Genomic DNA, 122677 nt, shown 5'->3' on the forward strand with positions numbered 1-122677 from the left:
GAGAGACCAGGAAAGTCCTTGGGGGGGGGGGGGGTGTCAGCAGCCAGAACTCCTGCCCTGCCTGGTGAGGTAGAGAAGCCAGGGCCCATCACCCGAGGCCCCGCGGAAGAAAGGCAGGATTTAGTCTCCCTGCAGCGGGTGGCAACCCCGCCTGCCTCATGAAGGCTGTCCCAAGGGCAGTCCAGCAGGGACCTTGGTGGCCACTCGGTAGAGGCCCAAGACCGTGGCACCTTGTGCAAGCTGCCAGGTGGGGTGCACCCCAGCCACAGCACTGAGATGGACACCCAGGCGCTGGCCAGCACGCAGGTGCAGCAGGCCACCCCGGAAACCAGCTGCTGAGTGCCGGGCTTCAGAGGATGAAGATGGCGGCAGGTCCAAGGTCAGGGCCAGAGCTGCAGCCTCTGTGCCCAGCGGCTGTAGGTGCAAGGCAATGGAGACAGAGCCAGAGCCAGAGCCAGGTCTGGCCACCACACGTTGCAGTTCCAGGTGCAAGAAGACGTAGTAGATGCCGGCCTCAGACACCACCAGCTCCTGCGTGTGCTCATCGTAGCTCAGGCCGGGTGTCAGGAACACACCTTTCAAGCCAGGGTCACTGTACCAATGCAGGAGCCCTTCCGTCAGCAGTACTGCAAGAGGAGGAAGCGGGGAGGGGTTATCCTGAGCAAGGATGTGGCAGGGGCACAGGCTGGGGAGGGGGTGAATGGGGCTCTGAAGACGGAAAGGTTCTCAGAGGGAGGGAGGGCTAGGGGATGGAGGCAGGAAGGGACAGGAAGAAGGGGGGAGGCTGTCAGGAAGAGGGAGGGGGCGGACTTGGAGAGGGCTGGGGGTGGAAGGTGAGACACTTCGAGGAACAGACACTTGCAAAAGGGGATGGGGAGGGGGGAGTAGGGTTAGGGACTGGGGGGGGGTGAAGGAAGGGGTTTAGAGAAGGAGGTGAGAGGAATGGGACAGCTTGAAGGTGGGGACTCAGAAGGAGGAAGGGGAGGGAAAGTGAGCGGGGTCTCAGGAAGGAGGGAGGTCTCTGGAAGGAAGGAGGGAAGCGAGTGGGAAGGAGAGGGTGAACTTCCCAGAGCCCAGTGTGAGAGACCAGACCAGGATGGGATTTGGGGATCCCGCCCTAGGCCTGAGAGGGTGGGTTTTAGTGGGCAGATGGAAGTCAGCTGAGGAGCAGCGGGAGTCCAGAGAGACAGGTTCAAAGAGGGGAGAAGACAGCTTTCAGAGAGGGAAGGAGTCGAGGGTCCGATTTAGTCAGAAGGAGGCCTCCAGCTCCCGGGACCCTCCCACTTAATGTCCCCCGGGGGGGAGGGAGGGAGGGAGGGGTAGAGGGATGGCGCAGGACACTCACCATCTCGGGCCACCAGCTGCGCGAACACGCCCACATCCTGAGGAGGACAAGCAGAACGTGAATGGAGGGTCCCCCAACCGCTCCGCAGCCCCCAGAAAAGGGCCCCACCGCGTCTGCGCAGACCTTACGCTCTCCTTTCCCCCTGCTCCAAAAGAGCACCCCAACACCAACGCACAAGCACACCTCAACTTGGGGGCTCAACCGGCCCCAACCCGTGGGGTCCGCAAGGACAGCACCCACCAGGATTCAAGACCGAAAATAAGGGTGATCCCTCCAGGTGGCCTTGGAACAGGGAGGTCTTGGAAGGAAAGCGGGAGTACCCCAGGGGTCCGGGAGAAAGTCTAGGTTCTCCGGGGGTTAGGGAAAAAGTGCGGGTCCCCTCAAAGGTTCGAAGTGCCCCTCGGGGTCCGCGATGGAGAAAAGGTCCCGCCCTAGGGTGCCGGATGCAGATGGGGTCTCACGGGGGTAACAAGGCGAGAAGGGGTGCGCCCCCCGAATGTCCTGGATAAAGAAGGGGTGCTTTCAAGGGCTCGGGTGCAGAAGCGGGTCGGCCCGGGGTGCAGGGTACAGAAGGGGTCCCAAGGAGGGGCGCATCTCACCTGCGGGGAGTCGGGGAGGCGGGCCCGGGCGTCGGGAGGGAGCTCCGGGAGCCTCCAGCCGGGCGCGGGGCTGGGGCCGGGCGAGGCGGGGCCGCGGGGCCGCTCCCAGGCGCGGACGGCGCAGGCGGCGCAGGCGGCCGCGAGCAGCAGCAGCAGCAGCGCGGCGCTCAGCGCCCAGGGCAGCCGGCGGCAGGCGGGGCCGGGGGGCGCGGGCGGCCGCGGGGCCTCGGGGTCCAGGACGGCGTCCGAGCTGGAGCGCATGACCAGCGGCGGGTGGCTAAAGCCGGGGTCCCGGGCTCCCCGCTTTATAGTGAACCCGGAAGCCCCGCTTTCCGGGGCGGAGACGGTGGGGATCCCAGCGCCCGCCCCCTCCAGCCAGACTTTCCCTAACTTTCTCTTCTCTGGATCTCATCTCTGGTCTCCTTTCTCTCTCTCTCACCCTCCAATCTCTGCCCCACTGCTTCTTCTTTCTCCCATGTTCTCTCTCTGTGCCTCTCCCTCTCTCTCCCCCTCCCTCTCTCTCTCTGCCTCTCTGGATGCCTCTTTGTAATTCTGTATATCTCCTTTTATCTGTGCGTCTCTCGCCATTTGTCCCTGTGCCCGCTGATTGTCTGCGTTGGGCTGGGTCTCAGCTATGGTTCTGTCACTTATTACTTCTCTGGCTCTCTGGCTCTGTGTCTCTGACTCTCCCCGTCTCTGTCTCAGTGTCTCTCCCTGTCCTCCCCCTCCTCTCTCCCTCTCTCCCTCCCTCTGTCTCTTGCTCTCACTTTCTGAACCTCTTTGTCTCTTTCCCCTCCTTGTCACTCCCACCCAGGTCCCCCAAGGATCCCCTAAATCCAGTATTTCTGCAGAACGGTCAGAGGACAGCCAGGCCTCAGCTGCCTTCTCCTCTGGAGCAAAACCCCCCAGTGGAACCCTGGGTGCCATACTCTGGTCCCCCCCCCCCTCACCCTGAGTGCCATACTCTGGCCCCCCCCCTCACCCTGAGTGCCATACTCTGGCCCCCCCTCCCTCTCTCGACTTCTCTGGGACCCTAGCCCTTCCTTGGCCTGCCCCCACCCACCCACCTAGACCGCTTCCTGTCAGGAGCCCCCTCTGGACCCCACAAGCGGAAGGCTGGAGAGTCCATGTAGAGAAATTCCCCTTGTAGGAAAAGGACACGAGTGAGACAGAGGAAATTCAAATTTCCCTTCACTCAGGCGGGGGTGGGAGGAGGAGCAGAGAAGTTGCCATAACTCAAAACCCAAAAGAGGAAGCAACCCTGGATTGAGAGATGGGAAGAAAGCCCTGCTCTGCCCAGCCCAGCCGGGTGGACACTGGTCAGTCCCTGAGCTGCTCCAGGACTCACTTTCCCAATGGTCTCAGGCCTGGGCCAGCCGGCCAGGAAATGCGGGGGGGTTTTGGTATAGGATACCACCACGCTGTGCTCGATGTTCTAGCATTGGGCCTTGCTGGGGAATTACAGAGAGAAAAACCATAATGATACTGGCTCAGGTTAACGCGCAGGTGCTAAATGCTTCCGTTATGTAAACGGTTTATAACGTGTGATGTCCAAACCAACAGCGACAGCATCACCTATGCAAATTCTAGCACCTCGGTCTATCGACTCTCTGGGAACGGAAAAAGCCCAGCCGTCAGCCCAGCAATCGGTGTTTGAATGAGGCAACCAGAAGATTCCAGGATTTGCCCGAGTTGGAGAACCCACTGCATTGGACCAAGGTTGTTCCTTCACCCTTGCAGTCCCTCTGACTGGAATGTTCCTTCTCCACATTGGCAGCCAGCCTGGGTTCCCACCATCCTTCCAGGTAAATGTGATGAACGGGGCATCAGCCTTTCCTTTCACTCTTCTGAAACCCCACTGCAGTGACAGTCAGTGATGGTTTTAAAACCCAAAACAAAACGGCTAGCCAGCAGGGTGGAAAGCCAACTATGATTTGCCTCTTGGAATTTCACCAGCACCATCCCCCAAAGTTCAGTTATTGGTGACTCTCGCCAATGCTGAAGGAGGGGGTGATGGGCGGCCACTAAAATAGAAAAGTTTACTGAAAGTCAATTCCCAAAAGAGACATCAGTTTTTCTCCAGTTAACAAAAAAATAAAAGGCCTTTTAAAGCGAGTGGAAACAAGCATTTATTTTAAATAAGAAAGAATAGCTATTCGGGACGCACCAATTCAGGCAGAAAACCAAATAGTCTTCCTCCCACTTAGGATGCAAAGGCAAGGGGTATTTCTGAGAAGGGAAGGGGGCCAATTACATCAATAGGCGGAAGGCATTTGTATTGGTACATTTAACATAGTGATGTTAATGCTAAACAGTGTTTTTAATTTTTAGTCCAGTAAGTCATTCTATCTGCTTTCTTTTTAAAATATATATTTTTTTTTATTGATTTCAGAGCGGAAAGCAGAGGGAAAGAGAGAAACATCAAATGATGGGAGAGAATCATTGATCAGCTGCCTCCTGCGTGCCCCCCACTGGGGATCGAGCCTGAAACCCAGGCATGTGCCCTGACTGGAATTCGAAGAACCGTGACCTCCTGGTTCATAGGTCAACCCTCAACCGCTGAGCCACACCAGCCAGGCTATACCTGCCTTCTTTACAAACAGTTTTTTTGGGGAAAACAAGGATTCTTAAGCCCAGCCCCAAGGTTATTTGGCCCTTTTTTAACATTCCAAAGGTTTGAGGCATAAGATGTGCACGGAAGTCTCTCTAGCATGGCAGCTCCAGCTCCATTTTGAAGTGGATCCGTATTTTTGTTTGTTTGTTTGTTTGTTTGTTTTTTGTTTGTTTGTTTTGACACTTCCCATCAGGGTGGGAAAGTATCAGTTTTCTTTTGTCCTCCAAAGAGCGGAAATAGCAGTGTTTCTGGTCAGAGGAACAGCAGTTATCGACAGAAGAATCTCTCTCTCTCAACACAGGACTATTGAGCAAACCTGTGAACCTGAATGCAGGCGCTAAAACTTCCCCACCTCAACCCTCGCCCGCCCAGCATCGGGACCCAGGAGATGGGATGATGACAGACCCATCTCTGAGGAATCTGACCGACCAAGAAAGCTTTAAACACACTGAGGCCACAGGGCCCTCCCCTCGATATCACTGCCCTGCCAAGAAGCCAATCTGTTTATTATTAAGCCCTAGTCCACAGCGGGCGACAGCCAACGATTGCCTAAGCTGACAAAAAGAACAAAAAGAGGAATTCAGAGGACTCCAAAGGTCACCATCTCAGACAACCCAAATGAAAGGGCCCCTCCCTCGGCCCTGTTACATCACCCGACAAATTTCCTTACTAGCCCTTTCTGCCATCTAGAATATTCTTGCTTGCGTACTTGCTTACGATTACTTTCCCCACAAAAGTGTTATCTCCTGAAGAGGAGCTTCTTCAATGGCTTGTTTCCAGTCTACCTCTCGTGCCTAGAGAATGGCAAGCCTCAGTAGTATTTATGGAATGAGTGACTACGTTAATGAATTACAGCAATTAACAGCATCGGCTCTAGAGATCAAAAAACTACAGTCTGAAAACGATGAATTTCTTTTTTTTGTTTGATTGTTTTTGCTTTTAAGTGGCTGGTAAAAGTCTAAAGAATAAGCCTATTTCCTGACACACAAATGATATGAAATTCAAATGTCAGTGTCCACCTAGAAACTTCACTGGCACACAGCCACGCTCCTTCATTTACATACTGTCTTATGGCAGCTCTTGCAATCCTACAGCAGAGCTGAGTAGTTGTGACGGAGATGGGCCCACAAAGCCAATATTTACTCTCTCTGGACCATTTTAGAAAAAAATTTGCCACCTCAGCTCTCAAGTTTCTTGCTGAGGGCAAGCAGCTTCCCCTCTCCGAGCCTTATTTCTCACATCTGTCAAATGAGAACAATAGTAGACCTCAAAGGGCAGTTGAGAGCGGGCTGTAGGCAGTGACAGGCACTTTACGAGTGGTTCAGAAAAGGAGAGGAGCTGTCATGCTCGGGCACCTTTTCGGCAGCTCTGGCACACCGTCATCCCAAGATGTGGCTGCAGAAACGGACTGCCCAAGTTGAAGTCGCTTCACCAAGGAGGCACAGTGGGTGTTCTGAAACCCTCTTCCACACGGAGGGGCTTGGTGTGGCTGTGTTCACTCCCTCCAGGGAGGGGAAACAAAGTCTGGCACCCTGGGGAAGGCTCAGGCCACAGCCGGGGAGCACCATGACGTGCAGCTGTGGTTGGGACATCTGAGCCAGACAGCCCCACCCACCATGGAGCTGTGGGCATTACCTTCCTAGTACCTCTGTGCTCAGCTGTCTCCCTGAGGTGAGCGTGGGCCCATTTTCCTCATCTCTAGGGGTAGGGCCTGAATCCTCATGCTCAACATCATAGGGCTCCAGGGAGGGATGGGGCCGGAAGCAGTTGAAGGGGGGAGCCCCTAGCTTCTACCTCTGAGGCCCAACAAACAGGCACTTGCTCCAAGAGGTGTGCCTTAATTTTTTCTAGAAAACCTCATTTCCTTTCCTCTGGGTTTCCCATTGTCCCCATCCCCTGGATGTGGCCTCCCCCAGGGTCAGCTTTTCTGTCCTGGATCCTCTGTGTCCCCCAGGGCAGAGGCAAAGCCTAACAGAGGATGTTAGTGATGTTTGCTGAGTGAGTGTACAAGCCAGTGAGCAATGCACCAAATTGGGGGGGGGCAGGGGATGTGACTTGAGAAAAAGAGGAAAGGGGGAAGGAAAGAATTAAGAGTGGTAACATGTATTGAAGGAGGAAAGAGGCACAAAGAGGGGAATTGCATTGCCTACGTTAGTCAAGTCTCTCAAAAAGCTGGGTCCCAGGTAGGCCAGGAAAACACAGGGCCGGCACAAGTGCACACCTCTCGTATTGTGTAAATGTTGCAAGGCATGGTGATGCAAAACACTGGAGCTTCGCCCTAGCTGGTTTGGCTCAGTGGATAGAGCGTTGGCCTGTGGGCTGAAGGGTCCTGTGCTCGATTCTGGTGAAGGGCACATGCCCAGGTTTTGGGCTTGATCCCCAGTATGGGGCATGCAGGAGGCAGCAAATCAATGATTCTCTCTCATCATTGATGTTTCTATCTCTCCCTCCCCTCTCCCTTACTCTCTGAAATCAATAAAAAATGTATTTTAAAAAAAACAACAACACTGAAGCTTTGGGGTGCATCCCAGGCTACTCTGGGCTTGTGTGTTTCCAATGTGATGTTTTGTGTTCAGAGATGAGATAAAGGGGTTCCATGTGTTCACAGAAGTGTTTCTAATTGAGAAACAACAAATAGCACAAGATCCAAACTGTGGGGCTTCATCCCAGCTCTGCCTCCTGGTAGTTATATGATTTTGAGCAAATTCTTTCACCTCTCTGTTCCTTGCTTTTCCTATCTGGGAAGTGTGGCTACCACCAGTGACCACCTCATAGGATTAGTGTCAAGAACAGGGAATCAGCCCTAACCAGTTTGGCTCAGTGGATAGAGGTCCCAGGTTTGATTCGGGTCAAGGGCATGTACCTTGGTTGTGGGCACATCCCCAGTAGGAAGTGTGCAGGAGGCAGCTGATCGATGTTTCTCTCTCATCGATGTTTCTAACTCTCTATCCCTCTCACTCTCTGTAAAAAAAAAATCAATAAAATGTATTTTTTAAAAAAAAATAGGGAATCAGCACAACAAAGTGACAACAAATACATATCTATCAACAAGTGAATCTAAAATCAAATGAATAAAAAATCTGATGAACAGAATAAACTGGTGAATGTAATAGAATCAGGGGCATGGAAATGGAGCGAACTAACAATTCTTGGGGGAAGGGGGTTTAGTGGGGGTGTGGGAAGAGATTGGACAAAGATCTTATAAGCATGTATGCAGTAACTATGGACGCGAACAGTGGGGTGGCGAGAGCCTGGGTTGGGGTGGGAGCCGGGTGGAGGGAAGCTATTGGGGGGGGGGGGGGGTGAGAGGGACATCTGTAATAATCTGAACAATAAAGATTAAAACAAACAAACAAAAGAAAAACAAAAAAATAGGGAATAAAAAAAAGAATAGGGAATCAGAATAGCATTAGGCATACAGTAAGCATCATGGTTGCCAATGGGGCTGACCGTCTGGTAGCTCTGTATGATTGTATGCAGGGGTTGATCTTGTGAATGAACAACCAGGGTCCAAAAATTAGTGCGGACATCTATTGCAAAGATGTTCTGATGAAAATAGCCAAAACAGCCGAAACTGGTTTGGCTCAGTGGATAGAGCGTCAGCCTGTGGACTGAAGGGTCCCGGGTTCGATTCCAGTCGGGGGGCATGTGCCTTGGTTGTGGGCGCATCCCCGGTGGGGGGTGTGCAGGAGGCAGCTGGTTGATGTTTCTCTCTCATCGATGTTTCTGGCTCTCTATCCCTCTCCCTTCCTCTCCGTAAAAAATCAATTAAAAAAAAAAGAAAATAGCCAAAACAAATCATCGAAAGTGAAATTGTCTGTTGTTGTTTGAAAATCAGTTCAGTAATCACAGGTGTGAAGGTTGAGTCATCTCTTTCGGGCTAACAGAAATCTCTAAGGGTTAAAAAATAAAGTGCTACATACCAAATGCGGGGTTTGTTTCAGAGCAGAGGTACATTTGCATAGTGCATTTCTGGAAGGTATAAAAGAAATGTGGGATTTGGGCTGAGAGAATTTGGACCTTTTGCTGTATGTACTTTCACCCACTGCATTTTTTCCATGTGCTACTGTTTGTTTTGGGGTTTTTATATTAAGCACGGAATTGTGATCAAGTACACACACATACACAAAGAAAGAAACCAGTGGCCTGAACTCTTTTGGAAGGGAAAATTTAGCACCAGTGACATCAAAGACAGGAAATCGTGTTTCCCTGATAAAAATAGAGTAATACAGAAATGGGGAACACCCAGGCAGACCAGAGCAGGGCCCCGGGGACCCCTCAGAGGGGCTCCTTGTGAGAAGTCAGCTCATTCTGCTGGGAAGCAAGCCAGCCTGCCCTAGGAAGGAAGTCTCAGCTGGGCTACCACCTGGAAGGGACTCTCCAACTTGCCCTAAGGCAACTGCCACTAAGACAGGTACCAGACACCCCTATGGCAGTTATACAAATGAAACAGGCGCACAGAGACCTACACAAACTCTCTCTCTCTCTCTCTCTCTCTCTCACACACACACACACACACACACACACACACACATATCTGGGCACATATCTATAATTATAGATACACAGGAGCAGCCACCAAAGCTAGCCAACAAGCACACACAGGGACATATCTCATCAAGCACATGGAGAATAGAACAGTTGCACACACATACCAAAACAGACATGGAGATACACAAAACAGGCACACTCTGAGACGGATGCCCAGAGACAATAATAGATACACAAAGAGCAGACACACAAGCTAGCCACCAGCAGACACAAGGACACACTCATGGCCATGGTCACATATGCCCACTAAAGCATAGCCTCAGAGAGACTCAAACACTCTCGGGGTGGGCAATCAGAGACACAGCAGGCAAATCTGGAGAGACCAGCAAGACACGTGAAATAAAGACACAAAATGCAAGGGAACACAACCAAAGGAACCCAGGCCTTTCCCACAGAAGAGACCCAGGCTCCATCCTTCAAACCGCCCAAGATCCACCACCTTCTAAAAGGAATCCAGGCTCTCCTTCTGGGTGCCCATCCCTCCCTCGAGGAACCTCAGGGTCCCTTACAAAGGAAGGGCTTAGTGTAGAAGAAGCAACAGGAGAGAGCCTAGGCAATACTCCGCTTTGGCTCTCAGGAAACGTTATTGGGGGGGCGGGGGAGAGAATGAGCCATGGTGGGCTGCTGTCAGCTCACAGCAAAGTCAGAGAAAAGGGGGCCTTGGAGACAGGTTCAGGGGGTGAGCTGCTGCTGCCTGTTGCTCCCCTGGTTGAAAGTTTTGTGGGGGCCCTTGGAGTTTAGGAGAGAAAAGTAAAGATGAGAGGGAAGACAAGCCTGGGCGTGCTCCAGAGAGAGCCGGTTCCGGGTCCCTTTTCTGGTCAGCAGCACCCAGGGAAGGCCGCGGGCGCCCCCTGGTGAACCAGGAGCCTCGGTCCAGAGCTGCACGGAGTTGGCGAGGAGAGGGCGTCTAGACTGAAAGGAGGATAAGATGCTTCTAGTCCGCCTCAAATGCAAGGCCTGCAGAGGAAGGAGAGTGGGGTGCGGGAATAGGGGGACGGTCGCCCGGAGCCGGAACGGGCAGGGTCCTTGGCGCCTAAAGAGAGCTGCGTTTAGCAGGAGTGGCACAGAAGACCCTCCCCCGCCCCTCCGCCACGCAGCCCCTAGTCGGGCCGCCAGATGCTGGGCTGGAACCCAAGAAGACACAGTGAGACCAGAGGCGGATTCCCATTGGTCCGCGCCCGACCAATGAGGCGCCGCGAGGGCACCCGGTAGGGCGGGGCGATCGCTGACTCAGAGGGAAGGATTCCGTCCCGCCCAAAAATGGATCTCGGCCAGAAAATGACCACCGAGGAATCGCCCAAGAATCGGCCTGTCCAGCACAGAGTTATCGCCAACTCCGACGTGACTTTGACCCGCAGAACCCTGAAAAAGGTGGGCCCGCCCCTTCCAAGGTTGACCCGGGTCCGCCCCCCCGCCAAGCCCTGCCCACTCCCCAGCCCCGCCTACTTCCCGTCATTATCTCTAAGCCACGCCCAATTTGCCAGCCGCCCCCCCCCCCCAGTGCCGCCCACTTTCCTGTCATTCTCCCTGGGCCCTGCCCACCTCCCCAGTCAGGTGTCTCTTGCTCACTCTCCTGCCTCACCCACTTTTCTGTTTTTCTTGGTCCAGCACCCCCTCTCCCCAGGCTCCGCCCTTCCATTGACTCCTATCTAAAGTCCTCCCTCCTTTCTTTTTTTAAAAAAAATATATTTTATTGATTTTTTACAGAGAGGACGGGAGAGGGATAGAGAGCCAGAAACATCGATGAGAGAGAAACATCGATCAGCCGCCTCCTGCACACCCCCCACTGGGGATGTGCCCGCAACCAAGGCACATGCCCTTGACCGGAATCGAACCTAGAACCCTTCAGTCCGCAGGCTGACGCTCTGTCCACTGAGCCAAACCGGTCAGGGCCTCCCTTCCTTTCTTGGGTTCCACCTTTCCAGAGCCCAAAGCCTTCTTCCAAGTTTGCAATCCATCCCCAACCCTAGTCTAACTTCCCTGGGGACTTAGCGGCCTGCGGGTCTGACCATTTTGTCTCATTCCTTTAGGCTCCTCCCCTTGTGTGCCGCCCTGTCTTCTCCCAGGCCCCACCCACACTATCAAAGACCTTTTTTTGTCAAGTTCCTGGTGTGGGACGGAGCCTCCTAGCTAACGGAGAGAGAGAGGCCTCAGTTTCCCCAGCCCTGCCCTTCCAAGGGAAAGCCCCTTCCTCTTGGCCGTCTAACTACCGCCCCCAAAGGGACCCTGCCCCTGCCCACGTGGTCTTCACCAGGCCAGCCCACCTCTTCCCGCGGTAGCCCCGCGGGGCTCCAGAGCTCTAATACCAGTCCCGGTGGGAGCGCCCCCACCCGCCCACCCACCCACAGTCGATAAACTTACCACACAGGGTGTTAACGGGCCTTTCCCGACATGGTGATCTGGTTACCAGTGCCTGTGGCTGAGGAACCCGCGCAGATCAGTCCCGTCCCATTCGCTGCCACACTCCACCGCCAAGGTGTTGGTGGCTTTGGACATGCTGTGTCTGCTGCTGGGTGAGCCTCCTTCCTCCCCCTGCCCCCCTTCCCCCCAGCTTTGAGACACCCATGATGCTGAGGAGGTCTGTCTGCCTGTCTCTCTGTCTTTATCCAAGGGCGGCTAGACTGGAGACTGTGGTGTGTCTTCACATCTGTGCATTCATCAGCGTATTTCTGGGATGTCTGGGTCAATGTGTGTTTGTGTGAATGGGAGAGAAAGGGATTCTACACAAAAGTGACTTCCTGGGTCTGGATGCTGGGGTCAGCAGCTGGCTGTGCGTTTTTTTCTTTTTTTCAGTCTTCCATGATTTTATCTTCTCCCTTCAACCATTTTCTTTTTGTTTTTCATGCTGTTTTACTTATTGTATGTCTTTTTATATGGAATGTATTGGGGTGACATTGGTTAATAAAATTATATAGGTTTCAGGTGTATAATTCTATAACACATCTGCTGTATGACTTTTTGAGTTGCATATCTGGGTCCCTCTATATGTCTGGGGGTTGTCTGTGTTATATGTATATCCATGTGAATGCACGATTCCATGTTTGTGCTCATGCATGTGTATTTGTGTGTGTGCGTACAACTAGGTCTGGCTGTAGAATGTATCTGTGACTGTGTGTGTGTGTGTGCGTGTGTGTGTGTGTGTGTGTGTGTTGTGTGTGTGTGTGTTTGGGTCTCTGTGTTGTGTGTTGTGGTGTATTGACTTGGGGAAGGTAATGGTTATTGTGTCCTATTCATACACTTGGTCTATGGGAGCCTTTTCATGCATCTGGGTTGGGGATGGATCCAGTGGTGTTTGTGTAACTCGGTGTGTGTCTGGGTCTATATGGACCTATAGTCACAAGTATATTGTTACATTTTGTGTCTATGTGTGTATATCCCAGTGGGCAAAGCTAGTGACGAAAGCCCCCTTGCTGGGGAGGAGAGTCCAGGCTGGGACACTTTGAGCTCCCAGCCCAGAAAGGGAGTTGAGGGCTGTGAGAGGCTGGGTTCCAACTGCCTAGCTCCACCAAACTACAGTGGGCGAGATAATGACAGGGTCAAAAGAAGGGTGGCAGGCCTGGCGGTAGGCTCATAGGGTGAATGGGCCTAACAGAGAGCCTGGCACCTGCTGGAGACAGGCCCCCCTGCCCTTTCTGACTTCAAGGTGGTGGTATCAGGGGCCTGGACCCTGCTCACACACATTCACACCAATATCTCCTAGATCAAGCATGTCAGACTCGCGGCCCACGGGCCACATGCAGCCCACAATGAATATTTTTGCGTCCCAGCCAATATAACGGTATGTAAGAAACGTTTTAATAAAAATTTTGTAACTTAATTTTTACAATATCCTCATACATAACTAGAGGCTCAGTACACAAAATTCATGCACTGGGGAGGGGGGTATCCCTCAACCCAGCCTGTACCCTCTCCAATCTGAGACCCCTCCAGGGATGTCTGACTGCCCTCTCACAATCCAGGACTGCTAGTTCCCAACCGCTCGCCTGCCTGCCTGGTTGCCCCTAACTGCTTCTGCCTGCAAGCCTGATCACCCCCTAACCCCTCCCCTGCCAGCCTGATCAACGCCTAACTGCTCCCCTGCCAGCCCGATTGCCCCTAACTGTCCTCCCCTGCAGGCCCAGTCACCCCTAACTGCCCTCCCCTGCAGGCCTGGTCGCCCCCTACTGCCCTCCCTTGCAGGCCTAGTCCCCCCATAACTGCTCTTCCCTGCAGGCCTGGTCCCCCACAACTGCCCTCCCCTGCAAGGTTGGTTCCTCCCAACTGCCCTCCTCTGCCGGCCCGGTCACCCCTAACTGCCCTCCCCTGCTGGCTTGTTCACCCACAACTGCCCTCCCCTGCCAGCCATCTTGTGGTGGCCATCTTGTGTCCACATGGGGGCTGCCATCTTGTGTTGGAGTGATGATCAATTTTCATATTACTCTCTTATTAGATAGGATTTCTCATTTATTTCAGCCCTTTGTATTCAGCATGTCTCTATCAAAATAAATCTACGTTCCTATGAAAATTGAAGCTTTTGTTTTTTTTGCAGCCAACAGAAACTTACACCTTGTTTATTTGGCCCATGTGAGCCTTTAAGTTTGACATACTTGTCTTAGATCAACCAGCTACAGAGCCATAGAAATAGGCATGAACACACACACACAGATCCCAGACATGGATGTGTGGGTTGTGCACACACCAGCACAACCCACACATCCATGAACACACATGCATAATCTTACATACACCGAGATTACAAAAAAGAGCATATACTCCCACACATGCACCTATGTGCACCACAAACACCTATTCACAGATACATACACACGACATGATATGTGCACATACCAAGTCATGTGTGTCTGTGTTCATGTACATCCCTAGCACACAGGTGTGCATGCCAGAACAAACCACACACTTCCAAAAAGACATGGTCACATACATAGTCTCATACACACTAAGAAAGACACAAGAAAATTCACAGCCACATAGAATGACACATTCACCAGGAAACATACATCTACATATAATCATACAGCCACACTAGGAAACATACAAGCTCAGAGACATACTCATGTAGTAGGTGACATAGACCTAGATATCCATAAGCACCTACACACACACACACACACACACACACACACACACACACATTCACAGATGCACACAGCCACAATCATCCTCACATACAGCAGGACTGTACACACAGAAAAAGTGAGCCCTTCCACCCTTGTCCCCTCATTATCCTAACTCCTTACCTACCTCATTCACAGGCTCCACCCATGAATGAGGATTCTGTCCTCCTCTGGCCTTCTGGCCAGGCCACTCTCCCTACCTTCCCACCTTCCCACCATGTCCATGTTGTGGAGACACGGGGAGGACAAACTGCCCAGAATGCCTAAGGAGAGTAAGCTCAAGTGGCCTGTCCCTGAGTAGGGTCTTCTCTGTCCCCTGCAGTCAGCATCCCCACCAGGCTGAGTGAGAGCAGTTTGCTAGTACCCCACATCCAGGTCTTCTTTTGCAATGAAACCACCATCAAATGCACCCTGGTGGTTCATTACATCGCTGAGGACTCGGCACTCATTACCATGGTCTTCTTCACCTCCATCTTCACGGTAAGGGGCTGGCCGCTTTCACCCCATGCAGCAGTGATGTGCCACCGGCAAGCTTCAGCCCTTTTTCTGGCCTAAGACAGGAGGAAGTACCACCTCTTTTCCTAATGAAATGAGGAATCTTGCTGCTCGGTGGCATAGAAGAAATCTTTTCCCTGAGGAAAAGGTAAGGCTCACGACCTGCTGACATAGAATAGGGGAAATGCCAGCCTCTCCGCCTTTCCTCCAGTGAACAAAGAAGTCCATCTCTTACATGCATAAAGCAGGAAGCAATCCTGCCCGCTTTGGGGGAGTTGGGAAACATCCCCCTTTCAAACAGAGGGAACGTCCTGCCTCTTTCTTCTGGTAAAAAGGGAAGTCCTACCACTTTCAGGCATTCAGGAGATCTATCCTTTTCTCCTGGTATAACAGGAAGTCCTGCCCCTTTCGGACATGTGACAAGAAACCCTGCCTGTCTGACATAAACTAGGCGCCATCCAACCCTTTTCCTGGGTAACAGGAAGTCCCATCGCTTTCAGATCTGGAACTCCTGCCCCTGTCTGAGGTAAAATAGGAGGATGTCCCACCCCTTTTCTTGGTGAAATGGGAAGCCATGCCTCTTGCCTTAGTAAAACAGGAAACCCCGCCCATTTCAGGCACAGGGGCGGGAGAAGGCCCCAGGGTGCTGTGTGTGTGTGCGCTATGAAATGAGAAGCCTCCCCTTTTGCCTGGTTTGGTGGGAAACCATATCCTCCTTCCCATATGAAGTGGGATATGCAACCTCTCTGAAAAACAAGGGTTGGAGATTTTCTACTCTTATTGCTCCCCGCCTCCCCCTTCACTCCCACCCTGCAGATCAGCCTGGGAGAGATGATCCGTGTCCAGGGCCTGCAGCTGAGCTCACCAGCCTTCATGAGCAGCACCTACATGGCCATGATCTACAAGCAACTGGGTACCTTCGTGTTTGGTGGCATGGCCAGCTGGTCCCAGACTGACATTGCCAAGATGACCACATGTCACCTGGGGCCCCACTTCCTGGCTGTGTGCCTGCCCAACCGGGCCTCCTTGGACTGCGAAATTGGCTACATCACAAACCAGACAAGCTGAAGACGTCCTCTATGCCAGGCGAGTGGGCAGCTGGGGAGGAGAACCCAGGAAGAGTCCCCTCACCCCAGCTGCAGCTGATATCGGCCCTCCCCTGCCCATCCCCCAGGAAATCCTTCTGTTCTGAGCACGCCTTTTACGGGATGTATGCCATGATGCATCTGATGGTGAGTGCTGGCGGGAGACAGGCCACACACCCAGTAAGGTCAGAGAATGCTCCATTGTCCCCCGCCCCCACCCCCACTCCCACCCCATGCTTGCTGCCAGCAGTGCCAGGCACAGCTTCCATGGAGCTTGTGTGTGTGCCCCTGGAGTTGGGAGGGCAAGAATGGGGAGGGCCTCTCTCCTCTTAAGGCTCATTCAGTGTCCCTGTCCCAGAATGGCAACTTCCAAAACCCTGTCTCCTCCTCCCCGCAGCTGGCGACGGCCTGTGCCAGGCTAGGTCCATGCCCAGGGCTAGGTTCCACCAGGAGCGGGTGGAAGGGAAATCAGATCCAGCTGAGAGGTAGGTCCAAAGTTTTGGTAGTGAGGTGGCAGGAGGAGCTGGGGAGAAGGGAGCCCGCTGGGAAACAGGCGATGACCCACAGGCCCAGTGGACAAAGAGAGCACAGATTCTGGTGGTGGGATTGGATTACAAACATAGGAGCCAGCCCAGAGCACCTGGGCACATGGTGGACAGACACAATGGCACAGACAGAGGCCCAGGCCACGGGGCATGTGACAGTCACACGGATGTTTTCACACCAGCCACCCAGCAACATTTCTTCCTGAAAGACAACCCATTCTGCTGCCGGCCTTTGAACAAGAAAAAGACCGAGTAACAAAGTAACTGCAGCTTCTGTTTGATAAGAGAACAGGGTCTTTGAAGCTGGATGTATCACAGCCTCAACTGTGTGTAACACTGGGTGAGATACTCAACTTCCTTCTCAGGCCTCCCGTTTTGCATCTGTAAAATGGGCATGCAAACAGCAACTGCCTCCTGGGGGTGTGGTTTCATGTGAAAACATAAACAAGCTGATACACTCAAAGCACTTAAACCGGGTCTGGCCTAACTGTGACTATTATCTTTAATAATAGGCAAAACAAACCCCAGGGTGGATTGGGGCTGGGGTGTCTGTCAGCAATGCCTCGAGGTACACAGGTGGGGTAGCAGCGTGGCCCCCCACATGGTGGACAGATCACTCACAAGTAGGAAGCAGGCATGTCCCTGGTGTTGCAGACCTGGTAAAGAAAGGGCAGTCAATTTCATGAGCAGGATATTCTGGGTCTCCCTGAATTCCCTTGCCCCGAGTATTCCCCAAGTCCCCACACCTGATTTCTCCCAGAAACACGCAACAGCAACTTTCTCATTCAGCCTGCTAATTTCAAGGAAGTAAATTTAACCTATTACTTAAAAATTGGGTTTTTCTTACAGATGCTATAGTATAGGATTATACACTTGAAACCTATATAATTTTATTAACCAATGTAACCCCAATAAATAGAATAAAGAATAAAAATGGGTCGGGGTTTTGTTTTTGTTTTTTTTTTCTGTTTTCCATTTCAAAATCAGGAGCTCAACCCCTGCTCTTTGAGAGGTCCCTGCTGAGCCCCACCTCACTAGATTGGAGATCTGAGGCTGGCAGGAGGTGGGAGTTCCGGGCCACCACAGGAGTCTACCCATAGGGTCTCACCTGACTGCTTGGGAAATCGTCCCACATCTAACAATTCTCCCAACACCAGTGTGTAATTAATAGCATTAAGCTCTCTTACAATGATGGTGTCAGGACCACAGCCCATACCCTCTCTAGATGCTGAAATCATTTTCCATCCAAAATGGCAGGATGATTGTCCTGCCTCACACCATGGCCACCCAGGATCAGGCAGGTGGGTGGGCACAGAAACCCAGCCTGGGTGGATGGGTATCTACTCTTGGGGCTTCACGGTGCCTGCCCTAACCCCAGCTCTATGTGCAGACTGGCTCCTGGGGATGGAGACCCAGCTCCTATGGCTCACCATCCAGCTCCTTTTCTTCTCCCTGGCTCTGTTCAGTGGCCACATCCCGATTTTGGACTCTTGGCACCACCCCTATGACAGGGTCTTTGGATTCCTGCAAGGAGCCTTGATGGCTTTCTGAGTGGCAGGTAATGCCATGGATGCCTGGCTCCCAGGAAGGGTCTGCTTGCCGGGGAGCCATGGGTATACCTGGCATTCTTCACCTCCCAAGAGAGGTCAGCTGGGGAGGTAGCAGCCATGGGGTACAGATGACATCAGCCCACCTCAAACCCCTCCCCACATCATCCTTGCAGGTTTTCTATATCTCTGGTCTTTTTACATCTCCAGCGATGCCAGGTCCCAGCAGCTCCAGGTACTAGAGGCCACCTGCCCCCTGCTCTCCATTCTCTTCCCCCTTGCCCTCCCTCTGTTCCCCCACCCCCACCCCACCCCGAGGGCCATCAGGGAACCCAATGAATGCCCTGATGCAGAGAAAGGTAGAAGGCACCCACTGCAGGGCCTGTACTCTCCAGGGAGCTATCCCTTGCCAAGTGGACTAATCCAGAAAGCTCTGTCTCTGGAGGACAGACCACACCCCAAATCAGGCCGGTCCTGGGGGGGGGGGGGTGACACACAGGAAACCTGTTTTTTCTAGGGCTGAGACCCAAGTCAGCCCTTTCCAGCAGGACCCCCTCCATTTACATTTCTAATACATTAAAAATTAAGAAATACCAACACAGCATGTATGAATTTTTTATGTATATTAGCATGGATTGGTGGCCTCCTATTTCAGTCTGGGCACCATGTCTCAGGGACCAATGCTAACAACATCTGCATTGGGTGAGAATCTCAAAAGTTTAAATCGGCTCTGGCCAGTTTGGCTCAGTGGTTAAAGCGTTGGCTTGCAGACCAAAGGGTCGCGGGTTTGATTCCCATGTGCAGGAGGCAACCAGTCCATGTGTGAGTACCCTACGTTGGGCTGCCAGTTGCGAGTGTCCCCCACACCCACACGTCCCGCGTGGTTCAGGGTTCAGGTTCAGGGTTCGGGCTCTGGAGGAGGCCACACGCAAATGAAAGAGACTAGAAAATATTAATTTGGAAATATTGGGGGCCAGGCGGGAGCCCAACTCAAGGGGAAAGACTCCACCCCACTCTGGCCTTGATATCCCTTTTATGAACTGGAGAATATTATGCTAAGTGAAATAAGCCAGTCAGAGAAAGGTAAGTATCACATGACCTCACTCATTTGTGGAATATAATGAACAACATAAACTGATGAACAAAAAGTTCCAGAGACAGAGAAACATCGATCAGACCATCAAACCTCGGAGGGAAGGTAGGGGAGGGTGGGAGTAAGGGGGAGAGATCAACCAAAGGACTTGTATGCATGCATATAAGCCTAACCAATGGACACAGACAACAGGAGGGTGAGGGCATGAGTGGGGGGTGGGGGGTAATGGGGGAATAAGGACACATATGTAACACCTTAATCAATAAAGAGATTTATTATAATAATAAAAAAAAGACTATGGGATACACCCATAGCCTTTAGGCAGGCAATTCCAATAAGAGCCAATCAGCAAGAATTTACATAAAACTAAAAGGTGGAAGTTGCTTTAGCTACCATTGTCTCAACTAAACAGTAAGTAATTGGCTCTGACCTTTCAGAGCTTCAAGATTGACCAGCCTTCCAGGTTCCTTGTCCACACCTCTTCTCTCATATCAAGTCTCTCTCTCTCTCTCTCTCTCTCTCTCTCTCTCTCTCTCTCTCTCTCCCTCCCTCCCCCTCCCCCCTACCACCCCCCCCCCCCCCCGAGAAAATAACCTCCGGTGAGGATTTTTTAAAAGTCTAAATCAGGGTTCTCCATCTCATCACTATTGGATAATTCTTGGCTGCGGGAACTGTCCTGTGTATTGTAGGATGTTGAGCAGCATTCCTGGCCTCCACCAACCAGGTGCCCGTAACAGCTCCAAGTTGTAACAGACCAAAAATGTCTCCAGACATCACCAAGTATCCCCTATGGGGCAAAACAACCCCAGCTGAGAATTCCTGCATTAGGGGGTTCCACTGACACCCCTCCCCCAGGAAACTGCATTCCATGCTATTAGCTCACTGAAGTCAGAGAAAAGGGGGCGTTAGAGACAGGATCAGAGGATTAGCCCAGGACAACCTGCCATTGCCAGTTGCTCCCCTGGTTACAAGTCTCATGGAGACCCTTAGAGCTCGGGGGGAGGGGGAGTGCAGATGCACACTTGAGAAGGAAGAGAAGTGTGGACGTGCTCCAGAGCGGGCCCTCCTGGGTCTTTTTCTTGAGAGTTCTTATTTGTTTTCTAAAGGTGGGAATTTTAGGGAGGTCTTAGAGGAAGATCTCAATAGAATATTTATCAGCATTATGCTGACTCACCAACATGAGATTTATTCCCCTGACCTCATTCTTCCTAGGGTGTGGTTGGCACAAATGGCATTAGTTGGATTTCTGTTATCTCTCTCCCTGAGTAGGGTAATTTAAGCTGTTTATCCTCTGGTTGGAGAGAAGTGTAAACCATTTACTCTCCCCCCCCCTCTTTTATTGAATTTATTGGGGTGACATCTATACTAATAAAAGGGTAATATGCTAATTAGACCAGATAGACCGGATGTCTTCCCTATGTCCTTCCGGACAAAGCCATGGTGGTGGGACTGAGGCAGAGGTGGTTAGGGGCGACCAGGCAGGCAGGCAGAGGGGTTAGGGGCGATCAGGCAGGCAGGCAGAGTGGTTAGGGGTGATCAGGCAGGCAGGCAGATGAGCATTTAGGAGCCAACGGTCCCGGATTGTGAGAGGGATGTCTGACTGCCAGTTTAGGCCCAATCCCACAACCAGCAGTCGAACATCCCCCAAGGGGTCCCGGATTAGAGAGGGTGTAGGCCGGGCTGAGGGCCCCCCTCCCATGCATGAATTTCGTGCACTGGGCCTCTAACTGACTAATAAAATGATATAGGTTTCAGGTGTACAATTCTATAATACATCATCTGTATATTGTACAAGGGCCCAGTGCACAAATTCGTGCACCTTGAAAGGAACTGTGGGCCGAGAGGCTGCAGTAGGCACAGGGGCAGGTCTCAGCCCATCCTCCGCGCCCTCACTCAGCCCCTCCTGCCACAGGCCCACTCCCCCATCCCCTGTCTGCCAGCAGCCCCACGTGCTGACAGCACCAGCCCCGCTCACACCCATTGATGGTGTGGAGTGACTGGGGCTGGCGCCAGCAGTGGGTGTGAGCGGCAGCTGCTGCCCCCATCGCTCCTCAGGAGCAGGGGGAGGTGGAGAAGCCCTCATGGGTGATCAGGGCTGGCAGCCACTGCTCGTAGCTGCTGTTGGTGCCAAGTGATTGGGACCAGCTCTGAGCACTGGCAGCAGATGCCAGCGGCGGCTCCAGTGCTGGCTGTGGGTGTGAGTGCCAGGTGGGACCACTGCATGTGGGAGCAAAGAATTTTCAGTAACCACCAGAGGTTCACCCCAATGACAGCAACCAGCACCCCACCTTGGTCTGGTGCCCCTGCTCACCTGCTCCACTATCCCGCCGCAGCCAACACCCACCATGTTCCACCCAACAGGTGCCAGTAACACCCTGGTGGTCAGCACACGTCATAGCAACCAGTTGTTTGGTTGTTCCAGTTGTTCCGCCGTTCGGCCTATTTGCATATTAGCCTTTTATTATATAGGATTGTGGGTTCACTGCCCTAAGTCAAGTCTTCTTCCATCACAATTTATCCCCCTATACCTACTTCTATCTCCCCCATCCCCTTTTCCCTCTGATCATCACCACACTGCTGTCTGTGTCCATGAGGTTGTAGTTTTTTTTCCCCTCACCCAAGAATATGTTTTTGTTTTATTTTTTAAATATTTTATATGTTTTCATTGAGTTCAGAGAGAGGGAGAAAGAGAAAGAAACATCAATCAGTTGCCTCCTCCATGCACCCCGACGGGATAACCTGAAACCTAGCTGTGTGCCCTGACTGGGATTTGAAGTCACAACCTTTTGGTGTATGGGACAATGCTCCAACTAACTGAGCCACCCATCCAGGGCCCATTTACTCTTAAGTGTTCTTGGTTAGGGAAGATAGGATTTTGCGATTTACTAGATGGCTGTAAACTGCTTGGTCGTTTAACTATCTGTCTCGGTTTCCCTTTTCCGCTTGTCTTGGCTTACTTATCTGTCTCACTAGGATTCTGTACACATTTAAATGGAATGGAGAGAGGAGGTGACTGACAGAGGCTAGGGGTCAACCTGGTTTATACCATCTGATCCATCAGGAATTTATTCTGGAGTCCAGTTAGCTGGGGGGCTAACTCAATTTTTCCCAGTTAATTAACACAGCAATTCTCAGCACTATTGACATTTGGGCCCAGATGAGTCTTTGGTGAAGGAAGGAGAGAGACTGTCCTATTCACTGTATATGTCTAGCACCATCCCCACACTAGATGCCAGTAGCACACACACAACTGCCACCCACACATGACAACCACAAGTGTCTCCAGGTATTGCCAACTGTCCTCTGGAAGGCAGATCACCCCCAATTGAGAACCACTGGTTAAAACTAGAGGCCCTTGGTGAATGTGAAGGACCAGCCATATGGCTAAAGTGGCTGACTCAATGGCTGGAAGCCCTAGGAGGCAAGGAGGGAGCTCCTGGATGGCAGAGCTGGAGGCTGCCATCAAAAAGGAGTCTGACCCCGCCAGTGTGACTCGGTAGTTGAGCATCAACCTATGAACCAGGAGGTCACCGTTTGATTCCTGGTCAGGGCACATGTCCAGGTTTCGGGCTCGATCCCCAGTAGGGGGCGTGCAAGAGGCAGCCAATCTATGATTCTCTCATCATTGATGTATCTCTCTCTCTCTCTCTCTCTCTCTCTCTCTCTCTCTCTCCCCCTTCCTCTCTGAAATCAATAAAAATATATTTTTTAAAAAAGCTTCTGCACAGCAAAAGAAACCATCAAAAAAAAAAAAATGAAAAGGGAGCTCACAATATGGGAGAACATATTTGGCAATGATACATCTGATGAAGGGTTAATATCCAAAATATATAATGAACCCATACAACTTAACAAAAGGAAGACAATCCAATTAAAAAATGGGCAAAGGACCTAAATAGACACTTCTCCAAAGGTGACATACAAGAGACACATGAAAAAATGCTCAAAGGCACTGATCATCAGAGAGATGCAAATTAAAACAACCATGAGGCATCACCTCACACCTGTCAGAATGGCTACCATCAACAAATCAACAAATGACAAGTGCTGGAGAGGATGTGGAGAAAAGGGAAACCTAGTACACTACCAGTGGGAATGCAGACTGGTGCAACCACTATGGAAAACAGTATGGAGTTTCCTCAAAAAATTAAATATGGAACTCCCATTTGACCCAGTGATCCCACTTCTAGGAATATATCCCAAGAAACTTAGAAACACCAATCAGAAAGAATGTATGCACCCCTATGTTCATAGTAGTGCAATTTACAATAGCTAAGATCTGGAAACATCCCAAGTGTCCATCAGTAGATGAGTGGATAAAAAAGCTGTGGTACATTTACACCATGGAATACTATGCAGTAGTAAAAAAGAAGAATCTCTTACCCTTTGAGACAGCATGGAGGGACCTGGAGAGTATTATGTTAAGCGAAATAAGTCATTCAAAGTCATTCAGAGAAAGGCAAGTATCACATGATCTCACTCCTATGTGGAATCTAATGAACAAAATAAACTGATGAGCAAAATAGATCCAGAGACACAGAAGCATGAAATAGACCACAGAATCTCAGAGGGAAGAAAGGGGTGGGTGGGAAGAGATCAGCCAAAGAACTTGTATGCATTTATGCATAACTCATGGAGACAGATAATATGGGGTGAAGGCAGGGGCAGGGGTGAGCTAGAAGGATTGAATAGGCGATAGGGGGACATGTAATACTTTCAACAACAAAGATTTAAAAATAATAACAATAATAATCTTTAAAAGGGGTCTGGCCCTAGCGGTTTTGGCTCACTGGTTAGAGTGTTGGCCCATTTACTGAATGGTGGCAGGTTCAGGTCCAGTCAAGGTCATGTACCTCAGTTGCAGGCTTGATCCCTGCACCGGCAGGGCACATGCGGGAGGCACCAAGGGATGTATCTCTCATATCAATGTTTCTCTCTCTGTGTCTCTCCCCCTCCCTTCCACTCTCTATAAAAATCATATCCTCAGTGAGGCTTAACAAAAAAACAAAAAACAAAAAAAGGATCTGGCCTTCACTTAAGGGACATCACAGGAAGTGTTGTACTGACCCTGATAATAATTGTAATACTAATAGCTACAATTTATTGTTTACTCTGTGTGAGGGGAAACTGGGGCCATCTTACTCACTGAGCCATCTCATCTGACATTCCCCGCGGGACTGGGGGGGGGGGGGGGGGGCGGGCATTCTTGACTGCCTGTCTTGCAGATGAGAAAATTCAGCCAAAGAGGCAAAGCTGCCCGCCCAGGCAAGGTCAGATGGCCAACAGGAAGTGTGAAAGGTAGGGTACTAGCTTGTAATAAATTATAACACCGGAGCAGAGAGGTGCCGATCTGAAGAAAGCAAAGCAGTCCCCAAAGCTCGCCATTCCCCCTCCCCCTTGAAATCCAGCTCTAAGTCTGAACTCCCTGAAGTTCCAACCCAGGCAAGTCTAGGGTGACCCCGCCTGCTACAAACCCAAGGCCCAGCAGAAGTGTCCAGGGACCTATAAATCCAGGGCCCCCTCCAGCCTCCATCAGCTTCCACAAACATTCCCAGGAAACAGGGAAGGAAAATCTGGTTTTACTGACTATGCAGCTTCAAGTCCTCCAGGAACCTACCGCCCTCTCCCTCTCCAAGACAAATCGAAACTCGGGAGCCTCCAGTTGGAGCCCACAAGGAGTCCTCCCAGTAATTAAAGGGTTCTAGGAATGGTGCCTACATGGAACGGTTCGGACAGAGAAACTGAGGCAGGGCCTCCCAGGCCGGAGTGGGGTGTGGGGTGGAGCACAGGATGTCCCCATGCTTGTTTATCCCTTCCCCCGCCCAACTCTGTAAAACGGGAGTCGCCAGACCACGCTGAGGGCGGGGAGCGGTGGGAGTAGAAGGTGCTGAGAGCCCCTAACGGGTCTCCCCGCCAAGGCCCGGGGTGGGGGCGCACGGGCCCTGGAGAGCCCCAGCGCGTACCCGGGAGGTCTCCAGGTGGCTCGCTTCCTCCACCCCCGCCTGCTCTGTCCCAGGGCGGGACCAGGGGGCGGAGCGGGCCGGTGACAGGCTGTGACGCGGGCCCCACCCTTTCTTATAGAGGCACGCGGGGGGACTCGGGGACCGTGTTTCGTCGTCGCTGCCGCCGCCGCCGCCACCTCCACCGCCTGCCCCGCCACCACAGCACCCGGCATCAGCGCCACCGCCACCGCGTCCGCCAGCAGCGCCACCGCCATGCGCGAGATCGTGCACCTGCAGGCCGGCCAGTGCGGCAACCAGATTGGGGCCAAGGTGCGCGGGGAACCGGGCCCCGGGAGGTGGCTGGGAAGAGTGGAGCGGGGGCCCTTGAACTCCGCGGAGCGCCCCCACCTTGGGCCTTTGGGCGAACGGGGTCTCCAAGAGGCCAGCACCCCAGGGACGGTGAGGGAGGGGGCCCGGGGGCTGGACCAGGCTGGGAACAAAGAGGCCAATGGGGGTGGGGCCCAGCCTTCTGTCTGCTGGCCACAGCTGGCTTCACAGCTGGCCCACTGTCCCCTGCACACGCACAAAGGGTCCCAGCCTCTCCCGCTGGCTGCAGCCAGGGTGCACTGACACCAGCAGCAGTCTTGGCTGGCGACTCTGCCTCACCCTGCCCCCACCTCTCCCTTCTTGCTGTTTCATCCCTGCCTCCCCACCATGCCTTTAGGCCCCCCATTCACCTTGCTGGGGGACAGGTGGCAGCCAGAGAGGTGGTTGGGGGTCCTGGGCCCAGAAGATGGAGGCCAGGGCAGGCCTGGATCCCCTCTCCCTCTCTACCGGTTCTTACCATCACCACCACCACCACCACCCCTCTAGTTCTGGGAGGTGATCAGTGATGAGCATGGCATCGACCCCACGGGCACCTACCATGGGGACAGTGACCTGCAGCTGGAGAGAATCAACGTCTACTACAATGAGGCCACAGGTAGGACGCAGGGGCACCTTCTGGAGTGGGGGTGGGAAGGACGTGGGGGGACTGCATGCTGGTTCCTGGCGCTCACCCCAGCTGACCTCCATCTGCTTCCCTGCAGGGGGGAATTACGTGCCCAGAGCCGTGCTGGTGGACCTGGAGCCAGGCACCATGGACTCGGTCCGCTCTGGCCCCTTTGGCCAGATCTTTCGGCCTGACAACTTCGTGTTTGGTGAGTGCCAGGCATGGAGGACAGGCAGGGAAGCCCCCTCGCTCCTGTCACTTCCAAATGCCTAGTGAAAACTCACCACCACAGGCCCCTCAGCCCAGCGGGGGAGGCGGATAGGGCAGTCAGGGCTGTGCTGGCGACAGCCCGGCGACTGTGGGAGCCCAGGGGAGGCATCTGATACGGTGGCAGGGGTGGGTGGGGGAGGGTAAGGAAGCCTTCCTGCATGGAAGCCCCGGCTCTGCCACTTCATGCCTTCTACACATATTTACTGAGCACCTACTGCATGCGGGTCCTACTGTATCCCCGGGGGTACACATGAGAACAAAACAGACAAAGCTCTCTTCTCCCGTGGAGCTGGCATCCTGGTGGACGGAGGCAGGATGGCAATATAAGCAAGTAACGCCCAGGCACAGATCCAGTCAGTTGGGTGACTCTGGGCAGTCTCTCTGTGCTTATCTCCTCGTCTTTAAAATAGAGATAAAAAATCTACCTTGCCCTAACCGGTTTGGCTCAGTGGATAGAGCATCGGCCTGCGGACTGAAGGGTCCCAGGTTTAATTCCGGTCAAGGGCATGTACCTTGGTTGCGGGCACATCCCCAGTAGGGGGTGTGCAGGAGGCAGCTGATCAATGTTTCTCTCTCATCGATGTTTCTAACTCTCTATCCCTCTCCCTTCCTCTCTGTAAAAAAAATCAATAAAATATATTTTTAAAAAATCTACCTCACAGGCTTGTGTGGCTCAAAGCCATTAACATGTGTAAAGGATTTAGAACAATGCCAAGCACAGAGAAAAAGCTAAATAAGCACTCGTTGTTGTTTTCATGATCATTATTGTTATTAATGTCTGCGGCCTGAAAGATGATTAGGGCATTGACAGGCAGGGAAGATGTACAAGGCAGCAGGAACAGCCGAAGGGGGAGGGGCAAGGATCTAAGCAGAAAGAACAATGAATAATCATAACAACAAAATTACAATAATTTGCCCTGGCCTGTTTGGCTCAGTGGATAGAGCATCGGCCTGGGGAACTGAAGGATCCCAGGTTCGATTCCCGTCAAGGGCACATGCCTGGGTTGCAGGATCGATCCCCAGTGTGGGGCGTGTGGGAGACAGCCGGTCCATGATTCTCTCTCATCATGGATGTTTCTCTCTCTCTCTCTCTCTCTCTCTCCTCTCTCTCTCTCTTTCTCTTCCTCTCTGAAATCAATAAAAAATAAAAAAATTACAATAATTTATGTTATCTCTAATAATAATTTTGTTATTATTATTCAACCACTAGGATGGCTGAGGGAGAGGCTGGGGGAGCTCTTCCCATAATGCCCGTGTGTCCCGTTCCCTTCCCTCTCAGGCCAGTCTGGAGCCGGCAACAACTGGGCCAAGGGCCACTACACGGAGGGCGCGGAGCTGGTAGATGCCGTCCTGGACGTGGTCCGAAAGGAGGCTGAGAGCTGCGACTGCCTGCAGGGCTTCCAGCTGACCCACTCGCTGGGCGGGGGCACGGGGTCCGGGATGGGCACGCTGCTCATCAGCAAGATCCGGGAGGAGTTTCCCGACCGCATCATGAACACCTTCAGCGTGGTGCCCTCGCCCAAGGTGTCGGACACGGTGGTGGAGCCCTACAACGCCACGCTCTCCGTGCACCAGCTGGTGGAGAACACGGACGAGACCTACTGCATCGACAACGAGGCGCTGTACGACATCTGCTTCCGCACCCTCAAGCTGACCACGCCCACCTACGGGGACCTCAACCACCTGGTGTCCGCCACCATGAGCGGCGTCACCACCTGCCTGCGCTTCCCGGGCCAGCTGAACGCCGACCTGCGCAAGCTGGCCGTGAACATGGTGCCCTTCCCGCGCCTGCACTTCTTCATGCCCGGCTTCGCGCCCCTCACCAGCCGGGGCAGCCAGCAGTACCGCGCCCTGACGGTGCCCGAGCTCACCCAGCAGATGTTCGACGCCAAGAACATGATGGCCGCGTGCGACCCGCGCCACGGCCGCTACCTGACGGTGGCCGCCGTGTTCCGGGGCCGCATGTCCATGAAGGAGGTGGACGAGCAGATGCTGAGCGTGCAGAGCAAGAACAGCAGCTACTTCGTGGAGTGGATCCCCAACAACGTGAAGACGGCCGTGTGCGACATCCCGCCGCGGGGCCTGAAGATGGCAGCCACCTTCATCGGCAACAGCACGGCCATCCAGGAGCTGTTCAAGCGCATCTCGGAGCAGTTCACGGCCATGTTCCGGCGCAAGGCCTTCCTGCACTGGTACACGGGCGAGGGCATGGACGAGATGGAGTTCACCGAGGCCGAGAGCAACATGAACGACCTGGTGTCCGAGTACCAGCAGTACCAGGACGCCACGGCCGAGGAGGGCGAGTTTGAGGAAGAGGCCGAGGAGGAGGTGGCCTAGACCATCTCATTCATTCACCCCTGTCTGCCCCTACCCCTGCTGGGCTGCTTACCTTTGACCCCTTAGAGCCCCTCTTGGGCCCCTGAGAGCCCTGCATCATCACCAAGCCTGACTCAACTCTGACCCTCTGACCCTACAACCTTGACTCCTCCCCTGATCTCAGCTGACCTTCGACCCCTGAGCCCCACTTTGGCCCACATTTAACTCCAGGAACCCTGTTTCACCGTGACCTCTCCTTCACCTATGACTTTACCCACCACCCCAATGCACGCCCAGACAAATAAACCCCAGTCTACTTTCGACTCCCTCTCCCTCTGAGCCTCCCTTCACCTCCGACCATGCCTCATCTTTGGCCCCACAATCCCACCCACCCTCTGACCCCACCTTCTTTCTGGCTTCTGTAATTCCCCTGTTTTATCCCTGAACTCACTCCCCTCAACTCCAACTGACCTTGGCTTTCCAGGGCTGGTGGAGGGCAGCTGTGTAGGGAGAAGCAGTCCTGGAACATGTGGACAAGAGAGGCAGTGCCCCCATCCCTCCCCACCTCCTCCCTCTGACTCACCCTCAATAAATAAATTGTTGTCTTGCCATGTTTCTGCTGAGTGCATTTTCCATCTCCCTGTGGGAAGGCCAACAAGCAAGGGCTCCCCCTAAAGGATGAAGGTGGGTGCTGAAGGGACGTCTAATCTGGGGAGGAAGAACGGGGGCAGAAATTGTCGAGTCAGACAGAGGGGCTATGCCACTAACTGTGTGGTGCTGAGTAAGCACTTGTGCTCTCTGATCCTCGATTTGCTCACCTGTAAAATGGGATTGTATATTTCCCCCCATGATCCCCACACACACAAACCCCAGGAATGTTTGTGAGGATTCGAGGAGCTCTTATGGGCACAGAGCCTGGCACAAGGAGTGCTTGGCAATGGAGCTGTGGCCATTTTCTGTGGGGCATCTAGCAAGTATGGAAAGCAGAAGGGGTCTTTAGGGAAGGGTACTGGGGAGATGGCAACCTGGAGCTACCATCCAAGGGACAGTCCTATCAGAGTAACAGTCACTAACTCGGATGGAGCACTTGGAGGTCCTGACATGCCTCATCTCACGTAACTCTCACACAAACCCTGTAAGATCTGAGCCTTTATCTTCTTTCCAACCAAGGTTTAGAGATACAAAGCACATCCATTAGCTTTTCTTGTGTAACTATCCCCAAAAAAGTTTAGGGGCTTAAAACAACAACAGTTACTTACTTAGTTCCCAAATCTGTCCTTTGGGCGGGGCTTGGAAAGGCAGCTTGTCTCTGCTCCCCGTGGCATCAGCTAGAGAATCTCAACTGAGGGGTTTACTTCAAGGTGGCTCACTCCTATGGCTGCCAAGTTAATGCCAGCTATCGTCTGGGGATGCAACAGGGGCAGATAGAATGAGGGCATCAGTACCTCTCCATAATCTGCTTGGGCTTCCTCACAGCAGTCCCCAAAAGCAAGCATCCCAGGAGAGCAAGCAAAATGCATTGCGTTTTCCTGACCTGCCTTCAGGAGTCACTTGGTGTCCTCTGGACTCCTCAAAGTCGTGTCCATGTTCAAGGGAGTGGGATATAGACTCTACACACACCTCTGGAGTGCAGAGACGCAAGATTCCCTAAGAGCCATCTCACTTAGACAAGTGAGAAAACAAAGACACAGAGAGTGTGGAGATGGCTTCTAAGATGGCCCCAATGATCCCATTTCCTCCATTCATGCCCTTGTGTGACCTCCTCCCCTTGAGTGTGGGCTGGACCTGGCAATGGCTTCTAACCAACAAGTTATGGCAAAGGTGATGAAATGTCCCTTCTGAGATTGGATTACAAAAAGCTGTGCCTTCTGTCTTGACGAACTCCATTGCCTCCTCAGCTTGCTCGAGTTGGTAAAGCAAGCAACTTGTTGGGAAGGTTTACATGGCAACGAGCTGAGGGCAGCCTTGGCCAATAGCCAGAAAGGAACTGAGGCCCTCAGTCCAACAATCCACAATGAACTAAATCCTGCCAGCAGTCACATAGGGAGTTTTAAAAGAGCTCCTTCTCTAGCCCTAACCGGTTTGGCTCAGTCGTCGGCCTGTGGACTGAAAGGTCCCAGGTTCGATTCTGGTCAAGGACATGTACCTTGGTTGCAGGCACATCCCCAGTAGGAGGTGTGCAGGAGGCAGCTGATCAATGTTTCTCTCTCATCGATGTTTCTAACTCTATCCCTTTCCCTTCCTCTCTGAAAAAAATCAATAAAATATATTTTTAAAAATTAAAAAATAAAAGAGCTCCTTCTCCAGTCAAGTCACAGTGACCTTCTTCATGTGCTCAATCATATCAAGCTTGATTCAACCTCAGGGCCTTTGCACATCCTGTTTCTACTATTTCTTTTCCCCAAATATGTGAATGGCTAGCCACAGCTCAACATATACCCTTTATTATAAATGAGACACCCTGTTGTAGAGGGCACAGCTTACCTGGGTCCAGAGTCCTGGTCCCCACAGAAACTGTCAGATCATAAATGTGTATTCTTTCAAACCACTAACTTAGGGACATTTAATACACAGCAATAGTAACTAATAGCCGAAACCGGTTTGGCTCAGTGGATAGAGCGTCGGCCTGTAGACTCAAGGGTCCCAGGTTCGATTCCGGTCAAGGGCATGTACCTTGGTTGCGGGCACATCCTCAGTGGGGGGTGTGCAAGAGGCAACTGATCAATGTTTCTCTCTCATCGATGTTTCTAACTCTCTATCCCTCTCTCTTCCTCTCTGTAAAAAATCAATAAAAGAAAAAAAAATAGTAACTAATACATAGAGATCAAATGACTTGCCTAAGGTCACATAGACACTAAAGAACTGAATCAGGTCTTGAACCCAGGTCTCTCTGTTTCCAAAGTCATTCCCTTAACCACTTACCTGACCTGTCTTTCATAATAACAGAACATATCAAAAGCTTGATTCCAGTTTGAAAGTTTGTCTATGGATCCGTGTGTTTCAACATGACATCTGTATGCCTGGGTGTCTGTCTCTTTCTAAGTCTGCAGCTCTGATTGCGTGTGCCCAACTGTGTCTCTCTCCATGCATGTAACGATGTCTGGCTGTGAATCTGACTTGTGGCTGAGGCCTGACCTTGTCTGTCCCTCTGTTACTGCTCTAGCTATGCCTGTGCTCTATGTATTTCTGTCTGTCTTCCGAGTCTGTTTCTCTATCATCTTGCTTGCATTGACAGCTGTGATCTCTGCATGTGTGCCCATCTGCCTGTTGCCCTGTCTAGAACTGTGGATGGCTGCATCCTTGTGTTATCTCTCTGCATCTATCACCTGTCTGGGTGAGGACTGCTCCTTGTGTGTTGCCCCTCTGAGCTTGTTGGTTTGTGTCCATGACTGTGGCCTGCCTGAATGCCTTGGTATCTTTGTGTTTGTCTACTGTCTGTGACTGTTCTGGTCTGTTTGTCTATGTCAGTCACTTCCTGGCTGCATGTGTGTTATCTGTCAAGTGTTTGTGCCTGTGTTCTGATTCCGGGGAGTCCTGTGTCCATTCTGCGGCCCAGCTCCCTCTGGTGGTCCGACAAGGAATAGCTGGTGCAGATGGACCAAAGGAAAGAAGAGTTGAGGGAAGAGGAAGTACTTCAGGCAAATTGAATCATGGGCTGCACAGAGAGGGGAAGGCTTGGGTGTGATAGCAGGGACCACACTTGGCCTGGCCTGGCCTGGCCTGGCAGGATGGGACTGGGGGCCCGGCCTCTGAGTCACCCATTGCCCACCCATCCCGAGGAAGGGCTAGGAGACAGGATGCCCGGTTTTCTCGAAGTGGGTGGGGGCAGGGGCCTACCTCCGGGGACGTCACCCATTAAACTTCCTCTCTCAGCCACACAGGAAGCTGAGCCGGCTCAGGGCCCAGGCCCGAGCAAGCACGGGCCCCCAGAACCCTTGGGGAAAGGGCCCCACCGGGCCTGCCCAACAGGGACCATGGAATCCAGAGCTGAGTAAGAACGTCCCCTCCTTCATCCTCTAGACCAAGATTCCTAGACCAGGCCTGGGCTGAGGCCAAGGGGAGGGGGGTCTGGGACAGGCTGGGGAGGAGGCCAGAGCCACAGGGGCAGGTGGCCCAAATCAAGGCTGGGCTCAGCTGGCTTAGAATACGGACTGCACTCTCAGACACACTCAGGCCACTTGCAGTCCCTCACCCCCTTCCTTTACTCTCTCCCCCCACCCCACCCCTGCGCCTCTATGTGACTAAGTTTGTAATGCTGAGTGAGTACCTCACCTCTTGGCATATCATAGTTTCTGGGTCAGCAGAGTGAGGGAGGACTGTGTGTGCCCCTGTGTGCAAATGCTTGTGCAGGACTTGTATCAACATGAGGGTGAAGTGTTGGGGGTCTCTGGGTGAGGGACGGTGTGTCTGTAGTCAGTCCCATCATCTTCTTCTGTTGCCTCCAGGTTTGCTATCTCTCTCCCTAAGCACAAGTCTCTGCATCCTTTGTGTAGTGGGCGGAAGCAGGGGACAAGGGAGGTAGGCGTAGACTGCAGGGCTCACAGAAGTACGAGGGCATGCTGCCCTCTCTCTGGTGTGAAATTTGAGGTCAGCCCCTGAGGCCTCATGAAGTCTCACATACAGAGATGCACATGCCGGGCCTCTTGCTCTCAAAACCAGAGAGATGTTCACACATCTACCCAGTCACACTCACAGCCACACAAGAAAACATGGACTTATTCACCCTCACACTGGCTTGGCCTGATCACACTGTCACAGTCCTATGACATACACTGGACAGCCTCATCCTTTCAGGCCAACACGAGATAGAATCACAAACACACACACATCTGTATGCTCACACAAGCCATACACACACACACACACCTTCTCACACAAGTCATGCACACACACACACACACACCTGCTCAAGCAAGTTATGCACATACACACACAGTCACACTCCCTCACTCTGCTTCATATTGCCAGTCACACACACACACACAATCAACACCATTCCATGCACACCCAGTCATACAATCCACACAATCACTGCCAAAATCCTTGGGAGTCATGCACACACAGCCGCACAAGTCACACAGTCACACACAGTCACGCATGTGCAGATACAACCACAGAAGCAAGTCCATGGACCCACTAAGCCCTTTCCTGTCCCACAGAGGGGGTCCCCCTGCCGTGTTTGATTGGTTCTTCGAAGCAGCCTGCCCTGCCTCCCTGCAGGAGGGTGAGTGGGGGAGGGCTTTGGGGGAGGGGAGTGGAGATGGAAGGTGGAGCCCTGAATGTAGAGGCCTGTTCTCCCTGCAGATCCTCGCATTCTGCGGCAGTTCCCCCCAGACTTCAGGGACCAGGTATGCAGGCTGGTTCCTTGCTCCCTTGGGACCAGGGTCAGTCCCCTGGGGAGATTGTGGGGCCCAAAATGAGTGGCCACGCAGCGTGTGCTCTTCTCCACCCCCAGGAAGCTATGCAGATGGTGCCTAAATTCTGCTTCCCTTTCGATGTGGAAAGGTACGGAAGAAAGCAGACATCCAGCGACCTGGAGACCTAAGGACTCAGACACCCAGGGAATCAGGGCCCTAACAACTAGACTGATGGACACAGTCCTAGGAGCACTTGCGGGGGAAGGGCGGGTGAAGGAGCTGGGACCCAGTCTCTGAGCATTTTCCACCTCCAGGGAGCCTCCCAGCCCTGCGGTACAGCATTTCACCTTCGCCCTCACGGACCTGACCGGCACCCGTAGATTTGGTTTCTGCCGCCTAAGGGCCGGTGCCCACAGCTGTCTTTGCATCCTCAGGTGTGGAATATGGGGCAGGGGCTGGGGGGAGCCTCGACCTAGGAGCACTTCATGGAACCCGTATCCTCTCTCTACAGCCACCATCCCTGGTTTGAGGTGTTCTACAAGCTGCTGAACACAGTGGGAGACCTCCTGGCTCAGGACCAAGTGAGACCAGCCCCCCCTCTCATTCCGCGGGAATCCTAGCCCCCCACCCCAAAGCCCCCAGCCCTGCTCAGAACTCACAGGCCAGACGGGAGCCCTGGGCTCCTCTCAGAACACCCAGCTTGAGCCAAGACCTTCGGAATCCCCAACCTAACTTTTCTTTTCTTTTTAAAAAACATATTTTTATTGATCTCAGAGAGGAAGGGAGAGGGAGAGAGAGATAGAAACATCAATGATGAGAGAGAATCATTGATCGGCTGCCTCCTGCACGCGCCCCACTAGGGATTGAGCCTGCAACCCGGACATGTGCCCTTGACCGGACTCGAACCCGGAACCGGGACCCTTCAGTCCGCAGGCGGACGCTCTATCCACTGAGCCAAACCGGCTAGGGCTCCAACCTACGCTTTGACTCAGACACCTCACCCCCACCCAGGTCTCGGAGGTCGAGGAACTTCTAAGCCTGCTGCAGCGGACCCTGCCAGAGACCCAGGCCTCCGTGGAGCTGGTGAGTAGCTCCGAACCCCTGGGCGTCGGACCCCAGGTGGATGGGGAGGCAGCGCCCCAGCCCTGAGGACCACACAAACACACCTCTCCCTCAGGGCAGCGGAGTGACGGTCTCCAGTGTGCCCGGCAGGATGCCCCCAGCCCCCGGGAACATCGGGCCGGTGAGCAGGGCTGGGGAGCCTGGAAGGTTGGGCTCCCAGGTGAAGCCAACCCCTGATTGACCGGTCCCCTCGCCAATCTCCCCCTCCCCACCACCACCACCACCACCACCAGCTTTCCTGTTTCGTGGCCCCCGACTCCGGCCGCCTGCCATCCATCCCGGAGAACGTGAGTGGACTCCTCAGAGGGGGGCGGGAAGGGGCCCCGAAGCCCGCAGGGGCTGCCCGGTCCTGCCGTCCCTCGCGCCCAGCGCCCCTCTCTGTCCCTCAGAGGAACCTCACAGAGCTGGTGGTGGCGGTGACCGATGAGAACATCGTGGGGCTGTTCGCGGCGCTCCTGGCCGAGCGGAGGGTCCTGCTCACCGCCAGCAAGCTGAGCACCGTGAGGCGGGGCCCGCCGGGCCGGGCGGGGCCGAGACCTGGCTTCGTCCCTGGGGGCGGGGCGACGGGGGCCCGATTCCTACTCTAACCTCACCCGGCGTCACCCGAGGGCAAAGTCCTGGCTCTGCCCCCTTGGAAGGTCAGGGTTGAGTTGAACGCTGGCTCCACTCTGGTGGGAGGAGTCCGCGTGGGTAGCGCCGTAGCTGCCGTTTGGAAGCTCCTCTTTGGGAAAGCCGAGCCAGACTCCACCCACTGTGGGCGGGAACAAGCCCGGCCCCGCCCCTCTGGAGGGCGAGCTTGGGGAGCGCTAACTTCTAGCTCGGCCCCGAAGTGGAAGGACAGGGAGGGTGGGTGGCCGTGGAGGCTGAAGGCTGGCTCCGCCCCTAGGGCCGGACCAGGGAAGATAGGTTTTAGCCCCGCCTCTTTAGGGATAGGGTCAGTGGAGCTGAGTCGTGGCTCCACCCCTAGAGGCGGGGCTAGGGCGACTCAGTGTTAGCTCCGCCTTGTTGGGGGTGGAGCTAGTGGGCTGAGTCACAGCTCTGCCCCTATGAAGAGGGATCCTGGAGGATTGCATATTAGCCCCGAACCCTAGGACTTGCCCTGAATCGCAGGCCACTCGCAGCCCCTCCCCCTGAGTGAGCACCTCTTACCTGACCTGTCTTTCCTGGCTCCACCTGCTCCAAGCACTGTAATTTGCCAAATTCTAGGTCTCCACCTGATTCCTAAAGGGGTGTGAGTTTTCACCTCTTACCCAGCAGCGGGTGGGTAAGGTGAGGTGGGTGGGAAATGGAGCTGGGAGAGGGTTCTTGAACCATCCCAGAGAGGGTTCTTGAAGCTGGGGGCCCAGGCCCTGAATCCACAGTACCCACCCGTCCCCAGCTGACCTCGTGTGTCCACGCGTCCTGTGCCCTCCTGTATCCCATGCGATGGGAGCACGTGCTGATCCCCACGCTGCCGCCGCACCTGCTGGACTACTGCTGGTGAGGGGCGGGGTCTGGGGAGGGGAAGGCGCAGGGCCTGGGGGCCTGGGGGCCTGGGGGCCTGGGGGCCAGGGCATAGCGCCTGCATGACCCTGCTCCCTCGGGTCGTCCGCAGCGCTCCCATGCCCTACCTCATCGGAGTCCACGCCAGTCTCACAGAGGTCAGTGGGAGCGGCCATGGACGGCAGGGACGGGCGGAGTTCTCCTCCCTCTGCATCCCCGGATCCCCTCCCCCACCAGGGATCCTCAGACTCTGAGCTGCGGTCCCCCTACCACCCTCCAACACAGAGAGTTCTGGAAAAGGGCCTGGAAGATGTCGTGATGATGAACGTGGACTCCAATATCTTAGAGACGCCTTTCGACGACTTGCAGGCGCTGCCTCCCGATGTGGTCAGTGTCACCCCTCCCACCCTCCCGTCGCGTCTGGGAGAGGGAGGCCCCAAACCCACCCGCTCAGCGCGGCTCCCTTGTCCTCCAGGTGTCCCTGCTGAGGCTGAGGCTAAGAAAGGTCGCGCTGGCCCCAGGAGAAGGGGTGTCCCGTCTTTTCCTCAAAGCCCAGGCACTGCTCTTTGGGGGGTACCGCGATGCGCTGGTCTGCAGCCCGGTGAGCAGGGGGGATGCTGAGGAGGAGGCCTAGTGGACCCTGGAAGATGATATCATTTAGCGTGTTTACTCTAGGCCTCCATTTGCTCATCTGTAAAATGGGATCCAGATAGTACCCACCCAAACAGATGGCATGAGTAACATGCTTGGATAGTGCCTGGCACATCATGAGTATCCAAATGCTAGGTTCTACTGTTACTATGTCATTTAATGCTCATGACAGTATTATGAGATAGGTGCCATTATGGTCCCATTTTACATGTGAAGAAACTGAGGCTTGGAGAAGTCCTATGGTAGGTGAGTGTTAAACCCAGGACTCTGATCTGCTGACTTTCAAACCCCCTCCCTCAGTTTTCCACTCTTCTATAAAAACTTGAGGGAGGGGGAAATTCTATTATTTAAGTATCTGATGTTCCTGTTGGCTGTGCCTTAACAACACATCTGGAGTCTGCCCGTTTCTCCCCATCATCTGTCTCCAGCCTGGTCTGGTCCCCATTATTGCTCACCTAGATAAGCTCGCCTCCCTGATGAGTCCCCTCTCCCCGGTTCCCACCCTCACCCTCATAGTCTGCCCTCCCTGAAGCGGCCAGAAGTCACCTGTGAGCACCCCAGTCAGGTCTCCTCCCTCCTCTGCCCTCTAGGGCTCCCACCTCCCTCTGGGTAAAAGCCCAAATCCTCCCCTTGGCTCACCAGGCCCTGCACAAGAGCAGGCACACAGCAGGCGCTCAATCAACATTTGCTACATAGATAGATGGTAGAGTAAGGGAGGCAGCTGGTGTCCGGGAGAGCCTTCGGGAGCTCAGGACGAGGATCCTCCCTCCAGGGCCAGCCTGTGACCTTCAGTGAAGAAGCCTTCTTGGCCCAGAAGCCCGGGGCTCCCTTGCAGGCCTTCCACCGGCGGGCAGTGCACCTGCAGCTGTTCAAACAGGTGCGCCGGAGCCCGGGGGCGGGATTGGGACCTGGGGGGCGGGGTCAGCGACGCCGCGCCTGGGTCCTGTGGGCGGGGGCTAGAGTCCAGTCGGTCAGGCGGGATCTCCCTCTTCAGACTGGGGAGGCAGAACTGAAACTAGGTTTCTTAAAGAGGAGAGCTCCCGTCCTGATTTCCTAAGGGACAAAATCTACTCCTTGGTCCCTGGGGAAATAAGGGTGGGACCAAGTTCCAGGATCAGGGTGGGAGTCTGTGCCAGTCTTCGGGAGTTCTGGGCGTGTCCAGAGTGCGCACATCCTTTGGGAGGAAGGAGGAGGCGGGCCGGGACTCCGGGGTACCTGGGAGGGGGCTGGAGCGCGATCGGACTCCTGGGTTCCTGGAGGAAGGTGGGCTGGACTCCAGGATCCTTCAGCGCGGGCGTGGGTTCTAGGGTCCCTGAAGGTGGGGTCAACCTCTTCCAGGGTCACTGAGAGGTGGGTCGGTCCGAAGTGGCAGAACCTGACTTCCGGGTCCCTGTGAGGGGCGGGGTCTGGTCCCTGATAACAGGTCCTGACCTGGGGCCAGAGGAGCCGGTTGGGCCTCTGGCTTCCAGAGGTGGGCTCCAGACCTCCTGGGTCCTGGGGGTGGGCCCCTAGCCGGGTCAGGAATGACTTCTACTTCCTGAGGGCGAGAGGACTCCTAGTCCTTGCATTCAGATGTGACTCTGATCCTTTCTCCCATCCCCAGTTCATTGATGGCCGGCTGGAGAGACTTAACACAGGAGAGGGGTTCTCAGATCTGTTTGAGCAGGAGATCACCTGCAGTGGGGCCTCCTCAGGTGAGCCCTGAATCTAGCCCGGAGTCCCTACCCCAACAGCCCCCCAGCCTGAGCAATGCCTGCCACGACCACACTCTCTCCTCACTCCAGGCACCCTTCGCTCCTACCAGCTCTGGGCAGACAACCTAAAGGTACTGATCACCTGTCTTGTTTATTATTGAATTAATTTAATCTCACAACAGTCCCCACGGAGGGTCATCATTTTGTTCATTTATAGAGGTGAAGAAATTGAGGCTCAGAAAGGGAGAAGGGCTTGTCTGGGGTCACACAATCCTGGAGTGAAGTGGGTCCTGGGGTAACACCTGATGCCCAAGCCTCTCTCCCTTGGCATTCTCTCTCCAGAAAGGTGGTGGTGCCCTCCTGCATTCTGTCAAGGCCAAGACCCAACCAACCGTCAGAAACATGTACCGCTCGGTGAGGCTGGGCTACACAGGCCACTTACTGGGGTGACAGGGGACATTTTAACCCCACACTTAACGTGCACATATTTTGCCCTAGCCGGTTTGGCTCAGTGGATAGTGTCAGCCTGAGGGGTCCAGGGTTTGATTCTGGTCAAGGGCACATGCCTGGGTTGCGGGCTTGATCCCCATTGGTGGAGGTGCAGGAGGCAGCCAATCAATGATTCTCCCTCATCATTGATGTTTCTATCTCTCCCTTCCTCTCTGAAATCAATAAAGATATTTTTTTAAAAAATAAAGTGCACATATTTTTATCAACTGAATCAGCAGTTAAACCATTAACAATGTTTCCCACTTTTATTTTCCATTCACTATTCTCATGTTTGTCAGGATTTCTTTCCTATTTAAAATTGACAACCAAGATTCATTGGGGTTTTTTTGTTTGTTTGTTTGTTTTGTCCTCAGACACTGCAAACCCCGCTTCTATCCTTGTGGGGGCTTTTCTCCCAAGCCCGTTTCCTGGGGCCAACTTCTGAGGCTCCAAATTGTCCATTCAATTTTATTCTCTATTCGGCTTTCGAACACGGACACATTTTTATGATGTTCTGTTTTTGCCACTCCCCGTTTCATCTGGGGGTTCATTCCCCCAGGAATATTCCTTTTGTATTAGCCAAGGGGGCGAGAGTTTGTATTGACTCCTTAGGTGATGCATGGGGAATTGTGAATATATTTGTGAGACATAAACATGAATAGATGGCAGACTCCGCTGTTCTAGGGAACGGGGGTGGGGGGTGGGGGGTGGGCTGAGTTCTCAAATGTCCGGTGTCAAATCACCTCAAATCTAATTCTTGTGGCTCCTCCATAGGCCAAGAGCGGCTTGAAGGGAGTGCAGACTCTCCTGATGTACAAGGTAAAGCTAATGGCCAATGGGTGGGGGGGATGGGGAAATGGGCTCCTGGCTCACCCAACCTCTTCCTAGGATAAGGATTCTGGCCTGCAGAGGGGGGGCTCCCTCAGGGCTTTCTCCCTCACCAGTCGCTCAGATCACCTGCAGCAACGTCTGCCTATCACCCAGCACTTTGGACAGGTGAGGTGCCCTGCCTCCACCCCAACACACACACACCTGGAATGATCACCAAGTCTTCCACCCATCCTCAATCTCCATCTAGACAACTTGCCTCCCTCCTCCTGTACCCCAGTATCTGCTGCCCGCTTCACACTCGCCCTCCTTCACACAGCTCCCCTGACTCTAGCTTCTGGGGCCCCACCCCTCCAAACTTGTCCTTTGCAGAACCGGCCCCTTCGCCCCAGCAGGAGACACCGGCAGGAAGAGAGACCTTCTGAGTCCCTGGGGGAGAGGTAAGGCTCAAAGGCAGGAGAGGGGGCAATATTGTAAGTGGGAGGCTAGAACTAATGGGGAAGGTAATCTCCAAATTTCAAACCTGCCAGAGCCACCAGACTGGAGCTGGGGGTTTAGGGCAGATATCTGAGGCTGCCTAACCTCACACAGGACACCCCCTCTGAGCCCTGAGGATGCCCAGGACTCCTGGGCAGAGGAAGCTCTGGACAGCAGCTTCCTGGGGTCTGGGGAAGAACTGGATTTGCTGAGTGAGATACTAGACAGTCTGAGCACGGGAGCCACAAGCACGGGCAGCCTGCGGTCCAGCCAGAGCTTAGACTGCTGCCACAGAGAGGACTCGGACAGCTGCCTCAGCCTGGTGAGCCCTCCAGTCCTCTCCCGCTTGCCCACCCAACTTGTCACCCCCTCCCCCTCTAAAGTCCAGCAACTTGCTAATCTCCCCACCCCCCCATCCAGCCTAACTTACCAGGAAGACAAAGGTGGCAGCCAGATGAGGAGGACCCCCCAGAACCCTATTCCCAGTCCCTGCCTGTCGGCCTGCCATCTCTGCAAAGCCCCCAGCCTCCGGATACCACAAGGTCCTCCAAGAACCTCACTCCCTCAGGGGCCAGCCAAGAAATCACTTCTTCAACCCAATGGTTAATAGCTTCTGCAGACCCAAGCAGCAGAGGAGACCTCAAATCCTCTCTCACAGAGCCCCATCAACAAAGCCCACCTCTCTCCCCGCTCCACGAGGCCGCCGGAGAGCCCAGAGGGGAGGAGAGCTCCTGCTCCCAGCTCTCCACAGTGCCCACCCAGCCCACTGCAGAGAGCCCCCAACCTCCGCTGCCCACAAAGCCCAACTCAGATATCACCTGGACATCTCAAACCCTTGACTCTACCTCAGATCCCTGTTTCCCAGAGAGCCCCAGAGCCCCTGCTGTGCCCGCCAGCAACTGGCAGGAGCCCCAGGCCAGGAACCGGCCCAGAGTTGCTGAGCTTAAAAAGTGTTTTGAAGGTTAAGGACCAGGCATCTGGAGGAGAAACCATTCTCTCAATAAAGTCACAAGAGCCCAACGCTGTTTTGTCCTGGTGAGTTTACCTGGGGGCCCTCTCTCTGCTCATAAACCCATCCCATCCAACACCTTCCCCACTGGCTCCTAAGGGTAGTGAAAAGCCTCCCTTCCAGAAAACCCTCCCAGCCCCTAAGATCCTCGAAACCTTGCAATTCATCCTCCACTGCCTTGAGCCCTGCATTTACCTCTTCCATCTAGGCTAATTTCTGCCTCCACCAGTTCAAAAAAAGGTTTTATTATATCTCACTACCAATTTTACACATATATATATATATAAAATATGAGCATCCCCACCCTCTCTTGCCCTCAGGGGCAGAGTTTTGAAGCACCTTTTTCCCTTCTACTCTTAAGCCCAGGTTTTGAAGGCTCAGAGTGGGATCCACCTTCCCCCAAGGTCACACAGCAAGGGAGGGAGATGGAGAGAGGAAGGGGACCTAGATGGGCAGGCACCCTTGCACTTTCTCCTTGGAGTCCTGGGGAGCCCGGGCCTCGGTTGCGTGGGAGAACTGAAAGGAAAGGAGAGGGTCATTGTCGGGCCTGTGTGGGGATGGTGCAGCAAGCAGAAAGGCGGGTCCCTAGCACCGGCACCCCCAATTGCAGGCAGAGTCATGCAGAGGCGACATGCTTCGCAGAGCCCGCCCGGCAGGTGCCCCATGGCCCCAAAGTCCAACTGAGCCATCATGGGCTCGGGTCTCGGTGGTGGACGCCGTGTGGGAGCAGGTGCTGGGCAGTCCTGGGTAGTGGTGGTGGTTGTGGCGGACCCCAGTGTTCAGATGAGCCGCTCCTCAGGAGGCAGCTTGAGGTTGGGGGGTGGTGGCGCTCGGGCACCCACCTGCTCCTCACTGCTGGGCCGGTAGGTGCCTTCCGTCTGCCGCTTCTCCCGCAGTTTCCGCACCAGCAGCACCAGCCCCACGGCCAGAAGCAGGGCAGCCAAGAGGGAGAAGACCACGATGATGGCAGTGGTGGCCTCCTTAGACTGCGAGACAGGGGACAGGTGTGACTCCCCTGAATCTGGGGATCCTGTCTCCCCCCCACCTTAGAAGCATCCAGGGTTCCTAATCCCCCCACACACACCTGCTCCTTTTGGTGATCTGGTTCCTCCACCCTGATCCCCACCGATCACATTTGGGGCTCCCAGTCCCCCACACCTGCCATGTCTGGAGTCCCCCTTCCAAGCACCTGCCACATCTGGGTTCCTAGCTTTCTCTCCCCCGCCCCCCCTCACCCCCCCCCACCCCCGCTCCTCCTGAGAGGCCTATAGGGCTTCTGACCCACTACACTTGCCACCATCTACTCCCTTCCTGAGGTTCTGGGTCTTCCCCAGTCTGGGCCCCTGGCTCTCCCTAATTGTCAGGTTGATATTCTGGTCTCTCACACTTGGGGTTCTCCAATGCCAACCCCCATCCTGGCCTGCTACCTCTGGGGATCTAGGCCCCTCCACCTGCTACTTGTGGATAGCATCCTGAATAGAATCCCTGCTCCCTTCATGCCATATATACCCCCCAACTCACCAGGGCCCCATTGAAGCTGGGGTATGGGGTGGTAGTGGTGTTATTCTCATGTGCAGTGGGTTCCAATGCTGTGGGGAAGTGGTAGAGAGAATAAATGAAGCTCCATCTATCACTCCCATCCTGGCACATCCGCCCCCTTCCTTGGGGATTTCCCCTGCCCTCACCCCCCGTTAGAACTCTGCCCTTCTGACTGTGGGTGCTCTGCACATCGGAGCCAGCTCCCTGCACTGCTACTCTGGCCACCCCCAGCCCAGTGGAGCCCAACAGTGAGGAATCGGCCCACAGTAGTTTGCAGTTAGCGCTGAGTTGGGGGCTATGACAATGGATGGTGTCGAAGCCCAACTGTCCCCTCCTCTCCCCTCTCCCACCTACCTGGCCTTTTCTTGGCTCTGAAAGATCTGGACAGATCCTGCTTTTCCCTGGAGTATCTATTTAATTCCACTCCCACCCCCATCCCCACCCCAGGCTCTTCAAACTGGAAGAACTGAATGGCTGGGTCCACCCATATGGCCAGCCTGGTCGTCATCCTGGACTCAGAGCCCCAGGCAGGCAGGCCTCCGCCAGGCGCCCAGACAACCCAAAACACCTCAACCACAGAGACTCAGATATGCAGGCCTCCTCTCCCTCCAGCTCATAATTCCACCCCAGTCAGGAACTCAGGAATTCTAGACCAACTGCGACCGTCCAAGGAAGGACTTAGGAATTCAAAATCCCCAGCCCTGACCTTGTAGAATGCTGCCCCCAAGGCACTCCATGCCCGCCCCCCAGTTCTTAACCTCTCGGTGTCCCAGGTCCCCAGCGCCCCTGCCGGTAGGTACCTACTTTGCCCCCAGACCCGGCCCCAGCGGGCCGGCAGCAGCGGCAGGCCGAGCGCCAGGAGCAGCCCCAGGCTGGGGCTCGCCATGGGCCTGGGGAGAGAGGCTGGTGGCACCAGGGACAGGGCTTCTTGCGCGCCGCTCCTACCGCATCTCGGGCCAGAGGTGCTTACGACTTGGCACCTGCGGGCGGGAGACGGAGAAAGGCCAGGGCGTGGGGGAGGAGGCTTGACCCAGGCGCAGGCCCAGGGGAGGGGCGACCCGCGCCAGGGCACCCCGGAGTCCAGCCCCGCCCCGCCGCCAGAGGTCAGAGATTAAAAATTAACTCGGGGAAGTGCATTCCTAGGCTCTGGAAAGAGAAGCGGGTAGGGAAAGGAGGCGGCAGGTCAACCAGCGCGACCTGCCTCCCTACCTGGCCCCGGCGTCCTTGATCTCACTCAGGTTCCCGGTCTGATTCCCTCGCTCGAATCCCTCCGTGCGTTCCTCGGTCGCTCGGCCGGACTACACCGGCTCCTCCCGCTCACGTGACCCGGAAAGTTTAGTCACTCACCTGGGAGGGGAGCGCACTTCCGGCTTGTGCACCTGAGCAGCGATGAGGGGGCGGAGCCAGGCGGGAGGTGGGGCCGCGCCTCGTGCGCACCTGTAACGGGAACCCAGTCCTACAATGCGGAAAAGCAGAAGAGGAGCGGAAGCTAGAGGAAGCTCCCGCGTGCATTGCGGGCACGTCTGTAAGACCGCACAGGTGTGGAGACACACGAGGCGTGGAGACACGGTGGTATGAGGCACTCCTGTTTGGGGCCGACCCAGATGGGGAGTCCCTAAAGGAAAAACACCTGCGCGGTACACACCTGCACGGGAGCAAACCTGTGGAAACGACATCGGCAAGGACATGTAAGAAACACACCTGTGGGAGACATCTGCCTTGAATCACATCCATTTGGAGTATAGCTGAATAGAAGCACACCCGTGTGGAAAACAGCTGTATAGAACAGCTGTATTATAACAGCTGCGGCATTCTGGTGTGCGGTTTGAAGACGCGGCTGCGTGGCTCACCTGTGGAATGAACAACACTTGGATAAGGAATTTCTGTGTGGAGATGTATTGGCAATACCGGTATGAGACACACCTGCACTTAAGTACACCTGTACGGGACTCAGTTATACGGAAACAGGCCCATACGGGTGTATACTTAACAGGAAAACGCCTGTGTGGGTGGGGACGCTGTATAAAGCACTCCTGGGCGGATTTCTGCTGAGAAGCACACCCGTGAGGTGAAGGAAATAGTCTTGTATGAGGAACATCTGCATAGAATGGTGCTCCAATGAGAGAAAGACCTGAGAAGAACTGCTGTATGAGGCACAGCCACATTGAAGCAGGGGCGGGGGGGGGGGGGCAGCAGGACAGAGGTTTATGTGCACTGGGGCCCACCTGTCAGGGATGTATCTGAGAAAACACCTGTTTGGGGTATCTCCGTGGGAAACCATCTGTAACCCCCAGGATGAAGGGCACCTGCAAGGACCACCTTTAAATAAAAGCATCTGGAAGAGGCTTGTTTGTCTGAGACGCACCTGTTTGGGCAGAAGCTGAGTGGAAACCAGTCCTTATGGCTGTATCTTTGGATCAAGAACGACCTTAATAAGACGACCTCCTCTTGGGGACTCCAGGGTGAAGAGGGGTGGTGAAGGGCAAGTTAATCCCTTTTAGGGTATAGAGTGCTGGGTAAGGATCCCAGGTCCGGATAAATTCTTGCTGTGCCCTTACTGGGCACGTGGCCTGGGGAGAGCACCATAGGCTCCGGTTTCCTCATCCGGGAAGCGGGCAAGCCAGTCCCACCTACCTCCTGGGGCTTGGCGAGGACGACCCGAGAGGTGAGTAAAAGGCCTGGCATGAGCCACGCACCGTGTCCGCGTTAGCTGTTATTCTTATTCGCTGTCTAGTGCCCTGGGCGCCCCTCCCCCTAATGATAAATAGAGAAACTGCGCCCGAAACCAGCGGGAGGGATATTCGGCAGCTGCGTGGGCGCGAATAGCTGGGGCCCCGCCTGCTGTGCTCCGCCACCCGGTGCAGGTGCCCAGCCGCGCCTGGGACACTGAGACGCCCTCTCTCCCCGCACCCCCACCCAAGGCTGGTCAGGAGAGAGCACTCGGCCCGGCGTCTGGGTGGGGCCGCGGCCCCGGAAGACTGCGGGGCGAGCCCGGGGAGGCGGAGCCCGAGGCTGCCCGGGGTGGGTGGGCAAGGCGGGCCCGGCGGGCAAGGCTCCCGCGGTTCTGGCGAATAGGAAATCGGCTTTGCAGCTGCGCCGCGCGTTGGTCTTCCGTTTCCCGGTCTGAGCGGGGCAGAGAGAGAGAAGGCGAGCGGGCGGATGCCGGGACGGGCTCTCCGGTGTCTGTGGCCGCGGGGGGATGCGAAGGGGGCGGCGAGCAGACGGAGGGCCAGACGGCGCTGGGCTGGTTCTTTGAGCATGTCTGGCGAAAACGAGAACCTGTTAGGAGAGGGAGGTCAGTGGAAAGAGATGACGAAGCCCAATCCCTGATATCTCCCTACCTTGCCACCTTGGGCAGAAGGTAAACTGAGGCCCGCAGAGGCGGGACGCTGAACACAGAACGGAGATCACTGATCTAGCTAGCCCTTCTTCCCTCTCCCCAGAATGAACCCCCATGTTCCCTAGGCTGTGCCATACCCGAGCATCCCCGACAACCCTCCCCACGCCCCCAGCTCCGCCCCAGCTCCTCCCCCAGAGGGTCGGGCAGGCGACGCAGGTTCTGACGCGGGCGGCGACGGCCAGCAGTCCCTGCCTCCAGCCCGTGCCCGAGCCAGGCCGGCAGCGCGGAGGCTGCGGTAGCGGTGGCCGCGGAGCTGGCCCTGTGGGGCCCCGGGGGGGAGGGGGTGCCGCGAAGCCCCGGCTGAGGCCGCCGCTGCCGGGCCTCCCTCCCCCCCGGAGGGCGCCATGCGGGGGGGCCCGGGCGAAGCAGAGCGGCGGCAGCGCTGGGGTCGCCTCTTCGAGGAGCTGGACCGTAACAAGGACGGCCGCGTGGACGTGCAGGAGTTGCGCCAGGGGCTGGCCCGGCTGGGCGGGGGCGACCCGGACCGCGGCGCCCAACAGGTACCCCTGCCAGGCGAGCCGCGCTGGCGCCCCGCGGGCGCTGGGTAACCCGAGACCCTGAATGGAGCGCCGGGAGCCGCCGGGAACTGCCTGCGGCTGGACTCCGGCACCTGTGCCCAACCTGGGCGGCTCTGTTCCCTTCCCCTTGCCCACCCGTGTCCGGGCCTAACAAGTTCGCTCTCAACGGGGCTGGGGTCCCCACCCTCGTCCCCACCCTCGTCCCCCAGAGGCAGGGGATGTCTTCCCGAGAAGAGAGTCTGGTCTGCTTTCCTGCCCCCGAACACACTCTCGGGTCAACTCTGCCCAGCCCAAGACATACCCTGCTCCCACCCCCGGAGACACGCTCTCCCCTTCCCCCTCCTCTGGGCCACCACTGCCCTCCCCACCGGTTGCCCCAGCCTCTTTGTTTACATTCCTGCCCTTTCCCAGACCTGGCTCAGTGCCCCAGGCTGTCCCAGCCAGGGACCCAGTCCTGGCCGAGGCCACCTCCCCTGTGGATGCACCTATCAAAGCATGAACTTGCCCCTGGGCCAATGCAGGTGTCCCCCGCACCTGTAGCCCCAGATGCTACTGGGGTGGCTCTGTAGCATCCTGACACCTCCAGTCCAGCCTTCCACTTTCCGGCGGCGAGAAAGCACAGGCCCCATGGCCGCTCAGCTTGGACCTGTCTCTGCCCCACATTGCCCAGAGCTGTCTCTAAGGGGAGCTGCTGAAACTGCCTTAGGGCCAGGTTTTTGTAAGACTGCTGGGAGGACAGGCTTTCAGAGACCAGAGCCCAGTGCTACCTCCCACTTCCCAACTCCGTAACCTTGAATGAGTTACTTGACCTTGGAGAACCTCAGTTTGCTGTCCGGGAAAACTGGACAACCGCTATCCACCTCAGAGCCCTACTGTGGCCTTGGACAGCTTGCTGACGGAGGGAGGGGTGAATGCCCCTGTCCCTGTCCTCTAGGCACCAGGGGCCCTGGGTTCCTGGGACATATGCTGGCTATGCCCGCTCCAGATGGGGAGCAGACTCTTAGAGATCCCTTTGTCCCTTCCCCCCTGCCAGGGCCTCTCCCCAGAGGGTGGTGCTGACCCAGATGGCGGGCTGGACCTTGAAGAGTTTACCCAATACCTGCAGGAGCGGGAACAGCGCCTGCTGCTTCTTTTCCACAGTCTGGATCGGAATCAGGATGGTAAGGCCCAGGGATGGGGCTGTGGGAGCCCGGGAGACGCCAATGGGCATAGAACTGGTGATGCCAGGAGGAGGGGTAAGGCCCGCTTCTCCCTGATGACTCACAGGCTATTTTGGGAGCCCTCCTCACCCCCAGCTAGGTGGTTTGGGGCCCAGCCAGCCCATCAAACCTTCTCTTCCTGGAGTGCGACCCCTATTATTTACTCTTAGATTTTTTAAAGGGACAAAGATCCCGCCTATTGCTCCTGGATTCCCTATGGAACAGAGACCCTCCTCCCCATAGTATCTTCTAGGTCTCCAATATCACCTCTTGATCCTCTATGGTGTAGGGAGCCCCGTAATTACCCCTACATTCACATCTTCATTTATTCGTGGATCAGAGGATCCCCCAACATTGCCCAGTCCCACTTCTCTGATCCCAGTGGGGCAGGGATTCTCCAACCCTGCCACAAACTTCACCCAGGTTTCTGGATCCCCTGGTCTTGCTAAACCACTCCCATTTCAAACTACCCTGCTCCTCGGTCCCAGGGCCTCCCCCCCCCTCCCCCCCCCACACACACCTTTCCCCTCCTTGGTTCCCAGGTCACATTGATGTCTCTGAGATCCAGCAGAGTTTCCGAGCTCTGGGCATTTCTATCTCTCTGGAGCAGGCACAGAAAATTCTACACAGGTGAGTAGTTGGGGTCCAGAATCCCAGGTAACTCTGGCTCCTGGGGTCCCTTGATTACCTCGAGCCTCTGGGCCCCAGACCAAGTACCAGGGTGGTCGGAGCTGAGAAGTTGAGCCTTGGAGTCAAGTCCATCTTGAGCCAGTTGCTTCACCTCTCTGAGCCTCAGTTTCCCCCACTGTAAAATGGCCAGCTCTCAGTGCAGTCGAGCTTGGCCAAATCCAACCAGAACCTCATTCCAACCCACCCCCCAGCATCAGGCACTGATTCTATCCCACCCCCCAGCATGGACCGTGATGGCACTATGACTATCGACTGGCAGGAATGGCGTGACCACTTCCTGTTGCATTCATTGGAGAATATGGAAGACGTGCTCTACTTCTGGAAGCATTCCACGGTGAGGTGGGGGTGGCTTTCCTCCTCCCCTGGGGGCCTAGCTCAGGTCTCCCCAGGGCACGGAGGAGCTGGGTCAGGATGCTCTAGAAGGAGGAGCCACTGGGAGCAGCCAAGGAAGGAGACTCTGCTCCTCTTTCCCTCCATTCAGAACTGGGGGGCTGCGGACCCATTTGGGGAGGTCTCTGCAATCTGATTGGAGCCCTTGAGACTTCCTGAGGGGCCTCTGGGAGCAGGCGGTGGGTATTGGGAGCGCAGGGAGGAAAGAGCTCACCAAATAGGGCACCTAGCCTCCTACCCTCAACCCACGCTGCTCCCCTTCTGGTTTTTAAATGCCTCAATTAAGGATTCTGCTGCTGAAAAGACAAGAAGCCACTGCATCCAGAGGTTCCAATGAGATCCACGGGAATTGGGGAGGGGTGCTCTAGATTGCCATTTCCTGGGGGTTGAAAGGGGGGATTCCTGAACAATGTTTCTGGTAGGAACTTAATGCATTTGGAAGGGATCCATTTGTGGGATATGGTGAGATCTTCTTGGGAGGTCCAGAAATTCACGAGGGGATTCATGGAGGGGCTTGGTTGGGAAGTTTATAGGAGGACTCTAGAGGAGGGGTTATCTCTGTGGAAGAAATCGCTGTGGGATTTGGTGAGAGCTAGGGAGGGATCTGCTAGGCGCCTTATATGAGAGGGCCCCTGTAGGATCTTGTGTGGCCCTGGAAGGATCTTCTGGAAACCTTGAGTGGGGTCCTTCAGAGGGATCCGGTTGGCTCTGGAGGGATCTTTATGTGGCAAATCTTTCAATGGGATTTGGTCAAAGTCCCCAAGGAGGGATATTAGGATCTTACATGGGAAACGAACGACTGACTTGGATGTTTTGGTGGGATCTGGTAGGGTTCACCTGGGCTCTCCAAGATTTATTGGTGGACTGTTTGGGTGTCTGAGGATTCTTGGAGACACCCCTGTTTAGAGCTGTGTTACATCTCTCCACCCCTGCATCCTCAGGTCCTGGACATTGGCGAGTGCCTGACTATCCCTGATGAGTTTTCAGAGCAGGAGAAGCTGACCGGCATGTGGTGGAAGCAGCTGGTGGCCGGTGCAGTGGCGGGCGCCGTGTCACGGACAGGCACAGCCCCTCTGGACCGCCTCAAGGTCTTCATGCAGGTAAGGGGCCCCGGAGAGATGCACCCTCTTCCTGAGACCTGGGCCCCTGGAAGGGATTGCAAAGTCACCTTGTCTCCCTGCATAGGTCCATTCCTCCAAGACCAACCAGCTGAACATCCTTGGGGGCCTACGGAACATGATCCAAGAGGGGGGCGTGCTCTCTCTATGGCGTGGCAACGGGATCAATGTGCTCAAGATTGCACCTGAGTCAGCTATCAAGTTCATGGCCTATGAGCAGGTGGGGGCAATTGTGGGGAGGCATGAGTTAGGATTCACAGGATTGGCTTGGGGGCAGGGGATGTCTGCAGGTCCCCAGGAGTGCGCACCTGTTCCCCTGCATGATGCCCATGACAGGAGGACAGTAAAGGGGTGGTCCAAGTGCATGGAAAGCTCACCCCCTGAGGTCCTGCCCACCGCTGTGTCTCCCACCCTCAGTTCAAGCGGGCCATTCGGGGACAGCAGGAGACACTGCATGTGCAGGAGCGCTTTGTGGCTGGATCCTTGGCTGGTGCCACAGCCCAAACCATCATTTACCCCATGGAGGTGAGAAGGGGGGACCCTGACTGAGGCCCCATTGCCGGGTGGGGAGGCCTGCAATAATCATTTCTCTTCTTGGTGTGATAAACGTTGGGATTATAACTTTGCCTCTCCCTGACTCAGACTGTAGCTCACTACAGCAGTGCTGTTTCATGTCTAGTCTCTCTGGGAACTGCAATGTGAGATGTGACATCTGGGGATGGTGGTGTTGGCTGTAACTGTTTAGACAGCCTTTGCGGGAGAAGCCATTTATGGATATACCTCTTCTAAGGATGTTGATTTCCAAAATGCTTGTTCCCAAGGGTATCATTTCTAGGTAAACCTGTTTTCAGAGAAATCATTTTAGATTTTAGGTTGTGTAGTGCATCAGGTAGGATTCTGAGTGATGGAAAACTCAAATCACATAAGTGAAGTCTAAAGGTGAGCGGTTCAGTGCTGGCATGTGGCTTCAAAGTGTTAGAGACCCAGGCTCCTTCCCACTATCTTGTTGTTCCACCACCTCCACATGTAGCATCCACCTTGTGGACAGCAATGACTTCTTGCTCCAGTCATCACATCTGCATTCCAACCAAGAAGGAAGAATAGACAAAGAAAAGAACATCTCCATGCCTTTAAGGATGCTTTTCGAAAGTTACACATACCTCTTCTCCTTCTGCTTCTGTTTCATTGGCTACGGCTGAATCACATGGCCCTACGCCTAGGGAAACTGAGAAATGTAGTCTTTATTTCTAAAGGCTATGGACCATAATTTCCTGAAAATTACGGTTTCTTTTATTAAGGGAGAAGGCACCATGATATTGGAAGACTGTTAGCAGTGGCTGCCACATGTAACCATTTTTTTTAAAATATATTTTATTGATTTTTTTACAGAGAGGAAGAGAGAGGGATAGAGAGTTAGAAACATCGATGAGAGAGAAACATCAATCAGCTGCCTCCTGCACACCCCCTACTGGGGATGTGCCGGCAACCAAGGTACATGTCCTTGACCAGAATCGAACCTGGGACCCTTGAGTCCGCAGGCCGACGCTCTATCCACTGAGCCAAACCGGTTTCGGCTGTAACCATTTTTAAGTATAGAGATTAGAGATAGCAGAAGATTCTAGAGAAAGCAGTTTTTTTAAATTTACTTATTCTCAGGGTTTCTCCTTCCAGGAGTAGCTATTTATAGGTATCTTCATTCCTGGATGTAGTGATTCCAGAGGCAACTTTCCAGGGATAACCGGGTTCTCCCCAGGTACTAAAGACACGGCTGACCCTTCGCCGGACGGGCCAGTACAAGGGGCTGTTGGACTGTGCATGGCGGATCATGGAGCGAGAAGGGCCCCGTGCCTTCTACCATGGCTACCTGCCCAACGTGCTGGGCATCATTCCCTATGCGGGTATCGACCTGGCCGTCTACGAGGTCTGTGGCATTCTGCCCCTCTCTCCTTTCTTCTTCCCTCTGGGATCTGCCCACGAGCCACCCATTCCTGTGGGGCTGACTCAGTTGACCTCCAGAACCAGGGGAGACAATCCTGGGGTAGAGAAGCACCATGGACCTGGGGATCCTGGGGAACCCTTTCAGGCATGAGATATCCTCACTCTTTCACTTACCACTGCAGTTCGGCCTTCCGGGGTCTCAGGACACATGATAGTCGGGACCCATTCCAGCTCATAGAATTATGAGAGCAGGCGAAGATGAGCTGCAAAGGTGACCGTTTTGCTCCAAAGCTTGTCTTAGACCCAGCCTATATCTCCAGGCCAATGTCTTTTTCAGAGCCTGCCATTTCAACATCTGTGTCACCATAAAATCCACGCCCTGTGACCAGCATCTTAGTACCTTTATCAGGAAAGGCAAGAACGGAGTTTATTTTTTTTTAATATATTTTTATTGATTTCAGAGAGGAAGGGGGAGGGAGAGAGAGATAGAAACATCAATGATGAGAGAGAATCATCAATCAGCTGCCTCCTGCACACACCCGCACTGGGAATGGAGCCTGCAACCTGGGCATATGCCCTGACCGGGAATTGAACCAGTAACCTCTTGGTTCCTGGATCAACGCTCAACTGCTGAGCCACATCTGGCTAGGCAAGAATAGGGAGTTTTGCTGTTTCTCTTCCACAAGCCTCATCCATTGCTTTTACCTTTTCCTGGTGGGATCACCAGGTTCTCCCTAGTTAGCACAGCCCCAGGTGTTCCCAGACATCCCACAAAGTCTTTGTATCCAGGGAAGGGTCAACTTCATGGGTACACAACCATGCACCCCGACTCAGAAGGGCTCCTCACTTGGTTCAAAGCTTTGCTGTTGCCATCTTGACATTCCTAAAAATTATTGAACAGGAATCTTGCATATTTTCATTTTGTACTGGGCCCTGCAAATTATGGAGCTGGACCTGATCTAAGATCCTCTCTATCTGCCATCCGTACCTGTCCTCCCAGCACCCAGCATCTATGGAGTTAAATATGACATGGCCATTACTTACTCATATATTCATTCATGCATGCATGCATGCATTTGCTTAAGCAGCCATATTTGCTAGGCACTGGGCAGGCTGCTCTATCAAATGAGAAAAACACAGCCCTTGCCCTCCTGGAAATCACTTCAACAAACTAGGAAGCCAGTCAACCAGCAAACAAGTAATTTTAGATCCTGATGCACTCTCAGAAAATAATAAAGCTGGCTATGTAATCAAAAGTAGCAATGGACAAAAGGGCAGGTCTGGGAATGTCTAAGGAGAGGGAGAGAAACATAGATGTGAGAGCAGAACATCAATTGGCTGCCTCCTGCATGCCCCCTACTGGGGATCAAGCCCACAGCCTGGGCATGTGCCCTGACTGGGAATCAACTGGCAAACTTTCGGTGCACGGGACAACAACCAACTGAGTCACACTGGCCAGGGCTTCTCTGACTCTTACAAGGACCCTTGTGATGACATTGAACCAACCTGAATACTCTGGGATCATCTCCCATCTCAAGGTCCTTAACTTAATCCCATTGCAAAGTCCCTTTTGCCACGTAAGGTTCCATATTCACAGGATCCAGGGACTAGAGGGGCCACCATTCCATATACCATAAAAGGTAGAGGTGGGGACTGAGTGAGAGGGTGCAGATAAAATGATTGTGTTGCATTTAGGGGTACAAAGTGCTGAACTAGCTGTCATGGGATATAGCGAGGTCTCTGAAGCCAAGGCCCTAAGTGTCACCCACCTTCAACCCACCCTATTCCCCTCTTCACCCCAGACCCTGAAGAACCGGTGGCTCCAGCAATATAGCCACGACTCGGCTGACCCGGGCATCCTCGTGCTCCTGGCCTGTGGCACTGTCTCCAGCACTTGTGGCCAGATAGCCAGTTACCCCCTGGCCCTGATCCGGACCCGTATGCAGGCCCAAGGTGAGGCCTGGGTGGGAGGATGGGTGGAAAGGTCTCACAATTTGGGTCCCAGCTCTTCCTCCTGGGTAGGTGGAATCCCAGGCTGGAATACTCCTGGATTTGGATGGCCCAACCAATTCCCAACCTTTCTCTGGGCCTCAGTGTACCCACATTGGAATGGGAGCCCTTTGCCCGAACTAGGAGAGCGGATGCAATGAGTGCTGGAAGGGCCCTAGCAATCTTAGTTGGGAGGTCACTTGGTAGACTTTGGCGTATTTGGGCTGGTAATTCGAGATCTAATTTGCAAGGCTGGGTTAATGAGGAAAGGTGAGGAACGGGTTAAGGAGGGGCAGGGCCAGGCTGGTTATCCTTTTGAGTTTCTCTGTATTTTTCTTTCACGGGTTCTTTCCTTGATTTCCCCTACTACCCCTGACTCTATTTTGAGAATTTCCCAGGAAATTTTAGCGTTTGTGTTCCATGATTTTCACTGGAGGATTATCAGGGCATAAGACAGATGCAGTTCACAGGCTGGAGAGGAAGAAAGATGCCGAATAAGCCATTCCACAATTGAGTATGGATTTAGGGTTGAATAAAGGGGGAAAGGAGCCTGACTTAGACTGGGGTGCCCAGGAGGGCTTCCATGAAGAACTGGCGTTAGAATGGAGGTTGCAAGGATGAGTAAGAGTTAGCTGGGAGAAGCGGGTGCGAATCACTCCAGGAAGAGGACACTACTGTGCCCTCTCCCACTACACACACTCATACCTGCTCTGTTTTGAATAGTCCCCAAACTTGGGCCCTCCAGGTTGAAGTGAAAAGGTGAACAGTCCATTCCAAGGCCAGTAGAAGTCCTGACTCTTGAGTGGTAGGTCCTGCTGTTAGTCTCACCTTCCTTTATCCTGCTGTAACTGCCACCTGGCCCAGCCCTGAGGGGTGGGAGAGGGAAGGGAGAGGGGGACCTTTGACCTGACCTGGCCGCTACCCCTCCCAGCCTCCATCGAGGGCGCCCCCCAGCTCTCCATGATGGGTCTGCTCCGTCACATCCTGTCCCAGGAGGGCATACCAGGCCTCTACAGGGGCATCGCCCCCAACTTCATGAAGGTTATCCCAGCTGTGAGCATCTCCTATGTGGTCTACGAGAACATGAAGCAGGCTCTGGGGGTCACGTCCAGGTGAGGGACCCAGAGCCGCCCTCACTAAGATTCCTCACCTCAATCATGATGACCCCTACACCTCAACCACTGGAGACTAATGGCCCAGCCAATGGATCCCACTCAAACCACAGGATCCCTATACTTCATCCTCTGGGTTCTGCATCCCACATCCCACCTACTGGATCCCATGTTTCCCTGTCTCCCTTCCCCTCCCCGCACCCCCCACCCTGCCACACACACAATGGGTCCTAGACCTCCATGTCTTAACCACTGGATCCCACACAACTCATCTAATGAATCCTGAAACCCTAACCACAGGAGCACATATCCCTATATCTAAGCACCCAGACCCCAGCTCCCTCAGGCAAAAGATCCAGTGTCCTCCTACAGCACTAGATCACAGATCCCCAGCCCCACTGGCAGATTCCAGACCTCCACGCTCCAATCCCTGGATTCCCAAGCTTGGCCACTGGATCCTGAATATTAAGAAACCTCAGCCACCAGCTCCTGGCCATGTAATGCCCAGATCCTGGGGCCCCCACTACTGGATCCTAGATCCCCTCATTCCAGCCAGTGGATTCCTGACTCCCTTTACCTTACTGGGTCCCAGAACCCTCTGCTTTGACTGCCAGATCCCTACATTTAAACCACTACACCCTCAGCCCCTAGCCCACGGGATTCCAGATCCACAAGCCCTGAGACACCGGCTCCTGGCTCCTAAAACCACAATCACGAGAGCCCAGTGGCAGAGCACCTGGGTCCTGGCAACTGCAGCTGTTGGTTCTCTAATCCCTTCACGCAGGCCCTGGATACTGAAACTCCACCCACAGGAAACAGACCCTGACACTCCCAGGCACTGGATCCCACCTCCTTAGCCCCTGGATTCTGACCTGAATCCTCCCAGACACTGGCTCAGATCCCACATCTAGATCCCAGTAGGCTAATCACAGCAAAATGGCCCCATATGTCCCCTAACCCAGACACGCATGAGAGCCCAGAGACCTTCCCCACCACAACACGGGCCTGGGAGCCTGTAGGAACTTCACGTCCTGGCCGGCTGGCTCCAGAAAACCCATGGGACTTGTTCAATGTCCTGATATGGCCAGATGCCCCTCTCACGCCTTGCACAGACACTGGATCCCCCCCACTTCCCCAGCATGGCCATACCTCTGGGCCCTATGGGGACCCTGCTCCCTCCAATGCTCCCCACAACCCTCTGCAGCGTCTTCCACTCCCCACCTTATGAGCCGATAACTCCCAGAGCCGGGGTGCTCTGGAGGGTCCCGCTGCTCTTTCTTGGGGGCTGGCAGTGAGGCAATCTGAGGTGGGGGACACATTAAAGGGACCTCCCCCCAGCCTTAGCACAACCAGCCTCTCCTCAGGCTTCAGAGGTGGAAGCCAAGAGCGGGTTTGTCTACACAGACCATCCTTCTGATCATGCAAAACGAATCAACCCCCCAGAACTCACTCCAGGTCTACTTTCCTATGGAGAACAGCAGACATTCCCTCCCTCCCCCCCAACCCCCAACTAACCCAAGCCCCAACACCCCCATATACATTCTGCACTTTATGGTTGGATTCTTAATTGGGGGACCCCTTCCTCCACTCCTCCCAAGTCCTTGGAGAACCCCATTAAAGGACTACAGAAGAGGAACCACTGTTTGTGGTGGGTAAAGGACCTCCCCAGCACTTCCACCTCTCCCCACCTATGCCATGCCCCACATCCCTGCCTGTATGTGTTATTTCAAAGCAAAAGAACAAAAGGAATACATTTCTAAGCTCTTTTCATTGTGGTTTTTACCGAAAGGGGCGGGTGGAGGTGGGACACCCTCAAACTACCCACAGGAAAAGGACATGGACCATCTTCCATCACTCACAGCTGGAGGAGACCAAGAAATGACTCTGTTGAGCCTCAGCTTCCACATCTGTAAAGTGGGGCAAGGAGAAGTCCATATGCAGGAGCCCTTCTAATCGTTTTCATATTGTTCCTAATTACACAAGTGTATGCGTTTCCCGGGGCTGTCATAACAAGTTACCACAAATGGGGCTTAAAACAACACATTTTAGATTGATATATTTGTATTGTGGTAAAATACACATAGCATAAAATTTACCACTTCAATCATTTGTTTAAAGTATAGACTGCTTCATGAGTCTGTGTGTCATCCTTGTGCATGGGGCCATGCTAATCTCTGTACCATTCCAGTTTTAGTACCTGTGCTGCTAAAGCGAGCACACCATTTTAATCATGTTTAAGTGTACAGTTCAGCGGTATTAAATGCATTCACACTGTTGTGCAACCATCCCCACCATCCATCTCCAGAACTTTCTTATCTTCCCAAATGGACACTCTGTCCCCATTACACACTCACTCCCCTCCTCCCAGCCCCTGGCTCCCACCATCTACTTTCTGTCTCTGAATCTGAATCTAGGGACCTCCTGTGAGAGGAATCACACAGTATGTGTCCTTTTTGTCCGGGTTATTTCACTGAGCATAATGTCCTCAGAGTTTACCTATGTTGCACTATGTGTCAGAATTTACCTCCTTTTGAAGGCTGAGTAATATTCCATTGTCTGGATGCTCCATTCATCCATCAGTAGACCCTTGGATTTTTCCCACCTTTTGGCTATCATGAATAAAAACAACAGAAATTTATGGAGGGGGGGTCAATGGGGGATGGGGAAAGGGGGACATCTGTAATACTTTCAACAATAAAGAAATTTTTAAAAACACAAAAACAAATTTATTCTCTCACAGTTCTGGAGGGTAGACGTCCGAAATCAAGGTGTTGGCATGCTTATACTCCCTCTGAAGACTCCAGGGAGACCCTTTGCCTCTTCCAGCTTCTGCTGGCTGCCAGCCATCCTCGGTGTTCCTTGGCTTGTAGACCCAGCATTCCACTTTCTCCCTGTCTTTCCATGTCCCAACTCTCCTGTGTGGACCGTGATAGTCACCCTCCAAGATGTCCCCCAATGATTTCTGCCTCTAGTTTTCGCATTCTTGTGTAATCCCCTCTCTCACTGTACCAAGGTGAGTTTGTTTGGGCCAGAGAATACAGCAGAATTGACGGTACAGTATATCACGTCCAGGATTAGATCATAAGTGAACTGCAGCTACTATCTTGTTTGCATTTTAAGCTGCTGTGGTGTGTGTGTGTTGCGGGGGGAAAGGGGGATATTATGTAGCAGTAGCTCACTGATACATACGCACATCCACAGATATGATTTTCCACATACTCAAGTAAGGGATCAAACCTTGCTAACTTCTGTATTTTTACTTCCTTTGAACTATGTCCTTAGCATCAATTCCCGGGAGTGGGTCAAAGGATATTGCTATCTCGGAGTCATGCCACCAGAAAAATCGTTATGTAAAATACACAGCTTTCAACAAGGAATTAGCACTACCAGTGTTCCTACCACCATGCTTGCATAGAGTGTCAGCATTTTGTTTATTTAATTGGACCAGTTAACATCCATTTTTGTGTCTGCATTCTTCTATCCCCTGATGCTATGGCTGGGATTTAGGAGGCTCTGCAACTGACATGCAGTGTGGCACCAGACAGGCTTCTTTTCTCTTTCTAAGCCTCAGTTTCCCCGCCTACAAAATAAAGGGGTGTTGTGTTTTTTTTGAGGGGGGGATGGAGATGCCCTCAAAGAACTTGGGAGGATGGAGATGCCCTCGATGAAGACTCTTGTTGGATCCTACTGACAACACTATCTGGTAGAGTTTATCATTACTTCCAATTTCCAGATGGGGAAACTGAAGCTCAGAGACGTAAGGTGGGTACTCCAAAGTCACACAGCAAGAAGTGTATGATATGAGATCCAAACTCAGGTCTTCCTGACTCCAAACCTATTCCTGTCTTTTTTGGAGATCAACTGTGTCCCTCTCCCCCAAGCTCCAGAGCTGTCCCATTCTCTCTCACTTTCATCTCCTGTTGCCATGACAATGAAACACTGTATTAGTTTCCTATTGCTGCTGTAACAAATGATGCCAAACAGCACCAATGTATTATATTGGAGGGCAGAAACATGACATGGATCTCTCTGGGATAAAATTAAGCTGTCGTCAGGGCTGGCTCCTTCTGGAGCCTCCAGGCATTTTCCAGCTTCTAAAGGTCGCCTGCATTCCATGGCTGGTGGCCCTCCCTCCATCCTCAAAGCCAGCAATGAAGTCTTTCTCACATTGTATGACTCCAACACTAACTGTTCTGGCTCCCTCTTCCCTGTTTAAGGACTCATGAAAGTGCCTTGGGTCCATTTGGTTGATCCAGAATTATCTGTCCATCTCCCTATCAGTTGATTAGTAACCTAAATTCCATTTGCAAAAGTAACACACACACACACACACACACCCTGCCCGCCCCCCCACCTCATGTAACATAACACATTCACAGGTTTAGAGGGATGAGCAGAGTGAGGGGAGACCCTCACTCTGCCCACCCTATCCAGCTAGGTCACAAGGGCCTCTGTGACCTCATGATCCCTGGGACCCAAATTTACAAGGCAAATTTACAACCTCCCACATGATTGCTGGTAGGCAAACCTCTTGCCAGGCATCTGAACCTCAATGTCCTGACTCTCTAGCTGCCATGGTCGTGAAACCTGAGGACGCCCAGAACCCTTGCTCAAGGATCCAGACCCTATTTAAGAGGGTCAAGGCCTTATTCACCAAAGCTTCGCCCCCACCTCTACTCCCGTCCCCACCTCCACCTGTCTTCTGGAACCCAGGCTGTACTCACGTGTATGGATATGTGTTTGGGCATGTGAGTAAAAAGGACCTGGAGCACCTCACATCACAGCAGGTGAGAGATACAGGTCACCCAGTGTCTCCAGCCAAAACTTCAGGGGGAGAAAGCCATACTGCCCACCCCTCTACATGGTCCACTTCCCTCCAAGCAGACCTAGAATTTCATCCTGAAGCCGTGAGGACCAGGGTGGGCCTTTCACCAGGAGGGGGTTCTGGAGATGTGTCTGGTTCCAGCCTGGCTGAGCATGGGCAGCAGCTGGGTCTGCCCTGCAGGTGCTTGACACAGGAGAGCAGTTGATGGTGCCCATGGATGTCCTGGAAGTGGATAACGCGGGAGCCTTGTGGAAGTTCCTGCTCTCAGGAGCCATGGCGGGGGCAGTGTCTCGCACTGGCACGGCCCCCCTGGACCGTGCCAAGGTGTACATGCAGGTGCGTGTGGGTGGGAGGCCATGGCGCTGAAGCCATTGGGGTAGTGATGGACAGAAATGGAGCTGATGGAGCTCAGGATGGGGGTGGGAGGGCAGAACTGGAAGCAGGGAGGAGGGTGGGATGGTTGAATGGAAATGGAGAAGGGGTTTGAATTGGGGATGACGATGGAGCTGATGTGAATGTGAAACTGATGGAGTGTGTTTGGGCATGTGAGTAAAAACGACCTGGAGCACCTCCCATCACCTCCTATCCATGGAGTTGACTTGGGGAAGGAGTTGAGAGAATGGTACCAGGGACAGGGTTGGGTTTGGGAATCAGGGATTGAGGATGGGAGTCTTTGAAGACAAAGTAGGATTGGAGAGGAGAGGAAGATGGATGAGATGGAAATGTGGCTCCGTGTGGGGTCTGGGTCTGCATTGGGTTAGAGAATTCTAGGACCATCCAGGGAAGGATTTGGAGAAGGAATGGGAATATGGGAGGGGTTGTGTGACTGGGGACAGATGGGCTTGAATTCCAAGATGGGATGGGGATGAAGATAGGGTGAAGGACTTCTCACAGGTCCAGGGACCTCTCTACCGCCAGGTCTACTCCTCCAAGACGAACTTCATGAATCTACTGGGGGGACTACGAAGCATGGTCCAAGAGGGGGGCTTCCGTTCCCTATGGCGGGGCAATGGTATCAACATACTCAAGATAGCCCCCGAGTACGCCATCAAGTTCTCCGTCTTTGAACAGGTGGGGGATGGTCTGCTTTCCCCAGTCCCACCCTTAAGTCCTCACCTCTCCTATATACCACCACCACTTCCCCAAAGCTCAGATCACTATCCAAGACGTTCACCCTCCAGTCCTCTCCCTCCGCATGGGTTTCAGGTAGAAAGACGATTAGTTATTCGCTCTGGCTCTTCTCTCCTGTCCTAGTGTAAGAATTATTTTTGTGGCGTGCATGGGTCCCCACCCTTTCAGGAACGTCTCCTTGCTGGCTCTCTGGCTGTGGCCACCTCCCAGACGCTCATCAACCCCATGGAGGTAAGAGAATAGCTGACCCATAGAAGATGAAAATTAGTTGCCAGCTGCAACTGCTTCCTCCTCCCCACTTTTCCTCCTTTTTCGTCATGTAAGATACATATCCAACTTTAAAAAAATTTTTTAATTGATTTCAGAGAGGAAAGGAGAGGGAGAGAGACAGAAATATCAATGATAAGAATCATTGATGGGCTGCCTCCTGCATGCTCCCTACTGGGGATGTAGCCCAAAACCCCGGGCATGTGCCCCAACCGGAAATCAAACTATGACCTCCTGGTTCATAAGTACATGCTCAACCAGAGCCACACCAGCCAGGCTCATATCAGACTTTTATTCCAGATGGCTACCTGGTCACCTCAACACTATTTATTGAATGAGTCCCATCCTTTCTTCCCCAGTGATTGGAGATGCCACCTTTTTAATTTACAAAATTCCTGTATATATTTGGGTTTATTTCTGGCCTTTCTCCTCTTGTTGCTCTGGTGTCTGTTCATGCTGTGCTATCTTTTAATTTTTTAATTTCTTTATTGATTAAGGAATTATATATGTGTCCTTATCCCCCCACTATTAATTTTTTTTTAATTAATAGACTTTATTTTGTAAAGCAGTTTTAGGTTGACAAAAAATTTGAGCAGAAAGTACAGAGAGTTCTCATATACTTCTCCCCACAAATACAAACTTTCTACTATTATTCACGTCTTGCATTTGGGCAGGACATTGGTTACAACTGATGAGCCATATGGATACATTATTTTAAACTAAAGTCCATAGTTGACATTAGGGTTCACTCTTGGTGTTGAACATTCTATAGGTTTTAACAAATGTATACTGATTTGTGTCCACCACTACAGTATCATACAGAATAGTTCCACTGCCCTAAAAAAGCTACTCTACCTATTCACCCTACCTCCTTCCCTGAATCCCTGGCAAACACTGATCATTTTACTGTCTATATAGTTTTATATTTTCTCATTCTCCATGCTTCTCTCTTTCATCAGTTTTTCAGGCTATTATTCTCTGTTGATTTTTCTATATAAAATTAGATGCAATTTGTCCAGCTCAAAAGACAGAATCAACTATTGTTTTTGTTTGTTTTTAACTTAGATGGTGTTCATTTCATAAACAATATTTATATGATGTTGAGTCTATGTATCCAGGAACATATTCATTAGTTCTTTAATGGTCTTTAAATTTTTTAAAAATATAATTCCTACACCCAGAAATCAATGGCATTTTCATACACTAATAATGAATTCTCAGAAAGAGAAAACTAAACAAACAATCCCATTTTACCACTGCAACAAAAAAAATTAAGAGACTTAGGAATAAACTTAACGAAGGAGGTAAAAGATTTGTACTTGGAAAACTACAGGACAATGAAAAAAGAGATAAAGGAAGATATAAACAAGTGGAAGAATATACCATGTTCATGGATTGGTGGAATTAACATCATTAAAATGACCATACTACCCAAGGCAATCTACAGATTCAATGCCATCCCTATTAAATTACCAGCGGCATATTTCACAGATCTAGAACAAATACTCCAGAGATTAAAAATGGCAGCAGAGTAAGTGGATGCTGCACAGATATGCTCCCAGGAACAAACTGGAATAACAACTATAATACAGGAAAAACTTCCCGAATAATCAACGAAAGACTTGCAGGAGAGAACCCTAACACCAGAGGACCCAAAGTGGAGACCACATGGAGACTGGTAGGAGGGGCAGAGGGGCGAAAGGGCTGGCCAGGCACCCACAGAAAGCAGCTGAAGTTCCAGAGAGAACTGAAGTGCCACTGAAAACTCTGGGATTTAATCCCCAAGCTGGGCCCCCCAGCAGAGAGCACCACAACTGAGAAGGGCACCCACATAATATCTGGCTGTGAAAAGCAGCAGGGTTGCTATCTGCCAGGAAGAGACTGCTGAAAATTCAGGCACCCTCTTAAAGGGCCAACACACAAAATTCTCTGTGGAGCCACCCACCTTGTGCTCTGGCAGAGGGAGGGTGGAGTGGACTGGAGCTGTGTGAACAGAAGCCAGGATTGGGGGCTTAAGGGGATACAGCTCAGAAGGCAGACATCCCCAGTTTCCTGGGCTGAGTCATTGGCTCACACAGACGTTTGCCTTGCCTGGGGGGAAGACAGTTGACCCACCCTATTGGAAAACTCTTTGCCCTGAGGCCACTTCAGAGACTAAAAATAACAATTAGCCTCCAGGCAGAAGCAACTGCTCCATCCTATTCAAAAACACTCTTGCCACACCTGAGGATGATTGCCTGGGGCAATTCAAGTCAGAATCCTACCAGTCTGTAGGCAGAGGTGGTCTCTGGAGGCTTTGAATCTCTGCCTGATCTAATTAGGCAGAAACAGCATTTGACACTGTCCTGTACTAGAGATTGAGAGACATAGAGGATCTACCTAATACATAGTCACAAACCCAAACAGATAGCCAAATTGAGGAGACATAGAACAAATACTCCAAAAATTTATATGGAACCAAAAAAGACCCCGAATGGCTGCAGCAATCTTGAGAAAGTTTGATCACAACACCAGATATCAAGTTATACTACAAATCCACTGTAATCAAAACAGCCTGGTACTGGCACAAGAACAGGCATATAGATCAATGGAATAGAACAGACACCCCAGAAATTGACCCAAGCCATTGTGCTCAATTAATATTTGACAAAGGAGGCAAGAGCATACAATGGAGTCAAGACAGTCTCTTCAATAAATGGTATTGGGAAAATTGGGCAAATACATGCAAAAAAAATGAAACTAGACCACCAACTTACACCATATACAAGAATAATCTCAAAATGGATAAAAAACTTAAATGTAAGTTGTGAAACCATAAAAATTCTAGAAGAAACCACAGGCAGAAAAATCTCAAACATCTCTTGTAGCAATATGTTTGTGGATACATGTCCTAGGCAGTGGTCAGCAAACTCATTAGTCAACAGAGCCAAATATCAACAGTACAACGATTAAAATTTCTTTTGAGAGCCAAATTTTTTAAACTTAAACTTCTTCTAACGCCACTTCTTCAAAATAGACTCGCCCAGGCCATGGTATTTTGTGGAAGAGCCACACTCAAGGGGCCAAAGAGCTGCATGTGGCTCGCGAGCTGCAGTTTGCCAACCACGGTCCTAGGGCAAAGGAAACTAAAGAGAAAATAAACAAATGGGATTACATCAAAATAAAAAGCTTCTGCACAGCAAAGGAAACTATCAACAAAATAAAAAGGAAGCCCACTGAATGGGAGAACATATTTGTCAATGATACATTCGATAAAGGGTTAATATCCAAAATATAAGGAACTCATAGAACTTAACAAAAGGAAGACAAGCAATCCAAGTAAAAAATGGACAAAGGACCTAAATAGAGACTTCTCCAAAGCAAACATGCAGATGGCCAAGAGACATATGAAAAAATGTTCAAAGTCACTGATCATCAGAGAGATGAAAATTAAAATGACAATGAGGTATCACCTCACACCTGTCAGAATGGCTACCATCAACAAATCAACAAATGACAAGTGCTGGAGAGGATGTGGAGGGAACCCTAGCACATTGCTGGTGGGAATGCAGACTGGTGCAGCCATTATGGAAAACAGTATGGTGGTTCCTCAAAAAATTAAATATGGAACTGCCATTTGACCCAGTAATCTCACTTCTAGGAATATATTCCAAGAAACCCAAAATACCAATCAGAAAGAATGTATGCACCTCTATGTTCATAGCAGTACAATTTACAACAGCTAAGATCTGGGAACAGCCCAAGTGCCCATCAGTAGATGAGTGGATAATAAAGCTGTGGTATATTTACACCACGGAATACTATGCAGAAGTTAAAAAAAAAGAAGGATCTCTTACCCTTTGAGACAGCATGGAGGGACCTGGAGAATATTATGCTAAGAGAAATAAGCCAGTAAGAGAAAGACAAGTATTACATGATCTCACTCATAATGAACAAAACAAACTGTTGAACAAAATAGATCCAGACAGAAACATGGAACAGGGTGTCAAATCACAGAGGGAAGGTGGGAGTGGGGGTGGGTGAGTGGGAGGGAAGAGATCAACCAAAGAACTTGTATGCATATATGCATTACCCAAGGACACAGACAATAGAGTTGTGAAGGTCTGGGGCAGAGGGCGGGGCAGGTTAGAAGGGGTCAAGGCGGAAAAAGGGGGACATATGTAATACTTTCAACAATAAAGATTTAAATATATACGTATATATAATTCTTGCCCTCATCTGGTTAAGCTTTTTAAAAAATTTTTTTTCTTTATTGATTAAGGTATTACATATGTGTCCTTATCTCCCCATTGCACACCCCCCACCCCGCCACCCTGCTGATTAAATTTTTTTCAAAGTGTATTCATTCTCACTGGCTGTGTATCAAATTACCACAGACTCAATGAGCTTAAAATAATTCTCACCCCAGTATATTTTTCCACTGATTTTTAGAGAGAATGAAAGGGAGGGAGGGAGGGAGGGAGGGAGAGAGAGAGAGAGAGAGAGAGAGAGAGAGAGAGAGAGTTTGGTTGCCTGCCTCCCACATGTGCCCTAACCAGGGATGGGGATCAAACCTGTGATCCAGGTACATGCACTTGACTGAGAATCGAACCTATGACCCTTTGGTGTGAGGGTGGACACTCTAACCACTGAGTCACACCAGCCAGGGCTAAAATTATAGATTTTTTAAAAATGTCATTGGTTCTGTGGGTCATGCCTGGGCACTGGCTAGTGAGGTCATCTGTGCAGGGTTTCATCAGGTGGAAATCAAGGTGTCAGCTGGCTACCAACGAACTCACCTGAGGCCCCTCTACCAAACTTCCTGGTTGTTGGCAGGATTCAGTTGTTTAAGGTTGTAGAAGCCAACCATGTGGTCCTCTCTATAACAGTTTGCTTGTTTCAGACCCACAGAGTATCTCTGATGCTTCCAGTTTTTCTACTTCTGTCTCTGGTAATAGACCTCTTTTAAAGGACTTGCCTGATTAGGCCAAGCCCATCCCAGACAATTTCTCCTGATTCATTTAAAGTCAACTGCTTAGAGGCCTTTATTACATCTGCAAAATCCCGTTACCTTTGTCATTACCATGTAACATGATCAGGAGAGTGACATCTCATTGTGTTCACAGGTGGGGGGAGTATGCAGGGAAGGCATGAATCTTGAGGACCATCTTATAATTTTGCCTACCACGCTTGGTGTGCTGTTGCTTGTGTAATTGTAGAGTTGCCAATATTTTGATGTTGGGGCATTTCATAAAAATTCCTATTTCTGGCTCTTTCAGAAAATTGGCAGATCTGGCCACCTGGATGGGGCCTGCACTCCCAAGGCACTACGCTTGGCTGGTGCTAAGTGCAAGCTGCCACATACCCCACTTGGCTCATGTCACTTCCCTTCCCCTCTTGGCCTCTGTCAGCACTTGAACTTCTGAACCCAGGGTTGAGAGCAAACACAGGCCAAGGAATGGGACAGGGAGCTCTGGGTTTGACACCCAGCTTTGCACATTCCTGAGCAGTTTCCTCATTTGTAGATGGGGACAATGGCCACTGCTGAGGGTCAGTGAGAGGATTAAATCAAATGAGCTGCCTCATTCCTCACCCTCCCCAGGTGCTGAAGACTCGGCTGACCCTGCGCCGAACAGGCCAATACAAGGGGTTGCTGGATTGTGCCAGGCAGATCCTGGAACAGGAGGGCACCCGCGCTCTTTACCGTGGCTACCTGCCCAACATGCTCGGCATCATCCCTTATGCCTGTACCGACCTGGCTGTCTATGAGGTATGGGTCCCTCAGAGAGGGTGGCAGTGGTGAACCCAGGCCCTAGCAAGCTTCCTCCTGTCCCCCTTTCTCTTGCAGATACTCAGGTGCTTCTGGCTGAAGTCAGGCAGAGACATGGCGGACCCTAGTGGCCTGGTCAGTCTCATGTCAGTGACGCTGTCCACAACCTGTGGTCAGATGGCCAGTTACCCACTGACTTTGGTGCGCACCAGGATGCAGGCTCAAGGTCAGCCTGGCCCTAGTGGCCACTGTGTATGGCTCTCCCCGCTTGGCCCTCCACCAACCCTCTGAACTTTCTCATATCCCCAAACTCCCACATCTGATCTTGGCCAACTTCACTGACCCCCGACCCCACCAAGACTTTACACTCACCTCCAAATCTTATCCCAGCCCTCAAATTACTTCTACAAATCACTAAAATGAACATCCCATCTTCCAAATGATTATCACAAGCTCTCCCCCCACCCCCTGACAAATGTGACCCAGGCCCCCATACTAACCTCAAGACATATATCTCCCAAATGACCTCCTAACTTCTCCAAGTCAGATCCAGTCCTCAATTGGCTCCAAAAGTCAAAATGGTTCCTAAATTCACCAAATGTGACCCTTAGATGTCCCAAAATTCATAACCACTTCCCCCACAACCCTGGAAACTCCCCAAATGTGATGCTCTCAATGGACACTCAAACATCCAAGTGGGTCCTTAGCCAACCCCCTTCACCTTTAAAAAATCTCCCCAAACTATTCCTGAGCACACTCCCCAAAATCTCTAGATCTTAGAAGTTCCCTCCCAAATAGGCTTGAATGTTTACTAAGATGTTCCCAGAAAGGAAATCTGAAAATTCCTGCCTAAATTGCTCTCTCAAACTGACCGATTTTCTCTAAAAGTCTTCTTTCCAACTGACCCCCAAACCCCTGCCCTGGCTCCAATCCCCATCCCCCAACATTCCTGTGCCCCCCCCCCACACACACACACACCCCCACTACGGAGGCCAGCTTATCTCTGAGGCCCTGAGATTGTTCCTGTCCCTGCAGACACTGTGGAGGGTTCAAACCCCACCATGTGTGGAGTCTTCCAGCGGATCCTGGCCCAGCAGGGCTGGCCAGGGCTATACCGAGGTATGACCCCCACATTACTGAAGGTGCTGCCGGCAGGTGGCATCAGCTATTTGGTGTACGAAGCCATGAAGAAGACCCTGGGTGTATAGACAATGAGCTAAGCCACACACCCTGGGCAGAAATGGACAGGAGGATCCAATGTCCCCTGGCCCCAAAGAGCTCTCCAGGCTCCCGCCACAGGGAAGTTTTTTTCAGGAAAAGCAGACTGGGGGTCTGGGTCAGAAGATGCTCTCCAGGATGCAGCCTGAAACTATTATGGACTCCAGTTTGGCTCATAGTGGTCTGTCCTGGTTTCAGGGCAAAATGGTGAACATGGAGTCAAACCCGGAATAAAGTGATGGTTTCTGCTAGACAAGTCTGGGATATCTGGGTCGAGGAGGGGAGCTGGGGACCTAAATACTTGGGTCCAAGAGAGGAGCTGAGTATCTGCACTCCCTGGGTCACCGAGAGGGTCTGGGTACTGAATGGAAAAGATGGATGCTGAATGGGAAAGATGGATGCTGCCTGCGTCCAATGAAGCTTGGATCCTGGGACCTAGTGTGAAGCAGATGTGGGGTGTGGAATTAGGGTCTGGGATCCCTCAGTGCTGGGAGGGAACCATGGCCCAAAACCCATTAGCTCGGGAGGGGAGCTGGTTCCATGAATCCTGGAAGAGAAGGACTTCTAGAGTCACGGGTGGAGAAAGGAGATAGGGTTACAGGGGAATCCCTGGGTTTCCTCCTGCTCTCAGGCCACTTCAACTCCAAAAGCACCCGACCTCCAAGGCCTCAAGCAAACCACGTGCCTGGCCTACCCAGCCAGGCTCCCGGGCGCTAACCCTGACGTCAGGCCCGAATTCCGGCAGCCAGTCGCTATTGCGTATGTACGCTGCCACTCATTCCCCCTTCCACTAATCCCCTCTCGCCGTCTGGTAGCAGGCTCCGCCCCAATGCTGCTGCGATTCCACTGGTTCCCACTAATACTGGGCACCTTTACTTCATTGCCATTTGTCTGGAGCGGTGTCAGTCACCTAACACCTGCCCCCGTCTCTCAGCCATTGGCTTAGAAGTCAAAGCTAGAAAAGGATTATGGTTAACACGAAAAGCCAGTCCAAACCCAAGCGCATCACCCAGAACTCGTAAGGGATTGGATTAAATTGACTGCCAATCTTTACCAGAACCGCCTTCCGCGTGTACTCATTGGCTGTGTTCAAAGGATCAATTTGCTAGGCCCCTCCTTCCTGTACGCTTGACTCTTCCGAGCGGTCAATCGGTTCTGAAACCGCCCAGCGATTCTGGAACTCCGCTTCATTGGGCCAACCTAGCGCCGGCAGCCAGCAGCGCATTGCCTCAGAGAGCTGTCAGTCACACAGCACCGCCTACCCAATGCCTTTCGCACCACTCCGATTGGTCGCTTGACCACAGAGCCTTTGATTGGTGTCTGGGGAGCGGCAGCTACTTCCTATTGGCTCGGTCCTGCCGTCCGTCACGGCGGCGGGAGGGGGAAGCCCCCCCCTCGCCATCGTCTTCCCAGCCGCTGGGTTCCCAGAGTGCTCCGCGGCCGTGTAGAGCGAGGCCTTGTTCCCGCGTTGAGCCGCCGCCGCTGCTGCTGCCACCGCCTCCTCCTCCTCAGCTTCAGCAGCCGCGCCAGGCCCGGCCCCGCCGCGCCATGTCGGACTACAGCACGGGAGGACCCCCGCCCGGGCCGCCGCCGACCGCCGGCGGGGGCGGGGGGTCCGGGGGCGCCGGGGGAGGCCCTCCACCGGGCCCGCCAGGCGCAGGGGACCGAGGCGGCGGGGGCCCGGGCGGAGGGTCGTCCGGGGGCCCTTCGCAGTCCTCAGGCGGGGGTGGCCCGGGAATTCGCAAGGACGCCTTCGCCGACGCCGTGCAGCGGGCCCGCCAGGTGAGGAGGCCGCGGGCCTGAGGGGCGCGCGCTCAGGCGGGGGAGGGGGCGGGGTCACGTGCGCGCGCGCACAGGGTCGCGAGTAGGGGGGCGCCGTGGCCGCCTCGGGGTCACGTGGAGCAGTAAGCTGGGGCCTGGGCCGCCCCACGCGCCTCGAGTGGGGTCCCCCACGGGTGACCCTTGCAGGGGGAAGGGGCGTCGGGGGAGTCCCAAAATCGGTCCCTGGGTGTGCAGGGGCCCCCGAGTGCTGGGGATACCTCTGCCCCGCCTTAGGGTACGCGAAAGCATGCTCCACTGTTCTGGAAGGAAAGGGTGCACCTTCCCGGATTGATCTTACTTGGCCCCCACCCCGTCAGGGCACAGAACTGTTTGCCCTCAACCCAGCCCCGTTTCAGCCCGCTCCCCAGGAAGAAGGGACTTTGGGAAAAGAAGTCCTTCCTCTTGAGTATGGAAAGGGGACCCTTTTGCTGCCCGAGCGGCCAAGCACTTAAGTGAAATGGGGAGGGTGGGCATAGGAGCTGGCTCTTTTTGATCTTCCGGTTGCTTGAAAGCGTGGTCTGTATCTTTTTGAGAAAGAGAGGAGGATCCCAACCAGTTTTTTGAGTCTTGATGACAACATGGAGGTGACACATGCTGGCGGGACTAACCTCCCCAGAGCCTGGCGAGGAGGAGGCCCATAGAATGGGAGGACTTTGCCACCCTTTCCGGAAGCCAGACCCCAACCCCGGGTAATTCCAGTGCCTCCAGGGCAGGGTAGGAGGGCCCGTTAGGTGACCGCCCTGCTCCGCCCAGTGTGCTCTGAGGCTTTCTCACTTCAATGTTTTAATGTGCACTTACATCTGCTTGCCCACTGAGCTGTCTTGATTGAGCAGCTGTAACTGGGGGAGTTGGTGCTGTGTGCTGTCTGTTGGGGTGGGTTAAGGCCCCATCTGGACAGCCCAAAAGCTTTGGCTCAAAGTGTTAAATAGTTGAGAAGTGAAAAGATAGATACTTAGTTTTTGGTTTGTGTTTCTTTAGAAAACTTGTAATACTTCCACAAACAGAATCTGGTGTTAGGTTTGTTGGATAGGGGTTTATTTGAAGTTGCTCTTCATGTGGCTAAATTGTAACATGTGCTCCAAAAGGGTCTTTTGTTTTCCTTAAATGAAGATTTCAGATGCCTTGGAGCAAGAAAGTCCCTGAGATTTGTTTCACAAATGCTAAGGTTCTGAGGGTGAGGGAGATAATGCTCTTCAGCATCCCAGAAGAACCCGGCTACATTGTGGAGATGACCTGAGGACCCTCAGTGGCACTGAGCTTCTGTTCCTTTTACCCTCCAGAACAAGTTAGTGTGGGTTACAGTCTGGCCACAAACAATTTAGGACCAAATCCCATGGAGGAAGGGAGTTAACTGTTGAACTCTGAGGCCTTAGGTGAAAATTCCTTCTAGAATGTCTTAACCATCAGGTTCTTCCCTAACTTAGGGGGAACCTGACTCTCAGTCCAAATAGCAAGACCAGAGAACAGGAGAGATTCCAAGAAGTTGATCTGAGCCCCACGGAGGTTGCTTTTTGGTGCTAATTCTTCTATGCTTACAACTTCATTTCTAGATCGCAGCCAAAATTGGAGGTGACGCTGCTACAACAGTGAATAACAGCACTCCTGATTTTGGTTTTGGGGGCCAAAAGAGGCAGTTGGAAGATGGAGGTAACTACTTGCTGGGAAGGAGGATAGAGAGTGAGGTGCCTTTGTTTAAATGTGGTTCAGAGTGGGGGGGAGGGCAGCCTGCTGCTGTTCAGTCTTTTAAAACCTCAGCAGTCCCAGCTTTGTTCATTCTTTTTGTTGGGCCACCATCCTGAGGTATCAGGTGGCTGAGAGAAGAGCAGATTGACTGGCTGGGTCCAAGTTGTAAGTTCTCAAGATTGTTTCTCCCCTTCTGGTAGGCTGGGGAAATGCTGGCACTGTTATTGAGGCCTCACATAAGTAAAGCTTGACTGGCCCTGGGTGGCCAGCAACTTCTTTCAACCAGAACCCTGCTGCCCAAGGCAGGTCTGATCCTTAGCTGGAAGGATTCAGATGCCACTATCATTGTTTCCCTGTAATCAAGGGCTTTTTTTTTACTCTTAGTGCTGGTGACAGGATTGATTAAGTCTGGCTTGACTTAGGGATTGGTCTCTCCTGTCTCTGCTCTGATTTTGGTGGGTAGCAAAAGGGGATAGTTTGCCAGGATGTGTGGCACCAGCATCAGGTTTAAGGAGGCTGTGGGTGAGTGGGTGGGTGCTACATCTGACATCCTCTCTCTTTCACAGACCAACCAGAGAGCAAGAAACTGGCCTCTCAGGGAGACTGTAAGTCCGTTGGGTAATGCAGGCAGAGGGCAACTTCAGGGTCTTAGGAGGTTGTTTGGAGCTGGGAGCACTGCGCACCTGTCCTTTATGGAGGCTAAGTGTTCTTCATCTGGGATTCATGATCTTTGGGGTTCCTATAGCCCCCGGGAATTGAGATGGAAATACCCAGTGCCTATGCTGTTGTGAGCAGGGTCCATGATGCTCCAGTGCTCAGGAGGGCTTAGACTGGAATAGTGTTAGTCACTCCCATGTAGGTAGGAGCACCTGGGGTCAGTGGTGTTCTGGGTTCCAGAGAGAAGCCACACCAACCTTTCCTTTGGATTTTCTCTCTGTAGCCATCAGTTCTCAACTTGGACCCATCCATCCTCCCCCCAGGTAAGTTGTGATTTGGAGAAAATGTTGTTTGTCTGTCAGCTGTCTCTGGCCTTTCTTACTGTCTTGAGGGAGAACTCTCTCTCTGGGAGCCCTGCACCATTTAGGGCTGGTCCACCAAAGAGTGGACTGAGAGGTAGAAGGTGCTGCCTTTATCCCTGTACTTACCTGTCTTCAAGGCTGGAGGTAGGAGAGGGTTGTGGTATTTCACTGTAATGGCAGAATGGTGATTTCTGCACCATGGTGCTTCCTTTGTTGGGGTGGGGACTCTCCAGAAGCACACACATCTGTCTTCCTAGAAAAGACTGGTTTTCTCATCCATCCTCTGCAAATGCTTATTCCCTGAGAGCTGATGGAGCCCCGGGGGGGTGGTGGGGGCGGTGGTGGTGTTCCCTACCTTATTTCCTCCCCGACCCACCCCATGACTTCAATGAATCTGACATAGAATCCTTTGTGAAGGACCACATTATTTCTTTTTATTTTTTTAGTGGGCCAACATTTTTGTAAAATACAATAAAAATGATTTGCTAGGAAAATGAAATTTAAAAGGTGCAAAATTATTCCTTTTTTTGTTTGTTTGTTTTTAAAGTCAACCGTTATAAATCAACTTTTATCAGATTGCTATGAAAGTGTCCAGGTGCTCATTCTCCCCCTGAGTTAGGGACAGCACTGGTCCAGGGGCCACTCTGCCTCAGAACAGGCCTTTCATGGCCCGGGCGGGGAAACTGGACCTCAAGAAATGGAGTGACCTCCTGTGGGGCGAGAGATCCCCAGCCTCGTGCTGCTAGATTTTGCATAGGCTTTTGAGGTCTTGGTTCCATCATAGGAAGCAGGGTCAGAGGCCAGAAACATCGGGGGCCCTTTTCTCTAGGGAGACCCTTTGCTTTCCCATTTGAGACTGATCTTCATTGTCTCTTTGCAGGACATCAATGACAGAGGAGTACAGGGTCCCAGACGGCATGGTAGGACTAAGTGAGTGTGGGTCACTATGCTCTGGGGTGTCCATTATATCCACAGCCCCACCCTGGGACAGTGTCCTGGAAGCCCCTGGAAACCCAGAACCCTCTGGTCTGAAAGGGCTTCCCCTATTAACCTGTTCTTTCTGGACTGGAAGAACGGTCATCGCCCCTTTTGAATATTCACGTGGCCCCACCACCACCTCATTTACTTGGTGCTGGCTCCTTCCGTCAGCTCTGCTTTTCTTTTTCTTTTTTATTCCATTTTAAAGTAACTCACTTTTCTCCTTTCTTCGCCACCTAGTCATTGGCAGAGGCGGTGAACAGATTAATAAAATCCAGCAAGATTCAGGCTGCAAAGTCCAGATCTCTCCAGGTATGAGTGAGCCAGTTTTGCGCCAGAATGAATGCAGGGGCTGCGCTCTTTGCACTTTAGTATTCCTCTCACTTTTAACTTGACTGATAGATATGAAACATATTTGTTTATATTATTTATTGAGTGTCTTCTATGTGCCAGGCTCAATGAAGTATCTCCAGTGTAGAGCACCACAGGGTGTAGCTGTGACTTTTGTTTTCATTTTATGGGTGGGGGGAGAGCTAAAGGGGAAGATCTAGAATTGAACACAGGGTGCCTCATTCCAGGTCTGCTGTGAACCATTATGTTAAGTTGCCACCTAAACTAAACATCTAGTAGAAACCAGAGGGTATATGGGAAGCAGGAAGGTGCATTAGAAAGAAAAGCTTTGAGGGTGGGCCTGGGTTTGAATCCCAGTTCTGCCTGCTCCTCTGTAGGAGTCTGCTTCTGAGGCCTTGTTCTAGCAGAGTGGAGTTTGTTGACTAGAGGGTGTGCATGTGATTGTTAGTGGTGGTGGCAAAAATGGCCCAGGGTTTGGACCTTCCAGAACCTGCCTCTCCTTCTACCTCATCTTTTCCCCTAAAAGTTCTGTCTCCCTTGTTGGACTTGAAGCTTCCTGACCCTTGGCCTTGCATTGGGCAGCCTCCCAGGTGTTTGGGGAGGTAAATTGATTTGTCAGGCTGCTGAATGGTGGCATAAGTGGCTGGTGATTGTTCTGGAAGTTTTCTCATCTCCACTAAAAGCCTTTCCAGGATCGGCAGGTCTGGAAAGGCACTGACCCTATCTCCTCTTCTCTCCAGACAGTGGTGGCCTCCCTGAGCGCAGTGTGTCCTTGACAGGAGCCCCAGAATCTGTCCAGTAAGTGCCTGGCTGGGCCTGTCATTGTGATGGGAGTGGGCAGAAGTCCTCTTGATCCCTTTGAAAATTGGGGGTGACTCCCACACCATGTCCTTGCAGCCTAGCCCCAGGGACCGTAGTACTCTCTTCCTCGTCATCTGTCAAATGCATGTGTTGGGAGTCACCTTCTTTGCTTTGAGCTTGGGGCGGGGGGGCCGGGGGGGGGTCTCCAGGCCAGTACTCTTTCAAGTGACAGCACCCCATTCTTCCCCTTCCCAGGAAAGCAAAGATGATGCTGGATGACATCGTCTCCCGGGGTCGTGGGGGCCCCCCAGGACAGTTCCATGACAACGCCAACGGGGGCCAGAATGGCACAGTGCAGGAGATTATGATCCCCGCAGGGAAGGCTGGCCTTGTCATCGGGAAAGGCGGGGAAACCATTAAACAGCTACAGGTGAGGGAGTGGAGACAGAAGGTTCCTTCCATCCCAAGAAAGTTTCCATTCTGTACCTGGTCTGCACACCACCCCCACCCCCAGCTGCTTTCCCAGTCTTTTATCCTTTTTGATCATGGACCCTGCCCCAAATGCATTAGTCGCCAGAAAGTTATTTGCAAGTCGTACACTGACAGTCGACATTGGTTTTAAAGGAACGTGCTGGAGTAAAGATGATTTTAATTCAAGATGGTTCCCAGAATACAAATGTTGACAAGCCCCTTCGGATCATTGGGGATCCTTACAAAGTGCAGGTGAGTATGCCCTGCAATGGTGGTGATAGTGGGTTTTAGAGAAATGAGAGCTGGTGGGCTGTCTGGAGATTTGAATAAAAGTGGAGAGGTTTTCAAAAGCACTGGCTTTGAAGTCATCCCAGGGTTCATGTTCTTGTGTTGAATTCTCCCTTCAACAATGGTTTGTACATGAGCAAGTGGCCTAACTGATCCTCCATTTTCTCATCTGGAAAATGGAGTTGCTGGCCATGCCTGCCTCTCAGGGTGGCAAATACAGAGCTCAGCACCTGTGTGTCAGTCCTTAGCTTAAGCCTGTGACCCCTTGGTTTATGGGAGGCTGGGGGTGCAGTGGGGCAGCAGGGCTTGCCATGTGCACCATGCCCTGTGTCTTTTCAGCAAGCCTGTGAGATGGTGATGGACATCCTCCGGGAGCGTGACCAGGGCGGCTTTGGGGACCGGAATGAGTATGGATCCCGGATTGGCGGGGGCATTGATGTGAGTGCGGGCTTACCCCAGGAGATGGAGGGCTATGTGAGGGGTGAGGGGTGAGGGGCTCCTTATGTCCAGTGGGCAGCAAAGCTGTGGGGACAGAACTCAGCTGACCCTCTCTCTGCGTCTCCCTCAGGTGCCAGTGCCTAGGCATTCTGTTGGCGTGGTCATTGGCCGGAGCGGAGAGATGATTAAGAAGATCCAGAATGATGCCGGTGTGCGGATCCAGTTTAAACAAGGTCAGGGCCAAGTCGTGTGGATGTGTAAGCCAGTGCTGTCCTCTTAAGATCAACCTGAGTGTCCACTGTGGGCAGCTTGGCACCATGGTTAGCATGCTATGCCTCTTTACTCCTGGATCTTGTCTTTCTCCTCTGTGGGACAGACCTGTGAGAGAGTTGGTGATGGGCAGACTTTCTGTGTTTTCCTCGGCTATCAAATATATCTCATCTCTCTCGCCCACCAGTAGCCTATCTTGACAAGGCAGCCTGGGTAACTTGGGCACTCTGGGCTGGATCAAATCACTGACCCAACTCTGGGCTCCTCCCAAGCCTGTGAGAGTGTGATGGCAGGTCTGTGGGGCGGAGGGACCCCTTTCCTGCTTTTCAGAAATTTGTTGTTCTTAGTTCTATAAAATGCATCCGTTAGTTCTGAGGGTTCTAATTGCAGAAAGAAGCCTCAGCTACCTCCCTGCCCAGCTGGTCAATTTTCTTCTCTGGGGACATGGGGCCTGCCTGCCTCCTTCCTCACTCCTGAGTACGTGGAGTGAGGCGAGTGGCACTGAGTCTGAGATGTCTCAGACACCTAGCTTGGCACAGTACTGCCCTGAGAAGGTGTGGTGGTTTGGAATTGTGCTTCTCTTTTAAATCGTGTCTCCGCTCTCTGGATGCTGGCCTCAGATGATGGGACAGGTCCCGAGAAGATAGCTCACATAATGGGGCCCCCAGACCGATGCGAGCATGCGGCGCGGATTATCAATGACCTCCTCCAGAGCCTTAGGGTAGGTGGCATGGGGTAGGTGGGACGAGCTGGTGGGGGCAGAGGGATGGGCCTGGCTTCCTACATTTATTCTCCATCTCCCTGTCTTGCAGAGTGGTCCCCCAGGTCCTCCAGGGGGTCCTGGCATGCCCCCAGGGGGTCGTGGCCGAGGAAGGGGCCAAGGCAACTGGGGCCCGCCTGGTGGGGAGATGACCTTCTCCATCCCCACTCACAAGTGTGGGCTAGTCATCGGCCGAGGTGAGGAGGCCTCTCCTTGCCTTTCGTCCCTCACACACTCTTTCCTTCCACCCTCCCTTCACTGCCTATGTCCCCTGCAGGTGGCGAGAACGTGAAAGCCATAAACCAGCAGACAGGCGCCTTTGTAGAGATCTCCCGGCAATTGCCGCCCAATGGAGACCCCAACTTTAAGCTGTTTATTATCCGGGGCTCACCCCAGCAGATTGATCACGCCAAGCAGCTCATCGAGGAGAAGATTGAGGTGGGCTCATGGAGGGCTCTGGGGGCCTAGGCCTGGCTCCTGACTCCCACCCACTGACCTTGTCACATTCTCCTTCCAGGGTCCCCTCTGTCCAGTTGGACCAGGCCCAGGAGGACCAGGCCCTGCCGGCCCGATGGGGCCCTTCAATCCTGGGCCCTTCAATCAGGGGCCACCAGGGGCTCCCCCTCAGTGAGTACTCTTCAGCTGCCTGGGATTTGTGGCATGGGTGTCAATATGCTGGCAAGAAATTGACGGGCCCTGTTTCCATTTACCACCAAGAGGTCCATCCTCATCTTTCAGAAGCAATGATTGTTCAGGCCCAAACACGATCCATTCCAGCTTTGTTTCACAGACACCATCTTTTATAAGATGCAGTAGGTGTTGACCTTGGTCTTCACCCCATGCATGTTGATTTTGGGGTACTTTGTTTCATAGCCTGGGTCCTATGCATTTAGTTGTCTCACATCTTTCCTTGGGCCTTCTTCCTACTAGCCCATCCCTACCCTGCAAAGGAGCAGCCCCTGCTCATGTGTTCCCCATCTTTCTCATCCTACAGTGCCGGGGGTCCCCCTCCTCACCAGTACCCACCCCAGGGTTGGGGCAATACCTACCCCCAGTGGCAACCACCTGCTCCTCATGACCCGAGTAAGTAAGGCTACCCATTTGAGGGGCAGCGCAGGGTTTGGGCCCAGGATTGGCTTTCTGTGTCAACCCTCAGCCTGCACTGCCCTTCTCTTGCAGATAAAGCCGCCGCAGCCGCCGCAGACCCCAACGCAGCCTGGGCCGCCTACTACTCACACTACTACCAGCAGCCCCCAGGCCCCGTGCCCGGCCCCGCACCTGCACCCGCAGCCCCACCTGCCCAGGGCGAGCCCCCTCAGCCCCCACCTGCTGGCCAGTCAGACTACACTAAGGCCTGGGAAGAGTATTACAAAAAGATTGGTGAGTGTGTGGGCTGCTGCATGGGCTCAAATCAGCCAGAGGGGCAGAAGAGGGCAGCTTTGTCCCCTTGCTGTCTTCTGACCTTGGTGCCCGCCTCCTGCAGGCCAGCAGCCGCAGCAGCCTGGAGCTCCCCCACAGCAGGACTACACAAAGGCCTGGGAGGAGTACTACAAGAAGCAGGGTGAGTTACACAAAAAAAGAGTCACAGTGATGCAAGTACAGTATAGGGAACGTAGTCATTGTTATGAATTTGTACCATGACTTAGTATGCTGATCACATCCTAAGGAATTTAAATGGCGAATCACTTATACACTTGGAACTAATATAACATTGTATATAAGTTGTACTTCAACATAATTTTTTTTTAAAGCAAGCTGAACTGGTGGGGCCTGAGGCAAGGCAGGGCCAGGTCCACTCTCTTGCCCAGCCACACTCACCCTCTTCTCCCCGACAGCTCAAGTGGCCACTGGAGGGGGTCCAGGAGCTCCCCCAGGCTCCCAGCCAGACTATAGTGCCGCCTGGGCTGAATACTACCGACAGCAAGCCGCTTACTACGGACAGACCCCAGGTCCTGGTGGCCCCCAGCCTCCACCCACACAGCAGGGACAGCAGCAGGCAAGTGGGAATTGCCACCCTCCTCCTCCTCCTTTTTCCTTCCAACCCCCAGCCACCGTCCATCCTGCCTTAGTGGGTAGCGCCGGAAATCCCTTCCCCTGCGGGGTGTGTCCTTGATGCCTGCAGCGGGGGCCGTGTGGCTGGAGGTCTCCGGGAGTCCCCATGAGCCAGGGGAAGTGTGCGCTGGGTCCAGAGGTTAAAGAAGAGGCCTCCCTCCGCCGGCTCGCTTGTTCCTGTGTAATGCTGTCGTGATGCTGGGGGAGAGTGCGAGACAGATAAAAGGTGGAACTGTTGAACTGGTGGGTAGTCCTGGGGGTGGGGCAGCCCGGGCAATGCACTTTGGTCACCATCCTGGCTGCTAACTCAAAATCTGGCCACTTGGGAAGAAAATGGATATTTTTCCCTTCTGCATTACTTTTTTGGCTTTTGTTCTTTTTGTTTTTAAACCCACGATCTTCTCCCCGACGGTGTCCAAGTGACTGTTTGCAGGCAGCCCCAGTGTGGGGTGGCCCTGGCTCCAGCAGGGACGCAGGGAGCCTGCAAAGGGGATTGGCCCCCCTGGGCTCGGCCTCTGCTCTCACGCCCGTGTCTGTGTCCCGGTCTTGTCTGTGAAGTGGGCATGATGATCGCTGCCACGTTCCAACCTACCTCACAGGGGTGTTGTGGGGACACCGTGATCTCTGAGATTGTTCATGTTGTGATGCGCCGGGAGCCACCCACCACCTTCTCCCTTGCAGACCCTGACTTTGCTTCTCTTTCTCCCGCGGCCCCTGCTTCTCTCCTTCTTGCCTTTGTGTCGCTCTTTCTCCTCCATCAAGGAGCCAGTCTGACTTCAGCTGAGTCCCTGGAGCACTTGACTAGAGACAGTTACAGACACATCCTGCTAGCCACTGGCTTGGGAGAGGGGCTTCCTGGCCCCCTCCTTACTATCCCCGTCTTCCGCCTCTGCCTGCCCCTCCCCGTAGTGACCAATTCCTATCTCTTCCCTCTCCGCAGGCTCAATGAATCGAATGAATGTGAACTTCTTCATCTGTGAAAATTCTTTTATTATTTGTTTTGTTTGGGGCTTATTTTTTGGTTTTTGCTTTTTTTTTTTTTTTCCCTCCATTTGTTAGGCGAGAGAGCGATGGCTGACATGGGGGCGGGATGCAGGGGAGCCCTCTCTGTGAGTGGCTTGGAGATCATGCCCGGCTCTCACTCTCTCGCTCATTCTGTGTCTCACATCCTTTCTTTTTCTTTCAAAATTGGGATCCTTCATGTTGAGCCAGCCATAGAAGATAGCGAGAATTAAATCTCTGCCAAAAAAAAATTTTTTTAATAAGAAACACAATAAGTGAAACAAAACCTATAAAATTATATATATATATATAAATCTCTATATCCCACCCCCAGTCTTCCCTAAAACTGCTTCTTTCAAGGAAAACAACTTATTTTCTCCCCTGCCACCCTTGGCCCTCTTCATGTTTTTAAAATAAACTTATAAAAAGGAAAAAAAGTCACTCTTGCTTTTTTTTTTTTTTTTTTTTTTTTTTAGTTAGAGTTGGAACATTCCTTGGACCAGGTATTGATATTGCAGGGAACCACACACACACACACACACCCTGCCCTACATCAGTCGAGCCCCTCAGCCTCTCTGCTCCTCTCGCTCCTCCTTCTGCCCTAGCTCGCTTCTCGCAGCCCTCCCCTCCCGCGTTCCTTCTCCCAGGACTGGTCTGTCATGTTTCATCTGTTCAAGAGGACATTGAAACTGAAAACAAATTGAGAACAAAACAAAACAAAAAAATTGTATGGCAGTTTTTACTTTTTATCGCTCGTTTTTAACTTCACAAATAAATGATAACAAAACTTCCCCATGTCTGCTGGGTGCCGTCTCTCTTTCTCTGTTCCCCACCTGCCCCCATAGAATTTTGAAGCAGATGTTTGTTCTTTATAGATGTTGTAAAGCCTGATAACGGTGATTGGAAATCACAAGCTTTGTGTTGTGTTTTTTTGTTGTTTTTTTTTGTTGGGTTTTTTTTTTTAAGAAAACAAATATAAAATAGTTTCAGCAGGCACGTTGTACTTTCCTATAACTTTTCTTCCCCTACCCCCATTTTTTTCTTTTTCTTTTTTGTTAAATAAAGTGCTTTTTGTCTAAAAATGTGCTGGCCGCAGTTGTGTTTTTTAGAGGAACAAGGCTTGGCTAATGAGAGTGGGGTACTAGCCCCACCCAAAAACTCTACCCTCTGATTTTGTTTTGGGAGGGAAAGGCCACATCCCCGTGGGTGCACCCTGTTCTTTCCTCTGGGAACTTGGGTAGCAAAGCACCCAGGATGATCCCCAGGGACTTGCGTTCCCATGGATGCGGCCTGCCTCACCAGAATCAGCCTGGCCTTGGTACATGTGCTCTCATTAGAGAACCGAGGTGGAAACCTATTCTGTCTATGGAAATTGCACCAGTTCGAGTGCTTGGTGGCAGGCCATGGCCTCCCAAGGATGACGGGAGAGTAAATTAAGGGGCTACTTGACCTGTCTGGTCCAGGGACAGTCATCTTGCACATGGTATAGCAGGAGTGTTCCATTTGGATTTATGGTTGACTGTTAACTCTTAAAATTATCAGGTCTCACCTTCTGAATCTGATTGCCTGGGTCCAGAGGCTTAAGTGGCAACACCAAGCAGAGGCCAGCAACAGTGCTGCCTCTAGGTGGGACCACTCACAGCCCTGTGACCTTCCACATTTGTTAGGAACTAGTCCCTGTAGGAGTCGATGGCCTCCAGAAAGCCCACCTTGTAGCACAGAGGGCCAGAAGAGGGATGCTATTGCTCTAGGGTCACATGGACAGGTTAGATTAGAACCCTGGGCTCGCCTTGCACGCACTGCACTCCCTTAGCCCTGTGCTGGTACTGGGATGAGGGAGAATCAGCCTCCAACCCCCTGCCATCTCACTACAGGCTTGCAATGGCAGCAGCGCTTAGCAAAGTTTTCTGTAGCTTTTGTCAAGGTCTAGAGGAGTGGGAGGAAAGGAGTCAGTTCTTAGTCACAGCTGCACTATTGCCCTCCACCCCATAGACAAGGGCAAAACAATTTTACAGGCCTCTTATTTTTTAAAAAAATATATCTATTGATTTCAGAGAGGAAGGGAGAGGGAGACAGAAACATCAATGATGAGAGAATCATTGATCAGGCTGCCTCCTGCACACCCCCTACTGGTGATCAAGCCTGCAACCCAGGCATGTGTTCCCCTGACCGGATTAGAATCCAGGACCCTTCAGTCCACAGGCTGATGCTCTAGCCACTGAGACAAACCAGCTAGGGCCAACCCTCTGTTTTATTTTCCAATGAAAAGAATCAGGAGGGACAGTCCTAGGACTAGTGAGGGAAATGGGTCAGGAAGGCTGGGTTAAAACAAGATTTCATGTTCTGGCTGGTCACTCAGCCACACAAGCTATACAGAGATGCTGTCCCTTCAAATAGGACATAGGGAAGGGGGTGTGAGGAATCACCCACCCACCAGGCCTCCCATCCCATCCTTGGTCACAGCTAGTTCCATAGGCATTGCTGTCCCTTTAGCCTCATCGCATATTCCTACCTCAGTCAGTGATGGAAACATCACCAAAGGTCCCTGTTTTCATAACAATGCAAAGTACAGGAATTGTGTGGGTCACTTTGAGAATTGTTACCTCTTATTTTTTAAAATGTTTTCATTGATATTTAGAAAGAGAGGAACATACTGGCTGCCTTCTGCATGCACCCCTACTGGGAATTGAGCCTGCAACCCTGGCATGTGCCCTGACCCAGAATCGAACCAGCGACCTTGGTTCCTGGGTCAATGTTCAACCGCTGAGCCACACTGGCCAGGGCAGTTATCCCTACTTTCCACCTTATGAATCTATATAGCTTAGAATTGAGCTGTGGTTGGCAAGTTATCATCTCATAGATATGTTCTAAAATGTATTTAATATTACAGTTTTGGGGCCAATATTCTATTCAGACCTTAAATGTCAAAGCTGGGAGGCCATAGCCTGCACCCGTACTGCTTAATGGAGGAAATTTAATTCCCCAATGTATGTGGATAGAATGAGGCCTGGAGATACTTGGGGCTATAGCATGGGTCCTGTGCTATTTAAGCTGGATCTCTGCACAGTGGAGGCCAGGGAAGCATTTAGGAGCAGGTTCTTCTGTTGGTAGAGGGTCAAGAGGGGCTCACACAGGATGTAGTGCATCTCTAGGTGCTGGTGGATGGCCAACTCACTGACATCTGCCTGTTGCTCCACCTTTTTATTTTTTTTAGTTTCAAGTTTTTGTCCTACATGGTATTTTTTTGTTTGTTGGTTGTTGTTTTTTGGATAAGTAGGACATTGGCAAAGCTACTAAGCCAAACTACACTAACAGGAAAAAGTGAAGTGTTCCTCACTGTCCCCAGCCACCCAGTTTCACCCTCCCTGGAAGCAACCAAGTATTCTGTCTTTTGTGTCTCCCTTTGTAGATATTTTAGGCGTATAATGTGCAAACAAGTCCAGTTCTGATACTCTTTTCCTTTTTTAATATAATAGTGAAGACACTGATTTGCCAGTTTACTCAATATGACTATAGCTGATTCCATATTGACACATAAGGAGAATACTAATTCTTTTTAACCACTGTAGTATTCTGTGTGGGTGTACCATAATTTACTTAACTAGTTTCTATGAATGGATATTTAGATTGAAATATTCCTTTTAAGATAGGATTTAAGTGGTCTTCACTTGCCTCCTTCTTGCCCACACACTTTCACTGGGGAAGGTACAAGAGTACCCAGCTCAACTGGCCAGTTTGGCTCTGTGGATAGAGCATTGGCCTGCAGACTGAAGGGTCCCAGGTTCGATTCCAGTCAAGGGCACATGTCTGGGTGTGCATGAAGCAGCCAATCCATGATTCTCATCGTTGATGTTTCTCTCTTTTTACCTCTTCCTTCCTTTCTGAGATCAATAAAAATACATTTAAAAAAAAAAAGTACCCAGCTCACTACTGTCCACACTGCTGGCCTACCCTCCTTGATGGTCCTGCTTTAGGGAGGCATTCCTGAAACATGATGGCCACCCACTTGAAGGATCCTCCACCTCCTAGTTTCTCCAGAATTTGCTTATAAAATAGAATCCAAAAGCACGTTTTTAAAAAAATTACAAGCAAGTGGGATTCATTCCAGGAAAGCAAGGATCAATATAATTTATTGTAATAACATCAAGAAAAGTCGTCATTATCCTCATAAACACAGAAAGAGCAGTTGACAAAATTAAGCATGCATTCTGGATTTAAAAATACACCACAAAACGGTTTTCCTTCCCTCTCTTCCCGCTCCCCACCAGGCCCTTTACTTTTACCTTTGTCTCTCCTAAGCTCCAAGGGCCCTTCTTTTGCTTTTGTAACTTGTTTCCTGAGCCTACACAACCCAGCTGGCTCAATTCTACTACCTCTAACTTTTTAAACTTTCTCTTAGAATTTGAAATAGAAATAAAAATAGAAAAAACGGTAGGAATTGATAAATATCTCCTCAGCAAGCATCTTATTTAATGGAAACTTACTTCCCCACTAAAGTTGGGAACAAGGCAAAATTGCCCACTCTTGCAACTGTGACTTGGTAAGGTATGAGAGGATTAGCTAAAGCAAGAGACAATAGAAAGCAATTTGATAAATCTGAGTTTGAAAGAAGGAGGTAAAACCATGTATGTTTGCAGATGATGTGGTTATATTTCTGGAAAATTCAAAATCAGATAAAACAGAGACTTAAAAAATTTGATAAAGTAACAGGATGTTGCGTTGACATACAGAATTGAATAGCCAACATGGCCTGGCTGGTGTGGCTCTGTGGTTGAGTCATGAACCAGGAGGTCACAGTTTGTTTCCCAGTCAGGGCACATGCCCAGGTTGTGGGCTTGATCCCCAGTGGGGGGGGGGGGGGGGGGGGGTGCAGGAAGCAGCTGATCAATGATTCTCTGTCATCATTGATGTTTCTCTCTCTGAAATCAATAAAGACATTTTTTTTTTTTAAATAGCCAATATGGCCGAAACCGGTTTGGCTCAATGGATAGAGCGTCGGTCTGCGGACTGAAAGGTCTCAGGTTCGATTCCGGTCAAGGGCATGTACATTGGCTGTGGGAACATCCCTGGTAGGGGGTGTGCAGGAGGCAGCTGGTCGATGATTCTCTCTCATCGATGTTTCTAGCTCTCTATCCCTCTCCCTTCCTCTCTGTAAAAAATCAATAAAACATTTTTTTAAAAAAAATAGCCAATATGTATACAAAAATCAACAGTTGGGAAAGAAGGCCCCATTTACAATAGCAACAAAAATAAAATACAAACTAGGCCAAACATTTACAAGATTGTGCAAAGTCCTAATGAAAATCAAGGGAACCTTGAATAAAACATTCCTAAGTGAGAAGACTTTGAACAAAAGGTATATATAAATGTTCTTGGTTAAGAAGACTCAAATATTACAGAGGAGCCAAGAGTCCTTAAATTAGTTTATAATTATGTCATCCAAATGTGACATTTTGTAGTCCAGTTGAGTTGCTTCTAACATTCATGTACAAAAACAAGCAGGAGTGGCCAGAACTTGGGGAGGCAGAAGAGCATTCAACCCCAGCTGATATTAAAACCAAATAAAGCCACCATCATAAAAAAAGCAGTGCACAAGGGGATAAACCCAGTCCTCAGACAGAATGAAAAGTTCAGTGAATATGGAAAATTGGTATATGGCTAGACTGACTTCCTCAATGGAGGAAGGACAGGTTTTTAATTAAATTATATTGGGACAAATGGAGTGCAATTTGGAAAAAGATCAAATTGAATCCTCACCTCATTCCAAAAACTAGGATAACTTCCAAATGGATCAAGAAATAAATGTAAGAAATAGATCCCACAAGTACTAAAGAAACCATAGAAGAATTCCATTATAAACCCAGTATTAGGAAAAAACAACTATATATCAAAATCCAAAAGAATTAACAGAAAATATCCATAAATTTGACCAAAAATTTAAGGTAACTTTTGCATGTCAAAACAAAAAAGCCAAGTCAAACAATTATTGACAGCCCTAACCGGTTTGGCTTAGTGGATAGAACGTCGGCCTGCGGACTGAGGGGTCCTGGGTTCGATTCCAGGTCAAGGGCATGTACCCTGGTTGCGGGTACATCCCCAGTAGGGGGTGTGCAGGAGGCAGCTGGTCGATGTTTCTCTCACATCAATGTTTCTGGCTCTCTATCCCTTTCCCTTCCTCTCTGTAAAAAAATATATATATCTATATTTTTAAAAAAAGATTATTGACAAACTGGAAGATGGGGAATATTTGCAATATATCACAAATAACTAATAACCCTAATACATAAGGAGTTCCTGGAAATTAAAAAGACCAAAAATCTGTTACGGGAAAAAAAGCAAAAGATATGCGTGCACAGAAGAAATGAACCTTAAACTTTGGAAAAGATGCTCAGCCTCACTGATAGTAAGAGTGAGTAACTTGGAGGGGTGAACGCACAATACAATATACAGATGATGCACTATAGAATTGTATACCTGAACCCTATATAATTTTGTTCACTAATGTAACCCCAATAAAACTCAATTTTTAAAAAAAGCACACAGAATCACATGATAACTCTATTCTTAATTTTCTGAGGAACTTCTATGCATTTTCCATAATGGCTGTACCACAATATACTACAGATCATGTATCATAGAAATGTACACTTAAGGTTTCGATCTCCAACTCCTTAGGCTTTGGCAAACAGCTAGAGTGTTTATGCAATCACAGGTTTCAAAAAACAACAACAATACTGGAGGAGAACCAAGATGGCAGGGTAGGTAAATGCCTGTACTCACCACCTCCTACAACCACATCAAAATTACAACTAAGATACAGAACAACCATCATTCAGAACTGCCTGAAAGCTGACTGAATGGAAGTCCTACAACTAGAGAAGTAAAAAAGAAAGCACACTGAGACTAATAGGAGGGGCAGAGGCACGGAATGGGCTGGTTCGACACCCACGTGTGCCATTTTTTTAATGGGGAGGGAGACTGTCCCTGCAGAGGCCACCCATGAGGAGGAAGGGGTCCATGCCCCACACCAGACCCCCAATCCACAGTTCCAGAATAGGGAAGAGAAGTCCCCATAACTTCGTGCTGTAAAATCAGCAGGGATTATGGCTGAGTGACATGGAGGCTGCTGGAGATCCAAGTGTTCCTCTTACAGGGCCGGCGCACAAACTTACTCAGACTCAAACCCTCTGAGCTCCAGCGCCAGGCAGCTTTGGGAGTCACAGACACATATGAAGAGGAACTGGATTGTCTGGCATCTGGGCAGGAACTCAGGGATGGCTTTCTCCCAGACAGGGGTGCTCACAGCGGTCATTGTTCCTATGCTGGGACCTCCCCTGTGACAGGGCTGACTAGCAGCCATATCTGAGTCTTCATCAGCCTGCTTTACACTGTTTGTTCTGCCCTGATAATTCCCCGAGACTCTACCCCATCCAATTTGCAGCCCCACCCAAGCTGTTTGCAGCAGCTTTTTCATATGAATGGCTTGTCCTAGCTCAGGCTTTAGACTTCGCTAAAATCTCTCAAACAAGCTGTAGTTGATGTCAGCATACCCCAAACCGATCAATAAAAGGCCCAAGACCTGGCACTAGCACCAGCATGCCTTGCCTCACAACTGGGCCTCACCTGGGCACTTCCAAACCCAATACAAATAGCAGGCATCTGCAGATATCTCTGTAGGTTCTGCTGAGTGGCCCCAGGCAGTGGCTGACTTTGCGCCTCCCTGGAGGCCCCAGAGCCAGGGCACCCGGTGGACAGCTTCAGACCATACTAGATTACAAGTCTACATATCCACAAGCAACACACCCAAGAGGAAGACTCAGGGAGCACCAAAGACCCACTGGAGCAAGTCCTGCTCCACAGGAGTGTTTCCTGCACATCAGCTCTCCCACTGTAGTCGCAGCTAGTCCTCACAGCCAATTGGCCTGGAGGCCAATTCCTCCCAGTAACACCAACAGCAATCACGGCTCAACTACAAAACTGCACACAGCCCACACAGGGGTACACCTACAGTGCCCAGCTCAGGTGACTGGGGAGGCTGAACCACTAGGCCCTAGAGGAAACCTACTATACAGGCCACTTTACCAATTCCAGGAGATGTGGCAGCTCTACCTAATACAGAGAAACAAACACAGGGAAGCAGCCAAAATGGGGAGGTAAAGAAACGTGTCATAAATGAAAGAAATGGAAGTAAGCAAACTACTGGACACAGAGTTCAAAACCATGGTTATAGAGTTACTCATGGGACTTAGTGAGACTTTCAAGGATCTTAGTGGGAATGTCAAAAACATGAAAAAAGACCAGTCAGAAATTAAGCATACACTAACTGAAATAAAGAATAATTTACAGGGATTCAACAGTAAAGTAGAGGGTGTTGAGAATCAAATCAACGATTTGGAATACAAGGAAGCAAACAACATCCAATCAGAAGAGCAAAAAGAAAAAAGAATCCAAAAAATATGAAGATAGTGTAAGGGGCCTCTGGGACAACTTCAAGCATACCAACATTCTCATCATGAGGGTGCTGGAAGGAGAAGACGGAGTCTAAAATATTGAAAACCTACTTCAAGAAATAATGACAGAAAACTTTCCCTACCTGGTAAAAGAAATAAACTTACAAGTCCAGGAAGCACAGAGAGTCCCAAACAACAGGAACCCAAAGAGGCACACACCAAGACATCATAATTAAAATGCCAAGGGTTAAACATAAAGAGAGAATCTTAAAAGCAGCAAGAGAAAAGCAGTTAGTTACCAAGAAGGGAGTGCCCATATGACTGTCAGCTGATTTCTCAACAGAAACTTTGTAAGCCAGAAGGGAGTGGCAAGAAATATTCAAAGTGATGAATAGCAAGGACCTACAACTGAGATTATTCTACCCAGCAAAGCTATTATTTATTTATTTATTTATTTATTTATATATATTTTTATTTATTTCATAGAGGAAAGGAGAGGGCAAGAGAGATAAAAACATCAATGATGACAGAGAATCATTGATCGACTGCCTCCTGCATACCCCCTACTGGGGATTGAGCCCACAACCTGGGCATGTGCCCTTGATGGGAATTGAACCCAGGATCCTTCAGTCCACAGGCCGACATTCTACCCACTGAGCCAAACCAGCTAGGGCAGCAAAGCTATCATTTAGAATTGAAGGTTACATAAAGAGTTTCATAGACAAGAAAAAGCTAAAGGAGTTCATCACCACCAAACCAGTATTACATGAAATGTTAAAGGGTATTCTTTAAGAAGAGGAAAAAGAAAAAAATATATATATGAACAATAAAATTGCAATAAATACATACCTATGAACAAGAAATGTAATGAACAAAATAAACTGGTGAATAAAATAGAATCAGAGTCATGGAAACATGGAACAGACTGAAGAATCTCAGAGGGAAGTGGGGGTGAGGGAGTGGGAAGAGATTAACCAAAGATCTTATCTGCATATATGCATTATTTATGGACATAGACAATAAGGTGATAAAGGCCTGGGGTGGAGTGGGAACCGAGTAGAAGGGGGCACTGGGGCGGGGGGGGGGGAGGGTGGAGAGGGACATCTGTAATGCTCTCAACAATAAAGATTTTTTAAAATATATTTCAGAGAGGAAGGGAGAGAGATAGAGAGTTAGAAACATCGATGAGAGAGAAACATCGATCAGCTGCCTCCTGCATACCCCCTACTGGGGATGTGCTCGCAACCAAGGTACATGCCCTTGACCGGAATCGAACCTGGGACCCTTGAGTCCACAGGCCGACGCTCTATCCACTGAGCCAAACCGGTTAGGGCTAAAGATTTTATTTAAGCTAAAACAAAACAAAACTATGAAATAAGATATTGATGGGAATTTTACAATGGTCACTATCTGAGGCTATGGATTGTTTAGTGATGCCAGAACCAAATAGCAAAGATTGGGTGATTCAAACAACAGAACTTATATTTTCTCATAGTTCTGAAGGCTGCAAGTCCAAAATCAAGGTGTCAGCAGGGCAGTTTCCCCCAAGCCTCTCTCCTTGGCCTGTAGATGCTGTATTCTCCCTGTGTCCTTAGTGATCTTTCCTCTGTGTGTGTCTTATGTCCTGATTTCTTCTTATAAGGGCACAAGTCAGATTGGATTAGCCACCACCTAAATGACTTAATTTGAACTTAACCACCTCTTTAAAGACGCTGTCTCCAAATACAGTCACATTCTGAGGTGGTAGAGGTTAGGACCTCAACATAGGATTGGGCGGCACAATTCAGGTCAAGACAGACCCCCTAAGAGTGTGGCAAACAGGCAAGAAGGAGCCTGCTGAAATAACCACATTGCTCTACACCAAACTCACTGATTCATGTACCAGTAAATAGGGGAGGAAGCAGACCGTTGAGGGAGAGAGTATCACAGCCCGGGGTGGCAGAATTGGACAGAAAAAGAACTTTCCTGCTGGTCCCAAGCCAGGGGCATCTCCCATAACAACTGGTACAAGCACTGCAAGGCGGGGGCAGGAGAAAGCCCTCCACAAGAAGGGAAAATATGAGCTGGCGCCTGTTGCATACACATAGTCTGCATGTGGGGAGGCAGCAAGAAGTACTATGCCTGAGGCCGGACGCGGGCAACTTCTAGGGCACCAAGTGTTGTACACACCACGTAAGGATTATTGATGTTGTCTACAATGCATCCAACAACAAAGTGGTCCACACCAAGATCCTGATAAAGAACTGCCTCATTCATGCTCATTGATAGCAGACCAGACTGACCGTGGTACAAGTCCCACTGTGCACTGCACCCGAGCCGCAAGAAAGGGATTAGGCTTTAGGCTCCTGAGGAGGAAGCAATTTTAAACAAAAAACAAAGAAAATTCAAAAGAAAGAGGATGAAAAGGAAACGAATGCCAAAATCAGCAGTCTCCTCGAGGAGCAGCTCCAGCAGGGCGAGCTTGTGTGCTTCGCTTCAAGACCAGGCCGGAGTGGTCAGGCAGGTGGCTATGCGCGGAGGGCAAGGAGCTGGAGTTCTAGCTGAGGAAAATCAAGGCCCAGAAAGGCAAATGAATTCCCCTCCCTCCTATCTTAGCTCATGCAATAAAGGTGTTTATTGTTCTAAAAAAAGAAGAAAAAGAAAAAGAACTCTGCAAGCACAATACACTCTGTTTCCCCCACTTTCTCAAGTCCACCTCCTGCGGCCCAGTGAACATTCAGGGACCTGACTCCTCTTAATGCATTTAAACAAGAAACCAACTATGGCAAAGAGACAGCTAAGCATGCACACCATCTGCTACAAGTTCACATCAATGCCAATGAAGTACTCTTGAAAAACAATCTGAGTCCTGAACCAGAGTCTAGACACAGTACCAACTTATAGGAAATATAGAGGAGAAAAGAACATGGTAGAAAAAAAAATGACTTTGCAATCATCAAAATCCACACTGTGCCAAATAAAAAGAACCAGAGAACCGGCTTCTTCCATAAATAAAATTGCAAGAAACAAAAGCAACAGAAGGAGCACCTATAGATGAAAAAGCATGTCAGAGACATAGCAACCAGTTGCAGTGGGTAAACCTTACTTGAATCCTGATCAAAATAGCCCTGGTCAGGTAGCTCAGTTGATTAGAGCATCATTCCCTATGCACCAAGGTTGTGGGTTTGATCCCTGGTCAGGGCACATACAAGTATCAACCAATGAATTCATAAATAAGTAGAACAACAAATCACTATTTCTTTCTCTCCCTTCCTCTCTCTCTAGAATCAATAGATAAAAATTTTTTAAAAAGAAGGTGGGCCCTAGCTGGTTTGGCTCAGTGGATAGAGCATCGGCCTGCGGACTGAAGGGTCCTGGGTTTGATTCCAGTCCAGGGCTCATGCCTGGATTGCAGGCTTGATCCCCAATAGAGGGTGTGCAGGAGGCAGCCGATCAATGATTCTCCCTCATCATTGATATTTCTATCTCTCCCTCTCCCTTCCTTTCTGAAATAAAAAAATATATATTTAAATATATGCATATTTTAAAAACAATAAATCATGTCCTTGGGTGAGGATTAAAAAAAAAAAAAGAATGATGACATCTAAACCTCACCACACTGTTGCTGAAGGTCCAGCTGCTCTCCCCTTTTACAGATGAGGACACAGAGGCTCAGGGCAACAAAACAGTGCTGAGGTGGGGAGCTTCCACAGGGCCTTTTCCAGAAGTTTGTCTCAATGTATCCTCTTCTTCCCTTTACCCCTGCACACATGAACTCGCACCCTGGGCACCAGGAGCCCCTGCAGCATGATGTCACGAATCTTCCATACCTGCTAGGTGCTGCCTTGGGTCTCCTGCCGCAGCAGCTGGTCCAGCCCCACGTGGCAGAACCCATAATTAGTTGCCATGTTATTTTTTAAAAAGTTTTTATTGATTTTTAAAGAGAAAGGGAAAGAGAGAGACACATTGATGAGAGAAACATTGTTGGCTGTCTCCTGCATGCCCCTAATGGGGATCGAGCCCACAATCCTGGCATGTGCGGCAAGAACGAAAACTGAACCAGTGACCTCTTGATTCATGGGTCGACTCTCAACCACTGAGCCACACTGGCTGGGCAGTCACCATGTTCTTGCACTGCGTCCCTTTGTCACAGCCTGGGCCACCCATCACAAAGATGGGGAGACTTGAGGATGTCTGTGGTGCCCAGAAAGACAGAGGGAGAGTAGCTGGTGCCTGTAGAGCTGTATCCACAGCTCAGTGCATGTCCTTGGGCTGATACCAGACACAGGTCTGGTGGCAAACCCACTTTTGTCCTAGGATGACATCTGAGGGTGGGTATTCAGGCCCAGTGGTGTATCCAGGCATAGCATGCATTACTGCTGCTGTGGATTCTGTGGATAAGGATGTGAACCAGAGCAGATTAGGCCCCTTGCATGCAGCATCTCCTTAAAGCGTCATAATAACTCTATCATCCCATTTTACAGTTGAGGAAACTGTGGCTCAGATAGGGGGAAGGGACTTGTCCATCCCCCAGACTCATCCCATATCACCCTCCCCTTCCTTCACTCTGGTCCAGCCCCAGTAGCCTGCTGGTCTCCTTTCTGTCCCTTAAACTGCCAAGCTCATTCCCCCCCATTCCTGTTCCCTCCATCTGGGAAATCCCTGCGTCAGCGCTTTCAGGTCGAAACCCACTCATCCCTGTGTTGGAACGCAATTTCCACAGCAATGATCAGTGATGACTTTGTTTTTTTCTTTTTTTTGCTTCCCAGCCAGTGTACACCATGAGGGCAAGAACTATACCTGTCTCACCTGTCCCTATATTTCTAGTAGTTTACAGTTCCTGACATAACAGCAATGAGTGAGGAGCCTATGGGGTGTTGTAGTTTATGATGCAATTTTAGTGTCCTGCTTTCCCTCTGCCTTTGCTTGGCCAACTCCTAAGCAACCCGAAAGGCCCAGCTTAAACCTCCCCTCTTCTCTAAGCCTCCAGAGCCCGCTCTGCTTTTTCTGTGACATCTCCCGAGTTGTAGGCACCGTTTTCTAAGACGGTCTCCTCGACTACACTGTGATCTCCCAGAGGACAGGGAGCTGGACCGCCCTGAACCCGGCACAGCAGATGCTCAAGTGGACTAACGAATGGCTGATCTGTGAGCATGCTCAGTTGTGTTACTACTATGTTGTGTGCGAGGAGCGTGTGCACACCAGATCAAGTGTGGTGGGGTACCTGTACCTCCCTCCTGCCCTCCATAGCCTCCTTCCCTTCCCCCAGTAAGCCTGCCACCCCCACGATGTTACCGTTCTCCTGGGGCCTCAGGGGTCTGCCCATCGGGGGCAGCTTGGACTAGGACAGACCCGCCCTGCCAGGGGCCCGGGGGGTTATCCCGCCCCATCTCAGCTCTGGCCCTGACCTCTTCCGGCTCGTCTCAACTTCACCAGGGCACCTGGCCCAATCACTTAGCAAGATGATGGTGTGTCTCTCCCCACGCCCCGGGGCAGGGAGAAGAAATGAACTCCAAAGAGGTAGTGGTGCCGCGGCTGCGTGGTGTGACTGAGGCTTCGGTTGCTATGGTGACGCGGCCTCCTGGAACTCACTTCCGTAGTGGGGCGGGGCAGCCCTAGGCTTGGAGAGTCCGTGAGGGTGCGTGGTTTCTCCTTCCCCTCCCAGAATGCCCCGCTGCCTTTTGCGTGCTGGCGTCACGTAAGGACGTGCTTACGTCACGAGCAGAGTACCCGCATTATATAAAGCGGTCAGCCGCTGTACGAACTCCAGAAGGTAGTTGCCTCTGACCCAGACAGGTTCTCTGCTCCGAAAGGCACCAGGAGGCTAGGTGACAGCTCACTGAGGTCCCGGGGCAAAGGCGGAGGCTGCGGTCGTGACGCGGTCCGCGGTCCGCGGGAGAGTGTCTCAGGTTAGGCGCAGGCGCAGATGTGTGAGGAGCGGCCACTGAGCAGACCCAGCAGCGCTTCCGGGTAGTTTTACTCAGGATCGGTGGCACCTCGGACTCGGGGTCCTCATTCGGGGCCAAAGACCGGATCCCGCGAAGGCGGCTTTCCCCGGTGTGAGGGTCGCGGACCGCAGGAGAGGCGAAAAGAACACGGATTGGACCAGACCCGAACCACCGACCCTTGCCCATGGCGGCCTTCGTAAGTATGAGGCGGGGTCCAGGGGTTCCGACGGCCTCAGTCATCAGTCCCTCACTCGCCGTCCCGCTTTTTCTCCGCGCAGGGCCCTGGCAGCCAGAATGTCACTGAGTATGTGGTTCGAGTTCCCAAGTAAGTCTTAACCCCCCCTTCCCCTCCCCCCTCCCCTAACAATTAAAACCTTTAAGAGCCTCTAGGCATGCCAGGCGCTGCCTTGCCTGTGATTCATCCTTCAGACTGGCAGCGACTTGAGGGCAGGGCTGGGATTGAGCTGAGGACTCTCTGGGGTATCACTGTTTTTTGAGCGGAATGAATGAATGAGTACATTAATATGCAAGCGATGCAGCCCCTGGCCTAACATTCCCTCTGCCAGGAATGCCTTATCCCCAGCTGTGACTGCTGGTGGATTCTTGTTGATCCCCAAAACCAGTTCCAGTATTTTCCTCCTCCAGGAAGCATTCTCTGCTTGCCCTCCCTCCTGCCTAGGGCTGAGTTCCCGATTATTCATCTTGGTTCCCCTAAATCTTTGTACCTTTTTCTGCATGGGTTGAGAGTATGGATCTGGCTTCCCTGACAGACTTGGGACCTCTGGGATGTTTTAAGGGTCCTCAGCATTGCCTGTCACAAAGGGCTGAACCCGGGAGGGTTTGTTGAATGATGGATTGAGCGGTACCTCTTCTTGATCATTCCAGAAATACAACCAAAAAATATAACATCATGGCCTTCAATGCAGCTGATAAAGTCAACTTCGCTACTTGGAATCAGGTCAGTCCCGGTTCTGAGGGGAATGAGAATTGGTTGTGAATGTCGTGGCTGTAACAGTAACTAAGTGTGTTTCCTCAGTGCTTCCCCAGTGGAGATAAGTGACAACTAAAGTACAGGTTGAGCTGCTGGGCTCTGAGTAAAACTTGTCAGGCCCTGCAGGAAGCCTTCTCCTGAAAGGAGAACATTTAGAAATTGTGCCCACTGATGGGCATTTTGGGCCTAGATTTTTCTGGGCAAAAGAGAAGGCCACATCCTACAGATGGTCTCAGAGTCCCCACTGTAAGGGCTTTGGGAGTTTTCTCAGTCCGTTGGGGCTGCTCTAACAGAACATCATATAAACAACAGCCATTTATTGCTCACAGCTCAGGAGGCTGAAAGTCCAAGATTAAGGCACCAGCAGATTTGGTGTCTGGAAAGACCCGCTTTCTAGTTCATAGGCAGCACTCTTCTCGCTGTGTCCTCTAGGAAGGGGCAAGGGAACTCTCCGGGACCCTTTGGTATAAGGGCTCCACCCTCATGATAAAATCACCTCCCAAGATACCATCCACAGGTGTTAGGTTTCAACATATGCATTTTGGGACGGAGATACGAACATTCAGTCTATAGCAGAAACCATTAAGGGTTTTACATGGGGGTTTTGTAAAGTGATCTGGCTGCTGTAGGGTGGAGGGCAGATGAAGCAGGGTAGAGGTGACAGCTGTGGTCCTGGTGAGCAATGATGGGGCTTTGGAGCAAACAGGTGATGAGAAATGATTGACCTATAGTGGGTTTTGGAGGTGGAGCTGACAGGGTTTGTTGATGGATTGGATATTGAGGGGTGAGGCCCAGGGCAGAATTATAAACATACATTTTAAAATAATATCTACTGTTAAATTGTCCAGAGATTAAAATTTGGAAAACCTCAGCCTTTAATGGCTTCTGAATTCATGGGGCAGTCCAGAGTCGAATGCAGAGAGAGGAAGGCCAATTCCAAGCAGGTTTTTTTCTTTTTTCTTTATTTTTAAATATATTTTTATTAATGTCAGAGAGGAAGGGAGAGGGAGAGAGAGATAAAAACATCAATGATGCGAGAGAATCATTAATTGACTGCCTCCTGCATGCCCCCTACTGGGGATTGAGCCTGCAACTCAAGCATGTGCCCTGACTGAATCAGAACCGTGGCCTCTAGGTTCATAGGTCGACACTCAACCACTGAGCCATGCCAGCCAGGCAAGCAGGTTGTTTTCATTGTTGTTGTTTTTTGTTAATCCTCACCTGTGGATATTTTTCCATTGATTTTTTTTTAGGGAGAGTGAAAGAGAGAGGGTAAGACAGAGAAACATTGAAGTGAGAGAAACACTTGAATTAGTTGCCTCCTGCATGAGCCCTGACCAGGGCCCCGGGCCAGGGAGGAGCCTGCATCCAAGGTATGTGCCCTGGACTGGAATTGAACCAGGGACCCTTTGGTCTGCAGAACGACACTCTATCCACTGAGCCAAACTGGTTAGGGCTCATTGTTGTTTCTGTTTTACTACCACTATGAACTTACTGTGGTTTTTTTGTTTTTTACTGTGTGTTTTTTTTCATTTTCATTTGGAAATAATTTCAAACTTTCAAAAAGCTGCACAAATAGACATAGTACAAAGCTTGCTCTTATCCCTTCACTCACATTCACTGAGCGCCGACTTTCTGCTTTTGTTTTGCCGAGCAAGAAGTTGACTTGGAGTGTCTGTAGCTCAGCTTGGAGAGAATAAAGGGTATTCTTAGGGGTAGGGGCACAGCCTGAGCAAAGGCAGGTGCCTTGAAGATTTTGTTTCCTGCTTCCCCCACCCTGTTCCCCCAGGCCCGGCTAGAGCGAGATCTGAGCAACAAGAAGATTTACCAAGAGGAGGAGCTGCCTGAGTCAGGTGCAGGCAGTGAGTTTAACCGAAAGCTTCGGGAGGAGGCTCGGAGGAAGAAGTACGGCATTGTCCTCAAGGAGTTCCGACCTGAGGACCAGCCCTGGCTGCTCCGAGTCAATGGCAAGTCGGGCAGGAAGTAAGTGGTGATGGCAGCAGGTGCCCACCCTCCTCTTCCCTCATGCCCTCACTTTGTGGGGTGTTCTCTCAGAACTTGTATGCCCCATATGCACAGTGCAGGTGACAGCATGTCCTCCATCATGGGGTTTTATTTTATTATTTATTTATTCATTCTATTTTTTAACATATACACTGAGTGGCCAGATTATTATGATCTCTGAACGCATAATAATCTGGCCGCTCAGTGTAATAAAAGGCTAATATACAATTTGTCCCCTCAACCAGGAGTTCAACCAGCAGGCAGGCCGGCCAACCGCCCATGTCCCCTCCCCCTGGCCAGGCTGGCCGGACCCCACCCATGCACAAATTCATGCACCAGGTCTCTAATATAATATATATACTGAGTGGCCAGATTATTATATATTCAGAGATCATAATAATCTGGCTACTCATTGTATATATTTTATTGTTAGTATTACAGATGTCTCCCATTTTACCCTCCTTTACCCACCTCGGCCCAGCCCTACCCACTCCCTCCCAAGGTCTTCACCACCCTGTTGCCCATGTCTGGGGCTCTGCATATAAGTTCTTTGGTTTATCTCTTTTATGGGATTTTATTTTTAAAGGTAAATCAAGTTGGTGCTTGTGTAAGAGTCCTAAGGGCACCTGCCCTGTTCATATACATCCAGGGGCCACCTTGAAGGTGGTAAGCAGGGAAGGGGCACTCTAACGTTGCCTGGACTTTTGTGTGGGAAGTTGCCTCCTGCATGAGCCCTGACCAGTGTAAGGGCAGAAGCCAGGAGGAGGCTTGCAGTGGTTCAGGCCCAAGGAGCAGCCTGGAGGCAGATCAGAGGGGCTGACTGCAGGGCCTGTGCTCTTCAGGTTATCTAACATTTCCTTCCTTGAAAGGACCATGATATGTAAAATGGGGGAAGCCGTGAGCCCGCTCTGCAGGGTGAGGAGCACTGGCCCTGCTTTCCAGATTTGGAAATCAAGGCTCGGACAGTTCAAGAGCTAGCCCAAAGCCTCCCAGCCTCTGATTTTGCTCAGAGAAACCAGGTGGCTCTGTAGAAGGGACAGGCCTTGGGGCATGGTGGGCCAGGGCGGGTCTCTCTGGACACAGGCTGTGACCATGGCTCTTTGCAGGTTCAAGGGTATAAAGAAGGGAGGTGTGACAGAGAACACGTCCTACTATATCTTCACCCAGTGCCCTGATGGGGCTTTTGAAGCTTTCCCAGTCCACAACTGGTACAACTTCACGCCGTTGGCCCGGCACCGTACGCTCACTGCTGAAGAAGCCGAGGAGGAGTGGGAGAGGTGAGTAAGGCTGGGAGGGAAGCAGGATGCAGAGAGTGTTGTCTCTCAGCTTCACCAGTGTAGAGCCAAAATATTGGAAATGAGGTAGGTCACCATAACTTTATGCCCAGCTGGGAGGTGGGGACTCAGAGATGACCAAGCCAGACCCCACCAGGCCCTGAGGGGCTCTCATTCCGGTGGGGAGACATAAACCAAACCATCAGGGATGTACAGGGTCCTGTGAGGGCTAAGGAGTTGGTGACTGAAAGCAGGGCAGGGTGTCCCTGGATGCCTTGAGTTTCCCCAGGCAGGAGGTCTAGGCTGGATCAGCTGCAGATATCTGTTGCCTGAGATGGGTCTTGTTATGGCCTTTGTTTTGAAATCTATTTTGTCTGATATAAATATTGCTACCCCAGCTTTTTTTTCCCATTTCTGTTTGCATGAAATATCTTTTTCCATCCCTTTACTTCAAATAAATAAATAAATAAATAAATAAATATTGATATTGATTTCAGAGAAGAAGGGAGAAGGGAGAGGGAAAGAGACAGAAACATCAATGATGAGAGAGAATCATTGATAGGCTGCCTCCTGCACGCCCCCCACTGGAGACTGAGCCTGAAACCCGGGCATGTGCTCTGACTGAGAATTGAACCTTGACCTCCTGGTTCATAGGTTGATGTTCAACCACTGAGCCATGCCGGCCGGCCGGGCACCTTTGCCATTTTAATTTTTTTTTTAATATATATATTTTATTGATTTTTTACAGAGAGGAAGAGAGAGGGATAGAGAGTTAGAAACATCGATGAGAGAGAAACATCGATCAGCCGCCTCTTGCACACCCCCCACTGGGGATGTGCCCACAACCAAGGTACATGCCCTTGACCGGAATCGAACCCGGGACCCTTGAGTCTGCAGGCCGACGCTCTACCCACTGAGCCAAACCGGCTTCGGCATGCCATTTTAATTTTGATGTGCCTTTGTGTGGACCTGAAATTGGTCTTGAGCTGAGAGAGGTGCTGGGATGCCAACACCACACCAACACCTTCTCTTTGAGAGCTCAGAGCAGAGGGAACTGAAAAAGGGTCAGCTCTCCCCATGTGATTTTAGGGTGTCCATGTTATGTGTGAGTCCCCTGGGGTCAGATCATCCCTCTTATCACCTAACTCATGTCTGTGGTTCCCTTCTGGGGAACATCCAGTGAAGTGCAGGGAGGAGACCTGGTCCCTGGAGGAGGGCCTGGAGCCAGGCCTGTTATCAGACGCCAGCGTACCCCTTACCTCTGCCTGCAGGAGGAACAAAGTCCTGAACCACTTCAGCATCATGCAGCAGCGGCGGCTCAAAGACCAGGACCAGGACGAGGAGGATGAGGAGAAGGATAAGCGTGGCCGCAAAAAGCCCAGTGAGCTGCGCATCCACGACCTGGAAGACGACCTGGAGATGTCGTCTGATGACAGCGAGGCCAGCGGCGAGGAGGGTGAGCCTGGGCAGCGCCTCCCCTGGCGGCTGGGGTGTTCGGCACAGCTGCCTAAGTCGTGCTTGAGTCTTACTTTATAAAGGTAGTTGAGTGACAACACAGAGTGATTAATGCCACTGAAAAAAACAGTTTACAGCTTTCTGGGAGATGAGAGGCAGGCACAACATGCCGTGCAGGGCCACTTGGGGAAGCACCAGAATGAGCAGGAGGCAGAAATGAGTGATGGCCCCTGGCCGGTGTGGTTCAGTTGGTTGAGCATCATTCCATGCACTGAAAGGTCTCCAGTTCAGTTCCCAGTCAGGGCACATGCCCAAGTTGCAGGCTTCATCTGTGGTCGGGGTGCATGTGGATTGATGTTTCTCATATCAATGTTTCCATCTCTCTCTTCCCCCCAAACAAACAAACAAACAAACATATTTTAAAAAAGATATGATGGGATGGACTTGATTGAGGTTTCCAAGGGAAAGACAGGCAGGGCAGGAGATGACTTAGGATCCACCAGTTTGAATCATTCCAGGTGGCTCTGGGCTCCAAGGGTGATTTAGTGCAGAGGACAGTGGCCCTCAGTGTGAGATTAGAGAAAGGCTGTGGCCAGGGGGTATAGATCCCAGATTGGTTTGGTTTGCACATGACAGGTGTTTCCCCTAGACAAGCCCTTTGCTTTCTCCAAGAATTGGCCAGCCCTGGTCATCTTTCCCCCTTTGTCAAAGCCTGAGATGTCCCAATGTCCTTGAATATACAAACCACGATGAGTGCTCAGCCCCCCTCCACTTCCCCAGGTGGTGGCAAAGCCCCCAAGGCCAAGAAGAAGGCACCGATGACTAAGGGAGGCCGGAAGAAGAAGAAGAAGAAGGGGTCAGATGATGAGGCCTTTGAGGACAGTGACGATGGGGACTTTGAGGGCCAGGAGGTGGACTACATGTCTGATGGCTCCAGGTGAGGCAAGCGGGAGGCAGGTGTGAGACCCTGGGACAGCCTGGAGGAAGAGCTCACTCACCCTCTGCTCACTCTCTGTCTTACAGCAGTTCTGAAGAGCCGGAGGGCAAGCCCAAGGTCACCCAGCAGGAGGAGGGCCCCAAGGGCGTGGATGAGCGGAGCGAAAGCAGCGAGGAGAGTGAGGAGGAGAAGCCTCCTGAGGAGGACAAGGAGGAGGAGGAGGAGAAGAAGGCACCCACACCACAAGAGAAGAAGCGGAAGAGAGGTGGGCTTGGCTGTATAGGCTTCTGTCCACTCTGCCCCCTACTAGACCCCCATTATCTGAGATAGAGCTGAGGGTGGGAGTGGGTGCCTCTCATCCTGACAGCTCTTCTCTGTCCCCATACAGACAGCAGTGATGAGTCTGACAGCTCAGAAGAGAGTGACATTGACAGTGAGGCCTCCTCAGCTCTCTTCATGGCGGTAAGGCCCAGCCAGGGTTGGGAGGAGGGATGTCAGCCCTGGTGTCTGTTTCCAGACTCACATCCCCAATCCTAAAATTTGCAGAAAAAGAAGACTCCCCCCAAGAGAGAGCGGAAGCCATCAGGGGGCAGCTCAAGGGGCAATAGCCGGCCAGGCACACCCAGCACAGAGAGTGGCAACACCTCCTCCACCCTTCGAGCAGCTGCCAGCAAACTGGAGCAAGGTGAGTGGCCTTCCCGTCCCACTTGACCTCTGTTCTTGTGTGCACTGAGCGTCAGGATCTGAGGCCAGATCAAGGGGCAGACACCTATCTGCCCGAGCCCCTTGTATCCATAATCTAAGCACCACCCAGCCTGAGGTCTCCCGACATGTCCAGTTTCACATTTCTAATATCCGGCCCTGCCTCTGCTCTCACAGGAAAGCGGACAAATGAGACGACAGCAGCTAAGCGGTTGCGGCTGGACAGTGGACCCCAGAGCCTGTCTGGGAAGTCGACCCCTCAGCCCCAATCTGGGAAGTCAACCCCCAGCAGTGGGTAAGTTGGTGAGGACAGCAGGGACAGGATGGGGACCACTGGGAAGGAGGGCCACCCACTAATTCCCCACTCTCCACTGCGCTCCTCAGTGATGTGCAGGTGACTGAGGATGCTGTGCGCCGCTACCTGACACGGAAGCCCATGACCACGAAAGACCTGCTGAAAAAGTTCCAGACCAAGAAGACAGGGCTGAGTAGCGAGCAGACAGTGAATGTGCTTGCCCAGATCCTCAAACGTCTAAACCCTGAGCGTAAGATGATCAATGACAAGATGCACTTCTCCCTCAAGGAGTGAGGGGCTGGCCCCACCCTTTTGCCCAATAAATAAGCTCGTCTCCAGAAGTTCATGCGCTCTTGAATTCCACATACTCATTGCTGTGGGTCCCACTGTCCACTTGTCACCCTGCTCCCTGAATCCCAGGCCCCAGCATTAATAAGTTGGAAAAACCTAAGCAGCATTCTTCTCGATTTACTTCTCTTATTCTCCCCCACTCCTCCTTCTAGAACCTTGAGATGTCTCTTAGAACTTATTTTGCACATGGGGTGATTTCTTCAAGTCTGTCTTCCACTTTGTCAGTTATCTCTTCAGCTGTTTCTTTTTCTGATCGGCTGGTCTGTTGTGTGTTTTTTTTTTTAATTTTATATTTTTATTGATTTCAGAGAGGAAGGGAGAGGGAGAGAGAGAAACAAAATGATGAGAATCATTGATCAGCTGCCTCCTGCATGCCCCGTACTGGGGATTGAACCAGCAACCCCGGGCATGTGCCCTTGACTGGAATCAAACCCGGGACCTTTCAGTCTGCAGGCTAACGCTCTACCCACTGAGCCAAACTGGCTAGGACTAGTTTAAAATGTTTTTATTGATTTTAGAGAAAGAGAAACATCCATGAGAAAAACATTGATTGGTTGCCTCTTGTGCACACCCCAATGGGGGACCAACACTGCAACCTGGATGTGTGCTCTGACTGCGAATCAAACTGGCAATCCCCTGGTGCACAGGATGATGCTCAACCAACTGAGCCACACTGGCCAGGGCAGCTGGTCTGTTTTGAGTGTTTTGTCCTTAATGTGTGTGTTTTTTAAATATATTTTTATTGATTTCAGAGAGAGAGAGGAATATCAATGATGAGAATCACTGATTGGCTGCCTCCTACACACCCCACACTGGGGATCAAGCCTGCAACCCGGGCATGTCCCCTGACTGGGAATCGAACTATGACCTCCTGGTTCATAGGTTGATGCTCAACCACTAAGCCACGCAGGCTGGACTGTCCTAAATGTTTTTCATCCTTTTCACATTTTTATTTTAAGCATCTTGTCTGACAGTTTTCATCAGACACATCAGCACCTGAAGCTCACAGGCTTCCTGTTCTATCTTCTGACTACTCTTCATGATTGATTGATTGTAATCTTGGATAGGGAAGCTGGTGGCCAGCTTCGGGCTCTATCTGTGGGACTCCTGGATGGTCTACAGGCCAGTCCTTGTGAATGGTTTTTGCCTTTGCTCCCACCAGGTGCCCCACGAGTCCCAGCCTGAGCCCATTTGGGATGGTTCTCAGCTCAGGACTCTGTCCCTACGTGACAGTGAAAACCCAAATCCCTTTTATTGCTGATGTTGGCACCTTTTTCAGCTTTCCAGTGATGTTTCTGGGGCTTTCCTTTCTCACAAGTTGGTTATGCATTTATTTTTTCCAGCATTGCTAGGTGTTCTGTAGTGGGAGGACTGTTCAATTTCATAGACAATAATGCTGCTGGAAATGAAATTTGGCAGCAGGTGCTACTTTTGAACCCCTATCCCAAGTGATCCAGATTTCTGTCTTGCCCTCGGCTGGAAACTGCAGGTGGAAAACTTCCCCACCCAGTTCCACAGGACCTTGGCTGTCAAATGGGAATGCCTGAGATGTCAGGCTAATTCCTAGGAATGTCCCAGGTTGGTCCAACCTCCCTCCCCATACTTCCGCCAGGCCTTTTTGGGGCAGCAGGAAAGATGCTCTCACCCTTTGCGCTGGGATTTTTACCCCTATACTCACGACCAAGGACTGTGACCTAAAGCCTTTAGCCTCAGTGGTTAGGAGCAGGGGCCTTGTGTTCCACAGAACCTGGGTTCAAATTCTGCCTGTGTTTAATTCTGGGTGACTTTGGACTACTTCTGAAAGTAGTCTTGCCCTGACCGGTTTGGCTCAGTGGATAGAGCGTCGGCCTGCGGACTCAGGGGTCCCAGGTTCGATTCCAGTCAAGGGCATGTACCTTGGTTGCAGGCACATCCCCAGTGGGGAGTGTGCAGGAGGCAGCTGATTGATGTTTCTCTCTCATCGATGTTTCTAACTCTCTCCCTCTCCCTTCCTCTCTATAAAAAATCAATAAAATATATTTTTTAAAAAAGAAAGTAGTCTCACTAGGCACTGCAATAAGAACCACACCAAATTAGTGAAGCAATCCCCTGTGTGTGGATTTCCGGTCATTTCTGATCTTTTGCTGATAGAAAGCAGCAAATAGCCCTGAGTTTGTGTCTGCTCACCTGCTAAGCACAAATTCCTGAAGCAGTTTCGGGGTCAAAGGGATGGGATTTGCAGTTGCAGTATCAACTGCTCAACGGCTACCAACTTACACTCCCACCCAGAGCTTGGGGATGCACCTGTCATGCGTGCACCCCAGCCATGTGGAAGCACTCTGATTTTTGCAAATCTTGGGTTCCAAGTCGAGTTTTAACTCAGTCTCACCTGTGTGAGGTCAAGCACCTCTTCAAACGTGCAAAAGCTATTTGAATTTCCTTTGCTTCAAAAGCTCTCCCAAGCTCCTCAGTGCCAAACACCATGTTAAACACTGTCCTCAGAACCGCATGTGGGAGGGACTGATTAGCCTCCTTTCAGAGGCAAGGGACAGTCTCACTTCCCAGGGGCCACAGGGACAGGGTATTGAAGTCACTGTGATTTGCAACTGCCTCTAAGACCCAGTGGGAGTCACCTCTCTTCTTGCTGATGCTCTAGACACCAGGACCCGGGCTGAGGTTCCAGGGTCCTCAGGTGGGCCTTCTAGAGACCCTGCAGGGTGAGCTTCCGGCCCCTCGTGTCCCAACTCTTGGCTGTCCTAGAGCCTCTCCCTTTTCCTGTTTTGACACTGGCTCAGCCAGGCCCAGACACAGGGGCACGATGTCTTAATCCTCTAGGCTGGAGCCATGATGGATGAGTCCCCATTAGCTAATTCACCTGCCAAACCACCTCTTTCCTGCTCCCGCTCCCCCCACCCCCACATATCCATTCCACCTGGTGCCCAACACAGGGGCTCCTGAGCCTCAGCACCCTGCTTGAATGGGGAGGGGCCCCAATGGGAGACCCACAGAACCCCCCCTCCCCCGCACCTCTCCTTCCAGATGGCAGGTGGGACAGTGGGGCAGGGACCCTGGATGCTCACCCTGGGCTGGGCCCTGGCTGCCGCTACAACTCTTAAATCAAGGTGTGGAGGGGGTGTCAGAAATAGATCTATGGAATGTCTGGATGTGGGGGTGAGCCCTTAACTCTTAGAAGGAAAGAATGTGGGACAGAGGGAGTTGGCCTGCCTGGGTCTGAGGATGTGGGGGGACATGGGGCCTTCGTGCCCATGCAGCATCCGGCAGTGAAGCGGTTATTTCCCAGCCCAGATGGGGATAAATTGAGAGCGCAGGACATCTCCATCCTCAGGACCTGTTCGTCACAATGGCCATAGGAAGAGTCCTGCTCGGCTCTCTGCTGCTTCTATCCCTGCAGTTGGGCCTCGGCGGGGACCCGGGTACTCCAGGGGCTCCAGTGGTGGAGGGAACGCTCTCGTCTGAGCTAGCAGCAGACATAGGGACCTGGAAGGCACAGCTGGGTAAGGACCCCCAGCACCCCATGTGACTCCCCAACTCCTTCCTGGCCAACCCCTGACCGCTGTCAACTGCCCCTTGTCCCCACCCAGGTGCCCGCCTGCGCCGAGCCCCGGCTGGCCCATGCCAGCTGCGGAGCTTGGCCCTGCCAGTGGTGGAGCTGGGCCTGGGCTACGCTTCGGAGGAGACGATCATCTTCCGCTATTGTGCTGGCAGTTGTCCCAGAGGTGCCCGCTCCCAACACAGCCTGACGCTGGCCTGGCTGCGGAGCCAGGGCCGAGCACATGGAAGCCCCTGCTGCCAGCCCACCCGCTATGCTGACGTGGCCTTCCTGGATGATCACCACCGCTGGCAGTGGCTGCCCCAGCTCTCAGCGGCTGCCTGCGGCTGCAGTGGCTGAGGGTGCTCAGATGGGGCCCTGCAACCACACCAGAGGTCTGATGACTTGTTTATTGGAGACCTAGATGCCCAGAAGATGAGAAGATGGGGTGGGCTGGGGATGCCAGCAGGGGACACAATAAAGGAAATTGATCCTGGGGTCTTGTGATTCTGTGTTCAGTGGGGTGCACCTGACCCTGTCATCGTAGCTTCTGGTTGGTGGGCAGGTAGGGTCTGGGCTTCCCTTGCAGATCCCAGCCCCAGCAAACAGCCAGTGCAAGGAAGGCTACCTTGTCCATTTCCTAGCTTTATTCACAAACAGTGTCCCTGAGAAGCTGGGCAAAGGGCCTGGGGGTCAGCAGGCTGGGGGTGGCTGCCCAGGCTCCTCTGGTCCTACCCCCTCAGGGAGGGAGCGGCAGATCACGGAGATGCGTCGGCCTCTGGGAACCCGAAGTTCCCCAAAAAAGGACTCTTCATCCCGAAGGATCTCATGGGAGAAGTCATAACGGGCAGAGTCTCTGAAAGAGAAAACAGAGGCTATGACTGGGTAGGGTGAGGGCACCCCTGTTCCAGGCTAAGCGTCTGCTATGTAGGGGATGGTAGTATTTTCTGTGAGGGCTGAATGAGAGAAGGTGCTTGAAGTGCTGGGTAGTGTCTGACCAGTGATTAGTGGGGTGGCTTCTTGGCTGGGCAGTACCTAAGGATGTACAGTGAGCATGGCTCCAGCAAGAGTTCTAGCCACTCCCCAGGCTCCTGGGTGTGTACCAGCCGCATGACACTGGGAGACAGCAGGGACAGGCCAGCGATGGTGGTTCCGCAGAACTGGAAGAGGGAGCATGGTGGTAGGTCAGGCTCTGGCCAGGCTGGCCCAACCTCAGCTGGGAGCTTCAAGCTGCTGGCTTCTGCCCACCTTGATGCTGTCAACATGTGGCTTGATGTAGCCCCGAGGTTCCAGGTCCAACACGTGCACTGAGGACAGCAGGGTCTGGCCTGGGCCAAAGGCGGCTGCCTGAACACGCTGCAGGATGGCTCGGCTTGCCTCTGACCAGCGAGACTTTTCTGTCTCTCGGAAGCCATGGATGGCCTGCAGAGAGAGCTCAGGTCAAGCCTGGAAACTCCGGGGGTGGGGGTGGGGGGCGCTCTGGGGAGAAGACAGGGAAACTAAGGAAGGGACAGAATGCAGAGCCAGGGCTGATTTTCCCAGCATGACCCTTGACCTCACCCTCAACTCACAAACTCTGTCCTATCTAAGCCATGATCTTGGGACTCAAACCCTGACCTCTGCCCCATTTAGTTTGGCCTCAGTCTTTTGTACCCAACCTCTGGCTCCAGTTCAGTTCCACATCCAGGCTCCAGTGCTGGCCTCGCTCCAATATTCAATGTTGTGTCAGTTTCTGACCCCAAACGGTGACCCTCCCTCACCCTGTTCCACACCCCTTTCTCTATCTAACCTTGGTCCTGTACCCCAAACACCCTTCAGTTCCAGGTCCTGCCTCCAGTTATGGCCCTGCCCTCATCTTCAAAGACTCCAACCCCAGGCCCAAGGTCCTGCCCCCAGCCGTAGCCCCGCCCCACCCAGCGCCACTCTCCCGTCCCCCCCGTAGCCCCGCCCCCGTCCTAGGTACTGCCCCCAGGTAGCCCCGCCCCACAGAGCACCCCTCCCGCCCCGCCCCCAACGTCCCTGCCTCCGCCTCTGACGTGACCCCGCCCCCAGCGCGGCCCCGCCCCCAGCGCCGCCGGCCTCACCGCGTCCCAGTGGTCGAACTCGTAGCGGCGGCGGCGCAGCTCGGGCTCCAGCTCGCGCCTCAGCGTCTCTTCCTCGGCCGCGCTCAGGAAGCCGGGCCGCACCACAGCCGCATCCCGCAGGCGTCTCAGCACGGCGGGGCCAGAGCCCCGCACCCAGCCAGGCCCGGGCATCGTCCGCAGCGCCAGCCACCCGCTCCCGGCCATAGCCTCGGAGCCCCGGAGTGGGACCGGCCGGGGTCAGAGCGACACCCCCGCCCCAGAGCCTTTGGGTGCGGCTGCGCCGAGTGCCTCCAGCGATTGGCTTTCCTCAGCGTCCCGCCTCTCGGGGAAGACTACTGGTTGCTGCTTGGCTCCTCCCTAAGCTATTGACTCCTCCCAGGGCCCGCCTCCTCTCCCACGCTATTGGGCGCCATCTCTCAGTAGCTTAAACTATTGGGTGTCCCGCAAGTCCGTCTCCGGTGGCAAAGGCAGGATCTGGCCTGGGATGGTTAGGGGCCGTAGAATTTGGGCCAAAGCCGGCGTTATGGAGTGGCCAGGACTAGAGGTTAAGGGGAGAGAACAACTCGACTGAGAGGAAGGGGTTAGGGGCACAGGGGTCAGAGGAGTGACGTCAGGTCACGATTATGGGATCAAGTTTGCGGAAAACCGGGAATCACCCATTCCCATACAAACAGGCTGGTTTGCACCTTATAAACAATAAAAACAAAAACCCCTTCACTTCATGGTAGAATTGGCATATTACCATTTTGCAGCCCTTATGGGAATAATATATAGTGGATCTAGACAAGGATTCTCGTCAGCTCCTAAGGTCAGGAAAAGGGACAACTGGACTTTTTGTGCCTCCTGGTGGAAGCACACACCCCCAGCTAAGAGGTCACTTGCCAAAAAGGGGACCCTGAATTCAGTTAGATTTCTCTAGATTTATACACCAAGTTACAGGAAATACCTAGGATAGATGTCACCACCTTTCCTGACCCAGTCATCAAAATCCAAACTGAAAGTCTACAAGACAAAACAACCTTGTTTCTCCAACAAATGAATCTCAAGGAAAAAGACAAGAAAAAGAGGGAGAGATCGAGAAAGAGATTAAGGGGAAACCTGAAATTACAAAAGACTTAGAGATCTATCAACTTGTTGCAACAAGCTAGAAAAATAGAGACGGAGGAAATCTGGACATTGGTTGGATATTTGTAAGTATTTTAATTTTTTGTAAGTATTGAAATTTGGACACTGGTTGGATATTTGTAAATATTGTAAATGTTTTTGTTTTTCTTTTTCTTGCAGGACACAAAGTTTTCTTTATTCTTTGGGGGAGAAGGGATGCCACACGTCCACTCAATTAAGAGAAACATTTTTATCAGCACAGAAGTTTTCTTTATTTTTTTTCACTTATGCCATGAATTCATAGGGAATGGGTTCCGGCAGCTCCGGCTCCTTCCCATTGGTTCTCACAAAGTGTGCTGCTCTGGGTGGAGCAGGCTGACGCTTCAGTTGAACCCAGGTACCTTTCTCTCTGGCTTCCTTCTTTTTCTGATCATTTTCCTTCACAGGTTTCAGGAAGCTATCTCGGCTCTTAGAGTGCTTCATATGCTCAATATGTACGTTAATTCTCTTGGCAAGAGTCTTGCCCTTGACTTGCTTGTTCACAGTAATGCCCACTGCATGCTGGGTGACACTGTAGACTTCCAGCTTTGCCCTGGTAACATTTGTGGGCATTCCTTTTTGAACAGGGCCCATTCCCTTGATGTCCACAATATCACTTTTTTTTTTTTTTTTTAATACCACCTTTCTTGTAGATTCGCATGTATGTGGCCAAAGAACAACTAACTCCCTGTGTCCCAAAAGGCCTGGAGAACACAGCACGGGTGCCTCTCCTTTTCCCCTTTGTGTTAGTCATTTTGGCGAATTACTGGAAGATGGCGGTTCTGCCTGAAAGGCTATTGTAATTTTTTTAGGTTTGAAAGTGGCATTGTGGTTGCCTTTTTGGAGATTCCTTATCCCTTTAGACATACATACTGAAATATTTATAGATGTAATGAAAATTGGGATTTGCTTTACAATAATCCAGGGAAGTGGGGGACAGGGAGGGACAGATCAAAGTTGGCCTTGAGCCCAGCCAGTGTAGCTCAGTGGATTGAACATCGCCCCAATCACCAAGAGGTCACTGGTTTGATTCCCAGTCAGGGCACATGCCTGGGTTGTGGGCTTGATCCCAGAAGCTGCCGATTGATCAATGTTTCTCTCTCATTGATGTTTCTATCTCTCCCTTTCCCTTCCAAAAATCAATAAAAACATTAAAAAAAAAAAAGTTGGCCTTGAATTGGTGTGATGGGTGCATGAGGCCTCATTATCCTGTATTTTCTATTTTTGTATATATTTAAAATTGTCCAGAATGAAGAGTTTAGCCAAATGTAACCGATAAAGATAGCCAAATTAAAAGTCCTCTCACCGAAACCGGTTTGGCTCAGTGGATAGAGCGTCGGCCTGCGGACTGAAAGGTCCCAGGTTCGATTCCGGTCAAGGGGCATGTACCTTGGTTGCGAGCACATCCCCAGTAGGGGGTGTGCAAGAGGCAGCTGATTGATGTTTCTAACTCTCTATCCCTCTCTCTTCCACTCTGTAAAAAATCAATAAAATATATTAAAAAAAAAAAAAAAAGTCCTCTAGATTTTAAAAACATAAAATTCACCCCAATTCTCCCTCCAGCTCCAGTCCCATGTTCTCTGCTCTCCTTTACAGCAAAATTCCTTGAAAGACTTGTCTGGCTCCAGTATTTTCCAGCCCATGCTTTCTGAGACCCCACAGCACTGAAAGTGCTTAAGGCCACTTAGTGACTTTCACTGTGCCAAATCCATCTGCCAGTTCTCAGCCTGACCACGAATTCCACAAGCTGATGTCTCCTGTATTTTTATTTCCATCCCCGACCCAGACTTACCCATCCCCTGGGATGTCTGAGGCTCATCCAGCATCAAATATAACATGACCAAAAGGAGCTTCTGATCGCGGCCCTCAAACCTGCTCCTCCCGCCAGCCTTCCCATCTCAGTTAGCAACTCTCCATCTTTCTAGCTGCTTTGGGCCAATTCCTTGGAGTTTATGAAGATTACTTTCTTTCTCAAATCTCACATTCCACCTGTCAGCCCTGCCTTTAAAACCTGGCTGGAATCTGACCTCTTCTCACCACTTGGTTGGGCCTTCAGCCTTCATCGGGATTATTCCAATAGTCTCCTAACTGGCCTCCACGTTTCTGAGCTTCCTGCATTCCCACCACATCTCCATGGGGGCCACAGTCATACTTCCTTTTTGTTCCTCTCCTCGAAACCCTCTGCAATTTATCTCCCTCATTGCTAAGACCTACCAGGCCTTTTGAAATCTGTACTTCTCCCCTTTCTGCTCTAATTTTCTCTAGTCTTACGGTTCCTCCCAGGTGCCAGGCACAGTCCTGCCTCAGGGCTTTTGCACTCGCTATACCCTCTGCCTGGACTGCTCTGTCCCAAGACAGCACCATGGCTCCCTCCCTCACCTCCTTCAGGTCTTTGCTCAAGTGTCACCTTCTTAGCAAGGTCTTCGCTGGCCACCCCATCCAAAACTGTCACACACACACACCCTGCACACTGCTTTTCCTGATTTTAAACTGTCTGCCCCCACAAGAATAAGTTCTTTGAGGACAGGGATTTTTGTGTTTCCTTCACGATTTGTTGCGCCCTCTAGAACAGTGCGTGGAATGGTGTATATGCTCAGTCCAGGTTGTTGAAGTTCAGGAGCTGAAGATTAGAGCCTCAGGGTCAGAGCCAAAGCAGAAGGGGCCTTACGAAGCATATACATTTGCATGGTGGTGAAGAGGGGAAGGAAGGAGCCACAGAAGGGGAGCAAAGACTACAAAGATTTAATTTAAAATCACAGTGTCTCAGCCAGGATACCCGCCACTAAGGGAACACCCAAGTCCAAAGGTCCTCGAGGGGCTCCTCCAGGCTCAGCAGCAAGGAGCCGCCAGTGCAGCAGCTGTAGCTTCTGGCCCCTCGGCTTTCCTCCCAGGGGTGAGGTCCACTCAAGCGCTCACTGGTGCAGGTTCTGCTGCTGTCGCTGCCACAGGCTCCTTCTGCACTAGCTCAGGCTCGTCCTCACCGTCCTGAGGTGGGTGCACCAGAACCTTGTCTAAGATGCCAAACTCCTGGGCCTCCATGGGGCTCATGTAGCGGTCTCTCTCCATGGCCGACTCTGGGGGAGGGGGGAAGCGGGAGACAGGACATATGTGGTTAAAAGCAGAGACCTGGGGCCCTCGCTGGTGTGGCTGTTGGTTGAGCATCGTCCCATGCACCAAAAGGTCACCAGTTCCCCGTCAGGGCACATGCCTTTCCCACTTTGTGCTCGTTTCTAAATACCACTGCTAAAATACCTATTTCAACTTTTTTTACTTGTTAGTAATAGGTGATAATCTGGGAAGGCGCATGAATCATAAGTGGATAACGGGATAAATTTCAGATTGAACATACCCACACGGCCAGCACCCAGATCAAGAAATGGGACATTGGCCTGGCCGGGTGGCTCAGTTGGTTGGAGCGTCATCCCGTACACTAAGATTATGGGTTCGATTCCCAGTCAGGGCACTTACCTAGATTGTGGTTTCGATCCCCAGTTGGAGTGCATATGGGAGACAATTGATCGATGTTTCTCTCTCACATTAATAGTTCTCTCTCTTCCCCTTCCTCTCTCTCTAAAATCAATTTAAATATATATAATCTTTGGGTAAAGATTTAAAAAAAAAAAAGGAGCATCACTAGACCCCCTAAAACCCTGCTTGAGCCCATTTCCTGTCACCACGTCCTCCCTCCTCCCCAAGAGTAACCACTATCGTAACAGTGGCCTAACAGTTATGCCTGTTTTTGTTCTTTAAATATGTGGAATCACAGTGTTTACTCTTTTTTCCACTCAGCATTAGGTTTCTGAGATTCCTCCAGGCTGCCATGTCATCGTGGACCATTCTCTCACTGCTGTATAGTATTCTACTCTGTGAATAAACCTCCACCAATGCACTCATTCTCCTGCTGTGGGCATCTGTATTTGGGGCCTGTATGAACAGGACTGCCATCAGCATTCCTGTCTGCATCTTTGATGGACATAAACACTCAGTTCTCCCATATATGCTGAGTGGGGGAACCCCAGCATCTTTTCGCATGTTTAGCCTTCGCCAGTAGTGCCAAACAGCTGGAGTTAGGGAGCTGCAGGTCAGAGCCTCAGTGGCTCTACCATTTTCACTCCGGCCTGCAGGATAAGCGTTCCAGTTGTTCCACATTCTTGTCAGCATTTGATGTTGTCAGTATTTTATATTTTAGCCATTCCAGTGGATTGAAATGGTATCTCGTTGTGGCCTTAATTTCTAATTTCTTTTCCCTCATATCTCATAATGTCATGATTAAACAGCATCACTAAAGATGGTGAGCATCTTTTCTTCTTCTTTTTTAATACATTTTTATTGATATCAGAGAGGAAGGGTGATGGGGAGAAAGATAGAAACATCAATGATGAGAGAGAATCACTGATTGGCTGCCTCCTGCACGCCCCTTACTGTGGATCGAGCCTGCAACCCCTGGGCATGTGCCGACTGGGAATCCAACACGGGACTTCCTGGTCCATGGGATGATGCTCAATCCACGGAGCCAGCACAGCCGGGCGTGAGCATCTTTTCTTAAGCTTTTTGGCCACTTGGAATATTCTTTGTGGAAGGCCTGCTCATACCTTTTGTCCCATTTCAATGAAGTTTTTGAAGGTTTTGTAAAATTTTTTTAAGTGCTTAGAACAGAGGTTCTCAACTGGAGGTGATTCTGTCTGTCAGAGGACACTGGGCAATGTCTGGAGATAGTTTCGGTTGTCATAGTTAGAGGGTGTTCCTGGCATCTAGGGTGGCAGCCAGGGGTGCTGCTCAGTACCCTACAGTGCACAGGACAGTCCCCACCACAGAGGATGATTGACCCCGAGTGTCAGTAGTGCCAAGGTTGAGAGGCCCTGGCTCAGCGCAAGCCTGACCCTTAGACCTGTGTTGGTTCAAATAAAGGAAGGGGAGCAGTGGGGGTCTGCCTGGGGCAGGGCACTCACCAATCACCTGTAGGCTCTGTTTGGTGTGCTTGGCATAGATGGTGTAGAGCTGCTTCTTGAGTTTTATGATCTCCTCTGCCTGAATGGCGATGTCTGTGGCTTGGCCCTGGGGGACGTCCCAAGGAGAAGGTTGGAACCAGTGTCAGCACTCATGGGAAGGCTGGAGATGGGGACCCGGGAGCCCCCTCTGGACTTTGGACTGCCAGTGGTCAGGCAGGTGGGCCAGGGCTTTAAGTCCCTCTACACGCTGCTTCATCCTCACCACCATCAGGAAGGCCTCCTGGATTAAATATATTATCTTATTTTCTGTATCTGGACCTCACTGACCTAGAGGAATGGTCCCTACCAGGGCCAGCTAATTCCTAGAGAGAGCAAGCAGCTCACCTAAAAGCACACCTTTCGTGTGCAAATCAGACAATTCAGAGGCCATATTCCCACCACCGCCTGGATTCTGAGCCACTATTCCCGTCCCGATGCCCCCAAGGCCAGTTGCCATACAACTAGGGAGAGCTATTACACCTCGGAGCTTGTTACAGTTATTCAGACGAGCCAACCTTAAGGCTGTTTATCTTGCCTTGCCCCCAGTTTTCCCCACAGACACGACAATAAAGGCTCTTGTCATGTTTCCTTCCTGCTCCCTTTGCCTCCTGACCAACCCTGGCGCTTGCCCGTGTGTCCCTGCCATAGCCTGGCATGCGCCTTCCTTTTGGAGACTGTGAGTAACAGACTCTTTTCAACAGCAGTTGGCTTCTGTTGACCCCACTGTAGCTAAATAATAACCCCTACATTTTAAAACACTGACATCCCCACAGGAGTTTCACCCAGTCAGTCCTTCTGTCTAGACCCCTGTCCCCCATCCCTGAAGCAGCTTGCAGGGCCTGGCACTCACCCGGGCGCCCCCAGAGGGCTGGTGGATCATGATGCGTGAATTGGGCAGCGAGTGGCGCATGCCTGGGGTGCCCGCGGCGAGAAGCAGGGAGCCCATGCTGGCGGCCTGGCCAACACACCACGTGCAGATGGGGTTCAGGATGTACTGCATCGTGTCGTAGATGGCCAGGCCCGAGGTCACCAGGCCACCTATGGGTGGGAGCGCAATTAGGGGCTGTGCCAGCTCCTCCCACCATCCTTTCCTTATATTAGGCCCTGATCTTAGGTAGAGTTGGTGTGAATGCAGTCGTTTTTTTAAAAAAATCCTCTCCCAAAGGTTGGTATTTTAGAGAGAGAAAGAGAAACATTGATGTGAGAAAAACATGGATTGGCTGCCACCCATATATGCCACAACCAGAGATTGAACCTACAACTAGGTATATGCCCTGACCAGGAATCGAACCCACAACCTTCTAGTGCATGGGACGATGCTCCAACTGAGCCACTGGGCTAGGGCTAGATGCAGCTCTTTAAAGCAGGGTCTGCAAATACCTCAGGAGGGAGGGAGGTGACAGGAACAGGTGACCCAGGCCAGGTGGGAACAAAATGAGAGTGCTTGTTCCAGAGTGACTTGTTGCCACATGTGCATGTGGGCCCAGAGCGACCAGATCTGCCAAATTTTTAAGAGATACTAGAAATTCGGAGATGTGGCTGAGGGTGAAGCCTGGAGGCAGCCTGCCTGGGTATAACCCCTGGCTGGGCAATCTATCATCTGTGTGGCCTGGGCAAGTTACCTAGCCTCTCGGAGCCAGTGTCTCCTCGGTGAGGTTGCCATAAGGATCAAATAAGTCAAATGCACATAAAGTGTGTAGAAAAGTGCTTGGCATAGTAAACACTCAATCAAGATTGGCTATTCCTTTTTTGAGGGGAGAGGGTGGTGGTGGTGGTGGTGGTGGTGGAATCTAACAATTTTAAAATGTTGACAACTAGGTCAGGTTGGTAAAATGTTATGTGTGTGAAAAAGACAAATACCATATGATTCCACATATATGATGAATCTAAAGAACAAAATAAACAAATAAGCAAAACAGAAAAAAACCCTCATAGATACAGAGAACAGACTCATGGTTGCCAGACAGGGAGGGTGGGGGGATTGGGGAAAAAGGTGAAGGGATTAAGATGCACAAATTGGCAGTCACAAAATAGTCATAGGGATTAAAGTTCATCATAGGGAATATAATCAATAAAATTGTATTAAGCATGCATGGTGCCAGATGGGTGCTTTAATTATCAGGGGGGTCGCTTTGTAAATTACATAATTGTTTAACCACTATGCTGTACACCTGAAATAAATATAAAATAACATTGAATACCAACTCAACTGTAAAAAAAAAAAAAAGTTATGTCTGTGATCAAAGAGGAAAATTCAGCTGAAGGTTTGTGAACCTAGACTTAAAAGCAAGGAGCAGTTTTTGGAGGGTTCAAGACACTTTTGGGATTCTGAAGTTAATTCTGAATCCCTACTTTCTCCAGAGGATTTTTTAAAGAACATCCCTGATGGGGTTGGAAAAGGCAGGGGTGGGATGGGGTGTGTGTGTGTGTGTCAGAGTCTCCTGAGTCACCTAGTGCATCCAAGCAGTGCCCCCTCGAACTTAGGGGTTCCTCCCCCCCTCCCCACGCTCACCAGGGCTGTTGATGTACATGTGGATGGGCTTCTTGTTGCTCTCAGACTGTAGGAACAGCAGTTGCGCGATAACCAGGCTGGCCACATTGTCATCAATCTGCAAGTGGGGAAGATAGGTGTCCCCAGGTGATGGTGGGGAGAGGGCTAAGGGAGGCAAGTTTTGGCGTGGCTGGGGATGAGTCAGGGAACCAGGATGACTGTTAGAGCCCAAGTAAGATGGGTCGGAAAGAATTCAGGATTCAGAAGGGTATGTAGGGGGTGGTTGGGACCCAGGGAGTTTGGGGCATAGGAAGGGCAGAGTCAGTGGGCTCTGAGCACAGGACGGGAAGGGGTCAGAAGGGTCGGGGGACTGGAGTCTAGGAACCGGGACGGGATCATAGCTGTGGGAGGGAGTTCAGAAATCAGGGAGAGGAGGGTTTGAAGAAGGGGTCAGGAGGGAATGGTGGGGAGTACGTGGGGCCGGGGGCGGGGTAGTCAGAAAGCTTATGTACAAGGAAGTGGGTGTCAGGTTGTGACTAGAGCGGAGCCCAGGGAGGAAAGTCAAATGGGAGACGTCAGGGAGTCAATGGGATTCGAGGATAAGGGGCGCCTAGGATCCGGGCAGGAGCAAGGGAGGATCAGCGTGCTGGGTGCTCACCGGACCCATGACACACACGATGCGCTCCCTCAGCAGCCGCGAGTAGATGTCATAGGCACGCTCGCCACGACCCTGGAGGAGAAAGATGGAGGTGAGGGTCAGGGCGGCCGTGCCCCCAGCCCAAGCCCCCAGGCCTGTTCTCCGCCGGCCACTATACCGTCTGCTCCACCACGATGGGAATGAGCGGGATAGCCCGGGCCGCCGTCGTGTGCAAGCTCCGCTGCAGGGCCAGGCCCGTCTCGGGCATCCGCTGTGTGGGGAAGAGGGCGGCGAGGCGAGGCCATAACGCGGGGCACCTTCCTGCCGCCACCCGGGTCCCCCCCACCAGCATTCCGCTCCACATCCCGCCGCTCGTCCCTCCCGGCTTCCGTCCGACGGCGGAACTACAACTCCTAGCGTGCTTTGCGCACACAGCGCTAGCTCTCTAGGCCGCCCACTTCCGGGAAGTTGGATGGACACGTTCAGAGGCGGGGCGGAGCCATAGGAGGAAGTGGAATCCAGGCAAAGCTGGAGAAGTTTTAGAACCTCCAGTTCGAGTCCCTTTCCTAACAAATTCGTCATAATATTCTGCCGTTCATTACTTATTTTAAAAAATCAACATTCGGCCCTCCCCTGGTGGCTCAGTTGGAGATGGTCCTGTACACCAAAGGTTACGGGTTCCATTCCCAGTCAGGACACATACCAGGTAGGGGTGCTTTGGGGAAGCAACCGTGGGTGTTTCTCACATTGATGTATCTCTCTCACATCTCTCTCTCTCTCTCTCTCTCTCTCTCTCTCTCTCTCTCTCTCTCTCTCTCTCAGCTCTAGCTTGTTTTGCTCAGTGGATAGAGCCTAGGACTGCAGACTGAAAGGTCCCGGGTTCCATTCAGTTCCAGTCAAGGGCACCAGGTTATGGGCTCGATCCCCAGTAGGGGGCATGCAGGAGGCAGCGGGTCAATGATTCTTTAAAATAAATAAATAAAAATCAGCCCTGGCTGGTTAGAGCATCAACTGTACACCAAAGGGTCCTGGGTTCAATTCTTGGTCATGGGCACATACCTGGGTTACAGGTTCCTCCCCTCTCCCAGTTGGGACCAGGTGTGGAAGGCAACCAATCTATGTGTCTCTCTCATATGGATGTTTCTCTCTCCCCTCTCCCTGCCTCCCTTCCACTGTATATAAAAAAGCAATGAGAAAATATCTTCATGAGAATAAAAAAAATAATAATAATTCAACTGCCAAACACGAGCAGGTGGATTTCTATTGTGTGGGGTAGGAGTGGAGGGGGCAGGAATATCAACATTGTGCTCACTGTGCCCTGGCCTCAGTGACCTTTCAGCTTGATGGGGCCGACTCCTGCGAGACCTTGGCATTCATTTATGGAAAAGTGTGGGATGGAGGGAGGGACCACAGGTTGTGGGACTTACTGTGTGATCTTAGGTGCATTGCTTAACCCCTCTGTGCCTGAAGTTTCTCATCTGGAAGATGGTGACGATCAAAGCCACACAGATTTAAGGATACCTGCTGTTGAGCCTGCATATTGAAATCACGAGTTCAAATCTTGGCTCCACCACTTACTGGTTGTTTGTACATGAGCTTCAGTTTCCCATTTGTAAAATGGGGATTATGATAACCTGGTCCTAGGATTGTTGTGCCTCAGGCCCTCAGGTCCAAGAAGTTCTCTCAAATGAGGGTCTATTTGAAGTGGACTTTGACTCAGGTAGGAGTTCTAGGTGGACAATATTGAGGTGCTGGACTCTAAACTCAATGCTGGGTGCCCTAGGTAAGGGTGGTTTTGTACCCTCCAGGCCCTCAGAGGATCCCAGTCTGATGGGGAGATAGAGCAGGGAGGAAAGTCACTCTATGGACTTGGGGGCAAAACAGAGGGAAGGACATGGAAGTGGAAGAGTTTGACAGTACCCCTGGCAGAAGGCCCTGATTTAGGTCTCACTGGTGGGGGGGTGGGGCATAGGGGGAGCTGGCATTTAGGCACTAGGTGTGGCGTTTCCCCGGAGGACTGAGGAGGTAGGTGGGCAGTGCAGGCTGTCCCAGTTTCTGCTATGAGTCAGGTGGGTGGCTCTGCCTAGCTGGTTCCCTTAGGGCCTGAGCTCCCACCCTGTGCTAGGGAGAAGGGCCATCAGCTGTCACCACCCCGGCATCCTTCCCCTTAGTACTTCACCACAACCCCTGCTCTCTCTGCCTCCCAGGTATCTGCTGTCTATTCAAAGTTCAGCTACTTTTCACCTCTTTTGTCAACACACCCAGCTCATAGGTGTTCCAACTTCACCATTGTAGGGGGCCCCGCTGATAGTTCTTCATTCAGCAGGCTAAGTGATCCTCATAAAAGCTAATTGAACCATGCCCCTTCCTTGCCGAAAACCCTCCCCTTGGCTCCCTATCACTCTGCTATCTTCTAACCTCATCTCCTTCCACCTTCCTTCCCTGTTCTGCTCCAGCGGTGACATTTGTTCCTCAAAAATGCCAAGCTCCGTACAGTCACCTTTTCTTGTGTCCTCTTCCTGAATCTACCTCCTGAGCCTCCACTCAAATGTCACCTCCTTAGAGAAGCCTTCCCTGGCCCCCTTGCTACCTCAAGAACTCTCTGGAATGTTTGCCTTGTTTCATTGGCTGTCCAAAACAGTCCCATCAATTTATTTATTTATTTATTTTTTATTGTCTGTAGAAGTGAACTCAGCTCTGTGGCCCTTGGGATGCTGTTATCAAACCTTTTTGATTAGGACTCACAAGGAGAAATACATCTCATATAGTGTCAGAGGACACAAAAATACACAAGTTTTATGAAATTATACTTGTCCTTTCTTTGAGCAATGTCTTCTGATGCTTCTGTTTTATCCTACTTTATTCCATGTCATTTATATTAGGGTTTCTCAACCTTGGCACTAATAACATTCTGGGTTGGATAATTCCTTGTTGAGTGGGAGGAGGCTGTCCTGTGTGTTATAGGCTGTTGTGCGTCATCCCTGCCCCCCACCAACTAGATGCCAGTAGCATTCCTTCCCCCGTCATAACAACCAAAAGTGCCTCAGACTTTGCTACTAGTAAGTGTACCCACAGAGGGCAGAATTGCTCCAAGTTGAAAGTCACTGACTTAAAAAGTGGGTAAAAAAAAAGGCAGGTGCCCAAGGTCCAGAGCAGTAAAGCCAGGCCTCAGTGCCCTCCTCTTCACCCCTCTTGCCTCTTTGACAGGCCTTCTTGTCTACCCACATTAGCCTCAGCCTGTTGTCCCTGCCACCACCCCACAAAAACATCTCTTCTAGCCACTAGGGATGTGGTGTCAGGCAAGACAGGCAGGGCCCCAGCCCTTACAAAGAGACCCTAAAAACCAGTCTGAGCTTCAGATAGTGCTGGGGACATTACAGCAGTGTCATGGAAGCCAATGACGGGAAGGTTGTTTAACCTACCGTGGTCTAGGAAGCCCACCTTGATAAAGGACATTTGAGCAAGAACTGAATGGAGTAAGGGACCAAACCACATACAGATCAGGCAGAGGGAGCAGTAAAGTACGGAGCTCCTGAAGCAGGAGTAGGCCCGCTGTCCTTGAGGACAGGAGTGCAGTGGCTGGAGTATAGGGCGGGGAGGAGGTGGCCGAGGTGAGAGGGAGGTGCCATGAGGAGGGGCGGTATTGTAAGGGCTGCGGTGAGTGTGGAAAAGGGCTTGGGCGGTACTGTAGGCACCTGGAGATGCACTGGAAGATTCAGCAGAGGCAGTAAGAGAATTTACATGGTGTGAAAGGTTGTGGGCTTGATTTCTGATGGTGCAGGAGGCAGCCCATCAGTGATTCTCTCTCATCATTGATGTTTCTATCCCTTTTTCCCTCTCCCTCTCTGAAATAAATTTAAATAAGTAAACAAACAAACAAATAAATAAATACCTGTGTGCCGCCTGGCTCCCAGATTTATCTCTCCTACCCAGAAATCTGTCTAAACTCCAGACCTCCCTCCCTCACACCTACCCTTAGGTGTCTAATTCGGCAACTCAAAATGAACATGTTTGAAAGGAATTACTGCTCTTATCCCCCAGCCTGTGCATCCCTCCCTCATCCTCTCACTTGCTCATCCTAAAAAAGATAGAATCATCCTTGATTCCCTCTTTTCATAGCACCCAAAATCCAATCTGTTGGCTAATTTAGTTGGCTCAGCTTTCCAAATTTAGCCAGCACTCAGCTCCTCCTCACAAGTCTGTGCTGCCTCCCTGACTTGCGCCACCTTCATCTCTTGCCCAGATAATTGCCGTCGCCTCCCATTTGTCCCAGCTTCCACTCCTGTTTCCCCACAAGCTATTCTCCTTGCAGCGGCCAGAGCAATCCTTTTAAAACTTAACTGGATTATTTTTGTCATTTTTTTAAAATGTATTTCTTTATTGATTTCAGAGAGGAAGGGAGAAGGAGAGAGAGAGAGATAAAGACATCAATGATGAGAGAGAATCATTGATTGGCTGCCTCCTCTATGCCCCCTACTGGGGATGGAGCCGGCAACCCAGGCATGTGCCCTTGGCGGGAATCGAACCTGGGACCCTTCAGTCCGCAGGCTGACGCTCTATCCACTGAGCCAAGACAGCTAGGGCTCATGTCATTATTTTTAGCTTGTAGCTCCCTGCCACACTCAAGTCGAAGTCCCAATAATAGTCTACAGTGCTCTACCCAATCTGAAACAATGCCCCCCTCCTGCACCACGACGGTCTCACTTCACCTCCTCTGACTCTCCCCCTCGCTCACTCCACTGAGGCCACACTGGTCCCCTTGCTGTTCCTCTAACTCAGTGGTTCC

At 51.7% G+C, this 122677-nt stretch overlaps 11 protein-coding genes, 1 non-coding gene and 1 pseudogene across 16 annotated transcripts in view; 7 read left to right on the plus strand and 6 right to left on the minus strand.

Annotated features, from left to right (window-relative positions):
• Positions 1-2248, minus strand: part of TNFSF9 (TNF superfamily member 9) — a 2782-nt gene extending 534 nt beyond the window's left edge. The window contains exons 1-3 of the mRNA XM_028159396.2: positions 1945-2248; positions 1346-1382; positions 1-626 (exon numbers count right to left, since the gene is read on the minus strand). The exon at positions 1-626 is cut by the window's left edge and continues 534 nt beyond it. Of these exons, the coding sequence (XP_028015197.2) occupies positions 157-626; positions 1346-1382; positions 1945-2205 (768 nt within the window). The 5' untranslated portion in view covers positions 2206-2248 and the 3' untranslated portion in view covers positions 1-156. The remainder of the gene's footprint in view (positions 627-1345; positions 1383-1944) is intronic.
• A 22896-nt stretch (positions 2249-25144) lies between these two features.
• Positions 25145-29116, plus strand: TUBB4A (tubulin beta 4A class IVa). The gene is made up of 4 exons (XM_028159111.2): positions 25145-25260; positions 25804-25912; positions 26019-26129; positions 27471-29116. Exons 1-4 carry the CDS (start codon positions 25204-25206, stop codon positions 28526-28528), a joined length of 1335 nt encoding a protein of 444 aa, XP_028014912.2. The 5' UTR covers positions 25145-25203; the 3' UTR covers positions 28529-29116.
• A 4570-nt stretch (positions 29117-33686) lies between these two features.
• DENND1C (DENN domain containing 1C) lies at positions 33687-41620 on the plus strand. The gene is made up of 22 exons (XM_008150775.3): positions 33687-33731; positions 33812-33855; positions 33963-34012; positions 34179-34298; positions 34376-34445; positions 34876-34947; positions 35042-35107; positions 35220-35273; positions 35376-35486; positions 36365-36465; positions 36581-36626; positions 36754-36855; positions 36944-37069; positions 37892-37996; positions 38723-38813; positions 38904-38944; positions 39156-39227; positions 40077-40121; positions 40191-40298; positions 40503-40570; positions 40722-40929; positions 41028-41620. The coding sequence occupies exons 3-22, from the start codon at positions 33969-33971 to the stop codon at positions 41571-41573; spliced, it is 2196 nt and encodes a 731-aa protein (XP_008148997.3). The 5' UTR covers positions 33687-33731; positions 33812-33855; positions 33963-33968; the 3' UTR covers positions 41574-41620.
• A 220-nt stretch (positions 41621-41840) lies between these two features.
• Positions 41841-45589, minus strand: CRB3 (crumbs cell polarity complex component 3). Its single transcript, XM_054717464.1, has 7 exons — positions 45521-45589; positions 44857-45005; positions 44365-44592; positions 43960-44135; positions 43138-43205; positions 42459-42602; positions 41841-42132 (listed from the first exon to the last, which is right to left on the minus strand). Exons 4-7 carry the CDS (start codon positions 44039-44041, stop codon positions 42061-42063), a joined length of 366 nt encoding a protein of 121 aa, XP_054573439.1. The 5' UTR covers positions 44042-44135; positions 44365-44592; positions 44857-45005; positions 45521-45589; the 3' UTR covers positions 41841-42060.
• A 214-nt stretch (positions 45590-45803) lies between these two features.
• Positions 45804-56083, plus strand: SLC25A23 (solute carrier family 25 member 23). The gene is made up of 11 exons (XM_008150558.3): positions 45804-45820; positions 46599-47055; positions 48107-48233; positions 48815-48902; positions 49185-49296; positions 50294-50452; positions 50538-50690; positions 50888-50995; positions 52224-52391; positions 54211-54361; positions 55329-56083. The coding sequence occupies exons 2-11, from the start codon at positions 46900-46902 to the stop codon at positions 55511-55513; spliced, it is 1407 nt and encodes a 468-aa protein (XP_008148780.1). The 5' UTR covers positions 45804-45820; positions 46599-46899; the 3' UTR covers positions 55514-56083.
• A 1539-nt stretch (positions 56084-57622) lies between these two features.
• Positions 57623-57727, minus strand: LOC114234867 (U6 spliceosomal RNA). Its single transcript, XR_003621049.1, has one exon. It is a non-coding gene; the product is annotated as a U6 spliceosomal RNA (small nuclear RNA).
• A 2311-nt stretch (positions 57728-60038) lies between these two features.
• Positions 60039-68922, plus strand: SLC25A41 (solute carrier family 25 member 41). Of its 2 annotated transcripts, XM_008150559.3 has the most exons (7): positions 60039-60296; positions 60515-60670; positions 61253-61405; positions 61589-61696; positions 67314-67481; positions 67560-67707; positions 68517-68922. In XM_008150559.3, the coding sequence occupies exons 1-7, from the start codon at positions 60084-60086 to the stop codon at positions 68687-68689; spliced, it is 1119 nt and encodes a 372-aa protein (XP_008148781.1). In that variant the 5' UTR covers positions 60039-60083; the 3' UTR covers positions 68690-68922. The 2 variants fall into 2 exon arrangements, with proteins under 2 accessions (XP_008148781.1, XP_054572881.1); XM_054716906.1 differs by lacking the exon at positions 61589-61696.
• Positions 68923-70134: 1212 nt separating this feature from the next.
• On the plus strand, positions 70135-81424 carry KHSRP (KH-type splicing regulatory protein). 3 transcript variants are annotated; one of them, XM_054717468.1, is made up of 20 exons: positions 70135-70481; positions 72071-72167; positions 72770-72808; positions 73144-73183; positions 74103-74152; positions 74441-74512; positions 75292-75349; positions 75608-75782; positions 75977-76075; positions 76451-76549; positions 76680-76782; positions 77440-77540; positions 77632-77776; positions 77857-78017; positions 78097-78206; positions 78574-78662; positions 78759-78959; positions 79063-79140; positions 79415-79575; positions 80572-81424. In XM_054717468.1, the coding sequence occupies exons 1-20, from the start codon at positions 70248-70250 to the stop codon at positions 80578-80580; spliced, it is 2121 nt and encodes a 706-aa protein (XP_054573443.1). In that variant the 5' UTR covers positions 70135-70247; the 3' UTR covers positions 80581-81424. The 3 variants fall into 3 exon arrangements, with proteins under 3 accessions (XP_054573443.1, XP_054573442.1, XP_028014915.1); XM_054717467.1 differs by having other exon boundaries at positions 79415-79528; positions 79628-81424; XM_028159114.2 differs by having other exon boundaries at positions 79415-81424.
• A 13356-nt stretch (positions 81425-94780) lies between these two features.
• GTF2F1 (general transcription factor IIF subunit 1) lies at positions 94781-103009 on the plus strand. 2 transcript variants are annotated; one of them, XM_008150560.3, is made up of 12 exons: positions 94781-95206; positions 95289-95335; positions 95896-95968; positions 97791-97984; positions 99112-99282; positions 100551-100735; positions 101515-101671; positions 101758-101936; positions 102060-102133; positions 102218-102356; positions 102551-102668; positions 102758-103009. In XM_008150560.3, exons 1-12 carry the CDS (start codon positions 95195-95197, stop codon positions 102960-102962), a joined length of 1554 nt encoding a protein of 517 aa, XP_008148782.1. In that variant the 5' UTR covers positions 94781-95194; the 3' UTR covers positions 102963-103009. The 2 variants fall into 2 exon arrangements, with proteins under 2 accessions (XP_008148782.1, XP_028014920.1); XM_028159119.2 differs by lacking the exon at positions 99112-99282.
• Positions 103010-106356: 3347 nt separating this feature from the next.
• On the plus strand, positions 106357-107040 carry PSPN (persephin). Its single transcript, XM_008150778.3, has 2 exons — positions 106357-106513; positions 106601-107040. The coding sequence occupies exons 1-2, from the start codon at positions 106360-106362 to the stop codon at positions 106906-106908; spliced, it is 462 nt and encodes a 153-aa protein (XP_008149000.2). The 5' UTR covers positions 106357-106359; the 3' UTR covers positions 106909-107040.
• Positions 107041-107173: 133 nt separating this feature from the next.
• Positions 107174-108926, minus strand: ALKBH7 (alkB homolog 7). The gene is made up of 4 exons (XM_008150561.3): positions 108633-108926; positions 107797-107970; positions 107584-107708; positions 107174-107404 (listed from the first exon to the last, which is right to left on the minus strand). The coding sequence occupies exons 1-4, from the start codon at positions 108834-108836 to the stop codon at positions 107242-107244; spliced, it is 666 nt and encodes a 221-aa protein (XP_008148783.1). The 5' UTR covers positions 108837-108926; the 3' UTR covers positions 107174-107241.
• A 991-nt stretch (positions 108927-109917) lies between these two features.
• LOC129149415 (60S ribosomal protein L21-like) lies at positions 109918-110677 on the minus strand (annotated as a pseudogene).
• Positions 110678-112500: 1823 nt separating this feature from the next.
• CLPP (caseinolytic mitochondrial matrix peptidase proteolytic subunit) lies at positions 112501-118308 on the minus strand. Its single transcript, XM_008150563.3, has 6 exons — positions 118070-118308; positions 117913-117984; positions 117276-117372; positions 115614-115801; positions 114725-114830; positions 112501-112849 (listed from the first exon to the last, which is right to left on the minus strand). The coding sequence occupies exons 1-6, from the start codon at positions 118253-118255 to the stop codon at positions 112680-112682; spliced, it is 819 nt and encodes a 272-aa protein (XP_008148785.2). The 5' UTR covers positions 118256-118308; the 3' UTR covers positions 112501-112679.
• Between the last annotated feature and the right edge of the window lie 4369 nt (positions 118309-122677).

The sequence above is a fragment of the Eptesicus fuscus genome, chromosome 6 (genome assembly GCF_027574615.1).
Source record: "Eptesicus fuscus isolate TK198812 chromosome 6, DD_ASM_mEF_20220401, whole genome shotgun sequence".
Classification (NCBI taxonomy): domain Eukaryota; kingdom Metazoa; phylum Chordata; class Mammalia; order Chiroptera; family Vespertilionidae; genus Eptesicus; species Eptesicus fuscus.

Bases quoted from the DNA above. Each gene is read 5' to 3' on its own strand.
- TUBB4A (XM_028159111.2), top strand. From the start codon at position 25,204: ATGCGCGAGATCGTGCACCTGCAGGCCGGCCAGTGCGGCAACCAGATT. The intron at 25,913-26,018 runs GTAGGACGCAGG...GCTTCCCTGCAG, and splicing joins CTACTACAATGAGGCCACAG to GGGGGAATTACGTGCCCAGA. The intron at 26,130-27,470 runs GTGAGTGCCAGG...CTTCCCTCTCAG, and splicing joins GCCTGACAACTTCGTGTTTG to GCCAGTCTGGAGCCGGCAAC.
- DENND1C (XM_008150775.3), top strand. From the start codon at position 33,969: ATGCAGATGGTGCCTAAATTCTGCTTCCCTTTCGATGTGGAAAG. The intron at 36,466-36,580 runs GTGAGGGGCGGG...GGTCGTCCGCAG, and splicing joins CACCTGCTGGACTACTGCTG to CGCTCCCATGCCCTACCTCA. The intron at 40,299-40,502 runs GTGAGGTGCCCT...TGTCCTTTGCAG, and splicing joins TCACCCAGCACTTTGGACAG to AACCGGCCCCTTCGCCCCAG.
- CRB3 (XM_054717464.1), bottom strand. From the start codon at position 44,041: ATGGCGAGCCCCAGCCTGGGGCTGCTCCTGGCGCTCGGCCTGCCGCTG. The intron at 43,206-43,959 runs GTAGGTACCTAC...ACTTCCCCACAG, and splicing joins GGGCCGGGTCTGGGGGCAAA to CATTGGAACCCACTGCACAT. The intron at 42,603-43,137 runs GTGAGTTGGGGG...CCTGTCTCGCAG, and splicing joins CCAGCTTCAATGGGGCCCTG to TCTAAGGAGGCCACCACTGC.
- SLC25A23 (XM_008150558.3), top strand. From the start codon at position 46,900: ATGCGGGGGGGCCCGGGCGAAGCAGAGCGGCGGCAGCGCTGGGGTCGC. The intron at 48,903-49,184 runs GTGAGTAGTTGG...CCCACCCCCCAG, and splicing joins GCACAGAAAATTCTACACAG to CATGGACCGTGATGGCACTA. The intron at 50,453-50,537 runs GTAAGGGGCCCC...CTCCCTGCATAG, and splicing joins GCCTCAAGGTCTTCATGCAG to GTCCATTCCTCCAAGACCAA.
- SLC25A41 (XM_008150559.3), top strand. From the start codon at position 60,084: ATGGTCGTGAAACCTGAGGACGCCCAGAACCCTTGCTCAAGGATCCAG. The intron at 60,297-60,514 runs GTGAGAGATACA...TCTGCCCTGCAG, and splicing joins AGCACCTCACATCACAGCAG to GTGCTTGACACAGGAGAGCA. The intron at 67,482-67,559 runs GTATGGGTCCCT...TTTCTCTTGCAG, and splicing joins CCGACCTGGCTGTCTATGAG to ATACTCAGGTGCTTCTGGCT.
- KHSRP (XM_028159114.2), top strand. From the start codon at position 70,248: ATGTCGGACTACAGCACGGGAGGACCCCCGCCCGGGCCGCCGCCGACC. The intron at 74,153-74,440 runs GTGAGTGTGGGT...TTCGCCACCTAG, and splicing joins AGACGGCATGGTAGGACTAA to TCATTGGCAGAGGCGGTGAA. The intron at 74,513-75,291 runs GTATGAGTGAGC...TCTTCTCTCCAG, and splicing joins CAAAGTCCAGATCTCTCCAG to ACAGTGGTGGCCTCCCTGAG.
- GTF2F1 (XM_008150560.3), top strand. The intron at 95,336-95,895 runs GTAAGTCTTAAC...TGATCATTCCAG, and splicing joins TATGTGGTTCGAGTTCCCAA to AAATACAACCAAAAAATATA. The intron at 101,672-101,757 runs GTGAGGCAAGCG...TCTGTCTTACAG, and splicing joins TACATGTCTGATGGCTCCAG to CAGTTCTGAAGAGCCGGAGG.
- PSPN (XM_008150778.3), top strand. From the start codon at position 106,360: ATGGCCATAGGAAGAGTCCTGCTCGGCTCTCTGCTGCTTCTATCCCTG. The intron at 106,514-106,600 runs GTAAGGACCCCC...GTCCCCACCCAG, and splicing joins GACCTGGAAGGCACAGCTGG to GTGCCCGCCTGCGCCGAGCC.
- ALKBH7 (XM_008150561.3), bottom strand. From the start codon at position 108,836: ATGGCCGGGAGCGGGTGGCTGGCGCTGCGGACGATGCCCGGGCCTGGC. The intron at 107,709-107,796 runs GTGGGCAGAAGC...TCCCTCTTCCAG, and splicing joins CACATGTTGACAGCATCAAG to TTCTGCGGAACCACCATCGC. The intron at 107,405-107,583 runs GTACTGCCCAGC...TTTCTCTTTCAG, and splicing joins TGCTCACTGTACATCCTTAG to AGACTCTGCCCGTTATGACT.
- CLPP (XM_008150563.3), bottom strand. From the start codon at position 118,255: ATGTGGAGCGGAATGCTGGTGGGGGGGACCCGGGTGGCGGCAGGAAGG. The intron at 117,985-118,069 runs GTATAGTGGCCG...TTTCTCCTCCAG, and splicing joins CCATCGTGGTGGAGCAGACG to GGTCGTGGCGAGCGTGCCTA. The intron at 114,831-115,613 runs GTGAGTGCCAGG...GACGTCCCCCAG, and splicing joins AGCCCTCTGGGGGCGCCCGG to GGCCAAGCCACAGACATCGC.